We start from the raw sequence: 115579 nt of genomic DNA, 5'->3' as shown, positions 1-115579 counted from the left end.
CCTTAGTTTTGATCTGTTGAATTTTTAATACGATTACATTAAATGTATAAAATTTTAATATTAGCCACAGGTACGATTACATTAATGAAATTGAGTGGACTATATCTGTATAGTTTATAGGATTAAAAATTAACATAGTTAAATTATTTTCACAATATCATGTCACATGGCATATTACTTTGGGGTAACGCTGCAGCTATTGAATCTGTCTTTATTTTACAAAAGAGAGCAATCCGGTATATTTATAATCTTGGAGCTAAAGACTCTTTTCGGGATGTTTTCATTAATCATTGTATATACACTAAAAGGGTAAAAGGTATCCATTTTTATAATAAAATTCCGCAGACAATTTTAACTTTACCGTTTCGTAAATTCAAATCGTTTATAAAAAATACATTGATAAAAAGGTATTTATTCGATATAAGTTTTTTTAGATGATAAAAAAGCTTGGAATTAATACCTGTTGACTTTCAGGCAGGATACATTACATAGATATATAATTGTATTTAACTAATATGATTGTATTTTTTAAATGTTGAAAAAGAGTAACTACTGAGTTTCTTGCCGGTTCTTCTCAGTAGAATTTACTTTCCTAACGGGTGGTAGATTCACTTAATTGTTAAATGACGATACAAAAGTGCTTGTTAAAGCCCACTCGAATAAAGTTTATTTTGATTTTTATTTTGACATAAATTATTTTCACAACCTTCAAAAGTCGTTTTTGTGGCTATACATGAATTTTGTAGCTATCAATGATATTCTAATGACAGATATGTTATACCTATACTAAACAACAGAAAAAAGTGTGCCGCGCCGGAGACCGTTTTAGTTTATATTTAAATTTCGTTAAAAGTAAAAAGAATAGCTTGATAAAAACAATAAGTAAAAGGGGTAACTAGATGTTTTAATTACGCAAAACTTATTACTACATAATTATGATGTATTATAACGTATTACTACGTAAAACAACTAAAGGCAAACGTCCCAATTAGGACGTTTTCTAGTCTTCACTTTTGCGCGTTAACAAACATATCTGTTTACTACAACATCATTCGTAGCTATACTAAAAATTGTACACATACAGTGTAACTACAGGCACAAGGGACATAACATCTTAGTTCTTAAGGTTGGTGACACATTGACGATGTAAAGAATAGTTAATATTTCTTACAGCGTCATTGTCTATGGATTATGGTGACCACTTACCATCAGGCGGCCCATATGCTCCGCCAACCTACAACATAAAAAAAAAGAAAAAAAAATATATCCCTTGTAAAAAAGCTATTTATGTCTCTTAGATAACATTTTATACAGGAGAGCTCTCATGGACTAAACGCCGCAGAAAACCTGGTGATTAGAATAGTATATTTATTATGACATTTGTAACACTTATACATATATACGATACAGAAATAGGCAATTCGTCACTAATCAGCAACGGCCAATACTGTTTTTCACTCACATAGAACGATTTATAAATTCAAATTATTAAAAAAAAAACATTAATAAAGAAGGATAATATTCAATACAAGATCATGTGGATGACAAAAAAGCGTGGAACTCTATATAATACTTGTTGATTGTTTTTGCCTTCCAGGTAGGATATATTATGTATACACATTTTTATATGTCCTGCGTAGTTGCGTTGTCTCCCCTTAGTATGCCTACCGTGGCTCACTCAAAATTACCACATCTTGAAAAATTGTATAAAAAAGAATTTGTGTCTTAAGTTAAGGCTGATGTTTTGACTACATAAATAAAAAAAAATGTTATGTAAGTCGCACTAGTTTTTACAGTGAGATCGTTTTGAAACAGAAAAGAAACGAATTTCTTGGTAAGATAACGCTAACGAAATAAAAATAAATGACATTGTAAAGATTAATTTACAATTATTTTAGCGAAATGGTTGTTATTAAACTGGAATAATTACTAGAAAGAGAGGTAAACATTTGAAAAGTCAATCGAACGAACATTTTTTCCATTTGAACGTACAAACATATAAATAAATAAATGTAAATATATATTGGACAACATTACATACATTACTCTGATTCCAATGTAAGCAGCGAAAGTACTTGTGTTATGGAAAACCAGAAGTAACGACGGTACCACATACACCCACACCCAAGACAACAGAAAACTAATGAATTTTCTACATCGACTCGGCCGGGAATCGAACCCGGGACTCGGAGGGGCGTATCCATGAAAACAGGTGTACACACTATTCGACCACGGATGTCGTCTCATATATTTCTACATACCTAATCTGCTAAAAAGTTAATATATTTTCGGCTTGCACCTAGATTATGCCTTTTTTCGTAAAGAAGAAATGGTTACAAAAAATATATTAACGATATTCACAAACTCTTCTATTTTTATATATTAGTTCTGACAATTCATAAAATCTCTAAACACATATAATTAATTATAATTATAATTTGAAATAATATAGTTTATTAATTATATCTATATAAATATAAAAAATTAAGGAGTTTGTGTAGGTAGTTTTATAATTAATTTATAAAAATTGTAATAATAAACGATACTTTTAATAGGGAAATGCAAATATAATATTCATGAAAATTTTGCTACTAAAATAACATAAAACGGAACGTATTTCAAAAAACTTATTAGCGTCCAGCACGTCACACCTGTTATGACTACTTACTTGGAGTTGTAAAAAAGAGAGAGAAAGAGAACATAACAATGAAAATTAATTGCGTTTTCCGAATTAAAATGGAAGTAAGGTATGTCAAAGCAGACTCCAGATTCCTCTTTACACCTTGAAACCACTTTTATCTCAGTTTTGTGTCAGAAGGTCCAGTCAAAAAACTGATATTTGAAAAATTTGAAGAAGAGGCAAAAAACATACAGAGTCAACAAAGCTTTATTCGGAGTATCAAAAGTCCGTTTTAAATTTTTAAAAAAGTATCTCAAAGGTCGAGATAAACTGCATAAGTATGAAAGCCACTGAGAACAAGTACTATAATTGGACCAGTGACAGACAGTTGTGACGTCATACGAAATATAGATCTGTTTTCGCACGAAAATTTAATTTGACATTTTGACACCGCATTTTTTGCAGTAAATTATAGTGTTTTAGATTTTTAATATCGTCGTGATCTATCCTATATGGAGTTCTTTAAAATATTGCATGTTCCCAATTCCCATGTACTAAAAGTGCTAGAGACCAAATGTCATGGGTGATTTACTTCAAAGAATTTTTAAAATGTAGAAATTAGTTCATTTCGACAGCTGCTTAGTCAAATTCTCGAAATTCAGTGAGAAGCTATTATATATTTATGAAATCAAATTATATATTTAAAGTGCCAGTTTATAACTTAATAAACTGAGCTATTTCTAAGCTTATCAGAAAATATGGATCTATGATAAAAATCACTAGAACTAAAAAACGTATTAACTTGAGACACTAACTTTATACACATCTTATAAAAATAATAAATAAATAAACGTTCTTAAAGTTTACCTAGTTAACATTTTATTAATAAGTGTAATTCCTAATTAGCCATAATGTTAAGAGATTCAGAAAATAACGAATGAACAATACTTTTTTCACAATCATTTAATAACAAAGTAACTGTAACACTACAGTAATTGTTTTAATGAAACTAACGTTATTGCTAATTCAATCATCAAAAAATATAAAAACCTTTAAATTTATATTTCTTATCTAGTGGATTCTCATTGGATGAACATTACGATTTACACGTAACACTTTATTTTCTGGCAATACTATTTTGTAGACGTCTGATGATGATGACAAGATCGTTAAAAACGAAGAACATTCGTGTGATTTGTGAATTAGATTAAAATAAAATAAGTACTTACCTATTAAAAATCGTGTAAATTTAATAAATTATAACAATTTGTTTCCTGTTCATTAGCCGTGCTTCATGTACTCAATTATAAAGTTTTGAATAACTTACCAAAATGATGGACGGAAATGATATAGCCTCTGAACCGAGTAGAAGAGGTATCATATCTCAAGGATGGACCAGAATTTCCCAAGTAATACATATAATTATATTTTATACCAAGAAGAAACATGTGGACAAAGATATTGATAATAAAATTCCAATCTAGCGACCAAATGATAACAATTGTCTAATGTTCTCATTAAACAAATATTGTAATTAGATCACATTTAAAGTAAAATGAACTAATATAAAATCTTCGTAATATATCCAAAACAAAGTGTAATTTGTTCATTTCAAGTTACATTATGAATTTTAACAAACTAATTTATTATTTAAAATAAACAAGCAGATATCACTTATGTCAAAAATGTTTTTATAAGTTCAATGGAAAAAAATCAAATATATATGAAATCTCTTCCATATAATAAGATTTCTCTTCCATATATTTGCAGATATATCAAGGTCTTCTAGACAAATGGACGCCACATACAAAAAGCAGATGGGTGGCCTCTATATTACTCTTAGCAATATTTGTTCTCAGAATATGTTTAAAACAAGTAAGTCCTTTTACAAGATAATTAGTAAAATTAAGCAACAATATTAGTAAGATATTCTTCGGTAGTTTCACATTTTCAAAGAAAAATTAAAGTTAATTTTCATGTTTTCAAGTTCAAGTGGCGTTTATATCAACAAAATATTTTCTGCCTCAATATTGAAAAAGTGCTTATATAATTCTGTTGTTTTTTTAATAAATTTTTATTTTTTTATTTTTGAAGGCAGGTGGACAGATAGGGCCTTATGGTAACTGGTCACTGGTCACCTATAGTCATTGATGCTATACGTAATATTAACCATACTAAACAAAGTGTCTAGCATTGATAATTAAGGATACATATTTTGTCATAAAATAAATTGTTTTTGATTGAGCAGCATCTACCCAGGGGCTTGCATAGTCTTTATGTAATAGTATATAGTAGTAGTATATGTGTATGTTTAAAAATTTTCTTTTTATTTTACAGGGCTGGTATATAGTCACATATGCCTTAGGTATATATCATTTAAATCTTTTCATTGCATTCCTTACACCAAAAATTGATCCTGCTATGGATTTTGATGGTAAGTTTTATATTTTTATTAAATAATTAATTTTATTTATTTATATTAACTGAAATATAATATAAACATACTTTTTAGTGCTTAAAATAAGAAAAATAAAATGATTGATACTGTTTTTCTTTTTTTTTCAAACATATAGCAACTAAATCTTCATAATTAATTACTTGGAAAAATTTTGTGTTTAGATAATTTAAATGACAGTAAGATTGAGCTATCACTAACAGACAGATAAATAATTAGGTGAACTTATTTGACGTAATATCCAATGTTTATCTTCCACCCACATTATTATTTAATTTTAAATAGTTAGAACATGCATGTCATGATTTATTGTGTTTCAACAAGTATTATTAATTAACAAGTGATCTTATTTGTTTGTAACAGTTTTGTAACACATCTTATCTCTCTCGTAAAATAAGATTGTTTGTAATTTTTCTAATAACATTTTAATAAAACAACTATGGTTAAATTTTCTGTCACTTTCAGCAGAATGCTACTTAATTTGTTAATGCAGTGCTTTCTGGTACAAAACAGATCCTTTCTATTTTATTGTCCAGGCGAAACCTTCGAAAGGTTTGAACTTGGGTTCCCCGAATATGGGTTATGTGGAATTCTTATCCACGATTATCGATGAAGTGACCATCCATTGCATGTAATAGAAGAGCTGAGGGATCGTTTTAAAATAACGAATATGCTGCCAGTCCCATCTGCCCGCGCAATTAATTTGCTGAAAACTCCTTAGGGATGTTTTTTTATCTTAAGCCCGTCCTTCCAAGCTACTCCTTACTCACGGTAAGGTACTCGCCTATATAGGCAAGCATCTAGCAGACTTCGTCTCAGGGGTGAAACATTAATCTCGATCGTGGAATCGTACTAGATCGTACGGCACACAAGGCCACTACGATCTTACTATCACTACGATCGTACTATCAAAAAAATTTTTAACGCTAAATAATCTAATATTATAATTAAGTTAATATTTATTGGTTTCTTGAAAAAATTAAGCCTTTTAGTCTACGACAATAAATCTAAATAAAATTAACTATTTTACGCAAGGACTTGGGACAATAATACCCTTATTTACATTTTATTAAAAAAAACTAATTTTTAATGTTATAACGTTATTTTAGTAATTTTAGATACTCAGTAGGAAAAATCTTTTACAGAGTGCCATTACTTTTTGAAATGTGTAAAACAAATTGTAAAATTTCTGATACATTCTATATATACATATATATTTTATTGAGATTATACAAGAAAACGGATAGTCGGCGGTCTTTACCGAATAGTCGGCGTCTACGAAGTAGCCGAACTATTGGAAGACTGCTTTGGTGCAACCTTATTCATAAAATGGGGCAACCTCCCAGACCCGTCCAATTATAGACCTACAGCCATCACCTCCTTGTTCTCGTTTCCGTCGGGGTCGGTCAGGCGGTAATCTTCTAGATAACCTTAGTCATAGATGGCCGGAAGCAGTTGAGAGTAAGGGGGATGCATTGGGGGCCATTGGACGCAGCATAGGCCTTCGGTCGCGTGTGGCACAAAACACTTCTTTCGAAGCTCCCTTCCTACTCGCGAGGAACGAGGAAATTATGCAATTGGATTACCAGTTTTTGGCAGATCGGAACATTAAAGTCGTTATGGCGCATGCTCTCCTCAAGTAATCTCCCTTAGTAGTTCCTTAGGGAAGACTCGGTAGCTTCGGACACCTTGCCTAAAATTAGTCTACTTCAAACCCAAAAAGAGGCAAGTTTGGGCGTTAACCGCTTAAAAAATTACCATTTGTCGTATCCCCACGATTTCAGAAGATTCCAATAGTCACCACAGCTTGGCGTGGATATTTCGAGCCTTCTTCAGTTCTGGCATCAAAAAAGCTCGATGTGCTCAGCAAGGCATGTCAGTATTTCACGTCGGCCCATCGCCTGAAACAAGGGAGCAAATTGGACCCCACATGGAACACATCTAGGCAGGTGCTGCAATTTGACCGTATAAAACGCAGAGCAGCTCGAATTATCGACGATCAAGACCTTTTCGTCCTGCTTGGTTCTTTGGCTTTGCGTAGAGATGTCGGATCACTCTGCATCTTCTACCTGAATTTCACCTTCGGACATCTCGCCAAAATGTTCAAAAATTCAACAGCGCCATTTTTAAGACATTTTCTACCTCGCACAACTACTCTGTTGAACCAGCTTTCGCTGACGGTTTTCCGAATCGATACGACTTTGGAACCTTAAAAAAAGAGCGTACTCCTTTCTTAAAGGCCGGCAGATGTCCACGGGCGGTGGTTATCACTTTCCATCAGGTGGACTTCCTGCTAGTTTGCCCCATAACATATATTTTTTTTATAAATTATGTATTATCTTACATATACATATTTATAAACTGTTGCTTTTTTTCTGGAGCACGAACCCCCAAAAATAAAATCCTGGCCCCCAAAAATGAAGTTCTTCTTAAGACTTTTTAAAGAGCACGAAAGATTTTAGGGGTCCATTTTCCAGATACACCCACAGACCGAAAGCCAAGTGCTCTCGCAAGTAAACAAGGAAACGTCTCAGCTGCTTGTGTTCAGCCCTCTAATAGGTCAGGGTCTCTCGCTCTGCTTATGAGAAATTTACCATGGGCATTCCTTGGTATCTCTTTCGGGTCAGACGATGACTATGACGGTAAGCACATTCAGAGCGCTTGGCAATGCTTACGCAGCACGGCCAGACAACACAACAAAGAGGTGACTAACTGCACTCCACATGATAGATCTTAGTGCAGCTATATATTTTATCAAAATAAATACATTGTGTGAATAGTACTTCAATTGACACGCCAACAATGATATTTTTACACATACATATAAACAGTAGTAGGTTCTTCTAATTCTGACGAGATGAAACAATCTTATCTGGATCACCGATTTATTTTCGATCTTATAGACACAAAGTTCTTCAATTTTATTTATTACTAAACATATCATAGAACCTAATTTCGTTTATTTCTTATTTAATCGAATTGACGGGTTTACTGGTAATTATCAAAACTATATTATTTTACAGGAGATGATGAGAATGGACCTGCACTCCCAACAAGATCCACAGAAGAGTTTCGACCATTCATTCGAAGGCTTCCTGAATTTAAGTTTTGGCTATCTGTTACGAAGAGCACAATCATAGGATTTTTCTGCACATTTATAGATGCATTCAATATTCCAGTATTCTGGCCAATATTAGTCATGTACTTTATTACATTATTTTGTATTACGATGAAGAGACAAATAAAGGTGAGTTCATGTTTAATCAATTTATATGTAGAAATAGTCAAAGTACTGAAAACAAACTGGCTGGAAAATACATATTAACCGACAATAATGATTTTCGATGTGTAGGAGGGGCTCGGAAATAGCTTAACATGAAATTGTCGACCACAGTATAAAATATACGTTGGCCATTATCTTGAAAAAGTATTGAATTTAGGTTTTTTTTACCATAACTCGACTGTGCGTCTTCATGGACGGAATTTAGGTCCCATACATTTTTAAACTACCGTTGAAGGTTGAGATATTGAGCGCGAACGTGATCATGATTTTACTCTTTCGACTTTGTAGCGTACCAAAGATCTGCCTTCTCGGTTTATATGTATTTCCAAATGTAATTCCAAATTATAATAGCTGGACTTATAATTCGTTTGACTTGGGTTAAAGTGTAAATACTATTTTTTTTTTCATTTTTTGTTTCCTTTCAAAGTATAATAGCTTATGACATCCTACTTTAGAATAATGCAGCTATTATCAATTCTATATATGCTATCTGCGCCTAGAAAAAAAGTAACAAGAAGAAGTAAAATTAATAAGAAATTTTAATACGTATAGGATTATTATAAAGAACAAACATAATATTGTATCGATTTTTTGGTCAGTCAGATTATAAAAAATTATATAATTTATAGAAAAGTCATAATCAATTACGAAGTATTGAGGACTACTTCTTTCCTGAAAATTTAATTATATGTAGGGTCACTAGTCTCACAGCAAAGGAAAAAATAACATTAGAAATTCTCGAGACAGTTTCATATTATACTATTTTACGTTACGTATTATATATTATATGTACTTATGTAGATTGGCATGGCCACGAATTTTTCAAAGATTTTCAAAGATTAAGTGAGATTAAATTTTATAGTAAACTGCATTGAAAGTTATTGAGAATTATAATTATTCAGCATTAACACATACAATTTATTTTATATCTATTATCTGTAATCCGCACATTAAACATATTATACTCTTTTCCAACCATAAGAGGAAAAAGGCGTGATAATAGTGTTCTGAACGTCGAAGAAATATTATCGGAATTACGAAAGTAAAATTATAGTGGTTAAGCTAATAGTCTTGTGTTATAAATAAAGATATATTAATGATGAACTCTTAATGGCGCCTAATACAGCTTTTTTAGCAAATCTCATGAAATACGTAATCTATGGTTTGTTTATCTTTTTTCCTCCAACCATTAGAATAGGCTAGACGTATCATAATTTGAAAAATAACTTGTTATTATCTACGTATACTATAAACTGTCAAACTCAAGATATTAAAAATATTATAATTTGTTTTGGGTCCTAAATGAAAAAGCCTTATACAGCAAATTCCGATTATAAGTTTAAAAGTACAATCATTTCGTTCGTTTGATTAAATAATATCAAAAATAGTCAAATTAAAATTTTTGACACAGTTGATATGAAACAATTTAAATACATAATCAATGGTATTCATCAATGCGTTTTGAATGTCATTAAACTTAGTTACGGAAAATTGTACGTAAAATTACAGTGGATATAAATGACTATTTTGCGACCCTAGCCAGATCTCATACTACTTTAATTTTGTGCGTGTACTTAATGGACAACCGGTAGAAACTATTTTTAGTTTGACAATCTATCTAGTCATATAATAAATGAATATCTTAACACTTAAAATTGAAATTATTTTGAATTGAAATTCATCTAATTGTTTCCTTTTTTTCAGCATATGATTAAGTATCGATACTTACCATTTACTCACAGCAAACCTAAATACAGAACTGTGGACCCAGCAGTGTCTGTAAACTGACGGCGTCTGTTAACCTACTTATTAAATACCTAAAACAGTGTGAAAAGTAAAATGAATTAAAAAACTGTTGTATGCAAATGTTTTTAGAAATACAGTTTTTATTGTAATGTTTTTCATTTTTGATTTATTGTAATAATAATGTAAGGTTTTTTGTTGGTCCTTTGCCAATAATTTAGTATTCAAATTTATGAATGGATAAATAAATTTATTGTGTATATTTAAATAAATGGATAAGCTCGAGCAAAAGTAGAATTTATCTAATATTAATATTTATAGATATTTGTAATTAAGTTAAAAATAATAAATATCTTTAGCAGATTTATATTTTATTAATGCCCTTTAAATTCTGTAAATGTGTGTAATTACTACAAGGGACGAAAGTATTAATGTTTACTTTTTCTCCGTCTTATCCTTAATGTAATTAAATATCAAAACTACAATTAATTAAAATACAATTTGTATAGATTCAAAATATATATCCAAGTGATTGTCATCTTTAATTAGACCAAAGATTAAACCAATAAAGCTATTCTTATCGTGAATAGGTATTTATTCAAGGAACGGTACTAGAATTTTGTTGAAACAATTATTACTTCGTAATATCGTATATATATCATGCTATCGTATTTTGACAGAGACCATTCAAAAAAATTGATTTTTATATGACATAAAATATTTGGATCGAGTGAGAGAATCAGATCATGGAGAAAAATACATTTTTATGTTTTATAATGTAGATCAATAGAATATTTATATTAAAACTATTTATTTCAATTTAATCCTTAGTTTTTTATTATAAATCAGTATCTAAATGAAAAAGCTTTATCTATGATGTTGAAATAGGTATCTATTAAAATTCAATTATTTATTATTCAATGTTTAAATTATTTATAGACCAAAATTATATAAAACCAAAAAAGAAAATTTGTCTTTTAGAGATATTATTCCACTTTTGAGAATAAGAGTTCATTAAATTCACTATTCTGTTATTAAGATTAAATTAAAACATGTATCCATTTCTTTTGACATTAGTAATAACAATACTGGCAATTTTTAGAAAATATTCGTTAACTAGTAAGAAATGAAGAAAAAACGATTATGTAAAGTAATGGACGCCTTAAAGAGATAAACTATCTTTTACTTTAAATTTATTTAAATGACATAATGTAATACTAATAAGTAATTTAGTGCCCTATTTCGTCATTTATTTTCTAGACATGCATTTACCTGACGGAAAGTACCTAAGACTAAAATTAAATATTATCCTACCATTTAATACAATCCCGATTAACGAGAATGATTATTTATCTGTGTATCCTATGCAATATTCCATTAGTAACATCTCACAATGCATAACAGAGTAACCGACTAAATAATATAAACTATAATAATAATAAACTTAGCGTAAATAAATAAAGTATAAAGAAACCACTTTCATAAAAACTGAAATCCCCAAATTATGTTATTTGTAAATTACCCAAAACGTGAAAATACCTACAGGTTATTTATAAAAAATCACATAATTAAACTCACATGTTACAAATGTATTTAGGAGACACTAAGCTAATCGATAAAACTGCAGCGGACACCTACGGCTATAGACAATTCACTTACATTTGGGCACTTGTCTTCTTCTTCCAGTATTTTATTATAATCAAAATCTTAAGATATCATTTTCTCAGCCATAAAATAAAATAAACATAGGCACTTTCATCTAATTTATATGGGTAAGGATTTGAAAAATTATTTCTAGAATTAGTATTATCGTTTGTTAAGAATATTATATATTTTTAGAAATTAGTATAATTGTCTGTCTCTAAATATCATTGATTTCGAGTATGTTAAATATTTAAAAGAATGCCAGATGACTGTTACAGTACTAGGGCACGGGACTCTGTAGTGTAGTAATAATTAGTATATAGTAATAGTAACAAAACAAGATCAAAAAATCAAGAGTGGTAATTATACACCTACGTATGTTTCATAGATTTGGGGTAAGATCGCATCGATCGAATTACCGGCTGATTCGGCCACTTTGTTTGTTTTAAGCAATCAAAACTGGCTAGATACTTAATCTCGATCTTACCTTATCGCATAATAAACATTTACATAGCCATATCCAAAAAAATATTTGAACGGTTAAAAACGATGTAGATAGTCCGAAACTGTTCATTCGATTTAATAACTTAAAACACTAGCTTTTGATCCTTTTTACGCTCGTTCGATCTTGGCATATATTTATTTATTTAACCCGTTAACAACTTGGCTTAAACTAATATTTTCAATAAATACATATAAGGATTATTTTACAAGGTATACAATAGAAGATGTAACTCTAAGTTATTAAAAATAATGTATAAAACAATCCTAAGCAACTCAAGTTATATGAATATTACCCTATTATTATTATTATAATTACCCGTACTAGGTGGACTGTATGACTAGGTGAAATGTAGGAGCACATTAGCATACTAACTATAAACTATAATTAATATATTTATATACTTACAAAATATATTAAAATTTCGCATCGCATGTTGGATATTTCCTAGTTCTTAATACGTGTTTAGCAAATTTTTATTTATTTATTTTATTTTATTAAATAGCTTTTCGTTTACAAATATGAACAACAGAGAAACGTTTTGCGATTGCATTCATTTTACAATGTAAAAGTACGTGGATCTATCGATCGTTTTTTATAATATGTTGTATCTTCAACTAAACTCTCACCTGCTATTGTATAATAATCAAGTTTAGTTATAATCTATCCACCACGCCACCAAAATCACTTTCAAAGAAGAATCTACTCAGTATATAAATAAAATTTCACGGCATCGCATATTTATATATTATATAATTAATAAGAGAGCTATGTTTACGTTACAACAAGTATCGAGCTAAATATTTTTTTATTGATTGCGATGCATGTGGCCGTATTTCTCTCTTTTCTAAAGCTCTCGAAAAATATGTATATCTAAAACTACATATTTATAAATTACTGACAAAATTGCACTTTTAAATAACGGAAAACGCTTAAAATTAATTTGTTATTTATTTTTATAAGTATATAAGAATATTGTGTTGCGAATAAATTGAATTAAAATTATTGTTATTTTTTTTCTATTTCTTAAACATAAAAATAATTATTGTGACTTTTAAGAAAGAATAAAATAATATAAGTATTATGTTACCTCCGACTTTACAGAAAAGTATTAGGTAGTAAATTATAAATGTCTACAGACATTTAAAACTACAAATTAAAATACTTAATAAGATCGAGTTTCGTGGAGCTAATACTTGTTGACTTCCATGCAGGGTACATGCTTTATACACATAAATAAAAGATGGAAAATAATGACTACTGAGTGTCTTTCTAGTTCTTTTGGATTGATAGATTGGATTAGATATCTACATTCCGAAACGATGGCAGCTTCACTTTATATAGCTTTGCAAAATGACGATTCAAAAGTGTTAGTAAAAGCCTACTTGAATGAATTATATTTCGATTTTGATATCGACTTTTCGCAACTTGCGAATAAAGGTCAGACCGTTTTTTTATCATACTTTGTTGCATGTAAGCTTTACGTTACATAAGTATATAATGGAATGCACACTATTGTTTCTGTTTCTCGTTTCAGTAAGTAGACATTAAATATGTTATATGTGTTACATATTATATACAATTAAAAAATGTTAACTCATTGTATCTAATACACAGAGTATTCTGTACTATTCATGGGAAAATGCGCGATTGTTAGTTAATATAGAATAAAATTAAGATAAAAATAACATAATAGGTACATATTACGCACGTATTGTGCGCTGTTATAAATATTTTCTATGATTATTTTGTCAATAAAATAAAACAACCTATTACTGAATGCTCATTATATATAATATAGCTATATTATATAAATAGTGATAAATTATATATTAAAACATGTTTAAGTAAGTATGAATTAAAACTATGGTACAGTTACGGTATATATAAAAAATAATAAATATCATCTTCGACGTAACGTTGAATTTTCCTTATGAATTATAATTATTTCAGTCGGGGTTGTCTATCTAAAAAAATCAAAACAAGTTCTTAAATATCTTATTATTTATTTTTGCACTTTAGGACACGGAAATAAAATATCAAATATTGGAAATAATGAAAATTATATATAAATGATATATATAGCTTCAGTATTAATAAAGTTAGCTCAAGCTCTTCTTGTTTAATCATTTATTTTCTTTTACCCATCAAACATATTCTTCAAAATAAACTAGAATCATTATATTCAATTATTTATGAAGCTTATTCTACTCCTTTATAAATATCAATTTTATATATATTTTAACACTAGACCATACGAAAATATAATCACACCTCATATTTAATTAATTATAAAATAAAATTAGGAATACATTTTCTTATTTTTAATCAATGTAAAGTAACAATAACTATAGTTCATGGCTCAACTATTAGCAATATTTATACTGGTAAAATCGCTTAATGTCAATCCTACGACTCGTACATCACTTTAAGCCGTGACCTTATGACCTACTTCTGGTTTGTTACACTTATAATAAGTAGGGGTTAATTTAACCAAGTGAGCCTATTGAAACTATGATACTTTTTAAAGTAACTGACAGAACAAATAACGTCAAAAATATTGTATTTGTTGTATGAACTTACATGCGGCATACCTATTGCATGTAACCTAGAATCAATACAGTATATTATCCCTATTAATAGAAGATATATATTTATTTACCTTATAGGTTTAAAATATATATTTTAATAAATTATATGACATTTTATTGTATTAACAATTGTATAAACAATTAAGCTTAATCATTAAATAAAATCATGATAGTATCTAAACAATAATCAAATTTTCTGTGTCGTATCAAATTACAGTTAAACAAGTAAAATAAAACCAAGGAGTATATTTAACCGCGACATAGTACAAAGCAATTATTACCCTAGGGTTAAAAATAGCCGCTAACGATAAAAATAATACCTATCGTTTGGGTGACGTGTGATTAAACAGAGTTATGCATATCCCACTATTATACTGAATCTATTAAAATCTTTTCATTATTTAGCTATTTTGGACTTATTCTCTTTAATATGTTTTTTAAAGTTCTATATTGATATTGAATTCGCACATAATTTTTATATTTAAAAAAAATCATATCGCACCTCTTGGTATGGCGATTTAATAGTATACTCAAAATTTAAAAGAATTTATTAAACAAAAAATATATATATTTAAAAATGATGATGTAGAATTCAAATTATCGAGTTTTTAAATATGTAATTGATGCATTATTTAATCATCCTATAACATTAATTTTATAGCAGCATTTATTTTTTAAGTTTACATCTTTAATTTTTAAAACATATTCAATAAATAAAATATTTGAATAAAAGTGAAATTTTAGCAACGCCTTTTATTTATTGCAACCCCACACTGATACGATTATTTTTCGAGCAAAAATACTGGCAACTGTTGCTGATATCGCCAGTGTTACTATTTAAATGATATGTTCAAAAGTAATAAAACGCGCTCGATATCCCTGTTTATTTTATTGACCACTCGCCAGATGTTTGCGCATTGTTTTCCAGTGCGCAGTAGTTTCTCTGTCGTGAAATCGGGACTCTGTTTTAGTATTATATCTATTCTGCCATTTTGAAAATAGTGGCGTGTATGGATTAGACCTAGTGTTTTTTATGTGACAAATATGTCCGGGAGCAATGATAAAGTGTCGACTACGCAGCGTATGATTCAAAGTGTCGCTTTCCCTCCTAGCCACAAGCTTACGGTATCTGAAGTATTCGATGAAAAATCTGGAAAGCCTTTGCCAGATGTACTGAAGCAACATTTTATCTTAGAGGGTCGAATCGAAGAAAATGCAGCTTTACGAATCATCCAAGATGGTGCCACCTTATTACGATCTGAAAAAACTATGATCGAGATTGATTCACCGGTGACCGTGTGCGGAGACGTCCATGGCCAGTTTTACGATTTGATGAAATTATTTGAAGTGGGAGGTTCTCCCTCATGCACCAAGTATTTATTCTTAGGTGATTATGTCGACCGAGGTTATTTTAGTATAGAATGTGTTCTCTACCTCTGGGCCTTGAAATTGTGCTATCCGAAGACATTATTTCTATTACGCGGTAATCATGAATGCCGACATTTGACAGAATATTTTACTTTCAAACAAGAATGTAAAATTAAGTATTCTGAAAAAGTGTATGATGCTTGTATGGAAGCTTTCGATTGCTTACCTCTCGCTGCTCTTATGAACCAGCAGTTCCTATGTGTGCATGGGGGGCTTTCACCCGAGATTAACAGCCTAGATGATATTCGTAAACTAGATAGATTCAAAGAACCACCAGCTTTTGGAGCTATGTGTGACCTGCTGTGGTCGGATCCACTTGAAGACTTTGGAAATGAAAAAAATGCAGAGCATTTTTCGCACAATTCTGTGAGAGGTTGTTCATATTTTTACAGCTATGCTGCTTGCTGTGACTTTCTACAAAGAAACAACTTACTGTCGATCATTCGTGCTCATGAGGCTCAGGATGCTGGGTATCGAATGTATCGGAAAAGCCAGACTACTGGGTTTCCAAGTCTTATTACCATTTTTTCTGCTCCAAATTACTTGGATGTCTATAACAATAAGGCTGCTGTCTTAAAATATGAGAACAATGTCATGAATATTCGACAGTTCAATTGTTCTCCTCATCCTTACTGGCTGCCAAACTTCATGGATGTGTTTACATGGTCTCTGCCTTTTGTGGGTGAAAAAGTTACTGAGATGTTGGTCAATGTTTTGAACATTTGTTCTGATGATGAATTGATGTCAGAAGGAGATGATGCATTGGAGGAAGCTAATCTCAGAAAAGAAGTTATACGTAATAAAATCCGTGCTATTGGTAAAATGGCACATGTCTTTTCAGTGCTTCGTGAGGAGAGTGAGTCTGTTTTGCAACTGAAGGGGCTCACTCCCACTGGTGCTCTTCCTCTGGGTGCATTATCAGGTGGAAAAACATCTCTAAAAAATGCTCTTCAAGGATTTTCTCCTAACCACAAAATCACTTCCTTTGCTGAGGCAAAAGGCTTAGATGCCATAAATGAGCGAATGCCACCACGCAGAGATGGGCAGCGCACTCCAGATGCACAGGAAAAGAAGCCTCATGTAAACAGCAATGCACACTCGTGAAGTGCTCGCTGATATTTCTCTTCGATCCTTACTTTTTGGCCCACGATTATAGTGATAGTGAAATATGTGTGACGGAGACTCAGCTTTTGGAATGATATTTCACATTCATAATAGCTAGGTGGATTTGAAGGGAATTGTCATTATAGATACTAAATATTTTAAAAATTTGGATTTAACTTTTTTTCAATAGTTGAAATTAAATTTTCTCTTAAGATATTACCTCTCGATATTTAAAATAATTATCAGATCTGCAGGCAACAAATTTATTTAGTCAATTAAATATTAAGGTATGCACATTTATTTATAATGCGCTGCACTGTTTAATTTTTGGTAATGTAATTTTAAATTTTTCATATGAAAAGACATGATATTGTAATGTAAATTTATTCAGATTGTCTACTTATACTCTATATTGTTATCTACATTAGTGAAAATTAGACATGTCTATAATTTTCAAAGCATAATTAGCTGTGATATTAAGCGTCGATCAATGTATTATTTAATAGCGATCTGCTAGTGAAGTACAGGCATGTTCATTGGCTAATCATGCATTGAAATATGTAAAGTAAGTGGTGAAGTTCTCAGCTTGGGCGTGTCTTTATATTCTATTAAGTAATAAAATTAATTATGTACTATAGTGTGCAGCACATCGTGTGTTGTTGCCATACGTGTGTGCTGTGTAAATATGCCTTGTGCGTACACACATGTTATTGCAGCTTTAACACTTGAGATAAATATTACTCTCTTTAATATCTTTGCTACAAGTTGTACTTAATTGTATTTTATTGTACAAAATATATTAAATTACTATCTATGAATTATACTTAAAATTAATTTATATTTGGGTGTATGCTGGCCCCTTGTTGCCTGCATGCAACTAAACTTGTATGCTGGAACATCACATTAATAAATTTTCTTAGTCATAATGTTTCGGTATATAAGATGTAGTGGCTAGTCTAATCGCAGATTTTCTTACAGCTTCTATTCCAAATTTCACTTATATAATTAATAAGGTTTAATGACCTGTGCACTGTTGGAAAATCTCTTTTGGTCTGCCAAATAATTATTAATCAATGCAATAAGTTCATACTGTGAATACTAAAAGTGGCTTACATCATTTTCAAAGTCAGTTCTAAGTATTTTATCTCAATTCAGTGTGTAGTCCTTCATATGTTCTGTACTTTTAAATAAATTTTACCTATGTAAAAACTAACAATATATTTAATTTTATTTTGTACTAATCATGGGAAGTGTTGTTTTATCCTTATAAAATATATTAACATTGAGCTCTACATATTTTCGTTTTAATAAATCTCCTAAATAACCCTTGGTAAATGCATTGACAATTATTATTGTATTTTTTTTAATTACGTTTATATTAAAACCATCACACTGAGAACATAAGATTACCATTTTCGATGTTCCTGTTTGCTTTGCATGTAGTACGCGTAACTAAGTGCCAAACTTTGTATTGGCTCAGTTTTTAACCAAAGTTAAATTGTTAATGGGAAGTCACGAAACCTAACATTCAGGAAAGTATTTGTATAAATTATTAATCGTCGAAAACAATGGACCTCCAAAGAAAAAGACCACTAACACATAATTTCATACTTTTTTAAAACTGATCGTTCTGTGTTATAATTTAATACTGCTCATTCTTTAAGATAAGTAGGGAAACAAGAAAAAATATTATACGATCTTACGTACGTATGCTTTCGTTATTTCAAGGCTTTAAACGACAATTTTGTTTGTTACATATCAAGTAATGTGTGAAACAACAATGTAGTTGGAATAATAATTATAGAAACATTTCAATAACAATGCTATTTATTATGCAAAAGATCACACTTAGTCATTTGATTTACAAGGCGTATATAATTAATAATATAATATGAACAAAATAATATTAATGATTAAAACACGTATAAAAAGGGCGTGGATTCATATCTCTTCAAAACCCTGAATATCCAATTATCTATTCATATGCAGAAAAATGTGTTTGAAGGCGTGTGACATGAGAATGAAGGTGGCGAAAATTTTAGATTCTTAACAATTTATATTATTATGAAGAGACAACTCTTTAAATTAAAAATAATAATTGAAAAGTAGTCTGTTAACCGAAGTTCTAGTAATCGGGAAAAGTGAGAACTAATATTTTTTATTGAATTCGTTATGACTTATGAAAGGGAAACTGTTTAAACACATTAAATTACATAGATATAATACAATAAGATCAAATTTATGACAATATATAGTGCGAAAATTTTAACTACGCCGCTGCCTTGACGCCCTGAAGCTGCAGCATATTGCGTCGCAGTATTTTAGAAATAAAATTCTAAATGGTGGCGCGATAAGGTAATATAGGAGGGCGGGAAGTGCGGGAACCGAGTATCTACGGAAATACACGAAAACTTAACCTCAGCCAGCCGTTCAATGCTTGAAATTCGCCCCGCTCGATGAGGTCTGAAGATTGTCCGTGTCAAGTGTTGTTGTTTAATGTTTTGTTTTATATTAAATTACCGGTTTCCTCTCTTTAGATACACTGGCTTCTACCAAAAAAGTTAACGCTGTAACTTGTAGCCTTGTTGTTGTGTACGTTAATTATAAACATTTATACGAATAAAAAATTACATATTTTTGTTAAGATGTGTATCAATATTGAACTTAGTTGGGATTTAAGATAGCTTGCTTACATATATAAAGAGACAATCTGTTACTGTTAAGAAAATATATTAAACAAAAAGGCACCCCAAAAATTTTAGAAACAAAAACAAAAAAGAATGGTTTCCACATTGCTCTTTTAAAAATAAATAATATTTTAGGCCTAGTTTTTAAAATCAATGACAATAAAGAAATTTCATGTTTTGCTATTTTGATCAGTGAAATACTATTAGACTAGAGAAACTATATGACATTGGAAAAAACACATAAAGATGTGAGGCGTGTGATACGATGTATTATTATTAGTCGTATTAACACGTTACGGGTCTACGGGCGGATGGATCGCTTGGTTCGCTAATTAATTATTGTACTATATTATTTGTTTATATATAAAATTATTTATAATAGGATCATGGGGTAAAAGTAAGAGCTTATTTTTGTAGTAAAGTAAGATCTTTAAGCCAAGAGTCAGTTCTGGTAGCTAGTGTACATGTAAATATCTTAAACATTAACAGTAAGGGCGTGAATGATTTAGTCGATTGCAATCTCCATGATTGCAGTATATTTTACTATTATTTTATTTACCTACTTATTAACACTAATATGATACTCATATTCTGCAACATAGCCCACCTAGGGCAAGGGTCATAGTGTATAGAAAAATAATCAGGCCCTCTCCCCCTCTTTCCTTACGCCTCCTGAGCTCCAGGGCCATTGTGCCCTGCATCAACTAATCCTACAATAACTACGCTACCGCGTATTGTTATTATTTGCGCCCATTGTCTCGATATATAAAATACAGTAACAATTAATTCATTTTCATTTTAAATAAATTATGATGTGTCAATTTCGAGTCGAGATGGCCCAGTGGTTAGAACGGGTGCATCTTTACCGATGATTGCGGGTTCAAACCCAGGCAAGCACCGCTGATTCATGTGCTTAATTTGTCTTTATAAATCATCTCGTACTCGGCGGTGAAGGAAAACATCGTGAGGAAACCTGCATGTGACAAATTTCATAGAAATTCTGCCACATGTGAATTCCACCAACCCGCATTGGAACAGCGTGGTGGAGTATGTTCCAAACCTTCTCCTTTAAGGGAGAGGAGGCCTTTAACCCAGCAGTGGGAATTTACAGGCTGTTGTTGTTGTGTCAATTTATGCTCTTAGTCAAAATAGCCCTTTACAAATAAATCCACATCTACGTAAAAAAACTGGAACTTCAATTTCAGTCAAAGAAATCGTGAATTATGACGTGTCAGTAGGTACTTGGGTGTAACTTTGTATGATTTAAACCTAGATAAAATCCAGCCAGCCAGTTACACGGGATCCCTAATCTCACGGGAGCTCAGAAGGCCAATATATTGTCTTACAAGGTGTGCACCCTGCCTTAGGTCAGGGTATATAAATAACACAAAATTCCAATTTTGGTCAAGCCTTGTTTTTTTTCTCAATGTAACGCTGATACCAGGCTATCTGCTTAGACTTGCTGTGCTCGTATTCTTTTATCCCCAAGGGACCCGGAATGGTATACCTCACGTACGTTATAAAATATTGAAGCACTATTATACGTAATATAAATACTGCATATAATAAATAATGAAGCACTATTATACGTAATATATATACTACATATAATTATTATAAGTTTTTTTATTCATAATATAACATTGAGTCATTCCCAATATTACATAAATTTTCCTCGACGAAAATCGGCTGGCTAAGTGATGTCTTTCACAAGTTAGTTAGAATCAATTTTTGTAAAGTACAGAATTAATTTTTCGAGCACATAATTGATCCATTAAATATAGTCATTTAAATATTTTTCAAAATGAGCTGAATAAAGTAAAGCATAAAATCTTCCGAAAATGAAATTTTTGGCCTATCTTCTCTAGAATATGCATTATTTAACGTGAAACTTCTGTGAAATTTATCTTTTTATAAATGAAACCCTCTATAAAATCCATTGCGTCTAACTGAGGGAAGCGACTTTGTTTAATACTATGTAGAGATTACAAAATGACATCATATCGAAATAATTTAGTCGAGTATTTTGCCGTAGCATACTACTTGAGTACTTTCAATGTTACTTTTTACTTTCAAACTCTTTTACACAATTTAATGGATCGCTGACTTATCAGACATTTAAATCCCCTTATAAATATTTCTAAATATATAATTTTTTTTTTCTTCTTGTTACAACCTCAAATTATTTGTTAGGTATAATTAATGTTACTCAAGCCTTATGTGATGTTCCCAAATATTTTTATTTTCAGCCACTGATATTCTAATAAACAGATATGCTATGCCCATACTAAACAACAGAAAAAAAGAGTGCCGCGCCGGGGACCGTTTATTTTACCTTTAGTTACAAGTAAAAAGGATAGCTTGATAAAAACAATAAGTAAAAGGGACAACTATATGTTTTAATTACGCAAAACGTATTACTACGTAATTATGATGTTTTATAACGTTTTACTACGTAAAACAACTAAAGGAAAACGTCCCAATTAGGACGTATTCACTTTTTGTGCGTTAATGACATATCTGTTTACTAGAACATCATTGTTTTCAGCTACATTTTTAATAAAAAAATGTCTTTTAAACAGCCAGGCAAACCTATTTACCGCAAAGCAATAAACGACCGCAAAAATCGTATAGTGGGGTATAATTACCATCCTCTAATGTTTAAAAACGTTTAGATTTATTTTCGTAACCTCAATTTAAATACAAACCTAAGTTCTTTATCAACCCTAGTTATGGTTGAATATGAAATAAATAAAACAAGCCTTAATTTATTTACATTCCTTAACACCAACCATTATATACAAACTCACTTTTCGCATTTTGGAATAAATTTAAAAAGCCCTTGAATACATTTTCCACAGATTAATTAAATATGACGACGTTCGGGCAGTAAACAAACTTAATTTCAAGCCATATAAAAAATTTCAGATGTAATATTGTATAATAATTCATATTATGTCGTCCAAATTTATTTATGTTCAATTATTCAATATTCTAAGCATTGATAAATCCGTTGAAGACAGAAATATCATGTATTGTTCTTTACATAGGTAATTTGGATACAATAATATTGTTGTTAGCACATATGAATCCAATATACATAATTTTCAACATCTATTAAAGAGCATAGCAACATATTCAGAGTATTAGGTAATGGAAAAATCATAACAATAAATAAAATAGAACTTTCACTCATAATTTATTTATCTTTCTTACAAAGGTACAGTTTCTTAGAGACAATTCTTATATCTAAATCTACTAGTTGGGGTACAGTGTTTTCTACAAGTTCCTTATTGCTGGCTGAATATGTCAATTTCATACATTTAGTACTATTAACACATATACATTTATTGTCAACACTGTTTGATCTTTCAGTAATTTTATCATCATATCTTGTAAAAGTATCATGAATAGTATTAAGACTTTTTATTGTAGTTGTCAACATCAAGTTTGAACTGGGGTAAACTAAAAATGCAAACATTGTCAGTCCTACTAAACATTGTATAGGAACGGCTATTGCCCAATACTTTTGTGGATAATAGTAAATATTTAAATAATGTAAATAAGAATCAGGAGTTATAGCCCAGACACAATAAATGGCTAAAACAGTCTTACTGAATAAGTACATGAAGAAACCATACAATGATCTAGAAGGTGTAGGAGCTGGTGTGTGTTCAGGCATTTTAAAAGGCTACAAGATTAATTAGTGAAATAAACTTAGTGTTTTAACTATCAGATTAACATTTTTCAGTAGAGCATTAATTGTCACTCGTAATTTCTTGTAGTCAACACCAACAAATGTACTGAAAACACATGGATCATTGAAACAAAACAAATATTTGTTTTTATTAAAACATTAATGTATTAACTGAGATATACTTTTCGACCTTTAAATAAATATTACACAAGTTTAGTCATATTATAATTAACCTACTATATATCAGTTCTGAATTGAAGCATACTCACACCAAAAGACAGTCTTCATCTATACTAATTTCCCTGTTGACTCCACTACCCTTAAGTTCCTTATCAACATTTAATACATCAGATACTAATTGAGCTTGTTCGTTATTTAATAAGGGAATTTTTAATAAACTGAAATTTAAAAATCGGAATTAGATTTCCACTTACTTTGAATCAAACTTTTCAAAGCATGAATTAAATTCGTTATATCATTTACGCAATTTCCGTATATATATTTAAGCATCAATAAAAATAAAAAATACTTTTATTGTACTCAAAATCATATTATTTTAGTAAAAAATTAAATACTACTAACATCTTCTTCTGTGACTGATCTGCCATTTTCACTTTGAATAATATATTTTGACAATCAAGAGTGTTGCTATTACGAAATATAATAATAAAGTACCACATATTTAGGAAATGAAAAAATCGATAAATTACCGTTAAAAAAAAAAGAAACGATCCTTGTATTAAATAATTTAGAAGACTGAAGTCTAAAATAAAATTTATTTATACATTACTATATACTTGGAATATTGGCAAATTCAAACCTGGTAGCTTGTATTATTTTATATATCAAAGTATTTTATTTTCTGTTAAGCTAGCTAATATACAACAATTATTACGTTTTTTTTAAACAAAGCATTCAAATATGTTTGATCAATTGATATATTCATGGAACTCATAACGCTTTCGTTTTCTTAGTTGAATCTCACCCATTTTTTAAATCCAACCCAGTAGGCAGTAAGACCAACAAAGAAAGAAAGAGCAAAAACAAATAAAAATAACACTATGATAAAGTTCTTGATCAAACATAGAAAATCCACTCAAGTCATAAAGAGTAAGATGCAGACCATTTATGGAATTCACTGACCTGATAAAACCATGGTTTAAAAGTGGAATGGTCTATTTAAACAAGGTCAAGGATCGATTGTTGACGACCTACGCCCTGGGCGGCCGAATGAGGTCACGTTAAACATTGTCGAAAATTGTATATTAAAAGATGCCCGCCTGAAAAATAAACAACAATGTTTACTACTTCCAATATATCCAGTTACCACAATTTGTAAAGTAGTGACTTACAGCATCAAAGACAACCGTAAAATATAGAGATATTATACTTCAGCTTTTAGTCAGAATCACAAACGAATTGCGCATAAAGAATATTGGATTCTGGACTGGGCTGTATTGCTAGACTCTTTATGTGCAATTAAAATGTTAGACTCCGCTGAATGAGGGAACCATTTTTGGGACTATGATTAAGTTTTGTAAATTGGTTATAAAGGACATATAACAATAACCAGAGAATACCTATATATATATATATCCTCAATACCTATTGAGGACTAAAGACGACGAAAATTATTCAACAAAATGTTATATTTACAAGACAAAGATCTAGTTCACACAATCAAAAGTACGATACTCAAAATTTACAAAAAGTGATAAGTAATGATACAGTGTGAACGAGTTATCATCAAACTCGTTCATTGTATCAGTGCAAATTTTTTTTATTGAAACCCATCCATTTTGCCATATTTTAGACCAGTATGAAACAGATAACCTTTCTACCTTCCACCTTATACTAGATAAAAAGAAACAAGTCTATTATGTTTGTTCATAGAAAATTATTAAATACAAAAGAAAAAAGTACTGTAAAAGACTTTATTAATATTTCAAACACAATTCACTATGTACAAATTACTTTGTAAAAATATTCATTCTCGTCTTATTAATTAGTAATGATTTATTTACTGCTTTAGGCAACACTTACAAAACAATGTAGAAAAAAACAAAACAATTATTATGTAAAATTATTTCATTATTATTTTAACCAATAAGTACAACATAACATTTTTAACAATAATATGTTATGTTTAAAGATTGGAATTTTTTTTTACTGTACAATGTACATATAAAAGTCTGAAGTAGATGTTTCTTCAATTGATATTATAAGACGAATTTTGCAAATAAATAATTTAACAAACCCATACACAAATTTAGATTTGCTTACTGATAAGTTATATGACTAGTTATTAATAATCCACTTTCAGTTATATTTTAGATATGATCATACAATTTTTGAAGGAAATTTCAATGAAAATTACCATTAGTTTATTATGTATAAATTGATAGTAATAATTTGGTTCTCATTTATAATCAGACTTGTTAAGTAAGTAATTAACAATGTGATATGCAAATATGCTATCCAAAGACAATTGAACAACGGCCAGTATATGAAACTGAATAACGAGACTCCCTTGAAATTACTCTAACCATAGCATATAAAAGAAGCAATCTAAAAATATAACATATGTTTTTCCAAACTTTACCCATAACCTATTTCCTTAAAAATGTTTCTGATAAACAATATTATTTTTATTAAAAAATATTATCGCGTATATATCGGTCCTTTACATTTAAATTAATTATGCATATGTATCAAAAGTACTATCTATGCAAATCAGAAAATGTTATTTTCTGTAAAATGTTATATTATCAATATAATAACGATTTTTTAATATACATACATATGGCGTATTTCGGCACTATCATTCTAAATTGAAAATTAATACGAAAAACCGTAAATTTTAAATAATTGGATATAATTTGAGTGAAGGAATGAAATATTTAATTGCTTGTCAATGCTCAATAACAATTGCGATCTTAGTTGGCGTTTCTGATCCATTTGCAAGTCTACTAAATCGGAGACATAATAAAATAATTAAGCAAATTAATTCTGTCAATAATATGAAGAGATTTAGTATATGTAAACAGTATACATCTATAATGTGTATAATCACAAGTCCACCCGTTGTCTCGGTATCTAACGAGTCTAATAAAAGATTACACAATAGCATGGTTGCTGTGATCAGCAGCATCAAATTGATATAGGTCGTTTATCATATTAGCTTTTGCTTCGACGTGTTCGAAGTTATTTCTGTCTTTTGGTTAATCTATATACGAATACGTGACATCGGGGGACGTGGTCGAACTGGGAAGACTTAGCGACGCGGACCCCACGCGGCGGTGGGCGCGGGGCTGGGCGCGGCTGCCCTCGGTGCGCCCGGCATGGTGGGGAACTCGTGCGTGGACGCTGTGTCCGGCGCGCGCTGCTCCCAAGGGCCGCCTTTCACGACGAAACCGGGGGTAGCCGCTGCTTGCGCGCCTCCGGTAGCAGTGGCGCCAGCGGCACCCACCGCGCCGCCGCCGCCCACAGCGGCAGCCTCACCAGCCAGCACGTCTCCGAAATCACCCAGAGACGGTGCCGCTGGCCTCTGGTATCGATCCACTACATCTTGCAACTAACAACAAAACAGTTTAGAATATCTAAAATACCATTAACAATTTAGTTAACATAAATTAAAATTGCAGTAATAATATTAACTTAAGTTTCCATATCTACATAAGTACATACCAGCAATTTATATAATGCATTTCAATAAATGTTTGTACTCAATTAAAAAGAATTAACATAACAATAAACGATACATAGAATTGTAAATATACTCACATATTCTTCTGCAAGATTAAGGAGATGGTCCTTGGCATCCAAAACATTATCTTCATCACCTGTTATCACAACAATGCTATCATCGCCCTGTTTTGGGAATCTTATATCAACTTTGTACTCGTCCATTATGCGTCGGATGTTCTTGCCGCGGAGGCCAATAAGCCTCCTGTGAACTCGAGGATCAATGTCTACTTCATCCCGATATTGATTATCCTATATAGAATAATTTATTTTTATTATAAATAAATAACATAAGAACAATACAAGTGTGCCAAAAGCTATAAAAACAAACTTACAAGTTGGTGAACAATGGCCATGATGGCTTCTTTGGCTTGAATTGCCTTATCTTCATAACCCTGAACAGTGATGATGTCATCATCTGGTTCCCCTCTTTTTGGCAAGTTGATTTGTACTCCGTAATCAGTGCGAATTTTTGTGATCACTGAACCTCCTTTACCAATAACCAAAGGATGATATTCAGGATCTACTTTGAATTTCAATTCATAAGACCTAAAGAAATTTAAAACATTAGTTTCAAAAAATCAAATATTTAATGTATGTATACATTATATGCTTACAAAATTACCTCAAAAGTCTATCTTCTTTTTCTTTCTCCATTTCAATAATTTTGTCAGCTAATGCCAACTTAGCTTTTTCAACATTCGTTGGTGTTCCAGTTACCTAACACATTAAAAAACAGATATATAAAAAAAATCAATAAATGCTAAGTCAAGCTCCCTCAATTATTATATTAAATAAAAGTAAATTTACCTTTACAATGTCACTACTATCTTCATTAGGAGGCATCAAAATGTGAACATCGTAGGTTTGCATCAGTTCTCTTCTCTTTTGACCAGCAAGCAATCTATGTAAATCATTTGGTACTTCCACATCAATTGTTACCGGCACCTAGTTTGTAATGAGAAAATAGTAAAATATATTGGATATACAAGCAAATTTTAAAGAACAAGAACTATTGATTAAATCAAAATTTGTGGCATAAAAGTAATCAAATCACCTGATCAAGCAAGGCTTTCTTAGCAGCTTCACAGTTTTCAGGGCGCCCCATTATTCTGATTACGTCATTAAAACTTGGTTCTGAGCTTTCGTCATTTTTAACAGGTATATCTGCGCCTTCTGTAGGATCGCGCTCTGGGAACTTAATCTGCACATCAAATTCAGCTGTGATGTCTTTAACCTTGGCACCCCGAGCACCCATTACTGTGCGGTGATGCCTTTGAGGAATAATGCATTCAATTGTAACCTGAAAAATATTGTGAAGGTTAGCATAACGCAAACTTCATTTAATAAAAGGTAAGTTTTTTAATATGTTGTAATGGTCTGCATATGTAATATACCAATAAAACGACAATACTACCTTGGCTTCTAAGTCTTCGATTATTTCATTGATACGGTTCTTAGCGGCCTCAATGCATTCTTTAGGTCCCTTTAGAACCACACGATCGCTGCTGACGCCCTGGCGTGGGAACGATATCTGCACACCGCCGCAATCGTCTGCAATGCGTCGTAACACTTCCCCTCGTCGTGCTACGAAGTGACGGTGATGGCGAGGGTCCACAGACATTTCACCTTCCGATACGTTGCTAATTTCGGCCACGGCAGTTTCTAGTTGTTTACGAGCCGCTTCTACTTGCTCCTCACGTCCTATTGTATTTACAGGTTATTAATCTTATATACAAGAGAGCCATTCACATAATTGCACAAATAATTTAAAAAACTTTAACTTCTAACAAAAATGTAATGTTTGAATCATACTGTTTGAATTAAATGTTACATTGGTGTCACATGCAACACTCACCAAGCAAAATACATATGTCAAACAATGTATTAAAAAATCGTCTATTACTTAAAATTACTCGTAAGTATATATTTCATTGCCATAAATAATTTTAAAAAAGAGTTTGTCTTACCTATAATGAAAATGGCTTCCTTGTCTTCATCTTTTTCTGTCGGGAATACAATACGAGCTCCGGTCTGCTCCCGAATCTTTTTAATATTTGCGCCGCTCTTTCCAATTAGGAACTTGTGGTGCTCTGGTTTAGCGCGAACGTGCGCTGTGTGAGATGTGAGTTCTCGTTCGCTTGCGTGAGCTAATAATTGCTGTTTAGCCTTTTCAACATCTTCGATAGGACCCCTAATCAATACCTTATCACTATCGCTATCGGCAGGCGGAAATTTAATAAGTACACCGCCACACTCCTCCATAATGGAATGAATGAGTTTCCCGCCTGCACCAATTAATGAATTATAGTACTTAGGCGCAATCGTAACTTCGTCGGTTACAATATTCGCTTTTTCGTTGTGGATTTGCTGTATCCTTTTAACGGCTTCCTCTACATTTTCCCGTTTACCTCTTACAGTAATAACATCGCTATCGTCTCCTTCTGCAGGAAGATCAATTGCAGTTTGAGTTTCATCTCGAATCTTTCTTAAATTAGCACCACCTTTACCAATAATAAATTTATGAAATTGTTTAAAAATAGGCACTTCCTGGACATAGGATGATTCGGCAATCTCTTTCATTAATTTGTGGAGGTATTTTTCACATTTTTCAATGTCTTCTTGGGGTCCTCTTAATTTAATTGGACTTCTTTTTTGACCTTGGTCTGGCAGTGATATGAGTACACGATCGAACTTTTCACGAATTTCTTTAATTTTGTCGCCCCTAACTCCTATTAATGATTTAATGTATCTATGATCTACAAAAACTTCTTTGGATCTTTCGTTCTCTAGTTTCATTACCATCTCTCTTAATTCCCTCTCGGCATCCGCGACGCCTTGATGACTGCCTTCAATACGGATTACGTTGTTTCCTTCGTTTTCAATAATGTTTATTACTACACCAGTCTCGTCCTTCAGTCTGTTAACTAGAAAAATAATCAATCATTATTTATTTGAAATATAATGTATTATTTTTAAGAGCTTTGGTTTAAGTACTCACTATTTGATCCATTTTTGCCAATAATATGTTTAAAGAATTTAGGATCAACAGTAAGCTCGACATATGTAAGTGTTGCAAGCAAATTCTTGACAAAGTCATCCAGTTCAACTTGAGCGCGTTCTACCTCTTCTGGTGGCCCGTCTATTTTAACCTTGTCCTCGGAATGTGTTATATCAACATGTACCTAAATAGAAATATATAAATTATTATAATAATAAATCAATTGTTGTCTGTTTAGTGAAAATGCAGAAGATGAATATTTTTTTATATTTTAATCAACATCTTACCTTTGAAAAGTCTTGGGTAATCTTTTTAATGTTAGAGCCATTCTTTCCAATAATATATTTATGGATCCATGTTGGAGCATCAACAGTTGCAGTTTTGACAGAGTTAGCTTTTTCACAAACCTTAGACAGGGCTGTAAAGAATAAGAAAAAATGATGTAGCAATAAAAGTAATTGTTTCCTCACAATAAATATTATATATATAGTTGACATACCAAGACCAATTTTATTATGTGGACCATGAAGAGTGATAGTGCCAGTCGGTGAATCAGGTGGGGGCATTTCAACCGAGACTCCAGTTTCCTTCAAAATTTCCTGAATCGTATTTCCTCGGGCACCAATCACATATTTATGTTGAGACTTAGGTACTTCAACACGAACAGTTGAGCATTTCTTAGCCTATTTATATAAAATTACACAATACATTAATTGACCATTTTGTAGGAAACTAAAAAACATTATTGATTAACATTAGAATTACCATTTCTTCATAAATCTGCTCTATTTGTGCTTTAGCTGCTAAAACTCCATTTTTCTCTCCCGCAATAACGATTTCATCGCTTTGAGTCGACGCAGGCGGAATATGAATTCGAGCTCCGGTTTCTGCACTAAGCGCGGCAGAGCGTTCCCCGAATGGACCATGGATGAATGGATGATAGATCTTCGGTACTGTGATACGCTCGAGAGCTTTACGCGACTGAAATAAATAAAGACATTATTATATTAACATTACAAGTCCCGTAAGGCACCTTCAGGTCAGGACCACTTAGTCGTGCTTCTGGCCTGATGGTGTCCCTGAATATAGAATAAATATTTGATATAAGGCAGTATAGCCGTCAATACAAAAAGCTACAAAACTTTAAAAAAAAATTGATGCAATGAGTACCTTTTGGTTTTATCCACTTTAATGTTATTTGCAGCATTAGCTTTTAACAAACTCATATTTTTTACATAAATAGCATATGGAATAAATAAATGGTCATATGTCATGGTATTTTCATAATGTTCTGTTAATTTTATCCAGTAAATAAATTTTATAATTTATTATAATATTCAATATGTTATCAGTATATATATATATAGGTTAATAATATCAATACCTGTTCTTCAGAGCAGACACGAATTTCATGTTCAGCTTTTTCAATTCCTTCTTTTGTACCGGTAATCGTAACAGTCTCATTGTTGTCAGCTATACCGGGGACACTAATCTTAGTAGCAGTAACCTTCTCAAGCTCTTTCAATTTTTGTCCTTGCTTGCCTAGAATCCATCGGTGGTGTTCTTTAGGGATTGTTATTTGCTTGCTTGCCTAAAAAAATATTAATTTGTAAGTATAACTGAAAATATTTTTCAAACTAAAATAGAAGAAAAAATTAATAATGTTGTTAAACCTGTTGCTGAAAATGAGTTAATATAAGTCGTCTTGCATCAAGAACGGAGCTGTGTTTTCCTGTTATCAGAAAAGTTAAGCTTCCATCCTTGCTAGTAGAAATCTCAATATGGGCTCCGGTGTCCTTGGTGATTGATTGACAAGTTCTCAAAGATTCGCCCTCGCCAAAAGTGTTAGCATTGTCCAATTTTCTTTCTTCATATGGCACATGGAAAACCTAGAATTGAGAACAAGCTTATAATATTTTTAAATATTTAATAAAGTTTAAATTTAACTTAATTGTAATTCATATTAAAATCACAAGATATCAAACTATATAAAAAAAAAAAAAAACGAAATAAAAAACCTTACAAAATTATAGTGTAAGATAACATTAAAATAATCTTTAATTTCAATGGATTGTTGTTAAATATTTAATCAATCGAAATAAAAGATTATGGATTGAATGCATATGTTTAGTAAATGGAATGTGTTTTTTTTATCAGCACCACTTAATTTTTTTTATCTTTAATGTATAAATTATCTTCAATTTAATAATTATTATCATTACCTGAGTATGAAGCGAAGAGCCGACACGTAGTTTATTAGTGACTTGTTGGATGTTGCGCTGCACAGGTGGCTGCGAATGCGGCAGAGCCGGAAACAAGTCGTCATAAGCGTACGAGTTACTATTGTCGTACCCAACGTTATTCATCTCTTCAGTATGCACGGGTATTTCAGAATGTACGGGTATCATATCTCCAACCATCATGGATTGCTGATGCATCATTTTCGTCTCCTCCAGCAGTCCTTGTTCGCGCCAAGTCGTTACAGTACTATAGAATGAAAGACGTCAATTTCAATAGACTAAGCAATCAGTTTACATAACTTGTTTGAACAATTGTTTAATTTATTTGTTGAATTGAGACGCTCATCGACTTACATTTAAATAACGAAATTGAAGGACATTTGAATATTGAAAGTGAAAAAATGTTATAACAGATAAAATCACTTTTATCAGCATACAGAGGTCGGGTCAACTTAATGTAAATTTTGAAGTTATAGTTATTACAAATTCCAATTTTTACTTTTATGGATAACAACATATTATGTTGTTATTAAAATAGTATTATGTTATTAAAATAGGTAATTTTTTTTTATTAATAATTACATGTATGTAAAGGACATACATGTAATTATTAATAAAAAAAAATATTGGTACCGACACTTACACTTGTAATAAGAATATATGTATATATTCATATAAATTTATAGTAAAATTAAATCAAAAATTCTATCACAATATATTTATATGAAAAAAATTTTGAAAATCAAGATTTTTCTTCTTCTATGACTTAACTGAATGTAACTTTACTAAGTTAAAAAACTTTTAACCATTTCATTCATTATTTTGTTATTCAATTATAAGTAACCCAATACCATTTTTTATACTCATCCTGATTTATGACTTTTATTGGTATCAGAATGACACAATATGTTTAGATATATGTATATAAGTTTATGTTGATAACAGTGTAAACATGATGATAATTGAATGAAAATTTTGATTAAATAGCTGTTGCTAATCACTTAAACATTTAACTTAAATATTGTATTAATAAAATCATAGAGTGCAGCAAATTATTTATGTTTTAAGCACAAAAAATAAATCAGCTATGAAATAATGTCATATTAACGACTATGTTCATAAACTATACAAATTAGTAACCACTGCCTATACTTTTACTGTAATAATAGTCTATATATATAGTATGCTTAAAGTAAATGTTTAGATTAAACTATTTTCCAATTCATTTATTTTATAATTTTTATATACTGTAACATGGTACAAAATTGTTTATTATAAAAATAATTATGTGTTTCATACATAAAAACAGTGATCAAAATCATCAATGTATTATGAAAAATGTTGAAAGATGCAAACCATGTGGACTAAGTAACTTATGAAAATAATAAGAGTCTCTCAGTTCAATAAAGTGATGATCAATTAAGAAGACTATTATAATTTTTAGCTTTTAAATATGATGTAACTACGATTCATTTACATTTGAAACGAGGCAGTTATAATTAGTTTTCCAAAAAGTGTACATATTAGAAAAAAACTTTTAGTATTTATTTCTTACTAGAATAGCGTTGTTACATTTTTAAAAGTATTTTTATACAAAAAAAAATTAAATCTAATAAAACTAATTTATCAGTAACATGTGTTTTTGTCTGTAAAAGAATCATCATTCAATATGGAATACGATAATTACTTATGTTACGAAGCTACTATAGCAGCATATTTTTTTTTGTAATAAACAATAATAACATGGTATCGGTATGTAATAGGACTTCTAAAATTCATTCTACTATTTTTCGCTGAAAGTATTGTCATGCCCGATTTTTAATAATATTGAGTATGCACTAGAAATTAACGTTTATTTCTAATAAAGTTAAAAAATGATAAAATAGATGAAAATAATGCTTGTAATTCAAAAATCGGTATTCCGGATTCTGATAATACGTGTCACCTTCTTCCAACACATTTGACGTGGAACTAATCTTTGTAAAATATATCAGTACGTACCGTATGTACTGTAGCTAATCAACCTGGAAAATTATCCTTGAAACGCCAGGATCGCAGTTTCTTCCTCCTATCAAAAACAGACAATTATCTTTTAGTATTATTATATATATACATATATAAAAGAAAACAAAAAATATTATTTTCGTGCACACACGTACCCAGTGCTACCGCTAGCAAGGAGAATATAAACCACAGAGTACAGACATTGGATTATGTACGAGGAATTAGGGTTACCAGCAGTATTTTCAAAACCGTATGCATTGAGTAACATTTTTAACGTGTAGTTGAATTTAAAAGTATTTCTTTGCAATTTCTTACAATACGGATGGTTATTTTGTTGTTAACAAGTATGTTTATAGAAGCATCATATATAATTTGCACAGAATCAAATCAAAATATTATACTTTTTAAAGTAGGCCTTTAGTATTAAATGTAAAGAACCGGTTCCGAATGTAGATTATCCGGCTAAAATCTCATTTGCTCTTTTATATAATTTAAAATATAAGATTATATCAATCAAATACAAATTAAATTAAAATTGTCTAATGTCCAAAAGTCAATAGGTATTAACTTCATGCGTTTTATAATGTTTAAGTATTCATATATTAATGCGTTCGTTTCGTATTAATAGCACCAAAATTCTTGTTATAAATTTTAGCCGTATACAGAGACATATAATATATCATATAGTCTTTAAATAATTTTATCTATCGAAGATCATGATGTTTTTTAATGTTAAGGATTTTTTTACTTTGGTATAGGTTAGCAGACGAGCATATGGGCCACCTGACGGTAAGTGGTCACCATCACCCATAGACAAGTTGTAAGAAATATTAACTATTCCTTACATCGTCAATGTGCCACCAACCTTGGGAATTAAGATGTTATGTCCCTTGTGCCTGTAGTTACACTGGCTCACTCACCGTTCAAATCGGAACACAACAAAACTGAGTATTTGGATGAGTGGGTGGTGCCTACGCAGACGGGCTGAAACAAACACACTTTTTATATATTTACCATATATATTGCAATGACTGTTTGGTTATAAGTTTAAAGATGTTTAGTTTTGTTTTACGTGTGGGTAAATAAATCACCCTAGCGCTAAACTGAATTCACCTCTATAATCACCAGTCATAATACCCTTGTCTTCCCAATAGTGATTAATATTTTTTACTTACTATCAGGAAGGTCTTGAAATTTATAAAGTTCTTTATTGATTTTCGTCTTTATTTTTATTATATTGAGTTGCCGAATTTTCCTATCGGGAGTGTAATAGGACCAAAATATATTATCATGTCTAAATTTATAATCTGTGTTTTAGTCTATGTGTGTGATTTCGCTTAAGGTAGCTTTTTAATAATCTGTGGGCTTTTTGTCCGAGTTGTTGCCTGTTGGTGTGGTTATTGGGTTAATGATTAGTGATTACAGATTTTAAGAATATTAATGTAGTATTTCACAAAGTGTAGTGCTAGTGAAATACGTTTATGACGATTATTTTCTTTAAATGATTATAAAATAATGGATAAAATACCAAGAACTCATGAAGGTAATAATTTTCTTCCCATAGCGGACATTGTTAAATAAACCGCAATATACAGCCATTTTACTTTTTTAAAACATTTTAAACCATATTTTCATGCTAAGTGTAATATAATTGCTAATTTATATTTAATGTTAAATTATGTAAATATATTGAGTAAGTAATATTGTTTTAAACGTATCAATTACTGATATTGCCAAGCAGTACGCTACTTATTTTATCGATATAAATGTATAAATAATCGTTGTTTATTACAGCTATTGAAGCACAAATTCGTGAAATACAATCGAAAAAAAATGAACTTCCTGAAAATGGTTCAGGAAAAGGAGTGTCTCTGGGTGAAACATATTATGACAATGACATATACGATAATGCTGGACAAGTAGGCAAATCCAGGTATGATGGTTATGTGACATCAATTGCTGCAAACGATGAAGTGGAAGATGAAGACGTCGAGAATGTGCCAATTTCACAAAAGAGGCCTGGTTATACAGCACCAGCTTCTTTACTTAATGACATAGCTCAGGTTCATTGTTATTTCTTACTTAAAACACTTTGATTTGTTTAAATTTTATATTGAGTTTTTAATGTTCATTTTGTTTATAGAGTGACAAAGACTATGATCCCTTTGCCGATAAGAGGAGGCCTACTATTGCAGATAGGGAAGATGAATATCGTCAGAAAAGGCGTCGGATGATTATATCCCCAGAACGATCAGATCCATTTGCTGAAGGTGAGTTTCATATAAGAGAGTCTCTTATTGTATTTATTAAAAAAATATAGAAGTTCTATTAATTTAATGTTCGATTAATGTTGATATTGATTGTGTTGTTTAACAAACAGATATTAAGCAATGCCCCATTATAAGAGATTTTTAATACTCCTTTTCACTCCTCCAAATTAAGTTAAAAACCTTGTGTTAGAAGTGAAGACGACAATAGCCCAAGAGGACAGAATCATTCAGACTTTTTACATATCTAGATGAGTCTTAAATATTAGCCCCATAGGTGATTCCAAATATAATTTTTTATTATTAATCCATGGATAGATATTGTTGATAGTTGTTGTAATGTTTTGTTTTTGAAATACTCATATAAAATTTTTTACAGGTGGTAAAACACCGGATGTAGGCTCCAGAACCTATACAGAAATAATGAAAGAGCAGTATTTACGAGCCGAAGAAACAGAAGTAAGTTTTTTTATAATCCAGTAGTTGTATTAATGCTTTAAATATGAAAAAGACACATTATTTTTTAATATAATTACAGTTACGAAAAAAACTATTAGAAAGAGCAAGAGAGGGGACATTGAAACCTGTGGCTCAGTCAAATGGTGAAGCGACTAAACCCACAGCAGCCAAACGCAAAGGTCGATGGGATCAAAGTTCTGAGGATACCCCTTCTGTGAAGAAACCAGTTGTAGCAACCACGCCCAGTTCTCAAGCTACACCTTCTTGGGAAAATGAGGTTTGTATAGTTTTTATTTTTATGTAGGTATGTGAGTAAATTTCCAAATACTGATAATACTTTTGATTAAATTAGCGGGGTGCTTGGGAGGAGACACCTGGTGGGGGAGGTCGTGGTGGAGAGACGCCCGGTGCAACACCATCCGCTCGAGTTTGGGACGCCACGCCAGCGCATCTGACTCCAGGTCATGCTACACCCGGTCGAGAAACTCCCGCGCACCATGCATCGCGACGTAACCGCTGGGATGAAACCCCTAAAACTGATAGAGGTAAGGTTAAACATTTAAATGAAATATGTTTGCTTTAATGATGGATCAAAATGTAACTATTAATATTTATTAATAGTTACATTTTGATCCATCTTCATTTTCATTCACACTTATTTAAGTGTGAATGAAAATATAACAATTACTATTGCATAATGTTAATACACAACTATGAAGCCCTTTCATGTAAAATTTATTAGATATGCTATTTATATTTTCTTCATCTTACAATATATGTAATATGGAAATTTTTCTTTTTTCCTAATTCCATCGAAATAGGCAAAAGGTGGAATTACTAATTCCTTAACATAATTACTAAAGTTATTAATTTCGGGATATTAACCATGTTTTTTAATTTTATTCGGTGGAGCTCGATATTTCGACATTATCTACGAATGTCTTGTCCACGAGACTGTATCGTAATAAATCTCGTAAAAATAACCATGTGAATTTAAAATCCTTAACATAATTCCTTAAAAAAAGACCAAAAATTTAAATTCATGATAACATGCATTTTAAAGAATTAAAAATTAAAGACATACATATTTTAATAATAAGTTCTACTTTGTTTGCAACCTACCTATAATATTTGCTCATGTTATACAACATTTGCAAGGCTCATTTCTTTTGCAATATATTATACATAGTTGCTTAATGTAGCACAAAAAAATTACAAAGCCAATTTAAATTATTCATCTTATTAGTTAAAATAAAATCAATTTATTTGAAATTTTATAGAGACTCCTGGTCACGCAAGCGGATGGGCCGAGACACCACGTACAGACCGCGGTGCTGGAGTCGATACAATTCAAGAGACTCCGACGCCGGGCACAAAGCGTCGATCCCGATGGGATGAGACTCCGGGCGCTACTCCGGCCGCGGCCACGCCCACTCCATCGCACGCCACGCCCTCGCACGCGACCCCTTCACACGCCACGCCCTCACACGCGACCCCCACGCCGCACACGCCCATCTTTACACCTGGCGGTGTAAGTACACTTGTAAACCCCTTATTTTTGAATTCGGTCAGAAATCTGTAATTGGTAAAAAGTATAAATTTTTATCATTTGTAGGGTTAACTGTGCTATCTGGATTAGTAGCTTACTATTTAACTTTATGCTGGGACCCTTTGAGTAGTGTTGCAGTTAACATAAACATCAATCAATAATAAAATTAGAAGTCCATTTATACACCAAATTTTATGCGAGTTAAATATGAGAAAAGCCAGTATATATTAATTATAAAATGAAATAATACTAGAATTACATAATAAATATGTTTATATTTTTTAGTCTACTCCAGTGGGTGTGAAGGCTATGGCTATGGCTACGCCTACCCCAGGCCACATAGCCGCAATGACGCCGGAGCAACTTCAAGCTTACCGTTGGGAAAAAGAAATAGATGAGCGAAACAGACCCTATACAGATGAAGAACTCGACGCCATGTTCCCAGCCGGGTACAAGGTTTTGCCTCCGCCGGCTGGTAAGTACCGTATACTTTTGGGATTCATGTCTTTTTTTTAATTATTATTTAATTTTAAACAACTTAAAATCGATATAAGGCACAGGTAAACTCTTAGTAATTTATCATAACTTTAGTTTCAGGACACATGTATTAAAAGCCAACATCAAAGTCACGGATGTACATCGACGTAAAAGTGTCAATCACAATACATGTGTTGTTTAATTTTAAATATCAAAGAACCAATTTTAATAATACATTTTTATTTCAGATGAATGATGACAATAAGGCTTTACAGTCATGCCGTCGGATAGACATCCAGATTGTGCTTTAATTCCTCAGTTGCCGTTTTGTATATTTAGCAGAGCATGCAAAAACTATGCAAAACCATGTAGTTTTACGATTGCATCGTTAATCTTTTATGTTGTTGCCCAGGTTATGTTCCGATTCGGACCCCGGCTCGTAAGCTGACCGCAACGCCCACGCCTTTGGCTGGTACCCCAATCGGCTTTTTCATGCAGACGGAGGAAGTGGGGGGGTCGGCGGCCGCCGCGGCGCGCCTCCTCGACCCGCAGCCCAAGGGTAGTCAGCAGCTGCCCTTTATGAAGCCCGAGGATGCTCAGTACTTCGACAAACTTCTCATAGAAGTAGACGAGGAATCACTTTCACCAGAGGAATTAAAAGAGAGGAAAATCATGAAATTGCTGCTTAAAATTAAAGTAAGAATAACTACATAATAACTTGATACATGATACATAATCAATGATAAAGGCCTGAAAGATGATGATAATACATACAAGTGAATTAGTTTTATTAAAATAAGCATACAATTTATTTATTTTATTTTCATAGAATGGTACCCCGCCAATGTGCAAAGCAGCGCTACGTCAAATCACTGACAAAGCCCGCGACTTCGGTGCTGGCCCACTCTTCAATCAGATTTTACCATTGCTTATGAGCCCCACTCTTGAAGACCAGGAGCGCCATTTGCTTGTCAAAGTCATTGACAGAATTCTCTACAAGTTGGATGATTTGGTTCGCCCTTATGTACACAAAGTAAGTTATTGTTTCTTAAGCCCATATCTTTAAAAAAAAGCAATTAATTTCAAAATATAATATATTTTCGTTTCATAGATTTTGGTTGTAATAGAACCACTGTTGATTGATGAAGATTACTATGCGCGTGTTGAAGGACGTGAGATTATTTCGAATTTGGCTAAAGCTGCCGGCTTGGCCACTATGATATCTACAATGAGACCTGATATCGACAATATTGATGAATATGTGCGGAACACCACTGCTAGAGCTTTTGCTGTGGTTGCATCTGCTCTCGGTAAGTAAAATGAACAATATCAAATATCTTATACTATACAAATATATTATATTATATATACTACATCTAAACTTTCTCTTCAATACATTTTGCAGGTATACCGTCACTGTTACCATTCTTGAAAGCTGTTTGTAGATCTAAAAAGTCATGGCAAGCTCGGCACACCGGTATCAAAATCGTGCAACAGATTGCCATTTTGATGGGATGTGCCATTCTACCACATCTGAAATCACTTGTCGAAATTATTGAACATGGTAAGTCGACTTGTTTACTATAGTATATATTAAATACGTATCATGTAAAGTAAATTAAATTAAATATGTTTTATTCAAAAACAGGATTGGTAGATGAACAGCAGAAAGTGCGAACGATTACTGCTTTAGCCAGCGCCGCGCTGGCGGAGGCGGCCACGCCCTACGGTATCGAATCCTTCGATTCCGTGCTCAAGCCCTTGTGGAAGGGTATCAGAACACATCGCGGTAAAGGGTTAGCCGCCTTTCTTAAAGCCATTGGTTACCTTATACCTTTGATGGATGCAGAGTACGCGAACTATTACACGCGTGAAGTGATGCTTATTCTTATTCGTGAATTTCAGTCACCCGATGAAGAAATGAAAAAGATCGTCTTAAAGGTGCGTTGTCTTTTATACTTGCTTATTGTAATAAATTATATATAAAAGCCAACATTATTTCTCAAAAATATATAAATATTTTAAAATAATGTGTTTAAATACATCTATTAGTAAAACAAACTTTTCTGATTATTATTTCGAAATCTCCCCTAAAGTAATATAATAAAGTAATAAATTTTATAATTATAAATAATATTTACCTTTAAATACACATTCAAATTATATGATTTTTTCTGCAGGTAGTGAAGCAGTGTTGTGGTACTGACGGTGTTGAACCTCAATATATTATGGATGAAATTCTTCCACACTTTTTCAAACACTTTTGGAACCATCGGATGGCACTCGATCGTCGTAATTACAGACAACTGGTCGATACTACTGTAGAAATAGCCAACAAGGCATGTATTTTGACAGTGATATGTTTACTTTTCTCTAAATATTAATATTATAATATTTATATTGTACCGTAACATGTGTTGAAATAGACAAAATCGAAAATTTCAATAAGAATATACTAAAGGTGTCCTATACTATAACATCGCGGATGAACTCAAAATTCAGTAATTAATTATATACTAATATTTTAGGTCACATTTTTAATTTGCGCATATAATTTAAACTTAATAACCATAACACTTAATCCACAAAGGAAAATAAGTTCAGCATTTCTCTATCGTTCTTTTAATTGTATTATGTCGCATTAAGCGTCTTGTTAAGATGAAAATATTATTTTTTAGGTCGGTGCATCAGAAATTATTAACAGAATTGTCGATGATCTGAAAGACGATAATGAACAGTACAGAAAAATGGTAATGGAATCTATTGAAAAGATCCTTGCTAATTTAGGCGCCGCGGATATTGACTCTAAACTTGAAGAAGCCTTAATTGACGGCATACTGTACGCATTCCAAGAACAAACCACAGAGGTGAGTAATTCTATTTTATTATTAAGTATTTCAAAACTGAATCTTGCACATTAATTTAAAACTAGTAATTAATAAGAAATCAATAAGACAAGTTATATATTTTAAATACACAAAATATATAAGTTTTTAATGTTTTCATCAGGATGTCGTAATGTTAAACGGATTCGGGACAATAGTAAATCAGCTAGGCAAACGCGTGAAGCCTTATCTGCCACAAATCTGCGGTATCATCCTGTGGCGTATGAACAACAAATCGGCGAAGGTCCGTCAACAGGCTGCCGATCTCATTTCCCGGATTGCAGTCGTAATGAAAACCTGCCAAGAGGTACTTGTTATTTTTTTCACGTAATATATTTTTTTTATTATAAAATAAATTAAATATATTTGTATGTGTTGTGTGTTAATCATTGAAATAAACCATTTTATGTTTTACCAGGAAAAATTGATGGGGCATTTGGGTGTCGTACTATATGAATATTTAGGTGAAGAATACCCAGAAGTACTGGGATCTATATTAGGCGCACTGAAAGCCATAGTTAATGTTATTGGTATGACGAAGATGACGCCGCCCATCAAAGACCTTTTGCCCAGATTGACACCGATTTTGAAAAACAGGTACTTGATACTAAGTAATAGTTGCTTCTTCTTAACTTGGATTTTGGCTCATATGTCTCATATTTTAAAATGAGATCAGATCAAATTAATGACTAAAATTTCGTGTGTTAATTTTTCAGGCATGAAAAAGTGCAAGAGAATTGCATTGATTTGGTCGGGCGAATTGCGGACAGGGGTCCGGAGTTTGTATCGGCGAGAGAATGGATGAGGATTTGTTTCGAACTGCTTGAACTGCTCAAAGCACACAAGAAAGCTATTAGGCGAGCGACGGTGAATACGTTCGGTTATATCGCTAAAGCTATCGGTCCACATGACGTGTTGGCAACGCTGCTCAATAATTTAAAAGTGCAAGAGAGACAAAACAGGTAATTAGAATGGTGTTTAGTTATATACTTTTAATCATATTTAAAAGGTTATTAAATAAATTTGTTTTGTTTTATAGTATTTTTTTAAATTTAATAACTGTTTTTCAGAGTGTGCACAACAGTGGCCATTGCTATTGTAGCAGAAACATGTTCTCCTTTCACCGTGTTACCGGCTTTGATGAACGAATACAGGGTGCCAGAGTTGAATGTGCAAAATGGTGTTCTGAAGTCATTGTCTTTCTTGTTTGAGTATATCGGTGAGATGGGCAAGGACTATATTTACGCCGTTTGTCCACTTCTCGAAGACGCTCTTATGGACAGGTACAAAATAGCAAATAAGATAGACATTTACATTAAATACATTTTTCAAGTATTAGTCATACTTGGATGATATTGACTTTAATTTTTCTGCTAATTAGTCTACAGTACCACTTGTTTGGTCACAAGCATTTAATAATCGCAGCATATAAATTTCTCCTCTAATCATGTGTTTATTTGATTTACAGAGACCTTGTTCATCGGCAGACTGCATGCGCAGCTATAAAACACATGGCTCTGGGTGTATATGGATTTGGTTGCGAAGATGCTCTCATCCACCTCTTGAATCATGTCTGGCCTAACATATTTGAAACATCCCCCCATCTCGTACAAGCCTTTATGGATGCTGTAGAAGGCATGAGAGTGGCTCTTGGACCTGTTAAGATACTTCAATATGCCTTACAGGTATTTAAATATTATATTTATATGTTTTATTTTTAATCTGTGCTGCTGTTTGTAAATTGTGTGATAATAATTTATTTCTATTATTTCAGGGTCTATTCCACCCCGCAAGAAAAGTCCGCGATGTTTATTGGAAGATATATAACACTTTGTATATTGGAGGTCAAGATGCTTTGGTGTGTGGATACCCCCGAATACAAAATGATCCAAACAATCACTTTATTAGATATGAATTAGATTATTTGTTGTAACACGTTTATTAATACATTTATGCGTGTGGCGAAAGGTGTTTCATTTAGTTATTCTAAAGTTAATGGGATACAAATTAAAAGTATTATGATTGAAAATTACTGTTTTAACATTTCACCTACATTGTACACTTGTTTTCCGTGCGGGACTGTAACTATACATAGTTCAAGTCCCGCACGGCTTTGGAGAAAATTATACAATTTATGTCCTACACAGCACTCGCGAATAATGTAGCTTTCTACCAGTGAGATTACTTCCAACAAAAAAAACATACTATATAGTATACTTTACCAAAAAACTCCCTTGATGTTTTCAATAGAGTAGGTATAATTACACTTGCTTCGCAATATATAGTTTCCAACAATATTATGTATACTACGACACAAATAAGATGTAGTAGCATCGGCAAATTCAATAAACCCGACAAACGATTTATACAACCAATAGAAATAGCTCCCTATCGCGCCATTCGACGCTATTCGTCGATATAGATCGTCACGTCAGTTCAACCTGTGAAAGTGAGTGCGTGTTAATCGACGTGTCAAATTGACGGATGTATTAGCTCGTATGATATTACAAGTTATTACCTTTGTGTAAAAATCATTTTTACATAAGAAATAAATATATATAATTTGAAATAGCGTACTTAATTTGGATGTGATTTGTTTTACGATTTTTGCCGATGCTACATCTAAGTTGTGTCGTACTATACATATATATTCACAATAATACATAAATATAATTATACAAATTTTCGAAAGATTATATACTATGGTATATATTATATGGATGGTATACTAATAACATCTATATCTGGACTTAGCTAAGTTAATATATAATTCCGGTATTCGATTCTGTAATGAGATTTCACAGCTACTTATTAAAAAATTTAAATCTCATATCAAAAACAAATTGATAAATAAGGCATAGTAATTATCTAGCTAGCAAAAGTTTAGTATTTATTGACTAGGCAGGATATATTGAAAAATATTGTCGTTTATCGACATGGTCTGTAATTAAGATAGGTAGTAGAATAGAGTAACTGAGTTCCTTGCCGGTTCTTCTCTAAAAAATCTCTTAGAAACAGTGTGACGTAACATGACGAGTCAAAGTGCTTCTATGAACTTAATTGTATAAAGATTAATTTGTTGAAATACTAAATTATTATAAAACAATCTGTATTAATTATGTATACTAATATTATATATGTGAAAGTAAGTCTGTCTGTCTGTAGATTAAACCGCTAAACCGAATTTGATGAAATTTGGTATGAAGAAAAATTTAACTTTTTAAGGACATAACCTACATTTTTTTGCCTGACATGACAAGTAACGCCCCAAATAGGGCGACAACTAGTATCAATATATTGTCATCATGCTCAGTAATAAAAAAAAAAAAAATTATAACTAGAGTGGAGATCGCGTCTCGGCAAACTTAGTGTAGAACGTCCTCAGGCACAGTGGCAATTTGGTGGAGCACGACTTACGCAAGACAGCTGGCAGAAGGTGGTTGAGAGTAGCCCAAGAACGATCTATGTCCAGCAGTGGACGGAAATGGACTGATTGATTGTTTGATATTATATTGTATAAGTATAATGTAATAATGCATTACAATATACTGTAAAAAATAATTGAAATTTATTGTTTTAACTTTAATAAACACAATACTTCTTTCATAATATCATTTATTCATTATTCTGATCATGCTATGTATATATATTTTGTATATGATTTAATGTAGCTATAAAACTAAAAATTAAGTACAAAGGAACTTGAAACAATTTTATGACTAGATCATTTATCTTAGAATAAAGTATATACTAATAATAAACTAAAAATATAATGAGCAGTTTTTTGGAATAAAGAGATACACGTTATTCGAAAATTCGACTTTGGAGTTTAAAGAATATCACAAATATCGCTTAAACATCTAAGGTACAAAATTTAATAAAATAATTAAGGAATGCATTGTCATATAACTGCCATAAATTTATAGTACTCATGTTATCTTAAATATAACGCATGCACAATATATTAATAATTAAAGCAATAACAAGCAAAACTCTGTCAAAAGTTTATCATTGAGATGAACAGATTCTCGCTGAGACATGAACTAAAGGTCCGCAGTGAACTTCTTGCCAGGCGATGCCGGCTACGTTGTCCGCAGTTACACCGAGGCGCCTTTGGAGTACACCATCATTTCTTATCGCCCATACTTCTTGCTCTTTACACGACACGTGTTTAAATGGTAATTCACAATCTGAAAAACGGACAGTAATTTCATATACACAACTACCTACGACACTCATACGAATGTTTCGACACATCAGGAAAATAATACCACTAATAATATGTTATTAATTTTTAAAGTTAGAATTTTTTTAGCACCTTATGTTTACTTTCATTTTATCCATTAACAACAGATGCAAGTTACCTGTTAAATATTTCCACTGCTTGCCTTCATGCAGGTTGCTAGTAATGCCAGTTCTTACAGCAATAATACCATTTGTGAGGATAACCCATGCCGAATTCTGTGATAGTGATACCAACTTTGCACCAATATTAGTTTTATGGCTAAATGGGAGGGCGCATTTAGGAGCTTCGATTAATTTCCAATTTGAACCACCAGGGTTCTCTTTTGTAACACCATCTCTGTAATATAACTCTCCTTTTCGACCTACGGCCCATACCAAATTATTGACGGTACTTATTGCAACAAGTGTATGAGGGCAATTTATGTGTTCCCAATGAAGACCCTAGAATAAATAGTGATAATTGATATTTGAAAATATGGCTGTGTGGTTTAATGCACAAACAGTTACAAAAAATACATATTAGAGCAATGAACGCAATATTTTAAAATGAAATGAATAACTTAACGCCGTAGATTAATTTTACAAATACCGTTGGTGTAGCTGCTGTGACTCCAGTTCTATAAATTGCATCACCAGCTAATGTGACAGCCCACAAAGATACTTCTTTTTCATGAGCCTAAAAAAACATATTTTATTTGTATTTAGTTTTTACAAAATAGAGACAGAAAAAAACATCAGGTAATTCATTTATATTACTATACTAACCCACAATGAAACATCAAGTAAGGCAGTACTTCCAGCTCTAACCCATGGACCTTCTGTGACAATTTGAGCTTTTCTGTACCATCTTCTACGTCTCACACAGTCAGTAAAGACTTTCTTTCCATGGTAAGGAGCAGGAAAATCTGTTGCATACTGCCAACCTTCACCATCTACTCCACCTGGAGTATTGTAGTCTATCATCCATTCAGAAATCTGTTGGGTGAAAGTTTTATATATAAAGCACAATAAAAGTAGTAAGTACTAATAATAATTAAGTGAACATTATAGGGTACTTTCGGTGGTGAAATATAAATTATGAAAGTTGATGTATTACTTTAGTATACTAAATTAAAAAGTCGTAAATTTTAATTTACATGTAACATGATCTAAAACACGATCCGCCATTGTGTGACGTAAGTGCGGCAAATACGGTCAGTTCAGTGTTAAGTTATTATCAGCTAAACTATATCTATCAACTTTAACGTCAAGGATTTACTTCAACATTAAATTTAGAAAAATCAAAGTAAATTTCATTTGTATGTGTTTTTTTAATTAAAATGTAAACCGGATTTGTGTGTACCGGATTTTTATTAAAATGAACAGAATGCCGGTCGTATTTATGAATATGGACTGTTATTTTATACAGCTGTGACGTCACCAAAATGACTGACAGCGTTTTTTGCGGCAAGAAAAAGATTTAAAATTTTATTTTATTTTCGGACAAGAAAAGGTGTTTATTTTGCCAAAATATATTTTTTGTGGCTTTTTATGAGGATATACAACATTTTGAAGTACTATTTTAAACACCATAGAATACACAATTATGATGTTTACTGGAAAAACTTCTAATGATTATATTATTTGAAATTGCTATACAAGTTTATCATAGTAAGGATGTTTTTTAAGAAAATGTTCATATTATTTTAATCATCCCAAATAAATTTAAAAGCATAATTAAATCATGATCAGGAAATAATTACCCAGTGCCAGTGTCGGCTAAGTAATTTTGTGTGTTCCCTGGTTCTTTTATGTTTGCCTGTAACATCACTCCACATGAAGCGATCAGTTGGAAGACCAGTTGAAGTATAACCAGACAAAGGGTTCCATCTTTGATTTTCATAGACGCAGTAAGTTTGTGTATCTGTCATTGCATGAATACCTTCATTACCTCCAATTCCTGTAAGTAAATATATATTGATATGAGAACTTTTTTTTTATTCAAACTGAATTATTAATAGCAATTTCGAATATTAGTACCTTTAAGAACACCACCACCCCAACCACCTGTATAAACCCATACTCTATGGTCATGAGATATTCCCCAAATTACACCATTTTTACAACATTCAACTTTTCGTAAATAGCCTCCCATCATACGCCATATCATTTCATCAGGTCCAATAATAGCACTTGCGGAACTGTACTCTAATGTGTATAACTTGAGTGGTCCCATGATTAATAAAGATGTGATACTTTCTGGACTTATTCTATGTTTGAAAGAGCAAAAGTGAATTTCATTAACATTTATTATAAATCCGTTACTTTCACATGTTATTTTAATAGTAAACTCTTGACCAGGCTTCAAAGGCAAGACATGTCGCTCTTCTGTTCCCCAGTAACCAGACTTTTTCGTATTACAAACAACAGTAGATTCATCAAATCTAACATTGAAATGTAACGGTATTTCAGTTACTTCAGTTTCAATGTTATGCCTTTGTTTTTTAATCTCAGGGCCTTGCAAATTAATGTGAAATCGATTAATTTCATCGAATAAACATCCTGTCATATTTAGTACAGTGCCAGGTGGAAAGTTATTGTGTAAAGTTGTTGTAAAGCCTCTTATAATGTCTTTACCAAAAACTTGAAACTCTTTAGTGTAGCTGCCATTTTTATCAGTATTGTGTTCTGCTGGCTTTGGATCCCAGTTGAGTACATCACCAGAATTTGTTATGACCCATGCTGAATGATTTGATGGTTTACCAGATAGAGCATTGATCTGAGATGAAATGTCTACTAAGACATTAAGCCATTCTTCTTGCTCCATTTCAGATGAAAATTGAATTTTAATAATTTTTTGATTTTGACTTGGAATTGTTAATGTAATTCGAGGACATCCAGGTTCTGATGATGTTATAATACTGGTTATTTCACCTAAATTAAGTATGAATTTAATAGTTCCATCTGGTTGAAACACTGATAAGGTTCCAGTATTTTCTGAAGCATGCCAATATAGTGATAATATAGAATCTTCACTGGAGTTATTTTCACATACCAATCTAGCTTCACAACTTCGAGTCCAACCTTTCATTTCAATTGCTAATCCATAGTTGCTGTGATCAACATCTAAAATATTTCTACTTTTTAAAGAATCAAGAATTTGGAATCGCCATTTAGCTGTAATATCTGTGTTGTATGCATTTTTGGAATCTGTAAACCAATGTGGTGCCTGAACAGTGTCTATAGAACAAGCTCCAGCTTCTATAAATGTCCATGTTGCATCACAAGTTCCCCAAGCTGTCTGACTCACTTCCTCATCAAAATACATTCCAGAATCTAAATCAAAAACACTACTGTCACTGTCTGGTTGAGCTTCCATTCCTACTACAGAACCAACACTTCTAACAGGACTCCAAGCTCTTGGATTTTTCAATGTTGTTTCATAACTTTTTCCAGATAAATCAATATGTTCTACATTGGAGTTTTTCTTTGGTCGTATCTCTTTTGATGGCTTTAGAGGTAATGTATTTTCAATGGGTGCTGAATGTGACTCTTCCCAAGAATTTCTTAAATTTATGTTTGTCTTTAATTCTGGAACATTTTCATTCAGTAAACTTAAGCTGTGGTGCTTAGGATTTGATGATGATGAAATTATACTAGCAGAGCTAGATGTACGACTAAGTTGCATATTTGCTTGTATAGTTCTCCACCTCTTGCCAGTTAATTCAGAAGGTGTTATTCCATAACGCCAATAAATACTTTTATTAGATTCTCCAATGGCAAATACTTGATCATTAATACCAACTGAAATGTGGATCATATTTCCATTTATTTCTAACCACCCAGTCCCCATTGCAGCTGTTTCTGAATTTCCTACTAGGGTTCCCTCTATACCTTTCCTAAACCATACCCTTGTATCAGAACTAACAGCCCAAACTGTATTATATCCAACTGATACAGTAGTTAATTTGGTATCAGGAGGTGATTTAACTTCCAGCCAGGCTTCACCAGAGGGGCAATCTTTAGTTACACCTTTTCTTACTATTGCTCTTCCTGACCAAAGAAGTGCCCACACTAATCCAGTGGGTCCAACTGAAATTTGTTTTATGTCACAATTTGGAGGTATACTAACATTTATCCATTTTAAGCCTTCAGGTGATATTGTACTAACACCCACTCTATACATGACACGTCCTTGAGCAGTTATAGCCCAAACAGCCAAGGTTCCCGCAGAGGCGTATGGTATTTGATTCCCACCAATACTTACATCTATGAAAGGCTCTTGAGTCGGATCTTTATGAAGAGGTGCAATAGCACACCATGAATTCATAGCACTAAATTTTCTGTATCTAATCCATTTTCTTCGTCTTACACATGACTTCCATTGTTTCACTGGGCCGAACTGTGCAGGGAAATCAACAGCATAGGTCCACCCATCGTGGTCTAGGGGTTGGCCGTCCAATGTAAGCTCAAGTTGCCAGTCGCCTTCCCATTGCCATGCCATTGAAGGCAGTCTAATATAGTCTATTGATCTATCTTTTGTTCCATCTTGAGAAGAAAAATGGTAACGGTCCGTTGGCAAAAGTCTTCCACTAAAACCTTCTAATGGAAGCCATCTTTCATTTTCATATGATTCTTCTTTCACTCTGATCGGAATCTCTAAGCCGTGAACATGTAAATATATTTGTCGATCCCCACCGACTGCCCACAAAAAGTGTGGAACCGAGGATAATGTTTTAAATTCTAAACCAAGATACATAAATTCTCTCCAACAAGACCCGCTCGTAGAAAGAGCGTACACCTTACCCTCATTGTTTATAGCAAACAAAAGTGAATTGCTGCTCATATTGTAGAAAAGTATGTAATATGGGCGTTCCTAACGATTTAAATGAAATGTTTGTACATTATTGATGAAAACACTTCTAACAAGCGAAACATATTTCAAATAAAATCTCTTGACTTGCACTTTCTGTCCTTAATTATAAATTGTAAGAATTATTGTAAGTTGTAATAGTAATTAATATCTAGTTTCGTTTGTACGTATTTGAAATTGGTAGATCTTTGAGTAATCAATCGTTGAGATAATATTTTAGCGACATTTTACTAAATTTTGACATTGACATTTTCCACAGAAAATATCCGTTTTACCGATTCAATAAGGAATCGTTGCCTGACTGTCGGATCCTATACATGAATAAAAATATCAAGAGCATTTCGGATAATATCAGTTTACACTTTATATTATATTATAATAGTTATTCTACTAGCAATATACACTAGTTTCACGCAGGTGTACTAGTTCTGAGAACCTACATATATTGCTCTCGATTCATGTTATATAGTCGTGAAATTTTCTATAAAACTTTTTATGAATAAAGGTATTATACATATTGACTATATAGTCATAAAAGCGATAACACTCTCGTGAATCAATCTTTCTTGTAAAAATGTCTTACATCAGTATAAATCTTGTAGCCTTGCCAAATTCCAATAAGTGATGTAGGTATTTCTTTGCATGTACGAACGACTCGTGGACGAATAAAAATAAATAAATAATCTTGGGAAAGTTGAAAATGTTGTAATTTTTGAATTTACTTTATCTATCCATCTTAACCAGTGGGCTTGTGGAAATGTATGTATTTAGTGACTTAAAAACTGCAATTACACGTGATGGGATTGTTCTGGCGATAAAAAAAACTTTAGTACTTGCAAAATTTTGTCTTATTACAATATCTTGAAATGCTGTGGACACCTGTATTGAATCAAATTTAAACAGCAGTTTTAAGGAAAGTTGATTGGAATCTCTGTATTTAATCATGTCTATTTTGATTACAATAAATGAATGTACAGCACGGCATCCAAGTTACTAGAAATTATTTTCATCAAAGTTTAATTCTTGGGAAAATGGTATAATAAAAATGCAGAATTAATTTAAAAAATTTAATTAGTCATCGAAAACGTTAAAATTATATTTTAATAAATCGTAACCATACATAAAGTACACTATAAAAATAGTTTTATTTTTTAATAAATTTGCAATGTTGAATTATTTTAGGAATTTCGCAAATTCAATTATAATATAAAATTTCAATCACACTACGGCATACGTAAATTGTCATTAAAAATTAAAATTTGCTTTGAGATTAATACCTCCGATTTAATTAAAAACGGCAAATAAAAGATTATAAAGTGAGTCAAGTGTGTTCTTTTTTAAATTCATACTTATTGTAATAATTCAGGTACACACAAAATTGTTTGGTAGTTCAAAAGGGGTAAAAGGAAATAAGTTAAAATTTTAACAGGTCAATAACGAGGTGTATTGCAATTTTAAATTTTAAGGGGAATTAACGCATGCATGAACCATATAAAATGTTTTTTAAATAAAATACTTTATTTAATAAATTAAATATCAATTTCTAAAATTTTAGTATATGCAAAAATATGTCTATATATAAAATTGTGACTTTTATCATTAACGAAATAATTTAAAGTATATATATTTATACTTAAATTATTCTTATTTTGATTTTATTAATTTTAAGTTAAACTAGAATTATACTGTCCATATAAATACTTTTTCAATATATTTTAAAAATTAATAACCTTTTTCCCATATTCAGGTATAAATACTGTGTAACATTATGTAACATTAAATTAAATACATACGTAAAGTATACATTATTCTAACATGCAATTTAATTGCAAATACCTGTATTGTAGGAATCACATGTCAATCTTTGAGATTATTACACCTACTAACTAACTTTTTATAAATTTATTCAAGCTAATTTTACTCATAACAATACATACATATTGTTGTGTTATGTACATATACTTAAAAAAATAATAATGATTCATACCTTTATACGTACTTTTGTTGTTGAGGTCAGAATGGTATTATTTTTAATGTAATACTACATGTAAAGGTAATACTACACTTCCAAGATGTTGAAAGTTATAATATTCTAATACTGCTCAAAATACTTATAAATAATAACAAAGAATAATAAATTGCTCTAAATATTGCATAATGTCCACTAAAGCTTGCACTTACACATCTGTGCTTTTTTAACTACTTTTAAGTTTTTTGTAAGTCCTATATAAATAAGAAACTCGATAACAAGCATATTTGTATTAGTGCTCTTGGCTGAATATAACTGTAAATGTATATAATCTAGTTTCAAAATTTACAGTATAAATCTGTTTTTGACTTGTGCTATATGATGTCATATGCCATGATGTTAAATAATTTATTAAGCACTTAATAATTGACCAGATTGTTTTTTAGGAAGTAAAGCAACATTATCTTTTTCTAAATGTTTCATATAAGCCAAGAAGCATGTCCACATGAGACTACAAACACTAATAAATGGAACTCTATTTTTTTCAGGTATTAAACAGAAGTTAATCATTGCAACTGCTGGCCAGATAGATGCACCTACCTGCAATAATGTACATTAAATATTAATACCAAGCTTATATTGATGTTTTAACTAATGTGTATTTAAATAACACATACACTTAGTACGAAAAACTTAAATGAAAAAATAATATATTAAGAAGTATAGATATAAAAGTACCTTATAAGTAGGCCAGAATTTGGTGTTTACTTCTGCAACTGCTTCGTTAAAAGTCTTGAGTTCTAATAAACTCATACCAAAGTAGAAACTGCACATTGCAAATGGAGTATATGTAATGGTTTCAAAAAATGTCTAAAAAATACATATATAGATAAATATTTAAATTATTCAAGGTAAAATTGATACACTAACCAATAAATATTCATAAGCATTTATCAAATGTACCTTAAAGGCTGCGGCTTTTACAGTATTACCAGGCCACATTATACTAGCAATTGTTAACCAAGTATAAAGTGTGGGAGCAACATAGCAGGAACCATATAAACCAAAGCGAGCACATCTCAACCAATCATAATTATCATCAGAGTCTGCAATAAGAAATATGGATTCACAGCTTAAATTCTATATTAATGTACTTTGGGTACAACTTATTACTTAAGCTTACCAAAACGTTTTCCCTCAAATGTTTGTTGTATAAAACTAGATATAGGCCAAATAATACCATATGATGCCATGCCACGAAGAATAGGATACTTTTTAAATGCTACAATCACATTTTTGCTAAACACAGACATTTTCAAATATAATTATATAACAAAACTCCTAAAATATTTACTATAACCTTTAACTATTTTTGGGAATACTTATAGCGTTAATTTTTTTGACCATGTGCCAACTGTATGTAACACGTGTAGGTAATATTTTGTGAAACAAATTAAAATAGATATCGTCTAAGGTAAGCACGACCATAATACTAATGTGCATTTTACTTCCGACAACGATTAATACTAGCTTAAAAAAGCTTGATAATTTTTCACTGTACGAAAATTGACATTCAGTAACTGCCACTGTCAGATTCACGTCACAAATAATAATATGTCACTTTTCTTTCTTAGTTCAGTTTATTTTTTAGTCTGACATGACATTATAAAAATTGTTTTTATAACATGCAACAATGTTTTTGAAAAAGTTCTTCAAAACGTTTATTGTCCTAATAGTCCAAGAGCCAGTGATCGACAGACTTACGTTATAGTAGCAAGATCCATATTAATGTCAGGTATACTGCTTCATCTGCTGTTGGTGAAACAGCGGTTCTCTATTCCATACGAGGGTACCCTTGAGCGTGCTATGGGATCGAAAAGCATAAAAATCGACTTTCTAAACGTGATCACAGCAAGTCTGCCCTTTTGATGTTTTTAAAATATATAGAAAACTTCAATGGCAGACACTTACTCCGGGTCCTTCTATACCTTCTAGCTATATATATAAAATAACAAGTCCTGACTGACTTACTCATAATCGCCGAGCGTAAAGTATTAAAGTTTAATTTGGTATGTAGTATCAATTTATTGAGCAGACACCCACTAAGAAAGGAATTTTGGAAATTCTACCCGTAAGGGGCTGAAATAGGGGTTAATTTTTTGGATGAAAGTCCGCCATTTTTAAAGTTAGAACCATGAAATTTTATTTTTGGGATACTGATTAAAAATAAGTCGATACCTGTTTCAGCGTTTTTGGATATTGTAATTTCTAACTAATGCATTAAGACAACACGCTGGTCCAACGTGTAATGGAGTCTTTATATTTAGATATTTACATTTTACATGTTATTTGTCAAAAAGCGACATTTGACATTTAAATTGTTTTAAAACATCGATACTATTGATTAGTGCAAAGAAGAAATTAATAATATACTTCGGAACATGATATGTGAATAAAGAATTAAACTGAATGTTGTGTATTTATGTGCAGTATTTAATATATCGTATTCTAGTGTATCCTGCGTAGTTACACTTCGTTGTATGTTAATAACTATATAAACAATATCCTTTATCGGTCTTATTATAAAAGTTCGATAATAATTAAGAGAATAAAATAATATTTAACTTTTTGCAATTATCTACTGACATTGATGGAGGATTAACTGTGTAACCTGAAATAATACACTTATAGAAATGCCTACTTATTATAAATGGTATGAGAATGTTCTCATTATTAACTTTTAACTACCTACCTTCTGTTGTACTGACGTGTCTGCTTACATCTCACTCAAAAAACACAACAATAATATGAATTAAAATTAAGTTGCTATTAAAAAAGTATTTAATTAACTATAAATTAAATATCCTTTATTTTGAGAATATAAGATCTATTAATAATGGAACAGTATGAGATGAAATATGTTCTGACTATTCTGATTTGCATAAATGTGGAGAATGATCATTTTGTTAAAGAATAATTTCATATAAAAGTAAATGCCTAGAAATGAACAAATCACCAAATAGTAATTAATGCATTGTCAATCGAAGGCTATTTGTATTTCTTTATCACAAATAGTGCAGTTCTTGGCCAATGTGTAAATTATTGTACCAGAATTGTTACATGTAGCTCAGAATTCTTTGTTGAGTTTAAATATTTGATAGAGAAAATTTTAGTGTATTACTGTCAACTACCAATTATTTTCTTCTTTTGATCTTGTCTGTTGTCTTACATCTGCATCAAATTTGGGATCTGGCTGTATTTTTATATGGTCAGGGTGATAAACTTAACATTTGTACCATATATATATTGGAAATTTTCGTACTCATTGATCCTATCAATAATTTTAGTTTTGTTGTAGAATATTTTAATTGGGATTTCTTTAAGAGTAAATGCTAGGTACTATTCCTAATACATTTAATCTCTTTTTTAAACAATATTTGAAATTATTCAATACACAAATTTGATTGGTCTTCATACTAATACAATTATAGCATCAACAGTAGCAAAAGCATATTGCTTTAATGTCAAAAATCAAATATCAAATAATTGTTAGTTTAGATCACTGATCACCTTAAAATATGTCAAAGCACATATTTATGACCTATTAGGTATATCCTGATTTTGAAGACGAGGTTACTGGATGTATAAGATAGAAAATGTGTAGTTGGCTATTGACATAAATAATATTAGTGTTATTTGTAAGAGTGATTAGTTAGTTATGATTTAAATCTATACATCATAGCTAATTGGTGCAATAAATTTTGTGTTTATCTTTCAGGTGTTCTGCAAAGAAAGAAAAACAAAAACATGAATATCCTAGTTTGGAGGTTACAAATCACCCATTACGAGTTGAAGTTCATAGCTTAGTATGTATTGAAAAGTATTAATATTTAGAACATTGTTGTTCATACATATATATTACTTTAATATAAAACTTACTTCGAAATTTTATATATCTTATAAAGATTAATTCCATTTCAGAAACATAGTTCAAATAAAAGCTTACTGAAAAGCCTACAGAAATGGAGTTCTTCATTTGAAGAATTGGACCCATTGTTGAGATTTGAACAAATGAATTTAGAAAATGTAAGTATTATTGGAATTATCATAACATAACAATAGCCTAAATTTTTTTTGTTGCAATTATAATTTGTCTATAATTAAAAACATATGTAAATGTATAGTGGTGACATTTTAACATCTAATTATTTCTTGCTTTCAGAACTCTGAACCAACTATAGAAAATGATGAGACAATGAATTACAGTAAAATTTGGAGTGTTAAACGTACAGCTATTCTAAACAAATATACAACAGGAGAAAAATTAACAATTATCAGTAGCTATCTACCGGGTGGTGAAAAAAGTTTGTCATCAATTAAACTATTTTATGTATAAGTTTTGTAATTTAAATGATACTAATCTTTATTTTTCTTGTTCTTTTTTTTTTCAAATTTTAAGTTAGTTCCTTTTCAGCTCTTTTGAGACAGGTATCAAATCTTAATGAAAAGGTAAAACACAGATTGGAGCAACTTGATGATTTTGATGAGTCATCTGTGAGGAAGACAATGGGGTTAAGCCAACAAGAGTTTGTCACAAAAATTCATATGCTTGATGATGAAATAAAAAAGGTATTATTGTCTAAAATTTTAATATAATGGATAAAGTATATTATCATTACAACAACATAATAAATAGATTGAAAAGTATTTTATTGTTTTCCAACATATTATTACAAAATATATATAATAATTACGCAGTCTAAACTGTGAAAAATTACAGTTAAGTTATCTTTTGGAATAAAATCTTAACTTCAACTTTTCCAAAAAATTATAGAAAAAATAATTGAATAATTCAATGTTTATAGTGACATTGGTGCCCTAGAAAGTAAAAATATGTATCAATTAGTTATAAAATAGTTTTCGTTTTGATATATTATAGGCCTGGGAGACTGAACAAAGGGTTAAGGCTTTTAAAATTGCTATTCAATGTTCTAAGCTGCTATCAGATATAAGTGTCATGCAATTCTATCCAAGCAAATTTGTGTTGATAAGCGATGTGTTGGATAATTTCGGAAAGCTGGTTTACGATCGACTTAAGAAAAAGAGTTTTGGGTAAGTTTTTATAAAATTTGATTTTTAATATCTTTCCTTGTGTTAACCAGATACTTTTCTTATGTTCTAAATTTAAATGTATTAATCCCAAATTAAGGAGAAACCACGAGTAATCCGCCATATTTGTTGCACTAACGTCTTTGAAAACAGCACTGGCAGGATAAACAATATGTTTGTCGCTTCTCGCTTACCTAGTTAGACAATGTTGTGAATGTTTTGTCCATAAATCGAATCGTTTTAACAATGAGTGTCTTTCAGAGACGCAGTTATCAAATTTGAGGATATTGATTCAGGATCGGTTCCCGAGTCGGCTAGGGAAACATGTCAGAACTGGATGTTTAAAATGGCCTCAATCAGAGAGCTCCTGCCACGATTGTATATGGAAATGTCCTTATTGAAGTGTTATGTATTTATCTCGAAGGATGAAATAAAACCAGCAATCGCTAGATTGATAACGATGATACGAGGCATTGGAAATCCCCTCGTTGCAATTTACGTTAGAGTATATTTGTGTAAGGTAGCTTCGGCTCTATACGGAAAGGAAAGCGAATGCTACTTTCATGATAATCTGAAGGAGTTTCTGGACGAATATCAACAGGTATAATATAGTTCTACATTGTGAGACTTAATTATAGGTACTTTCGATGAGATGAGACTGTTCGAAAAAAAATTAACATACCTATATTGTTATTATAAGCCAGAGTCAGATTTAAAAGTTTGGAAGCCACAAAACAGTTGAGATAGACAAACAATAGAAGCGTGTATTAATTATATTATGAATAATTTTTTTTTTCAATCAGTAAGCTATAATTTATTTACTTATATCTGTAAATTCTAAAACAGTAAGTAATAACATTATTTAAATTTTACAATATCTAGGTATTTGTTAACTCGTCGTATCTCTGTTGTGGACCCCTCCCATGTGGAGTACCCAGGGCAGTTTTATTAATAAGCAAATGACATACGTACTATAAATATTATATAAATGGGTACTATAGCACTCATTATTATTGTAGCTTTCGACAATTTCTTTAGAATTGGATCTTTGATTCCGAAGATTATCAACCACATGCAAATAAACAAATTTTACCACTTTATATATTATTTAACAGATATTTCTACCAGCTATGGCTAAAAAGTTTGGTGCTCAGCTTTTGACGGCAGATAAGTACCTCAGTCTGTACATTCCGGCCATCGATTGGCTACTCTATGGAACATTGAATACAATTCCCTGCAAACTAACACTGCTGGAGGAACTGTTGCAGTTGTGCGACGAAACCGAAAATAGGTAAAAGTTTATATATGTCGCCGTAAGATTACAAAATAGGCTATTTGATAATGCGAAAAATAAATTGTGAATTATTGTAATCAGTGTACACACAAACTCGTAAAGTTTAAAAATGGTTATCTACTAACGAAACTTGAAAATAATACTTAATTTATTCAAAAATCAATAAATAAAAATGCATTTTTTTGTCAAAAACGTTTGTCACATGACACAAAACGCTCCTGATTGGCCGGGCTTATGATGAAGTCACTTTCTTGTAAACCTTGCTTTTCTACTATATGTACCATTTAATATTTTTTAAAATCTATGTACTTGATTGTGAGGTAAGTGATTAAATAATTCATTCAGTTGTTTTAATCAAATAATGTAATTTATTTCAGTGAGCTGCTACTCTATTGTATAGTGTCAGGATTTGATTCTCCAAATATTATAAAGAAGTCATCAGCTATTCTGGACATTATAAAGAAATCAGCGGAACATATGGGTAAGTTTTAGGGTAATGATAAAAAATATACTTTTTTTGAGTCATCCGCCGTTTCGCTTTTTTAGGGGTGGCGGTCGTCAAATCAATACTAACAATTTATACTCCGCTAACTAGAGAGAGTCCGCATACTCCGCTATATAATTGTTAGCAAAATTTCAATTAATTGCCTTTAGTAAGCGTTTTATAAAATTTGTAACTTCGTTAATTTTGTATATTCCTTTACGTTTTTCAATACATATAAAATATTTCTATTTATTATCAGAATGTTCGTGGGCTTAGAACGAAAACCAACGACTTTTTCAGGAATATGATGATGTCTGATTTTGATGTAATATGTTTGTCTGAGACTTGGTTAAACTCTGGTGTTTATGATGCTGAGTTGTTTGACTTCAGATATAATGTGTATCGGTGCGACCGAGATTATGACTCGAGAGGTGATAAAATGGGCGGTGGAGTACTCATAGCTGTAAAACGCGAGTTTTCTGTCTCTTCATATAAGTCTATTATGTTATCTGGTGCAGCAGCTGAAGTACTGGAAGTAATTATTAATTTTAATAGCCAACCTAGCTCCAACTTGCGTATATACTGCTGCTATTTTCCGCATTCTTGCCTCCAATCAGATGCGTTGCTTGAATTTTTTGAAATGATATCGGATACATATACGAATAAACCTTGCGATACATTTCTGATTCTTGGTGACTTCAATATTAGTAATGCAAAATGGGGCTTACCTAATCTCTCTGGAAATATTAACTTAATTAATAATAATAGAAATGACCTCCTAATCAGATATTTGTATTGCTTTCTTAGTTTTACTAATTTCACACAGTTTAATTTGACATCGAACGTAAACGATAGACAATTGGACTTGGTGATGAGTGGAAATCAGTGTACAGTCTGCCATTGTGCTGATCCTCTTATTAAGGAAGATGGTTATCATCCCGCTTTGTTGATTCATACCTTTACTCCAAGTTTTAGTTCACTACGTCCCCTTTCAAGTACTATACCAATATTTAAGGCTGCTGATTATGATTCAATTAACAACGAACTTACGCAAATTGATTGGACCGATACCTTAGATTCTGATGATATTGAAATTGCTGTTAGTAAATTTTATGAAATAATAAATATTATTAACTTTTCCTATATAAAATAATTAACAGTTTCGTAGATTCACCTTTCCTATTGTCTAATATTGAATTTAATTGTCCACGAATAAATTCTAGATATAAACCATTATTTAATGTGCCGATTTGTAAAACGAAAAGTACTAATAATATCTTCTTATATCGTAGCTGCCAAAATTATAATAAAGTTTACTCAGATATTGATATATTATTCGAAAAAATGTATTCTTTTAAAAATAAAGTTAATAAGATTAATTTATGTATCAATTCATAGTTTGTTCTGACGTGTATAAATGTTTTGCCTGTAATTTAACTAACCGATGTAGCCATTAATGCCTTCAATTTTGTTAAATGTGTTTTGTTACTTTTTTTTTAAATTTTGTTTCGTTTAATTATATTTATGTTAGATTTTATTCATAACTGCCGAAGAAATTCGTCAGTATACGTTTTTAATGTTTGATTTTATGTATGTTAGTCTTTTTTTTTAACTTTAATAATATGTGTCTAATTACCAGTGGAAACTTAGCTGATATATGTAATTTTGTATATTCCTATCCCATAAGTTTATCTTATTGTTTGTTTCCCTAAAATAAAAAAAAAATAAAATAAAATAAATAAAAATAAAATATCATAATAACGTATTAATAAACAATTTGGCATAAGAAAACGATTTTCACTAAAATTAAAGTTAGCGTAGTATAAATTGTTGGTGTCGAAATGTTTAGTTTACATAACCTTCCTAGGGGTTCGAGCTTGGTTCATAACAAGTTTTATCAATTTTTTTGAGTTTGGGATTTGTTTTCTATAAGGCGTTACAGACGAGTTACTTTCGTATTCATACAGGTTACATATATTTATATATATTATTAATATTATATAGGTGGCTTACAATTTTATGTTGTGTTATTTTTTGTGGCAGTAAGAATTAATGCTATTTTTTTTTCAAAAGTATAAAATATTGTGACATAAAAATGAACTCAAAAATGAAACATAACACAAACTGCATTTGTTTAACAACGATTGCGTAAAAGCTATCAAATGCGATAACTTCCCATAGTGCAGACAAATAGTTGATTGATTTGATTATATTTCATAATATGTATTATGGATTAGAATAAAATATTAAAAGTTTATTTAATAACATATCTTGCGGGCAAACAAATGCTTTCGTTGGAAATAAGAAGTGATTAATTTGGACTCCACAAAAATATCAAAAATGAATACATAAACCAATCTATCGTTCAAAGAGGTTCCAGAATTTTTCCCTTATATCTTAGGCAAATTTCTTGTGCACAGATCACAGATGTATTTGTATTCACTGTCGCTTCCAAAGGAACCCGACCGCTCGATCACGGAATTCGCTATTTTATATCGCTGTTTACCGTTGAAAGCATACATCATCATCATAAACAAATATGAATAGGAAATGATCTTCCGCCGGTTCGACGTATATAAATTCTAATAAAGAACGTCATTGACCAAACAAAATATGACTTTACGCAGTACGATATAAGACTATTTTTGTTTGCATGTCTAACGTTCAATAAACTTTCTCTAACACATGTCGTACATGAAGAAGAATATGAAGAAAACTGATTCACCGAAATGTGATAAGTGTGGAAATTTTGAAGACTTATATCATTTGTTGATGGAATGTGGCAAGACTCAGAATGAGAGAAAGTTCCTTTTATGTAGTTCAAATGTATGTTCGTTCAATCTTAAATTTTTTCGGAGTATTCTAGAAGATCCTTCGTCAGAATGCTCCTGGAGTTCTACTTAATAACAATTAATATGAAATAATGTCCAAATCATACCTGTGTTGGATAAAAGTCACAAAACATTATACAATAAATATTAAAAAAAAGAAAGTAATATGTCGTACATTTGAGTTATATTCTAGATATTTCTTGCTCGACCGCTAGTAGAACACATTTAAGCGATTTATGTGTTTTTGGAACTGAGTGCTCTATGTAGTATCACAGTAGTAACAATATGCCTATAACTATATTTCGTAAAATTATGTGCAAACTTAGCGGTATATGTTAGTAATGTAGGTAGTTGTTAACAATAAAATGATTGATTGCCTCATTGGTATGCACCTGTGCTTTGGAAATCACGTAAAACAGTTGGGCCTGCTTAAATTGATTTAGTAGTTTCGGGTTTACCGTCAAATTCGATTATGAGAGAGGGGAAACTTGTGTTTGAACACACCCTTGTGAACGTCCAGCGTCCTTGACAATTTTGGACAAAATTGGTCAGAAAAATCATCAGCAACAATATTAATCTTGTTTTTGTTGATCGCACTCAGTGGCGTAGCTGTCGTAGGGCCAGGAGGTGCAGTGCACCAGGGCCCCGGAGTTCAGGGGGCCCTCTAAACTAAACCTTAAGCTTCTGAAGCTAGAAAATCACGACCCATCGCACAAGATTTCTTATTTGTTTACTACAATTTAAAGGATAATTATTAGTTAAAGAGGAATAGGAAAGAGGAGGTGAGGGCCCGATTATTTTTCTATACACCGGGACCCTTCCTGGCCTAGCTGATCGTACTTTTATTCAAAAATATTGGACTAATTAATTAAAATATCTTCAGCAACGAGACAAAGATTTTTGATTAATATTTCCGCAGTTCTCCTGTGTCCAATATTATCTGCGCTCGGCGAGCACCTTTGCCACGCTGACGTCTATCGTCAGCTGTCCTCTGAAGCTTTGAGTCAGACTTGGTGGAAAATTGTAAGCAATATGAAGTCGACTGCAAATTTCCTGCAAGTGTTGGAGCCTTGGATACAATTCGCATGCACGCAATTATCGGTCAGTATTATTACAAATTTAAAAACTTTTATTCAGGTTCCAATGAAAAATATGTAACATTAATCTGATCCTTCAGATACATGGATAGTTTCATAAAAGATTCCGAGTAAATTATTTCTTCAAATGCATGGCTTTTCCGCCAATAATAATAATTATCTTTATAATAAAACATTTACTTTTAAAACTACGATAATTTGTAAGCTTTAAAAGGGCAATTGGTAATTTATAAAAAACTGATGATTTTAAGTATCAATCTGTGACTATATATCTGCGCCACTGGATCAACAAAATGTTTGGTTGTACCTTTACAGGCTCAGCACATAAATATGCTACTACGCGGAACAATACGCTACATGATAAAGTGCGGTAAACCGATTGACGATTATTCGTCGCAAATACAGTTGGTCGTAAAGAGGATGTTGAAGTCTATTCCAGATGTTGAAGAACTTTTTTTGATGGTAAGATATATCCCTTATAACATTTAGAAGATACCCACTTCATCACTCACAATCACTCGGTGGTAGGGCTTTGTGCAAGCCCGTCTGGCTAGGTAGGTACCACCCACACATCAGTTATTCTACCGCCAAACAACAGTACTCAGTATTGTTGTGTTCCGGTTTGTAGGGTGAGTGAGCCAGTGTAACTACACAAAGGACATCATTGTTCCCAAAGTTGGTGGCACCTTGACGATACTAAACTAAGGAACTAAGGAATAGTTAATATTTCTTACAGCGTCATTCTCTTTGGGTGAGGTGACCACTTACCATCAGGTGGCCCATACGCTCCATAAAAAAAACCCGTGTATCGGATTTCATTTGTTTAATTTATGTTAATAATTTATCGTTATGCGCGCGTCACTAACGGTTTCTAAATAAAGTATCGGAAGTAGTCGGCGTGGTTAGTGCTGAATTTGCAGTTTTACGCACACGAAATTAATAAAACATGAACATACAGATCTATACCATATAAGCAACCTACCTGCCAAATTTTAAGTGTGTACGTGTTATAGTTTCTGAGATTTCGTGATTAAGCAATGAGTGATTTTTCGCTTATACATATCTATAATACAGCTTATATAATAGTTAAGATTATCGATGAGGTTCCAGGATAGTTTTTAAAGAGTAAAAAGTTCAAGACTTAAAAAGGTTTAAATTTGGAAATCATATTTTTAATTTAAGTAAACGGTCGCCCCGGTTGTAAAATATAAATTTACTTTTTCTGTAGGACGCCTTCATGCCGCTCGTGGAATTGGTCCAAACATCCAACGCGCGCACAATGATGGCAAAAACCGTGCTCATCGTATTTTTCGAAAGATGCAACTCTGTCCAAATAGAAGATCATATCATTATAGCCAGTCTGATGAGGCTTTGCTGCATACTTCACGAAGCCATCAAGTAAGCTATCCTACACCAAAAATTGCATTGTTCTGCTTTAAAAATACTCGGTAATATTTGATATTTGACCGCTTATGACCAACATGACCAACATATTTATGTTTATACCTACATAACTATGTATGTTTATAAAAAACTTTGCACTAGAAACTGCAGTTTGTCTACTGAAATGTAATTTGGAAAACGACGTAATTTTTTTTTCTTGTCATTTGAAAGTGCAGAGACTATGTTGTTGAATTATTATTATATATATATTTATAAGTGTAGTCATAATATATGCATGCATATTAGGTTTATGTTTATATGTAGAGATATGTGCAAGCCCACCTCAGGTAATACAAGTAATAAAAAAGGGACGTACCATTTTGTTTTCCAAAGTTGTATTGCATTGGCGGTGTAAGAAATAGTTAATATTGCTTTCTGTGGGAATATTTCTAAGAGTGCCAATGTCCCATTGAGCCGAGATGGGCCAGTGGTTAGAACACGTGCATCTTAACCGATGATTTCAGGTTCAAACCCAGGCAAGCACCACTATATATATGTGCTTAATTTGTGTTTATAATTCATCTCGTGCTCGGCGGTGAAGGAAAACATCGTGAGGAAACCTGCATGTGTCTAATTTCATCGAAATTCTGCCACATGTGCATTCCATCAACCCGCATTGGAACAGCGTGGTGGAATATGTTCCAAACGCTCTCCTTAATGGGAGAGGAGGCCATTAGCCCAGCAGTGAGAAATTTACAGGCTGTTACTTTACTTTTTTTACAATGTTTCATTAGTTAAACAAATGAAGTGAAACAAATATTTAATTTTCAGTGCGGTGACCGTGGAAGACGAGTTAAAGATTAGTTCGGATCTCATAAATAAATACATTCAAACTGTGTCTTACCAAGACGATGCGCGGGAGCAGTTGAATTTTTACGTCGAGTGTCGATCTGCATTTATTAAGCTAGATTCAGTACTTAAAACCCTCGTGCACGTGAGTACCATTCATATACTCCAATTGGCCATTAATTTTTTATATATTATTTATTTTGATTTCATATCGTGTAGTTTCTGGTAGAATTTACGAGTAGGCAACCACCATAAAGGGAAGGTGTCCCATGGTATAGTAAGCTATGCAAGTACTACACGTTTTAATTGCCTAGAATAAAGCGAAATGTCCGGTATGAATACAATCCTTACACCCTATAGAGGATACAACTCATAGGAGTTGAATATGAAAATCCATATTCACCTATTAAAACATTCGGGCGCGTTGCCAGGATTGAGTAGGGCTTGCATTTAGAATTATTACTCTTTCTTGTGCTAACTGACGTAGAAATGTACCATCCACCGCCATCGGCACCGCCAAACAGTAATATTTGTGTATTGCTTTGTTCTTACTTTAACGGTGAGTAGCGATCGGGCACAACGGACATATCATCTTAGTTTCTAAGGTCGGTGGCGCTTGGCATTAGGGATGTAAAGAATCGAAATATGGGGTAAAATGTTAAGTTCGGCGCCAGACGCCCCGCAGCGCCTGTCGTCGTCAGCGCCCGCGTGCGAGTGTGCGCAGCGGGTGCGGTGAGTGTGTGTGTGCGGTGAGTGTGTGTGTGTGGTGAGTGTGTGTGTGTAGTGAGTGTGTGTGTGTGGTGCGCAGGCGGTGCACGCGCTGGCCAATCGCGCGCGCGCGCCGCGGTCTCGCTGGCTGTCGCGCGCGTGCGCGGCGTACAGCTTCGTGACGGTGCCGTCGCTGCAGTGCGCACTGTGCCGCGCGCAGCTGTACCTGCTGGGCGCGCACGCCGCACTGCTCGTTGCCTGCGTCGGACAGGGTAAGCCCCACCACCGTCCCGCCCCCCGCCCCCCGCCGCGAGGTATCCCACTTAATATCCGTGTTTTTTCTAGCCGAGGCGAATTTGAAGGCTTTCGTCAGCTTGATTCCTGACATTCCCCTTTACGTTCAGGAGGACGGACAGAACAAACCCACGCACGTTAAAGTTAAAGGCCTCCTTAGCAATTTTCTCTCGACTCTTCTCATTTTACCCGTAAGTATTTACAGATTGCGCGCTAATTGCTTCTTGGCCAATATTAAACAAACGTTTGCAAAATTTTTGTTTTCTTATCATTATCATTATTTTATTGATGTGTAATTTATGTTGATAAGTTGGTCTCACGAAACAATTATCTCACACGTGATTCCGTTCATATAATCTGCCTTTCATCCACTTTACACGTACCTTTTTCATAGTTAACACAGTACCAGTACCAGTCCGGTAATAGACTGGTGCCCAGTTCCCGAAATAAGGATCATCTACATTTTCGGACATGCTTTGATTTATACTCACTACACTAGAAGTAGTTACTCTACTGAATACGGCTGCTATTTTAAGTAAATATCAAAATCTATTTACCAAGTCCAATAATATCGATAATGACAAATTTAAAGTAGACAATAGTAGTAGTAAATGTCTTAGGGTAATATTATTGCAATGTTGTTCTAAACACAGACAAATAATAATAATAATTATATAAATATCTAATAAATATATAAGTGCAAATTATTAAAAATATGCGATTAATGCATATTAGTAGGAGTCAAAGTGTCGTCGCCTTGATCCTGCCCGAATAACTAACTTAAATAACCGATGTATAGGAATGATAAACATAAAAATACTTCTCAAACACTTACTTTGACTATGTGACAATGTTTTAACGTGCGTATTTTTTAAACACTTGCAAACATACAGACAACTGTTTTATATATTTTGTCAATTAACGTAACATGCTGTGTTTGTTATTTGATTCTCCATAAGTATACACTACTCTATAAGAGGAAAAAAGCCAAATAAACAGTAAAGTAAAGTAAAGTAAAAGTAAAACAGTATTATAAATAAACAGTATTTGACAGCAAATAGATGCGAACAACAATCAACAAATGTTGGAGCTTAGTTCATTTATTATATTCACCATAGATTTGGGAAAAAAAATGTAGTACATATTCATCATAAACACAGTAGTGCTGAGTGCACAATGTAGTCAAATTATTAGCAAATCGCATGAAATACCTAAATTTAAAGTTTATTTATCTTTTTTCCTATTTTCATTGCAATAGGCTCTACACACAGACAATTTTGCAGTTTAATTATGTGTATAGAAAATTTATTTGAATGTATGGAGATGTGTTATCTCAGGACAATGTGGATAGTAGCAGCAAAGCATATATTCTGAGTGGATTTATAAAGACAATGGAACGGATACATTGGAGGAAAACCGATCCTTTGTATTACACCTTACTGCTCAGGACTTTGGATCTACTCTGTAATTTGACGCAAGAAAAATACATCTACCACATAGAAGGAGGTATTATTTTTTTGTTATTCTTTGTTTTTTGATCATATACCATAAGTTGAATTACATTTCATAGTATACTCTGTAATAGACTCTCTGCAGTGCTAGTCTAAGGCCTTCTCCTCTTTTGAAGATAAGGTTGTAGACCCTAACCCACCGCGCTGCCCCAATGTGTTAATTTTTAACACGTGAAAGTTTCCTCACGATGATTTCCTTCATTGTCGAGCAAGTTATAAAAACAAATTATTTACATGAAATTCAATTGGTGATGCTTGATTTCAAACTTAGACATCATAATATTACGTATATTTTACATTGGTCACTTGCATAATAATTACTTATCCATTACGCCATAATAAGAGAGAAATATTTGTAGAGTTGTACAGACGTAATTAAGGGTAATTAAATTGTGAACTAAAGACTAAATAATCAGATCCTATTAATAAGTAGTTTTATTTTTTAAATAATATGTCTTATAATATATTTTGAAGTGTTCAATAGTGAACTCTGCCAAATCCGTCTCGTATTTTGGCTTTTTTTCTGACTAACATAAAACAAATATATGAGACTTAGTTGGCCATATCAACGTCCGAATAATTGTGACGACAAATTACAAAATGACGTGAACGTACGTTGCAGTCATTAATGGTCAAACATTTTTCGCTAAATTATATAAGTGCCAGTTATTTTTAAAATTTATAAGTATTTTTATATTAGAACATGATAAAAAAAAACCTTACCGCTGTCTTTCCCTATGTATGTTTAGATCTTTAAAATTACTCAACTGATTTTGATGGTTTTTTTTAAATAGATAGTAATAGTAAAATAATTCGAGAGGAAGGTTTTTGTATATAATACATGTAAAATATAGGAAAGAAACAACAAAATTTCTGTAGTAAATATACTAAATATAGTATCACTGCACACGTGCAGTCCTAGTCCTAGCCCTGTCGGTAGCTAGTTTGTAATAAATTTTTATTCATAGTAATATTTTATTATTTATTTTCGGTAAGTGATTTCCAACGACGAGTTATATGGTTCAGAAGAAGAGTTTATAGACGTCCTAGAAAACCACGCAACAAATATATGCCAAGAGTTGCTAGTTGTATTAAAAGCACTAGGCGATGCGAAGGAAACGAATAAACAGTACAATTTGGCGTTGGAATTGTTTTGGCGGATCATTAAAAGGGGTGACCTGAGGGAGGGTTCTATGACGAGTTTGGCCATCAATTTATGGGTATTATCCCAAAAACTTCAAGATTCCAATAACAAGTTCGCGGTGAGTTGATAAATTAATTAGTAAATATTAGTCTCATTATTATTGTTCTTGTGTGTTAATAAAAAAAAAACATAAAACAGATAATAAAAATATAACTATATAAGTAATACGTAACTTATTTACATCAGACTACATACCTTCTAAAATAACAGTATCAATTTTGCGAAAACTTTAAATGATAGAATGATTGAGATGTTTTTGTAACAACGGTTAATCAATTAAGTTTAAGTAATTTCGCTGAGTTTTATAATGCTTTAAATTAATTATACAACGAAAATAATGTATTGTTACAGAAGTCACTGCTGTCAGCTTTGGAACGTGATACAAGCGAAGAGGGACGACTTCTATTTGATAAATTAAACGAAACTTAAATGTATACATACTGGGTGTCTATTTAAATATATCTTGAATCTTATTATAAGTGATTATGTAATATGTTGGCTACCCAACCCGGGTTCGTCTGGGTGGTATAAGGGTCGACATTGAACGTCATACTGAAGAATAGACACAAAAATATTATTGTTTTTTTGGATTAGAAAACTTCTCGGAAGTTCACAGAACAACTCGCCAAGTTTTATCAGAAGCGAATGAAAGGAATGCAAACTGTCATTTTTATTTATACAGATTATATAAAATAAATATTTCAACTCATGGTATCCTTTCTTGGTCCTACAATGTATTATGCTTCTTAAAAAACGTAATATTTATGTGTGACTCTTGTATTGTAATAATAAACAATTTTCGGTACATAATAATAAATGAAAAAGATAACATTGATTTATTTCATTGTCACATACGTGAGAAACCCATCGCTTTATAGTCGTAAAGTGGACGTACAGCTTTATCACGAACAATTAGTATTTCAATACATAGTATTTCTCGTTAAACAAGTAAAAAAAATCATTTTACTTCGGTTAAAACCTCACGATATTCATAACTTTTATTTTATATATGCTATGTATATACATACATATAGAGTAACTTTAAAAATATTTTATTTCAATAGAATAATACTACTTCTTTTATAATAATTAAAAGGAAGTTTTAAAACCGAAATTTTTTTTATAATCTTGTGACCTTACTTATGGACCAAATAGAAAACTATAACAGGAAAAAACTATCAATATTTATTGTTAAAATTTCTATTTATTTCAAATTGTTTTTTTGCTGTTAAGAAATATTATAAATATCCGTGAACAATTTGTTCTCTCAGCTTACTGTAACATATAATTAATTACTCAAATCATGCGAAAAAATGATTTTCTATTTTACGGTTTGATAATTATTTTGCTTGAGTAATTCGACGTAAAATAACTCTTGTAATTAAATAATCTCGAATATTTTAATTACCAATTCATTCAAATCTTTTTTTTTTTAATAGCAAAAGTAACTGGTATTTAGATAGCCGTTGCCAATTTCTATGTAAAAAGTAACGATGGCTTGGTCACAGTTACGTTTTTCCAACGCATTACGGAATGGAAAATAAAACAATGTACAACATCGAGCAAAACAGTGTATCAAATAGCGGTAACATTGGGCGGCACTCGATGTTTATATATCGCTTGTGGTTAAACTATGCTCTAGAAGCCTATTGCAGATATTGACCCCAAGAGTGACTGCCGGATGGAGTAAGCGGACATTGTCCGCCGAGACACGCTTGAGTGACGCGCGCTCTGTTGCACCGATCTTTCACCTTCGCAATGTTGACGCCTATAAAATCTTGTCATTGTAATAGTATGACGTTACTTTCATCTCAACTGAAGGCAGAAATACAACTCGACATAGCCAAAGAACTGCCAACTTATAATATCACCTTTTTGGGTTTTAACCCATTTTAAAATGTATAGAATAGGTTGCCTGGTACGAACATTAACTTATGTATTGTTAACAATTTACCTAAGAAGTCTTTATCTTATTATTTATTTAAATATATATTTTTTAATTTACAGTTTATACTTTGGATTGTGTGTGCGAGTGTATCTTCAAGTGATGAAGATCAAAATGGATTCGTTCAGTCGATGAATTTTGGTTCAATTTTTGACAACAAAGATTCTGGTAAGTTTTTATGATGTACAGTTCTAAATACACGCTAAACTTTTTATCTATGAAAATCAAAATAACAGCATTTAACGATTACAGGCATAGCATCGTTGGCTTCCAGTCCCGTTCTCGCAGCAGTTTTAAATGTAGATAAAAGTCAATATCCGAAACTGTTCGATACCGTTGTTAGTAGTTCCATTGACTCTTTGCAAAGTCAAGTAGCGCCTAAAGATGTATTTGCCGCTAATAACTTTGGCTTCAATCCCATAGCAAGTCAAAACTTTCATCCATACGACAAGTCAGCGAAGTTAGTAGCACAACAAGCGCAGCAGCAGACCAATCCTCAATCGCAGCAACTTAGCCCTTTGCGATACGACATAAAAACCGTACACGATCCCTATTATAAAGTTTATAAGCCTGATGAGAATGAAGAGGAGAAAGATATATTAGCTGCTCTGAAACAAAATCCCGCAGTTGCCGATTATTTTAAACCGACTATAAATGTTGAAGTTAAACATCCTTTACAATACCGCAAAGAGGAATTGATCGAAAATCTTGACGGTGAACAAAATTACAAGCTAAATCCTTATATTGCAGGACCACCTCGTATTCGACGTTATACAGGAGGCAGAAGGAGTGAAAACTTGAGAGAAGCTGAAGAAGATGAAGAGGACGACCCTTATAATTATAAAGCGGAGTATATCTCTAAGCCCAAGGCTTTTGACGACAGCCCCTATAGCAGTCCTTATAAGAAAAGTAAGGAATCTCAGGATAAATACGAATACCCATACAGTTACGACTCAGGCTATGACAATAAAGAATATGAAAGAATTAAAGACTTGTCTGAAAAACAGGCAGCTGAAATAAGACAAAATCCAGGAAACTGCAAGGAAGTTAAAAGAGATGGTATGACATGTATGACGTGTAAGGATGCTAAAACAGGAGGAAACTATGAATCTTGTTCATATGTTGCGGAACCAAAAAATAACAAATATGCGTATTCAAAGGAAAGAAAATTCGACAGCAACGATGAGCCCGACGAACCAGAAAATGACAAATCAAGCGAACCTAAAAGGTCTGAGAAATTACAAGAATCGAGTGCGGATGAGACTGCCCCACAAAAATTTACCGAAGCTACAAATGAAAAACCTTATAGCAGTTATAGACAAGCGGATAAAGACGACTCCGATGACAAATATAAAGCATATTATATTCATAAATCAAATCCCAAACCAAGTGAATCTCTAAGGGAAGCCAGTGATGAAGATAATTCCGAAGAAGCTAAACCAAAATCATACGATTATAAAAAAGCATTACCAGGATTCTACACTGACAATGAACCCAAAAAAGATGTTGAGCACGTTTTAGCTGAATTTAAAAAAAAAGATAGGTCATCATGTAAAAAAGTACAAAAAAATTCTATGACTTGTTACCAGTGTATAGATAAAAATGGTTTGAAGCATGAGGAATGTATGTTTGTATCAGAATCTGCACCCAAACAGAGTCATTTAGCGTATCAAGAACTGAAAGAATTCACCTCAAAACCTGCGACTATCGAAGGCGGAAATGAGGCCGCTGAAAGTCAAATCATTACCACAAGTGCGCCGGCAAAAGCGGCTGCATATGTAGCAGCTTCAACAAACTATGGTAAGAAATTAAAGCGTAAAAAGGCACCTCAGGCTTCTTTGGCAGTTGCTGCAACAAATACTGCAGCGAAAACTGCTCAAAAAGTAAAAAGAAGTGAAGGATCTGACGCAAAGACTAACGAACAAATTACCGATAATTCCAATGTAGCGCCTGAAGAATTTGCAGGTGCTGATTCTAAACCTGCTTTTTGGGCGGAAACTGTTCCGCGATACAGCGCAGCGTTGGGTGTTACTTTACCTGAGTATATGCTCTCTAGATCAGAACACGAGGCTTCATTCGATGAGGCTGTAGCCGGTGTATAGGTTGGCTATGATTGTTAGTCAACTTAAAACATAATTAGAGCGTGACAGTTGTAAAACTTTTAATTTAAAACCTGAATAGACACCGGGTAACAGTTTTTTGTTGCATAATAAAGTTAGATTTCACAGATCGATGCAGTGACAATCTAACCATGAAACATAAATAAAACGGCAAAAAATATGATTACAACAATAATCATATTGTAACAATCAGTAAGTACAATTTGGGGCAACACGCTGTTGATTTTTTTACAATCTAGTGTAGGATTTGTTACTTTTTTTAAAGCTTGACTGCTCAATTTATTCAGTTTATTGTTAACTAGTTTTAAATATTTTGATTAAAATTGATTTTTATTAATGAAGAATGTTTTACTCACTTACCTTCTATTTAAAATCGATATTCGATGTTGTCTATTATATACCATTAAATTAGTTTAACTCCATAAAAAGCACTATTATTATAGTTGGAAACTATACTACGTAGGAGACATATGTAGTTGTTAGTAGAAACATAAAACAGGTCAACATAAATGAATCTAAATTGTTGGCATGATATTCGGTCAGCGTCCTAAATGTTAAGACTATTGTGATGCTCCTATTTTTACTGGTAATTGTCCAAGATACGTCAATAAGGAACGCTAGCTGGCATCGAAGGCTGTCAGAACTCGGAGTCAAGAGAAAGTAATTAATTTCAGTTTCATTCTCCCCATGCCACAGTTCACTGTTCTGAGATTATAAATAAAGACTACTTGATATTAGTAGCCAATAATAAAACGTTTCAATATAAATCTACAGCAGTGCAAAACAGTTGTGTAAATCAGAAGAAAAAAGTTGTGCTTTTTTTAAATCGTAAGTAAAATTCAATCTTGTCCAATTTACCTCATTCCTTTATACATAGGTCTATTGTGTATCAATAAGCAATTATTTCGTTATTTATTTTAGCATCAGTATTCAAATCTACTATATGATTATATTTTTTTTTGCATTAGTTGTAGTAATTATTTCATTTATTAATTTAAAATTAATAACTGTAAGTTGTTTACAATCTAATTTACTACTAAAGAACTTCTAACCTGTGGCATTTTAAAATTAATCGAATAATTAAAAAATAATTAACTGCATTTAAAACTGCAAACACATGATCTATTTGTTAGCATGAGAGTTTCGTAGGCGCAACAGACTCGATAGGAGTAGGCTTTATATATTATCTCAAAACTTTTTAATAACGATAATGTTTCGGGGTTTATAATTTATTATTTATAGAATTTTAACGGAATACCTCACATTAAAGTATAATTATGCGATCTTAGTGTTTAGATTTTAGAAGATAAAATATCTATTTAATATAAAAGAAGCAAGTTTCTATATATTATTATAACATTAAATCCTATTTATGTTTTTCCTTGTCTAGAGAAAATATGATAGCTTTTTCTAGTATATGTAAATACCTAGAGTTCTTATCGTCTGTCACAGAGCTTATAATTATTATCATTACTATATAATACCTTTATATATAATATATACATAGTATACATGTGTTTTACATGTGCAATAAATTGAAACTAAATCGGTTCATGAATCTAGTTTGATCGACGTTATTGTAACGGCTTTCGATTTCAATAAAACGATATCTTGTCACTGTGCCAAGTTAGTGGTTCGACAAAAAACAGCATTTGCGTCGTTTCATGTGAACAGATTGCGATGTTTATTTCGGTACCGGTAGATACACTGTATTCATTAAAGCCTGGATTGAATCTGTTGACCTTCTTACTGAATGTTAAATTCGAAAGATTTTATTTATATATTCAAGGAATGTCTTAATGCACATTACACTCCGAAATTTGGTACACTATGGAAGGTGATCACCACTGACCATACATAATAATTTTATGAAATACTAACCAAACTTTATATTCTTTGTGCCAAAAATCTGGGAAACAAAGGTGTTATGTTTCTTGTATTTGTACCTATATTTGCTCAATTACCCTTCAAACTGAACACACCAGTATTGAATATTGTTTTTTGGCAGTAGAATATGTGAAATTATCTACCTAGACGGAAGTCATAGAATATTGAAATATCTTGAGTGTAGACATCAAAGATCTTGTACCCACGTATGGATAACACTATTAGTTCATTCATCATTAACAGTACCTATACATAAAAAACCGATTGTGATGAATTTGAACAAAATATATTTTACATTTTTCATGTATAACATTTGATTCTTTAGGTATTCTTAGGTTTATAACAATACGTAAAAATAGTTAAACTGTTTATGTAAAATAATGAAAAAAAAAGTTTGTCTAAATCTGATTATTGTTTTTGATTAGTATGTAAGTATGAGTAGGACGAGTCGGAGTACTGAGTAATAGGGTATTCTACACTGTTTGAAAAAATGCTTCAAAATGTCGATTTTTCTAATAAAATCAACAAAAAATGTATTTCGAAAAACAATAACATTTTCTTGACATAAAATAAAATTTTAAATTTTAAACCCTTTTTACTCTGTCGACAACGACGTCATATTGATAAAAACAACAGTTGTGTATGTACGACTGGCACTCATCAAAGTTAACTGCTATAAATATTTGGTGTTATTTGGGATCATTATCGTTGGAGCATAATGTGCAAATACTAACATTAAAACCCTAGAAAACTTTTTATCAAAGTGCCAGATGCTAGTGATATGACAGTTTTTGACTATATAAAATTAATTATGATATTATTATTATTCTTATAAATTTTACTTTAAGTTATTGAACTCGGTTAAAGGTAGCTTTTTACGTCTTCCAATTTTATCCTATACCTATCGATAAAAAATTGTTAAAAAAAAGTTCTCTTCCACATGTTTTTAACAAACTAAGAATACGCACTGTTTCGTCACAATATATTCACTAAAATTGATCTGATCATTGTACACGAAGCGTAATAATAAGCTTATAACGCTAATTTTCCGACTCCACAATGGCCATAAATACTTCTTGGGCAAGGTATGAGTTCTATACTAAAATATTGCGGATATTTATAACTTTTCCGATTGATAAATTCAAATAATTAGTAAACAAATAATTAAAAAAAGCATATCGTTCAATTAAATACAAATATTTACAGATAATAAAAAACGTGGAGCTAATATTTGTTTACTTCTAGGCAGTATATATTAAAAAAGTAAAAGTAGCTGTAAATTTCCCACTGCTGGGCTATGGTCTCCTCTCCTATTGAGAAGAGGGATTGGAACATATTCCACCACGCTGTTCCAATGCGGGTTGGTGGGTTGCACATGTGGCAGAATTTCAATGAAATTTGACATATGCGGGTTTCTTCAAGATGTTTTCCTTCACTGGGCCATCTCAGCTCAGTATATATTATATAATTATATAATATATCTATTATAAATGTTAGTATTTATCTAACATACTTCTGTAATTTAAGTGTCGAAAAAAAATCAACTATTGGTTTTCTTGATAAAAATTACCGCTTTAAAAATAGTGACAAAGAGAGGAATAAGTAAAGGTCCGTTACTAAATATGTCACAAATGTCTAATAAAAAAATATTTGTAGGCACGAGTGAAAGACAAAGCCACCAAAAAAAATATTTTTTATTTATTTATTTTTATGGTAAAAATGAGTTAAAAACGTGTACTCCATAGAAATTGTGGCACTAAGCAGGCTCGGGGGCAATATTAAATGATTATTTACTTAATAACCAACCAAATACCACTCATACCTAAGTTTTAGTGGCAATCACGTTCCGAGAGACGCCCAAATAAAACTTTCCACTGGTGTTAAATCCGTTATGAGAACGCCGACAATAACAAAGTCGTCGTTATTTGACTAGCGTCCAAAGGCCGCACCCGAAACGTAGAATCTGCGTCATAGAGCTAAGTGGCCAAGTGAGCGACGCGCAGCGTATAACGGCAAAGTATAAGCCATCCACCTTGCCACTTCAGCTAAAGGAAATTAAAATAAAATACATCGACCTCTACATTCCATGATAATAGAATCTCATATGGACCGGATAAAAAAGGGTCTATGCCGCAGATCTCTGTAGCAGCAATCGGTAAATTCTACTTAGACAAGACGAAAATTAGTCGTCGCATTCTAGGCATGAGTCAGACGTCTGGAGTGGGCGCACGCGAGGTTAAGAAATTAGCGTAAACGGCTTTAGAGGAAATATTTTATCAAATAATAACACGGTTGTGATTGATAAAAAGAAACCCCCATTTAATAAATACGAAAATTACTTGGATGATGTAGATTTAGTCTTATAGTTTTGAAAAGAATCATCGCTCGGTCACCGCGAAGGCTAACGGCGTTACGCTCTCGAACGGTACATAACGACGATCTTGGACGCTCTATTTTTAAATAATGCCTACTCTCCGCCGACGCTCTCTACTCTTTCGTTGCATGATTATCATAAAAATTACAAAATATATTTCTTTTACGAAGTAACTTGCATCTTAACCGCTTGTTGCAGGCTCTAGGCTCTCTAACCCAGGCCAGATTCACAGATTTTTTTATACTATATTTGTATTTATACTAAATATTGTATTGAAACCTACATGTGACTAATTTCAATGAAATTCAATCACACGTGTATCCACCAACCCACATTCGAGCAGCGTGGTGGAAAGCTCCAAACCTTCTCATCAAACGAAGAGCTCTAACCCAACAGTGGGATGTTTACAGGCTGTTATTTAAATAAGCGATATATTCTTATTTATAGTTTACTAATTCGTTAAATAAAAATTGACATCCCGTGACGAAATTTTTAATAGAAACAATTGAAGTAAAACTGAAATAACTAAACAGTGCTTGCTGCGCTGATGCTTCAAGTAACTTTAGCAATAATTTATGATTTACAAAATCCTAAACAAGAATATAAAATTATTATTCTCGAAATGCGGCTGAGAAAAAATTAAGCGCGAGATATTTTCTTACTTGATAGTTGTCGTACAACGCAATTGTATAATATATATTAGGTAGGTAGGTTTACATAGGTTTTATAAATTTGATTTCTTTCTCATAGAAAATAAATCAACCCGTTTAATATAGTTTTGAATTTTAAATCTGGTTTAATCACGGTAGTTTTTGATATATTGTAAGTTTGATGGAAAACTATGCAACTAGTTATGTCGTGTATAATTTATAATTTTAATTACAAAATGACTAATTCTTTTCTATAGATTCATCAACTTTTATAAATCGTAAATAAATATGTAGAGAATGAAATGGGTTACACTTACGAGACTATCGTAAAAACTCTTATTCGTTATACAACACTAATATTATAGCCCAAGAGCCTGTGATCGGCATTCATTTTTTAAGTTAGGGACTGCATCTGCATATTCTACCACTAAGGAGGAGAAATAAGGGTAGAAAGTTAGAATGGAAGTTTTCTTCTTCTTCTTATTTCACCCCTTTAGGCATAGAATATCCAAAAACGCTGAAATAGGTATCGACTTATTTTAATCAGTATCCCAAAAATAAAATTTCATGTATCTAACTTTAAAAATGACGAGTAGAGGGTAAGTGTCTGCCATTGAAGTTTTCTATATATTTTAAGAGATCAAAAGGGCAGACTTGCTGTGATCACGTTTAGAAAGTAGTTTTTTATGCTTTTCGATTCCATGGCACGCTCAAAGGTACCCTCGATGGGAATAGTGAACCGTCATTTCAACAACAGCAGATGCCTGACATTTATATGGATCTTGCTACTATAACCTGAGTCTGCCGATCACTGGCTCTCAATCTATTGCTATTACTAGTGACCCTGCCCGGCTTCGCACGTGTGCAATGCGACTCGTGAGACATTCTGTAGTATATTTATATACTACAGAATATCTCACGAGTTACAATACAATCCACTATGTGCCTGCGTTTTAAATCTATATCTTCATAATCATTTATTTAAATTACAGGCTGTAAAGGGTCATATTGATGTATATAAATTCCACAGTGTATTAAGGGTGTAATTGATATTAATTAATGCTGTATTGCTTTAAATCGCTTTTTTTTAAGGTGCACAACACTGTAGTATATTATTTTGATATATCTGTATTCTATATCGTAGGGTTCATAAAATAAACGAAAAAAGTATACTTCTTACTTTATTAGTGTTTCTTAACTATATTGTCTATGTATTATATACAAAAACCTTCGTCTCTAGTCACTCTATCTGTTAAAAAAACCGCATCATAATCCGTTGCGTAATTTGAAAGATCTAAGCATACATTGGAACAGGCAGCGGTGTCATATTTTGTTATAAATAAAGTCTTATTGTTTAAAACAATATAAAGAATGGCTAACTTTCCTGAATAAGCGAAAAAAAGGCGAATTGAGATCTTGCAAGATTAATCATTTAGTTAGGCAAGCTACGGTATCATTTCAACATCATATTGCCAAGATAATTTTGCCGGTTATTGTATTTTGTTCGTTTTACATGTTAGCTTACATTTACTATTGAATGTCTATGTAGCAAATGCTTTTGCAGATAGTGGCGACAGACAATGCATAGATTTGCGTTTAAAAATCATTACAGAAGTGTTTATTTTTTTATTTCTAGTCAATAATGAATAAAGAAACTGAAGAATTCGAAGAAGAAGAATATGTAGATGTTCGATCACTACCCCTCCAGCCTCCGCGACCTGCCCTGGCGCCGGAGAAGGCGGTGCGTCGCTCGTGGCATCCTGTCATGTGGGACAACACAGTTCCTGATGTACCACTCACTGATAGCGAAGTCCAGGAACAGGTACCTATATATATATAGCAGTCAGAAATTCCTACAAAATTATTCTTTGATAAGGCCTCTTCATACTGTTCATTTTTAACCATCTTAAAAAAATGTGAAGGCGCCATTGTTTTCTTTGTATATTTTGTGAGTGCTAGTTTTTTCAGAATTTACAAATTTAATTTTTATAGATAAATAGTATTTAAAATTTCTGACGTTGATTTGTGTACTCATAGATAAGTAGTATATATAAAATTCTGTTGATTGATGAATTAAATTAATTAAAAAAAAACAGTATCACTCAAATGTGAGTCTTATACACATATAGTTAACACACAATTTATTATGTGTGTTTTACACACACAGAATACCTTCCGGTTATATTTTTATAGTCACTGTGAAGGATGTTTTATCCATCATAATATCCAAAGCAGATTACCTATAAGATGTTAACATAAATTTACTATTTTTCCCGTATATTTTTATTTATTATTATGATTTATACATTACCATTTAAAGTTTTATTTCTTTGTATTATTAAATTTCTTAATTAAAATGACAATACAAGTTGCATTACTGTTGAGACACATTATATTCTTACTCTTGATTTATATTTACAGAATGAAAAATCTCGGTCCAGGGAGTATCCCCACAAGCAGCGTATCCGTAACTTGAAGAGACTCATTGCGGAGGGGAAAGTTAAGCCGACATCAGAAACCCTTATATTCTTTCTTTGCAATAAATTTGCTATATCGGAAGAAAGGCAAGCTAAATTATCTTTATAGAAATGTTAATTATTGTTTAAAAAATAACCATTTTGATATTTGCGTTATCTGATGTTCTATAAGGAATCAAATTTGTCCAAAAGTTACGTTAGCATATCCGCCTCTTTTATAGCGTTTATGTGTTAATAGCCACATAATGTGATCATAATTATTTTGTACTTGGTATATATAATAAAAGATATTTTCATTACTTTACTATTTTCATCATCATTTTATGGTCCATTACCAAATATTATGTTAGTATACAGTGTCTCCTAATAAACAAATGATAATATAAAGTTACATCTAGTAACACTGAAATAAATACTTACTTAAGATATGGATTTTAAAAATAGACACCTATATATTTATATGAATTTTGAGGTTTATTTTCTCACCCCGAAGATCGACAGCGAATATTAAAACAGGATGTAAATATAAAATAAAATATAAAAATCTATCATTCTTAATATTATTATTTGAAATGCAGTTTATTGCAGTACCCTTCGAATCAACATATACCTTTTATTCTATATTACATAGACGTCGATACGTATAAAAATTATGCATTTTACTTTTCGCATTCGTGACAGACTTTACACAACAAGAAAATTGACCTACTCGCTTAGCTCGCTTCATCTGTACCGCGCGCTCGAAAATTTGAGATTAATGTTAAAAAAAAAATACTTTTGAAAGATCAAGTCAGTGTTGGTACATATACTTTATATTCTTCATAAAAATTATCTACACACAAGACTTTTTAATATAAAACAAAATCGAGTTTCTCAAATATAACTTATATAAAGAATTCAAGAGCGACGGCCGCCGCGGGCGAGCGCGCCGCCCCGCCGCCCCGCGGCGCGGCCGCGTAATAAATTAAACCAACGTAGATAATAAAATCGACCGTCCTCGAATCGAAAGAGCCGAGCGGAGGAATCGGGCGCGTACGTGGAGCGAAGCGATCGGCTCGGCGCGTCCCGGAGCGTCACAGCACGTCACACTGACACTATATCGTCCATCGCGGGAGCGCGCGGCGCCGACGGCGGCTAGGTCGCGCCCGCGCCGCCGCCCGCCGCGCCGCCGCCGCCGCCGCCGCCGCCGCTCGCGGGCGCGGGCGCCGCGCCAGCCGCCGCGTCCTCGTCCTCCTCCTCCTCGGGGTCGAACTTCAGCATTAGCTGCTTGAACTGAAATATAAAAAGATATCTTGTATGAATCCATGGGTAATGGATAAAATATATTTGAAGTAGCTTTCTGTAAAGCACTTAAAAGCGAAAAATTAAAAAAAAATATATTTACCTCGAGATAGTCGTCGACGAGCCTTCTTCGACCTCGTTCGTCGAGTTCCTGTTCGTCGTTCGTGTCTCGCAGCTGTGCGATTGTGGCCTTCGGCTCGAACTGAGGCGCGAGCCGCCGGGACACAGCCTTCTCGTAAACTTTTACACTTTCCGACGGAGAATACTGGTTGATTTTCCTGTTTGCAAAGATGTCATTTTCGTATGGAAATAGAAATTAGGAAAAATGTAAACCACAAATGTTAATAAATATTATCTACTAATGTACCAACACTGTTAAAGCATATTATAGATGCAACTCGTAAGGTAAATATCCAAAATGTATTCGAGACTACAATCGAACCACATACTCCTACAGCGACTCTCGAAATTATCGAAGGTTATCATACATTTTGTAGTTCGGCTGGAGTGCTGCGTAAGGAAAATTACTAACGCGTCCGTGAACCCGTAGAGCTGCTTGAGGTGCTGCTTGAGCACGAGCAGCAGCAGGCAGCCGCGCGCCTGGCGCATGGCGTCGCGCAGCGGGCGCGTCGCGAGCGGCAGGCGCGCCACCAGCGCCTCCGCCTCCTCCTCCTCGTCCTCCTCCTCGTCCATCGACTCCTTCTCCTCGCTGCCTGTCTTGTCGAGGCCCTGTCGGAGAGATCGACGTTTATAATTTAAAAAATTATATTAAATATAAATATAGGCTCGTAACTTATATCTGTAGGATTCTCGCAGTTGTAATTACTCTGGTCTAAAGTCTGGGTCATTTCAAATCGGAATATAACAATAGGCTATTTGACTATGCGAAAAATAAATTGTGAATTATTGTAATCAGTGTATATTATGAGTTTAAAAATAGTTATTTACTAAAGATACTTGAAAATCAATACATAAAAATGCATGTTTTCAAACGTTTGTTACGTGACACAAAACGTTCCTGATTGACCGGGCTTATGATGAAAACCTTGCTTTTCTACTATATATACCACAGATTAAAATACAGCAAAGTGACGTCACCGACCCCATTGCAGCGCCATATTGTCCATGTAGCGTTTTCGCGGGTTATTTAAATATGGAATTTTTAATATGATATTTTTCGACAAATATGTAATAGAAATAAAAAAAAATCAACTTTTACTGGGTTCCTGAACCTCTAAATAAATAATATAAAATAGATTTTAAAAACCAGTCAAATAGCCTATTGCGATTTCGCAACGATAAATAAGTTGTCCTAGATAGAGAAAAGTCGGTAAGTAGTGTTATAAGTTCCTAAATGTAAAACTGATGTATTTTCAATTTCGATAAGCTTACCTCACGAAAAAGCTGTAGTAAATTTGATCCCGAGGTAGAAATAATAATATCAATGTGGTGTATTATAAAAAGTGGTTCATCTTGAACTTGATATGGAAAGTAGCTTAAATTATCAGCCAGGTACAACATTTGATCCAGTGGAGCAGTCTGCAAAATAAAAGAGAACATATATTACAATGTAAACAAAAGTATCATCTATATGTCATATATTGAAGAACTTACAGATACATCATCGAATTGCTTCAATAATGACAATATTAGCGCTCGCCGTTGCGGCCGCGTGTTGCGCAGCAGCGAATATAAAAAACCATTGAGAGCCGTCGGTAAATCGTCTTGATCTTTTTTCCTGAAAAAAATTATACGATATATAATATTTAGAACATATCATGTTAAGGTATTTAGATTACTGATAGGATAATCCTTACCTAAACCCTCTAATTACTCCTTTTTTGCTATTTTGTAAAATTTTCTGTAACTGGTATGACAATTTTATGCCTAATTGTGCCTTCATATGTATGAAACCCGGATATTTCTTATCGATTTCTTGCAGATTCTTGTCGGCAGTATGTGAAACCGTTACCTCTGTGTCTGTGCTCATACATATTAAATATGGAACGATCTGAAAAAAAAAAAACACAAAAAATCGTAAGATAGCTCTTATTTCTAATAAGTACTTATAAAACCAGCTACACGTAGCAGTCTGAGTGAGTACCGACCTGCACGGGATGTACGAGTCCCTGCGCCAGGACCAACTGCACAACCTTCATGGCGCTGGAACGCACCACGGTGCTCGAGTGCAGGAAGGAGCCCAGGATCTCCTTGAGGTACAGCTGGATGACGGTGGACGCCATGCCAGACGATACGTCTCCCATCTCTTTTAAATTTTCGTGCTTCGATCGCTTCGACCCTGAAATTATATTTTTTTAAGAATTAAACCGTGAAAGTTATGAACAATTATTAAAATTATCGTATATTCTTTTAATATTTTTTTTTAATTAAAAAGATCTATGTTTCTATACATACATTCCTTATCTTGTCTAATCATTCTCTGTTCCTCTTCTTGTAAGTACATTTCAATATTTCTTAGAACATCGGCTTTCATTTCTATCGGCGCTAGTTCAGAGGTCAAAAGTTGATGGTAGAACTCTTTCAGCTCTGGCCGCAACATGAACTCGTAGTGCCGCACGCACACGGAGCCGAGCGCTTTCAGTGTATGCGATACAAAGTCCTCATCTTCTAAGCCCACGAAATACATAAGCGTCGCAAATACTTGCTCCTTAATGTCACTCTGAAATATAATAAATGTATACAGAGCCGGATTTAAAGGTCTGGAGGCCCCCGGGCCACAAAGCAGTGGGGGCCCTAGACAAACAGAAGCGTGAACAACGTAATAATTATATTATCATGAATTAATTACTTTTTTATTTCAATCAGTAAGCTATGATTTATTTACTTGTATTGGTAACTTTTAAAATATTAAATAATAACATTATTATAATTTGACTATATATCGGTATTTGTTAACTTGCTGAAAACTGTGGCCCCCACTAATGTGGAGGCCCCAGGGCAGTTGCCCCGGTTGCCCTCCCCTAAATACGGCCCTGAATGTATAAGTCATCTATTAGAATAATGTTCTTATATTTTTATGTCAGTCTTTATTTTTGTTTGTTTCTAATATGCTTACCGTTAAGCCTTCTATAACTTTACTGTCGGTGAAGTCGAAGTATCTTAACAGCAACCCGACGATAAATAGGGCTCGACGAAAGTGCGGCCGCGTGTGTAACGTTCGAGTCATGTCCGGGTTGCGCTGCCAACTGTGTTTCCACTGAAGCAGCACTCCTGGAGAAATACATAAATCAATCAATTAAAAATAGAAAATACATGAGTCATACGTCAATCAATACAATTTCATTCGAATGAGATTTTTTTATTTCAATTTGTGGCGTCTTACATAACTTACCGTGATACTTGTTAAAGACGTCCCTAATGAGCTTATAGTTGTGCGTGAGATTATTAACAATGGCCGCCAGACAGGCGATGCAGGACGCTATGACGAGCTGTCCGTGCTGCAGGATTAGCTTCACGGCGTCTTCCTCAAGCTGCGCGAGGAACACCTCACTCGGGTGCTCCATGAGCGGCACGACCAGCTCGAGGGTCGACGCCACCGTCGACATTATTTGCTGCTCATATTGGTTCTAAAATAATTCAGATTATGTATATTTCATTTATTTTTGCATAACATTAATCTCTGCAATGGTAAATATATTTGATATAATTTTAATTTAGTATTACAGCAACTCGGAAATTTTTATTTCTATAATTGAATATGTATGACACAAAACTTATTTATTTGGTTTTCTTATTACCTGACATTTTAGACTGAGGTAAGGCTGTAGAGTTAAGGCATGGTTAACTAATAATTGTGGTCTTATTTTTGCAAATAAATGCAGCGTCGAGAGACAAGCCAAAATGCGCTGTGACGAACCCATACCTAGAAATAATATTTATTAAAATCTTAATCTGACTATGCAAGTTGTTTAATTAATACTTATTGCTCTTTTTACCATCTGTATTGGTTTCTTCCAACTGTAGTAAGTGTTCGATAAGGCAGTCAACAATCTGTTGGCAGGCAACCAATAGAGATTTGGGTGGTTGGTAAATAATTTTCGTTGAGTCATCTTTATCTTCTTTGGGTTTGAATAACTAGAATGACAAAAATATATGTTTAAAAATGTACAACACAGCAGAGGGTTTTATCTCCAGTTGAATAACTCACACTCATCAGTAGCTGCTGGAACCACTCGAGGCCCATGTCGCGGGAGGACACGACGACGTCGGTGATGTTGAGCACCTTCCGGGTGAGCGGGTCGGCCGTGGCCGCCGTGATGTCGAGCGCCCCGTGGCGCGCCGAGTTGGGACAGGGGCTGAACCACATGTTTTGAAACACTTCCATGACCAGCTTTCTTATTCCTTCTTCGTCGTTTACCCTTCTGATCATTTTTACACAGATTTCGGGTATTTTCGGGAACTCGGGACATTCTATACAAATATCTTTCAGGATTTTTATCACTCGTTTACGTACAGAGACACCCGTGTCCTAAAAATAATAGTTAACGTTAAAACATAATAATACATTAAACATAAAATACCGATTAACTTTCATAGTATAAGTTAAAGTTTAAAAAAAGATTTACTTTTGTACTATTAGTTAAGTATTACAAAGAAAAGTCTTAAAAATTATTGGATATACTAAGTTGACACAGTCGTGAAAAATAACCTAAAGACAACAAACAAAATCACTTACTAAAATTCTATTCGAGAGCATTTCGTAGTACTTGTCGATCAGATCCGGCCGGCTGAGCACGAACTTGCCAACGAGATCGACCGCTGCTTCCCGTACGGCCGTGGATTGATCGAGGAACGATCGGTTCACGCCTATCTTCATATCCGGCCTCGCCAGCACCGCGGGATCGGCCTCAACGATCATCGTCAGACATTTCATAGCTTTTGTACGTATAGCAATAGTATTCTCACACAAAATAACTAGAATTTTCCTAAGGTACCTGTCAAAGCTCTGGGAAAACGACCTCTTTGACGCTAGGTACTGAGAGATCAACTCTGCCCCACTATAGTCTATATACGATTGCATCACTTGAACCTGAGTTCCACCTTGATATCGGAATGGTCTAATTTTTTCAAGAAAGAAGTTCTTCCGTCGCTCGATGGTCTTGAATTTTTCTGCCGACATGATAGCGCTCGAGACGTGCTTTTTCGACTCTTTGATGCCGCCGTCGCTGTCGTCGTCCGGATCGGATTCTTCTTCACTACTCTCCTCTTTATGTTTTTTCTTCGATTTGTGTTTCGGTCTTTTGGTGGGCGATGAATTTTTCGGCTGAACCACCATGTCTCTGTACCACTGTGTTATATAAAAATGCCTCGCACAATTCCAAGCTTGATCTTTCTGCCCATTGATGGCCAAGTAATCAAGCAATACCCTTTGTAGGAATTCTGTTCTCTCCTCATCTTCGTCTAATCCCGACGTAAGAGACTGAAAGAAGATATCATAAACTTTACTGCTGCAAATAATATCGGACTAAATGTATTGCTATAATTCATAGCATAATTGTACTATTTGCTCTCTAAACTATATAAAGTATGAAGCGAATCATGTGTTTGAATTCATTGTGTTTCGATCTGCACTCACCTGCTGCTGGCAGCCGTCCTTCTCCTCCTCGGCGCGGATGTCGCGCACGACGGCGTCCATGGTGGCGAGCTTGGCGCGCGACGTGACGCTGTCCCTGCGCAGGCGCGACGCCACCAGCCCCAGGTACTCCAGCGACGCCACGCGCACCGGCATCTCCATCGATTTATCTGACATGTATTTCACCTGAACAGAGAACACATTTTGTCATTAGATATTTAGTGTTTCATTAGTTTCATTAGTTTACAGTTGGTTTTTTAATCAATTTATTTATAAGAATTATCCCAACTAATATTATTGATGCAAGCAACGAATAGATGTGATTTTTTTATGGCTATTAAAAATGATCTGTTGAGTAATTAAGACGTATTAATTACTCCACAGATCATTTTTGCACTTAGGGACATAGAGAAGGACAAAGGGTATATAACATATCACATATGCCCCCATATAATGATTTCTTAAATAGCATTAACTTACGAGCATTGTTCCGAGTAGACTTAACAACAGCTCAGTGGCCGGCCATTCCGGTTTGTTGACTGTTGTCAAGAGATCGTGAACAAAGTTTTCAAACAAGGGCCGGAAGTCGACTTCTTCCGATCTACTCCGACATTTATTCAGGAATGATGTGAGAAACGTACCGCCCACACTAATGGCAGCTTCATATTTCGATATAATCATTAGATCTTTATCTACATGCTGAAAGTATAAAACAAGAAAAAATTAACCTTTTGTTTGGATAAGATATTATTTCAAATGTTTCCATAATGTATTCACAAAACCGTACCTTTTTACTATCAGATTCGGAGTGTTCCTTATCCTTTTCTTTGTCATTCGATTTGCAGAGCGTCTCGGGCAAAGTGACGACACTCTGTACCAGCTGCAGGACGAGCGCGGTCAACATTTGAATATGTTGATTAGAACTCAATTGAAACGAGCGGAGGTTGTGCTTCGAACTCGGTATTCGAGCTATCGACGCCAAGATATCCTCGAGCAAGAGCCGCCTGTGTTGCTCGTATTTCGTAAATATCTGTTAAAAAACGTAAAAAATAAATATCTCAGCTAAATTCCGGTAAAACATCAAATACAAGAAGAGTAGGTCTCACCGTCGTGACGAGCTTCAAGGCGGACAGCTGCAGCTCGCTGATGTTCTCGACGAAGAAGGGCGACACGCCGACGGTGGACGCGTGCAGCACCGTCGTGTCGGTGAGGTGGTGCGCGGCGAACAGCTCGGCCAGCAGCGTGACGCACTCGTGCGCGTGCGTGTACAGCTCGCGCACGGCGCGCGTCGAGTTGCCGCCGCGCTTGCTGGCGCCGCCCGCGCCGCCGCCGCGCCGCTTGCGCCCGTCCACTGACACACACTCGTTATCACCGCGCTACACTGTGTCTCAACTCCCCGACCCATAGACTCTGTGTCACTGACACTGATGCTGTTTACACTGGTACAAGAGACATATAGTAGGACACAAATTAGATGTAGCATCGGAAAATGCAATGGAATGAAATTAAAACCGATTACTGCCGATTTACACAACCAATAGAAATAGCTCCCTATCGCGCCATTCGACGCTATTCGTCGCTATAGATTCACGTGTCAGAGAAAGCAAGTGCATGTAAATCCACGCGTCAAATTGACGAATATATTATCTCATATGATATTACAAGTTATTACGCTTGTGCAAAGATCATATTCGCATGAAAAATAAATATTGATAATTTGGTATGGCGTACTCAATTCGGATTTGATCGGTTTTACGAATTTTGCCGATGCGACATCTAAGTTGTGTCGTACTATACCATTTTAGACTGTCGCGTTGAAACGCATTGTGAATGTAAGCATTAATTAATACTTCTAACGCAGACGTCTTTATGCCACTGAGTGGTCCCTTAAGTCTTCAGCAAACTAACAAAATTATTTATGCTAAGTGAAGCTCGATTTGTGTATAGTTTATACTAAAAATTGTTGCTTTATACACGATATTGTAACGTCAAAAACAATACTCAGTATTGTTGTGCTCCGGTTTGAAGGGTCATGAGGAGCCAGTGTAACTAAAGACACTAGGGAGAGTTGGAAGACCCTTTGTGTTATATGAAATGGGCTATGGGCGATAGTGGCCATCAGTTGATCCGTTTCTCGACCAACGTTTACGAAACTATAAATTATAATTAAAAGTAAAATTGTTGAGACCAACAAATATAGAAAAATAATCTAGGTTCATACATTCACACGTCCACGTGAAACGGAATTAGAATACAAATTGCTTTGCACTGAATTTACAACTCTCTCTTACATGATCTGCATGTTTAAGTTTAACTTTCTACATTTTAAAGTTATTATTAATTTTCGAAGCTCCTCTTTATTTACCAATGTTATTTTTTTAATTATTTAATTTAAATTATAAATTATTTATTTATTTAATTTTTTTTTTAATGCAGCAGGAATATAACATGTTTAAGTTAGTGTGTATTGTTTTATTATGTTCTTTAAGGATGGATCATTTTTTAATCCGATTTTTTTTAATAACATTTTTTTCTAGTGATATAGTAAATAGTTGGTATACCAAATTACATATATTTTTACACAAATTTTAAAATATTTTATGAAAAATGTTATATATTACCTTTCTTTTTTGAAGTACTTTGAATACTGTAAACCGGGTCATATACGCAGTAAATAGTGTTGTTCAGTTGAAACTTTATAAACATAATGATTCTATCTATTACATCTTCTAGGAATATGCGCTTAGGCATACTGGGAGAAGTCATTATGTACAAGGCCGTGAGACTCGAATCAGACGCACACATCACTCTGTCTAACGCGGACTCTATCCATATCTGTCGCATCTCTTCGCTGTCCTCCTGCAGAAAATATTTAGATAAATATATTAACAAAATGATTCGAGATGGCCCAGTGGTTAGAACGCGTGCATCATAACCGATGATCGCGGGTTCAAACCCAGGCAAGCACCGCTGATTTATGTGTTTAATTTGTCTTTATAATTCATCTCGTACTCGGCGGTGAGGGAATACATCGTGAGGAAACCTGCATGTGACAAATTTCATAGAAATTCTGCCACATGTGTATTCCACCAACCCGCATTGGAACAGCGTGGTGGAATATGTTCCAAACCTTCTCCTCTGAGGGAGAGGAGGCCTTTAGCCCAGCAGTGGAAATTTACAGGCTTTTGTTGTTTGTTGTATTAACAAAAATCATATCCATAGGATACGTTTCAAATCAAACAGAAGAGACACTTACGGGATCCCCTATTAGAGACATTTTCTCCGCAGCTCTGATGTTCTTTTCCAATATACTCAGCAGCCGAACTAATCTATCCGCTGGAATGGCTTCCATAGCACCGAGATTTTTTAGTTTCGCCGCTTCAGCACACAGCTCCTGGAGTTGATACCGAGGCAGCAGCATGTCTTCAGGAATATCCGTACCCTCTATAAACAAAATAATAGAATCAAATTCAATTAAAAATATTAACAAATTCTTAATTACATAGTGAGTCCAATTTCAAAATGGGACAGTAAATGGACCCTTCTGCCCATAGATATTGGCACTGGAAGAAATATTCAACATCCCATATATCGTCAATATGCCACCTTACTCGAGAAGTAATATTAATATATTCTCTCCGTGTTCTTACTCTGGCTCACCTTCAAACTGGACACCAGTATACTATGTTTATTGGTAGATTACCAAGAAAAACTTTTCAAAATTATCATTATTGTCATAATCCATTGATATAAAACTTACCCATTTCATCAGTTACTATAATATCATCGTCAATGGTCTCAAAAACTGATTCGATCAACTTGTTGAAACGTTGATACGTATTTGTCTCCATAAGTTCGTCGACGGACAACATTTCCAGCACTGGAACCAACCGTCTTTCCACTTTTCGTAACTTTGGTCGAACTAAAAACAAGACGTAGCAGTTAATTTTAGCAGGAAGATAGTAATGTGAATGTAAATTAATTTGAACTACAATCACATGGACTGGGATAATTTTGCAAATTTAAAGCATTCTTTAAAGAGAAACGAGGGGTTGTATGGAATGTAGAATCTATTAAAGGGAATTAAGAAATTCAGTAGAATTTTAAGAAATTATATTTCATCATGAAGTCTTGTATTATATTCCATATTTTTTTAATTTAATTTAATTTTAGTTAGTCTGTTAGGATATCATGGATCTGTAAATACATTAGCTTATGTGTCTCGAGTATATTTAGGGATCGTGAAATCGTACCATATTCAACAACAATAATGTATTTATTATCGGCATAGAGAAGTATATGTCTGTTTTTAATTATATGCACTTGCACGCACCTACGCGCCCAGAAACATGTGCCTGACTAAAATGAATGCCCACACTACCTAGAATGTATGCAATACTATTGAGTTTCTGTGCGTTGATAATTGATTGTTGATAACGCACTGGTGCTGTTTGTCGTCATTATAATGGATCTAACATGTTTTAAGGGTTCATGTAATAAAAGTCTAAAAAGACGAAGCCACGATGTAGTCTTCGTTATAGGAGCAAATTTGTAAACTGAACTCAATTTGAATCTAAGCAGATACAAATATTCTGCCATATAAATATATTCGAGACAATTCTCCAAAATTACTGAAATGCGTTTGTCATATTTTATCTCGTTGCTATTTTAAATTGCCTTCTTTTTGGGCTAGGTTGTATTAAATCGATGTTCGTAATTTATCATTTGCTTTAGAAAAAAATGCATTGCAACAACTTACCTATACTAATTTTTTTGTTTAACAAGAAATAGCTTTTTCAACTCACCGATTGCCGCCTCAGCTTCTTCTTTTTTGCTAGCTTCCTCATGTTTCCTCTTCACTGCTTCCCAATTCTTTTCTCTAGCTATGTCTATTGCCTCCTTATCTTTATCTATAGCTTGTGTTGAATTACTCGACTTTGCTTTTAGCGGTTGATTGTCGTCTGAGTCGGACTCTGCTGTGCTGTTTTTCCTCATTCTCTCCTCGTTCGGCATTTCATGTTTCTTTAATATACCCTCCTATTATTTAATGTTTTTAAAAATAACAGTAATAATTAGGTGATTCTAAAGAGTAAGCTCTATCCCAAGAAACTTACACTTTCATACATAAGCAATAATTTGTTCACCATCATTTTTTTTATTTCATATGCAAGTGCAAACAAACTTTCGCAATTTTTTACACTAGCAACTTCCTTCAGACAACACTAGGCATATAAGAAAAGGTTCATGATAAAAGTAGTTCTGTGATATGCTCAATTGAATTTTAAATTTTATACAAGAGATGAGCCAATTCATATTTTAATGCAACTTTATCATTTTAATTCTCTTTTTATTTTATTTTTTTTAAAAAGATTTTTTTATGTCTATCAAATAATACAAAATATTGAATATGTAAAAAATACAATATTTTTTTTAATAACTATTACATCATACATACAGAAATCATATCTGTTACTTTGAATAAAATTATAATTGTAATTTGACTTCAACAAACTTCTTGATTTCATAATGCTTCAAATATTTTTCAAATGATATATTATTTATATTGAAATTTAATGAAAATCATGTTTAAAATATGCTGCTGTCGTATGCTAACAATTAATATGTGAATAAATATTACACATTGAATTAAATATGAAAATTTAGTATCAAGTTAAGTACTTACAGAAAGACGCCCCAATTTTACAACAGGATATCTGCTATTCATAAAAGTTGTACTTCTGCTGGGATCTTGTTTTTCCTGTGTCGTATTTTGTATCATAGGTGGTGGTGCATATGGAGCGCCCATGGATGGCTGAGGCACTTGCGGTTCGTGACGCAAAGGAGATGGCGCCACACTGGCTTGGGCCGGAGATTGGCCTGTTACTACATTGCCATCTAAAAAAAAATATTATCAAAATCTCAAAAGATAATATATTTAAAAATTGAATATGTATGTCAAAAAAACATACCCTGCTCATATGTCTTGTCTTGAGACTGCATTAGTTGCTTTTGTTGATCAGTCATATTACTAGGTGATATAGAAAGTGGATCTTTGTCCTCGCTTATATTAGTACCAAAACTCCTACTATCTTGGACTAAACTGTTGTAATATCCACCATTTTGAGGATTTGAAGCATTCGAAAGTGGACTTGTATATATATTGGACTGGTTTGAAGTATTCCAAGGTGGAGAAACATTATTTTGGGCAGTAATATTAACTTGGCTTCCCGGCCGAGCTTGAGAAGGCGGTGAACCAATATTCACATGAGGTGAAGACTGGCAGGGAGGAGCTATGAGTTGTTGATTAGGAATGGAAGCTGAATGTATGGATGTTCCATGTGATGAGGGACTTGAATGGACTGTATTGTGTGATGTGTAATTGTACGTAGAAGATGGTGACATCCCATTAAACTTGGATGTGTGAAGGTGATTATTACCCCAATGGTTTCTTTGTTGTTGATCAAATACATTGGGGTTTACATGTAATATAGCCTTTAGTAATTCAGGCGTAGTTTGTTGGGGAGCTGGACTGACTGCATTTGGTATGCTTTCATCCTTTAAGTCTCTGAAAAGATTTTAAAAAAAATTATGATATAATAAAAACAACTACTTTCATTTTTATTTCCATCTAATTTTCAATGGCTAATCCTTAATTGTAGACAAATGTTATTTGAAATAATAAATATATATAAAATTAATCTAACAGTACAAAATAAGATTCATTTATTAGTAAAATATAATAAGAATATCCTTACATATGTTGCACTGATGTTTGCATTAGTGATTGCAATAACAAAGAAACCAAGTTGTCATCACGAGTTGCAAGCAATATGGCTGCTTCTTCAGCAACACGAGGATGGAACAACTGAGACTTGTTGTTAAGTGTTGATGGTAGGGGTGTTGGTAATGGAAGCACTGGTAACACTGCAATGACACAACAAATATTTCCCAAATTAAATAATGTATATTGTAGAATATAAAATTAAATGTAAGGTTTATTTAGCCAAATCATAAATAACCATATTGTAATAATAATTATTATGATTCATGAATTAGTCGAATATATTAATTAAAATAAACATTATGAATCCCTTGACTATGACTATAAATGGCTTTCACTAAGTAAACATAAGCTTAATGTCTAGCTGATACTTTATTTTTCTCATTTAAGGCGTTTAATGCACATTGAAACTTCTCTACATCTTTATAGCAAACTATTTACTGTTATGGCCAATTTTATATTCACATTGTTTTAATAAACATTTATTATTATATTTTGTCTATAAGGCCCGCTGATGGATAAGACCACAAAAAGAATCAGAATCATCAGAATTTGTTACATTTGACCTCTCTGCAGAAAGAAGGACTTTAAATTATGTTTCTAAAAACTTGAATACCAATAACTTAAGTTCCTTTTTTTTTAAATATAGTATTTACATAAGAAAACATCTTTTTCTTCCAGTTGTTTTTTTTTGATACACATATTACATATTTATAATGTAAACATATGTAGACAAGTTATCATATTATTTCTCTTTATTATTTAATTGGAATCACATCTTCCTACCAATTGATTATTAATTTGTTCGTTATTTTGGAGAAGTTAAACTGCAACTAATTCCGTTATCTATATGTCACTATATATTATAATTTAAAATCGTAAATATTAAACCATTTAATTTATTTTTTATAACACCATTCTATATAGTTATTTGATTGCCTGGTATTTATTTATTTGAGTTAAAAAATATATTACTAAATAATTATATTTTTAAGCAGACAAGCTGCGGACATTAAACAAGTCATTAGCAAAATAATTTTGTAATCATAGGCATCATAAGGGTTTTGAAACCAATATGTCATTTCTTGCACAAGTTTTTTTTTTATGGTAAAGTTCAGCACACAGGCTAATAGGTCACCTGATGGTAAGTAGTCACCACCACCGATAGATATTCATTGTCCATGTGCCACCAACCTTGATATATGATATCTTATGTCTTTTGTATCTGCAGTTACATTCACTGAATCTCTCACTCTTCAAATCAGAACACAATACTAAGTACAACTTTTTGAGCACTAAAATATCCTATGAACACCTCAAGTGCTCAGGCACACTTAAACAAAGCTTTACCACGGGTTTAGATTATTATCGCTAAATTGATTTGTTTAATAATAATGTAAATATTTATAGTTGTGAATATGATCCCATTCAAAAGTATTGTCAAAGTTCATAGTTTTGACAGATACCAGTCCCAATTAAAATAAAATAATCAGAGACTATTATATTATCATAGATGTAAATTAAATAAATCTAAAAAATATTCATTATATGTAGATAGTTTTATTTTTAATTGTTATAAATAATAGATCATAAAATACTATTTACAAGTTACTTACTAGAATAGAAACAGGAATTACATATATGTAATTATGCTTTTTATGCCTCACTAGCATTTTTGTATGCTGAAATTTTATTTTATGTTTAGACCAACACCAGTAGCATAGTATAATATTTAAAAAAAAGCATGATTATCATAATCATTTTCATTTCTTATGAGATATGTGTTAATAATATTTTTTAATTTATAATATTTTATGAGTATATTAGTACCATCTAATAATTACTGTATCATCTTTATCTGTTACATGAATATAATGAATAAGTATTAATAATTTTAATCTACATTATTTTTATACTTTTAAATTGATTGCATTTATGAAATTATAAAGTTTGAATTATTGTTAGCAGTATTCTTAATGATATTAGCAGACTTGATTAAGTTTACAAATTCATTTATTTTTATATGAATATCAAAGTAAACTGCTTTTCAATATATATTGACCTATATAAACAAACAAACCATGATTATTTTTTATTCAAGTGTATTTAAAAGTAAAAAAATAGTAGGAAACGACTGATTAGCATAGATGTTCTATTTAAGTAGTGCAGCATACTCACAGTCAGTCAAACTAGCTACTCCTGCTAATGTGGTAATAGGGACACTTGGAATATCCCTCTCATTCATCTTGATGTCAATTTCAATTTATTTTTCCAGGTTTACTAATGCTGTCCTAAAAGTTAAAAAGAAAGTCTTTGCTGTGGTAATGTAACAAACACCAATAGAAGTTGTTTGCGTAGTCGCCGATTCCATTATCATTACAATTTCCACATAAGCGGCACTGTGCACAATTAAGTTTCACATTTGCTAGTTGGTAGTTTATCACAGAAAAGGCATTTCACAAAAATAGTTAATTAATAAATCCCAAAGATTGTTGTGAAAATAGGGCAGCCGTCAATTTGATGCTTTGTTGTGCGTTGTGCATCAAAACGAAGGTCAGCGCATCTGTTCGACACTCCCAATAAATTAAACGAAAAGTTGTTTTGATTATTGTAAACAAAATTTGCTTACAATATATTCTTAAATACTCACTGAAACATTATGTTAACTATTTATATCCAGGACAAATCAAACATAATCCTAACATTTAGATAATCAAGGAAATGTAAGCAAGTGTTGCCTTATGACTATACAGTACTTAATAACTTTTACAAATTTTTGTTTTTTTCTTTCTTCTTATTTCATTAATACTTCGCTTTTACTAACGTTACGTACGTTTAATTTAGATAAAAAAAATATTATTTTTACTAGATTCAAATTTATATTATAATATAGAATTAAATAATATATTAAAGATTGTTCAAGTAAGAATGTAGTTGCAGTACCGTCTTTTTTTAAGGCTCAATTCACAGTATCAATAAAATTTATGTTATTCCACGGTGTTTAATATAGTACTTCAAAATGTTGTACATCCTCATAAAAAGCCACAATATATATATTTTGGCAAAATAAACACCTTTTATTTATTGCCCGAAAATGAAATTAAATTTTTAAACCTTTTTATTCAAGCAAAAAAGCTGTCAGTCATTTTGGTAAAGTAAAACATGTATAAATAACAGTCCATATTCATAAATACGACCGGTATTCTGCTTTTAAAAATCCGTTTTGCATTTTAATAAACACGTACAAATAAAATTTACTTTGATTTTTTTAAATTTCATGCTAAAGTAAATCCTTGAAGTTAAAGTCGATAGATATAGTTTATCTGTTAATAACTTAACACTTTAAGAATGGAAATAGAAGCGGTCCCAGTAATTACAGGCCTATTTCAATACTCCCATCTTCAAGTAAAACTTTCGAAAAAAATATTTTAAATCAAGTTCTTACCCATTTTGGTACAAATATTATTTTTCATAGTGAGCAATTTGGTTTTACAAGAGGTCGATCAACAACTGATGCGGGAATTACGCTTCTTAAACATATTTACGATGCTTGGGAGAAATCACAATCATTCATCAATGCTATTGGAGTATTCTGTGATTTATCCAAAGCATTTGATTGTGTAGAACACCAGACGCTTCTTTATAAGCTTAAATATTACGGCGTTAAAGGTAGGGCTCTTGATCTCATTGCTTCATACTTAAGCCAAAGAATCCAGCAAGTTTTCATTAATGGAATAAAGTCTTCTGGATCTACGATAAAATGGGTGTTCCACAAGGTTAAATTTTGGGGCCCTTTCTATTTCTAGTATATATAAATGATCTTCCTTTCTACGTTAAAGGTATTTTCGATATAGTATTGTTTGCTGACGATATTTCACTGATTTTTAAGGTTGACAGGAAAAAAACTGACTATGACGATGTGAACGGTGCAGTATCACAGATACACGATTGTTTTAATGTAAATAATTTGGTTTTGAATGCTCAAAAAACAAAATGTGTAGTTTTTACCTTACCCAATGTTAGAAAGCAAAATTATAATGTATCTTTAAGCGGAGGCCGGCTTGATGTAGCCGATACTACGGTGTTCTTGGGAATAGAATTGGATTCCAGACTTAAGTGGAGTCCCCATTTGTCGTCCCTAACAGGAAGAGGCAGCTCCGCAGCATACGCGGTTAGAAAAGTTAGACAACTAATTGATAATGATACCGCTCGTTTAGTTTGTTTTGGCTATTTTCACAGTATTATGTCATATGGCATATTACTTTGGGGTAACGCTGCAGATATAGAATCTGTCTTTATTTTACAAAAGAGAGCAATCCGGTTTATTTATAATCATGGAGCTAGATACTCTCTTCGGGATGTTTTTAACAGAGTAGAAATACTCACTGTTGCGTCGCAATATATTTACAACAATATCATGTATATTCACAGTAACATTGACCACTTTGATAAAATCAGTGATAATCATTGTATATGCACTAGAAGTAAGGATAAACTTATAACACCAAGTTTCCGACTCCGCAAAGTCAATAAATCTTTCTTGGGGTAAGGTATCCGTTTCTATAATAAAATTCCGCAGACATTTTTAACTTTGCCTCTTCGTAAATTCAAATCGTTTATAAAAAATACATCGGTAAAAAAGGCGTATTATTCAATACAAGATTTTGTTGATGATAAAAAGGCGTGGAATTAATACCTGTTGACTTCCAGGCAGGATAAATTAATTTAAATAATTTTATTAACTAACATGACTGTATTTTTTTAAATGTTGAAAAAGAGTAACTACTGAATTTCTTGCCGGTTCTTCTCGGTAGAACCTACTTTCCGAACCGGTCGTAGCTTCACTTAATTATTAAATGACGATTCAAAAGTGCTTGTACAAGCCCACTTGAATAAAGTTTATTTTGATTTTGATTTTTGACTGAAATGACCATATTTGCTACTCTTACGTCACACTATGGCGGCTCGTGTTTTAGGTCACGTGTAGATTAAAAATTACAACTTTTTAATTTAGTATAATAAAGTAATAATGTGCTTTTATGACTCAAAATCTGAATTTTTAAGTATATTTCTATTATTATTTATTTTATAAATTCACCATCGAAAGTACCCTAATTAAAAGTACCCTAAGTTAATGTTTTACGTATATATATATATATATATATATATATATATATATTTCTTTATCATGTTATGTTAGTAAATATACCAATCAATCAATACAAAATATACACTTCAGTGTTAAAATGTACAATTGTAAAAAGTTAAATAGTCTTTAAAAGGGCATCTATGTGCCCCAGGTAAAATCTATCTTTTTCAATTGTACACCGTTGTTAAAATGTGTAATGTAATATCTGTGATCTTCACATATATGGTTGTAAGATCGATTTACCTGCTACGTATAAATATATATTATATTTAAATATCCACTCACCGTGCTCAAACTCCGTCTTCGCCCGCGCCCAAATCATATATTTTATATTCCCGCGCTTTCCGCGATGTGTGTAACTCCAGGGAATAGATACATAAATACACAGATAATGTATATGTATGTATCCATATACAATACAAGTCCTATAATATTTATTATATTATTCCAAATTTCAGTCGGTCACAATTTTTTTACAGGAAACAAGTATAAGCAAATTATATATATTAGTAACAGCAACAATGCACACGATAGTGCACCTGTGAAGAGCAATTTCAAAATTTCAAAAGAGCAGTTTGTGAAAACATTTATTTTCCTTTGATAACAAAATATTTTTTCTAAATATGTTGTAAATAATTAATAATTAAAATAAAAAATCTTTGTATAATCCATTTTAATATTTTTGACTACAAATATTTTTAATTTCAAATTATGCTTTTTTTAGATTTCCTCAAATGCCATTTATTATATTTAAATACTTAATATATATAATATAATACTTTTGCTGTTAACGACTTATTTATTCGTAATAATTTAGTTAAATATTCTAGACATTATACATGGGTTATAGTTTTTTATCTTCTATTAACTGTCTTCATCTTCACTCTTCTGTATGCTGAAATTCGAAATGTCAAAGTTGGTTTGTTGACCTGTAAAGAATAAAGATGTGTTGAAATCATACTTAATATTATATCAGGTATATTAATTAGCAATCAATCAAATTTAGGCAACTACCCTATACTCCTTATCACAGAGACATTATTTATCTATTTAATTAATAAGTTAATATTTAATTATTTTTTAATTTAGGTAACGATTTAATTACGAACTTGCCATAAAATAAAATAAATCGCAATAAAATATGATAAAATATTGAGTACTCGATATGTATAGTATAAATCTAGACTTAATCAAATTATAAAAGTAGTGATAAGTTTCGGGTTTTTTAAAAAACATTTTTTTTTTCAATTTGTATAATAAAATAATTTAACAATCATTTAACTGCATGACAAATAATAATATTTACATTTTGGAAGACTGACTTGACCAATAATCTTATCTGCGATATCTTTTTAAATACCTACCTAGTTAGTATTCTGTCATGCTAAAGTGCATAGCATGCTTAATTACATATTTGCATAATTGAATGCATTGTGACCTCTAAATTCCTTTCAGGTAAATCCTTGCGCTCTCACGATGTATGCCCTGACTAGTAGCACTTTTAAGTGGTATCTTAAATACCTTGGATTGCCTTTATCGATTATTTTTACTATGTACCGTTTGTGCAAACAATTTCAAAATAATAAAACAAGAAATGCTTTACAAGGAAAGGTAATAAGTAAACTTGTATTTAAAATATACTTGATATATAACTAAATAACTTGTTTTCTTTATTCAAAATTAACTTTATGTATGAATCTCTTAGAGATATTTCTATCTTTCAGGTTGTTGTTGTTACTGGAGCAAGTTCTGGTATAGGGGAAGCCTTAGCTCATGTTTTATATGAAAGTGGTTGTAAAGTTATTTTGGCATCAAGAAGGATAAATGAATTAAATAGAGTAAAGGAAGATCTTTTGTCAAAAAAAATTGTAAGTTGAGTATATATTTTTATTTATCATACTGTGTTTTGTTACATTCTATTATTTTGTAAATAAATAATAAGATACTTTATATTATTATAAAATAACGAAAATAGAGTCTGCTACAGAAGCATAGATCACAAGTTTTTAAATACAATTTTTAATATTTATTTATAGGCTTTACCAACAGAAGAACCACTTGCCATTGAATTAGATTTATCAAATTTAGATCAGTTAGAGTCATTTGTTAACAAGGTTTATGAAAGTTGTGGTAAAATAGATATTTTGATTAATAATGGCGGAGTATCTCACCGCGGTTCAATCCTCCATACCAAGTTAGATGTGGATCAGAAAATAATGTTAACAAACTATTTGGGCTCTGTAGGGATAACAAAAGGTAATATAAGTATTATATATTTATTTTAATATAAATTTGTTATTATTTGATAAACATTATATCATTGCTTTCTAACAAATAATAATTGGAAAAAGATTTCAACATAATAATTGAAAACATACCTTTAGCTTTTAATTCAAGTATATTAATTTTCATCTTATTAGATGCCAATGAGTTAGTTGAATTACATATATATGTATCATATTCTTATTAGATTTTTTTAACAAATATTGCATTACTTAGCGGGAAGCACCTCAAACTTATCACATAACATTAGACACTAAATACCAATACTTTATATAGTTCTGTTTCAGTTTGAAGGGCTAATGAGCCAGTGTAAATACACAAGGGACATAATATCTTGGTTCCTCAATTCTCGATATTTTTTAAATTGTTAATGGTTATGAATAGCAGTAACACCAGTACTAGTATATATTTTTTTTTATGGTATAAGTTGGCGTACGAGCATATGGGCCACCTGATTGTAATGACCATCACCCATAGACAATCATGCTGTAAGAAATATTAACTATTCCTTACATCTTCAATGTGCCACCAACCTTGGGAACTAAGTTATGCCCTTGTGCCTGTAGTTACTCTGGCTCACTCACCCTTCAAACCGGAACACAACAATACTGAGTACTGTTATTTGCCGAAATTAATTGCACTGTACTTTATATAGTATAATGAAAATCTTTAGTAATGCTGTGCAGTAATGAAGATATATATTATTTTTTTAGCTATTCTACCAAGAATGGTAGAGAGGAAAAGTGGTCATATTGTATTTATTAGCTCAGTCCAAGGCTTAATAGCCATACCTGATCGATCTGCATATGCCGCATCAAAACATGCTCTACAGGCTTTTGGAGATTGTTTGCGTTCTGAAATGCATCAACATAATATAGATGTATCTGTTGTTAGCCCAGGATATGTCAAGACAGCTGTATCATTAAATGCTCTAACTGGTTCTGGAGAAAGTCATGGAGGTAAAGAAGTATACATTTTTTTAAATTCAGAGTTGGTGCTTTTATTTATTCAAATAATTAGTGTTCCCTGCATTTGTTTTTAATTTATAAAATGTTGCATGTTGTTTTATCAAACTCAAATAACTTACCATAATTTAACTATTCTATGATTTTTTTTTTCAGTTATGGATTCAAGCACTGCTGCTGGATTTTCAGCGGAGTATGTTGCCATGAAGATTGTAGACTTGCTTGTGAACAAAGACAAAGAGTTAATTATAAGCCAGTTTCTTCCAAACTTAGCAATAACAATAAGGCATTCTATGCCATTTTTATACTTTTGGATAATGGCTAGAAGAGCTAATAAGACTGCTTAAGAGCAAAATACTGCACTAATTTGCAGCACAAATGTCATGCCGTAGTTATTAGATATCAAACAGGATCTGGTATTCATTGGGTGAATTCAGCTAACATAGTAAATGAGATGATTAGTATTTTTAATAATTTGTTTATTAATTTGGCTAATCTACTGGTGTAAATAAAACAGATTGAAAAATTAATTTAACTTTTATTGCATGATATAAGTGTTGTTTTCACTTTTATCATGGTCATAATATAACAAAATCATTTAACAACCAGCTATCATTTCTAAAAAAGCATTCTTATAATCATTTTTTTGTACAGAATTCAACTATTCTAATCAGTAATATTTTTAAATAATTGTAACAAATTTTACACTTTAATCTAACAACAAATTATTTTATACAGAAGGTAGAGACAGCATAGAAAGAAGCAAAACAGTCATTCCCTATACTTGCAAATTATTTAATCAGAAAAATATCTATATTTATATGAATACATATTATATACCTATCTCATTTGAAAGTGTTATAAATTCTCCATACACAAATAGCTGCTGCGGCTAAAGACACTGTACTATGTAAAATAATTTTTCTTCTATTATCTGTGTGCACAAGTACAACCGGTGATGCAGACGTTAGATCACTTAATATAGGTAGTTTAGATAGGCGATGAAGATTTTTTTCTTCCTGATATTTGCAACAGGGATCCCATTGCCAGGATAGTGTGTAGCAACCAGCACAAAGAACCGAGACTATGCCAAAAGGTGTGCAAGCCAGTGAACTCCATGTCAAGCCTGAAAGTTATTATTATTCTTGAGTATTTAATACTTTATTTGCTATTTAATTCTAGTTAGAACTTATTATTATTATTACCTGATGCAATGCTACACAAACCACTATAAACAGAAACTTTATGTAACAAATTTCCTACATATATCCATCTAGCTGTTTCTTCTCCAAGGGGTTCGGGTTCTATTACTATAACACTCACACCAGCCTCCAGTGCTCTTTCCAATTCCATTTCAAATTTAATGTGAGCATTTTCACTGTCGTAAACTTCTCTAACTATTACTACTTGTGATGGTTTGAGATCACTGTAAAGTTGAAAACACAAGCACTTTTATCAATGAAAAATAGGAAAAATAAAAAGGTTTCTAATTATATTTGTTTCTTATTAAAGTCACAATGAAGTAAGGGTAGAATTGTTTTATTTTTATTTTATATAATTATTAACTTTTCTTTATTTACAAACCTGTCACTTTCATCACCCGCCATGTTAACTATAGAGACTAGACAAATGTCATGAAAATGAAATGTAACAAAGAGCATTAGGATACCAACTACACACATCAATTTGTGTAATCTGTGTAACATATTATGTTAATAAAGGTTGTAAAATTAAAATGCTCTGGAAAATAAAAAAATATTATGAATCATCATATCATTAAAAAAAGTGCTTATAAAACGTTAATTAACAAAAGCTGAACTTTTTGGCTATATAAGTTTTAGTATTTTGCTCACTAAGTTAATAATTTAGGATCTCTTCACTGATTTAAATAAGTGCAAAGAATAAATTTTGATTCTTGTAAATTTTTGATCCATATCCATAATAAAAAAAAAAAACAAAATAATGAAGTAATTTTAATAGGATTTAGGATTACGACTTTGAAAATTGTAATGAAAGAATTAATTACTTCTATTTATAATTATTATAGTATAATATTTATACTTATAATTATTATTTAATTGAAACACTGATTGACGATCCTATATTGAGGATTCTGAGATATTGAGGAACCCATACTGGACACAAAATAACAAATATGCATTTATATATCTATACTAATATGATAAATGTGAAAGTAACTCTGACTGTCTGTCTCTTTGTCGCTTTTTCACTACCAAACCGTTGAACCGAATTTGATGAAATTTGGTATGAAGCTGAACCCAAAAACAAGAAAATAGAATACTTAATGCCTGAGACATGACAAACTCCTAAAACTACGACAACTAGTACATATATCAAATTCTGAGTATATATAATGTACAAAGCTCCTATTATTATTTTTTAGCAATGTCATTTAGTGTAGCTTTATTTTGTGCAAGTTTTGTAAGGTTCTATTTATTTTCTAAAAACTTGGTATTTAACATTTATGAACCAGTTAAAGTAATACATATTTTAATAACAGAAGTCAAAACAGGGAATGGTTAAAAATTATTAACCAAAAAAAAAAAATAGATTGTTTTCTTATAACAGTTGACCCATGGCGGTAAAACTTTGGGAACACTGGAGTTTAGTTTTGCAACAGCATGCGCTTGTCAGTCTGTGAGACTTAGCTCCCAGTTCAGCCAGTCGTTACAAAAACGTTTTATTCATTCCTCAGCTTCAGAAACAGTCTGTGGGTTGTACTCGTAGATAACGGATGCGATTATTTTTTGATCTAGTAGGCCTGAAGCACTTGCGACCGTGCACGATGAAGCCGGTTGTTTGTGGTCACTAAGAGGTTTGACTCACCAACGTGGACGTGCAAATCGAGCGTTTCCTTGCTCCTTGGCAATATAGGAGCCCTAGCGCGTTGATATTATCAGAAGTCATCTGAAGACCTAATGGAGGAGAAGGGAAGAGGCCTGGTACACTTCTCTCTAGTATTTTATGGGCTTCTATAATGAACGATATATCACTTAGACAGTATAAATCTGCTTAATTGAAATAAAAAGTAAACTGATTATAATACATACCTATATATCGTAGTCGTGATATTTGTAATTTAAGGACATGTTGAAATGTTAAAGAAAAACATCAATGACACACTTGCTGACAGCGTCTTACAATAAATAATTAATGACTTAACATTACGACTTATTATGGGATACTGAATTCATGTTTGTTTTTTCTTTTATTAAATAATTAGTTATTTATTATACACTAAAAATTACTGAATTCTTTGTCCATTCTTTATATCTTTTAATAACTATAATATATATAAGGTTTGAATAGGTAATTGAAAACTGCTCGGAACAGCCTACTTAAATAAGATGTATTTCTACTTTTGAAAAATTTTAGAAAAAACCTAACAATACACTTATGGTTTCATAAAAAGCATTTTTCCTTCTCTAACTGTTCGCCCACTAATGCCATTCTAAAATCCGTTTGCCGCATTAGGTAAAGGTGAATGTAGATAACAGTTCAGACTATGAGCGTATAAAATCAATAATTCTTATAAGGTGTTCTATTCCTAAAACATATGACACTAAGGTTTATTTTATATTTACATATTTTTTCGCTTGTTACTTTTTAAAAGTTTAATTCATGTGTTTAGTGAGATACTTATAAGGTGCGTGTGGGTGCAAGGCTGACCTTATAGGCGCCCACAGATTACTAACATTTATATGATTTCCCGACAACCCACTCTTTTTGACATTATGTCCATAACTGTTGCAAAAGTTATTAAGTATAAATTCTAAATCAATAAAAAACCTTTATCTAAATCTAGCATAATTGATTCTTTTAAGACCATTTTGATCTTAAACTCAAAACGAATAATACATTTATCATTTCTAATTATTTACGCAATAAGTAACGGTGATTTATATTTAGATTACTTGTACCGATTGACATTAAATATACCATTTCTCTATATAGTCTATGCCGTGTCATCGTAATTTAAAATTCTTTCAGAAAGGATTTAGATTTTTCATGCCGCTTTAATAATTTAAATAAATTAAATAGTTGAAAATCTTTGTTGTGTACACGTAGGCGTAGGTATCCATATATTCTTGCCAATACTTTATACGGCTTCCTTGTTAAAGATAAACATAAGTTGCACTATAATTACACAAAAAATAATTTAATTATAAAATATGCTTATTTTGAACTAGTCTGTGTACGATTTGATAAGTACTAACTACACTATCTCTTAAATGAGCAATGCAAGTGTATGTGATAGTTGTGCTAATAAGAAAAATATAAATGGGTTTCTAAATAATATGTAAACTGTTACAGCAAAAGCAAACATATACTTTTAAATGTTCTCATTTTAACAATTGTGTTGTGTTTATTCAGATGTATTGTAATAATGTGTAATGTAGAAAGTAAACGTTCCAATTTCTGCAATTTATTATTGTTGGAACACACGTCACAAAATTATGAACCTAGAAATTGATGACCTCTCGATAGTTCAGTACGAAACAAGATTCTATAAATGTATATTAAATTATTATAAACATGGGTTATAATGGCTATTTATTTTTTTATTTTTATTTATTTATCTATTTTAATTTTATTTATCAAATATTATTCCATAGAAATACCTTGCCACCTATTTTGTACATTAATTTGGTACAATGCAATGATATTCTAATAAACAGATATGTTATATCCATACTAAACAACAGAAAAAAGTGTGCCGCGCCGGGGACCGTTTATTTTAGTTTATTTTTACATTTCGTTAAAAGTAAAAAGGATAGCTTGATAAAAACAATAAGTAAAAGGGATAACTAGATGTTTTAATTACGCAAAACGTATTACTACGTGATTATGATGTATTATAACGTATTACTACGTAAAACGACTAAAGGCAAACATCCCCAAGTAGGACATTTTCTAGTCTTCACTTTTTGCGCGTTAATAACATATCTGTTTACTAAAACATCATCGGTACAATGACTTTAGACGAAAAAAAAACATTTTTAATTATCATCATTGAAGTATTTAGAGTACAAGTTATGTTATATATGTATAATATCTACTACCCGTAAATTTAAAAATATGAATATATTATATGATTTTCATAAACTTAATGGTTGCATACTAATTAGTGTATAACTAAGTATAGTGAAGTTATCGAAGATCGATCACTGAGATGAAAATGGCGACATCCTTTTTTACCCTTAACATACACCGAGTTGATTTTACGCGATAAGAATATCGGAATGAGTAAAATATTTGTTTAGGTCTGGTTACCAATCTTTTTGTTCAAAAACTTGATGAAGATCTCCGATTCCAGAGTTTTCTTGTAATCTAATAAATATTCATCTGATAACATGTCTAATGTAAATATTTATTTTAAGTAGTAAAAATTCAATAGAAATCCTTTGCAGGGTGTAACAACGTATACGGGCAACGAGAACCTACCAGTATCGATAATTGTCGCACAATCCTTTCGTAATAATACAAATCATATAAAATATAATAAAGAAAACCGATTAAAATACACCTATTTAAATGTGATAAAATCTTAGCATATCGAAGTAATATATTTTAAGAGCAGTACTTATGAGAAAGAGCTGTAGTAGTTTAAAAGTTAATGTACGATTACAATTGTAGATGGTGCTATGAAGTAGTCGCGGGTATTGAACCCAGAGGTTTGCGGGATGCACGAACGCAGGCTGGCCGCGCCGCGCCGCCGCACTACCATGTCGCGATCGCGACTTGTGACTTGCGTTTCAAACGTGTCTCCCGCCCGCCGCGTCGTGCTCACGAAAATCGTGTTCCTTCGGGCCCTTCAAATCTTGCATCAACTAAATTACAATGCTTGTATATGACCTAAAGTAAAATAGCACAATACCCCATAAATAGGCGCAACCACTCCATTCTTAAGGTTTGTAGATAATGAGTACGCTGTATTGTCTTCGTTACAAAAGTTAGTACGTGTACTCAATATTTATTTATTAGCTTAAGTCGTAATAAATAAATAAAAAAATGCGGCTTAATCGTGTAAAAATTTAACCAGGTATGAATGTTTTTTTCCACGAAAATATATTAGAAAAAGGAACTTTACTTGGTAGCAGGAATTTGTGTTCGTCTGGATATACACTATCCACCCATTATCTCTTCTGCCACCAAATACCGATACTTAATTTTATTATGTTCCGGTTTGAAGGTTGAATGAGCCAGCGTAACCTCAAAGGTCTTAATACCTTAGTTCCCAAGATTGATGGAGCATTGGTGGGGAACGAATATTTTATCTTACACTACCAATGCCTATGTATGGGTGGCGTTCTACGCTTACTATCAGGTAGCACATTTGACCCTTATATACATACTTACATACATATATGACACAAAGAGTGTTTATTATACTCGAACTAAATGTATCATTAAATTAAGAATTAACAACATTAAATGCTTAAATATATACAAATATGGAAATATTATTGTAAAAATAGTTTTTACAATAATATTTCCATTTGATTTGAGTGTTTTAAAATATATATTTTATTAAAACACTCAAATCTTAACCGGTTGAACCTATATTATTTACTTGTGTGTTTTATAGAAATTATTGCACATATCGTGATAGTAAATACACTGTAAATCATCATTATAATATGTATACTGTTATGTTTCTAACTCGTCTTACTGTATAAAATATTTTTTTAAGGAATCAGGTCATAAATATTTGTACTTCCCTACGTATTCGGTTACACTGCTTCATTATGCCATGGTTGATACATATGCGAAGCATTTGGAGGTTTCGTTCGACATATGTATGAAGTTTTCCTTAAGATGTTTTCCTCCACTGTCGAGCAATATATGCGTTATAAAAAATAATTAAGAACGTTTTAATGTACTTTTAATATTTTTGCAAATTATAATCAAGTAATTAAAAAATAATATTTTATTAACAATCAACATTCCTTGCGATGGTAGATATGATGGCGAGATAGTAAAATAAGTGATCTTACGTGATGAATATCGAGGTCCTTGAAGCCAGCTGACGGTTGTTTATTTTATTTTAACGTTCCAGCATTGTTTGTAATATTTAATATTTTTTTAGCCAGGTCGGCTGAGGGTTTTGATCTGCGCTTGATCCATAGCTTCCAAAATGGAAATGTAATTAAGTATAAAAATTTACAATGTATATAGACTTTATTATATTTATAGTGTTCCTTTAAGCCCCGTATTTATATTATGTTACTAACATTGGAATGGAATTTATGAACATATTTGATAAAATATAAATTTTAGGAAATCAGATGGGAATTAGTTGGAAAAAGCTCTTCGTGTTGGAAAAAGCTTTTAATGCTATTTTACACTTTATTTAATAGTATTTTCTATAGTTTAGGTTGCTTTAAATATATATATTTAAATTCATTTAATGCATAAATTAGAAATCTTTCTTATTAACATAATTATTTGGAATATGTTACAGGTTACAGGCCTTCATATATGTATGAAGGCCTTTTTTGTATTTTACGAACTATTAAATTGTTCGTGGCTGTGAAGAATAGTAAGTAAAAAAAGAGTTATACAAGAGTTGTGTATAGTGAGAGATATAGTAAACAAAGGGGTGAAGTGTAATGCGTCAAGCGTTTCAACTTTTCATAACTATATATAGTTTATTTAAATATTAAATACCACACTCAAAGATAAAATGGATTGGAACAAAGCTCATGTTTTAAGCGTGAATTTCCATGACTCTCTACTGATTTTTATACAAACAATTAAAAAATAACTTATTTAATGCATTTAATTTTTCCAATTTTCTGTTCATGAAAATTAAAAATAACAACAATTTCTGATAATTTTTACAATAGTGACTTACTAACGTAGTTTTTATAAAAGTTTTACATCTTTTGAGTCAGATTACTGTAGAAAATAATCATTTAAATTCGGTAAGGTATTTGTTATATCTGTGAAAGTGGATTTTTATTGGTTCATCTATATTTTGACGTGACTTATTGTTATGTCATTGAATTTTGCAGTAGATATATTTGCTAAGTAAATAGTTTATCGAATTTATTGTTGTATTATTTTTAACTTGCTTATATTAGTTTTACTTTCTATATAAAAGCAAATATTTATTTGATTCTTTTTTATTTTATAAGCGTATACATTTTTATTTTAAATGCTTCGTAGTATTTACCGTTAGATAACTTGCTTCGTAAGCACCTGAAACGGAAGCAGGCATATCCTGGCCGTGTCTTGGACGGCCCGTTCGTATATCATAATTGATGCTTTAATAGATGATCCCTCGCGGCATAGTACGGTTAATTTCATCTCGATTTAAAATCATCAGGAATATATCTTTGAATTGAGATTAAAAATTTCAAATTAAATCCAGATACTAGCTTGCCCGTCATGACTTCCAACTAAAATTCATACCAAGTTATTTTCCAACACTGAGTTGAAATTAGTAATATTCCTTTTAATGGACATTTAATTTGTATACAACTAGTGAAATACACTGGGTTCAAACTGTTGTAATAAGTAATGGACTTGAATAGATAATATAATATTAATTTTATAACGATTATTTATTATTTAGTTTATGTAAGTTATCTAATATCTTAATTTTATTGTAAAACTTAGAATAAAATGTATCCAAATTAGGATAATTTTAACTGCCGATGTCAACATTTTTAAGTTAGAAATATTTAATCAACGACGCGTTTCGCAGCGAACTATCGATGGTGCATCTGAAAAAGCAAGAATCTTCAAAAACAATAATGATGCGGGAAAACGTCGAGAGAGTGCGAAACGTGATTTTGAAATTCCCGTAGCGATCTGCGCATACACATGCCGCTGCTTTTCGACTTTCTCATCGCATAATGAGTTGAATTCTTCGGAAAGATGTGAAAAATTATCCATACAAATTGGCAATAATGCAAAAACTTAGTCCAGGCGATATGTTCATACAAAAACCGGTGTGTGATATGTCATGTGGTAACTCCACGAGTAACCTCTTCAAGCGTAAATGTCACAGAACTTCGATGGGCAATATCCAATACCGGCATTATTAGGCCATTTTTAAGAGAATACAAGACAAAGCGATTACAGTCACTGTTAACAACGTGTTGCGTTATTTAAAGATGTTGAAAGATTTTTTAACATTACAATGTGAACCGAAAATTCTGATTTCGACTCTCAAGATATCATTATAAATACAGTGAGATAAATATTTCTATGTAATCGACATAAAAAAATATATAGACATGTTACGTACTTTTTATTTTAACATAGTTTTAAGTAAGGTCGTTTTAGCGTGGTACGCTTATTACTCCATTTTTTGACATTTAAAAAAATATCCTTTTGAACATGTTATGTTAATTTATAATATAATTTATTGGATGTGTGATATATTAAAATATTAAATGCTAATGTTTTTAATAAAGATAAATCAAATACCATAAATAAGACAAAAAACAATTTCGATTTATTATATTACTAAATTTAAAAATAGCTTACGTAATAATAAATTTGAAGTTTTTAACTTAACATTTATAAAAAAATCCATCGAGTGCCAAATATAATATTGAATATATTAAAGGACATTCGAAAGATCGCATCAGAAACAAAAGCATTGGACGTGCGCTGAAACTTATTCGGACTTTGTGACTGCGTACCGCAAAGAGATCCCTGTGCGTGATATTGAATGTACAATAATTTAATGTAAAAAGATATGTACTTACATATTATAGATAAAACATTAAATATGCTATACATTACGTTAGTTATGTTTATTCATACATATTTTTAACCCCAATCGATCCTAATTCTATGTATATAGTATATATGTAGTAGTACAGACACATAACTTTTAAAATACATCGTATGCGAAAAGGGTATTATTTTTTATTAAATATAATAAGTATTTCCAAAATTATTTATATTCAAATAAAAACTGTTTGCTTCATACCTTCTCTATTTAATGTATGTTTTATTTATCGAGCCATAGGTTGGAACTGATTACAATATACAGGGTTTTTTGTAAATTAAAATATTCATTTCAATTTGTTTTACCAATTCCTTTTTTTTAACATAATACGTATTTCAATATTTAATACTCATATTATTTCTTTTAAAATGCGAGACGTAAACCAGTACGTCTTTAATTTAGTTGTTTGTTTAAACGCATGTCAGGTGCTATTGCCGTTGAGTCACCTATCCCCCTCCCAACGCCCCGACCCTTCCTTACCTCTTTTCCCCTGTTCCCTCCATCCGCCACGGTCACTGAGCACTCTGACCTCTGGCTGAATATCCATCATGTATTACGTAACTAAAACAATGTTGATAGAAAAAAAAAGGTTTTTATACAAAGAGTTTTCTTACAAAACAACATTCGACTTAATTGACAAACGGTGTAAATTTCAATCTTATACTGCGTACGTATCTTTTTTATCGTTAGTATTTTGTTACGGTACTTCCCTTAAAATATGTACACTATTATGTATGTACAGCAAATGCTTTATCTTAGTGAGAGTGTTTGGTCATACTAAGTCTGTATTAATCATTATTTACACTACATATACATTTGTTAATCTACTAGCTAATCTTAGGGAGCAAAGGAAAATAAGAGTTTTAAGTATGTAAATTCCAATTCCTTCATAAGAGGAACCATTAACTCAATCTCATACATAAAAAAATACACCTCGTCATATCGAAACATATATGTATGTGTGATGTATTAAAAACTACGTGATATAATGCACATTAAATGCTAATGTTATTAATATAGATATAAATCAAATACCATAAATAAGACAAAAAATAATTTTGATTTATTATATTACTAAATTAAAAAAAATAGCTCACATTATAATAGTTTATAAAATTTTTAACTTAACTTTTATAGAATAAATTATCGAGTGCCAAATTTTTTTTAAAAATGACTTATAAAAAAGCTTGAAAACACATCGTTGTCCATTATTAATAAATATTTCATAAAATAAAGGCTAGAAATATATTTGCATTACTCGTATGTTTGTTTGAGTTGAATAAATATTATTCTTGTATGGATTTAAATATTTAATCATGATCGAATCGAAATTCGCTTAACAATCGACAAAGACTAGTTTTCAGTTTGCTTTTGGTGTTGTATCGTTACTAAAACTCACACCCCTAGTCGAGTCAAAGTTAAAATCTTAGAATTTATTTATATAATAGTAAAACCGAGGGTGAGATCGTAACGCTGTTATAAAAGACATCAACGAGAATACAAAATTGATAATACTGTATCAGGTATAACCATTATTATTTTCTCACCGTCCCGTGGAGTTTAATTCTGTTATTACGAAGCCGCCACCTACACGGCTTTAATTTATAATCGGTGGGTGCTATATAGTGGCATCGATAAAATATGATTCCATTCATCGCTTATGATAATAACATAGTATTGAGTTCGATGTGAATGGTTTTAAGGACTCTATATAACGAATTTGAAGTATAATACTTAATTGCTAATCTTTTGGTTTTGGTTGTAGATTGAAAACAGATATATACATATATATATTTATAAATATATATATACTCTACAGGGGCGTAAATCATATATAACCAAAAAAACAAACGTACAAGGTCGCGTTACGTCACACTGAGTTCCTTAGTCCTTAATTAGTGTAAAGGTTTTTGTACCATTTTATTTTTTCCTGTAGGTACATGAGTTATAAATTAGTTTAGTATCGTATCTCGTATAGTAACAAGTTAATTTCATGAACTTCGAATAATTCAAGTTTATTTTAAAAGGTTATTTTGACGATAATCTTTCACAGCGAAGTAATTGTTGAAAGTAATTATGTCTCGACAAGCAT

General features: G+C 32.1%; 13 protein-coding genes across 20 annotated transcripts; 7 read left to right on the top strand and 6 right to left on the bottom strand.

Moving 5' to 3' along the window:
- Positions 1-3741: 3741 nt before the first annotated feature.
- LOC124533523 (protein RER1) lies at positions 3742-10257 on the top strand. Its single transcript, XM_047108868.1, has 5 exons — positions 3742-4029; positions 4391-4495; positions 4958-5054; positions 8099-8322; positions 10063-10257. Exons 1-5 carry the CDS (start codon positions 3952-3954, stop codon positions 10144-10146), a joined length of 588 nt encoding a protein of 195 aa, XP_046964824.1. The 5' UTR covers positions 3742-3951; the 3' UTR covers positions 10147-10257.
- A 5399-nt stretch (positions 10258-15656) lies between these two features.
- LOC124533461 (serine/threonine-protein phosphatase 2B catalytic subunit 3-like) lies at positions 15657-18662 on the top strand. Its single transcript, XM_047108749.1, has one exon. It carries the CDS (start codon positions 15883-15885, stop codon positions 17368-17370), a length of 1488 nt encoding a protein of 495 aa, XP_046964705.1. The 5' UTR covers positions 15657-15882; the 3' UTR covers positions 17371-18662.
- Positions 18663-23232: 4570 nt separating this feature from the next.
- Positions 23233-24413, bottom strand: LOC124533846 (phosphatidylinositol N-acetylglucosaminyltransferase subunit P). Its single transcript, XM_047109384.1, has 3 exons — positions 24337-24413; positions 24024-24152; positions 23233-23860 (listed from the first exon to the last, which is right to left on the bottom strand). The coding sequence occupies exon 3, from the start codon at positions 23737-23739 to the stop codon at positions 23257-23259; it is 483 nt and encodes a 160-aa protein (XP_046965340.1). The 5' UTR covers positions 23740-23860; positions 24024-24152; positions 24337-24413; the 3' UTR covers positions 23233-23256.
- A 1261-nt stretch (positions 24414-25674) lies between these two features.
- On the bottom strand, positions 25675-34967 carry LOC124533872 (vigilin). Its single transcript, XM_047109419.1, has 17 exons — positions 34899-34967; positions 34741-34807; positions 32722-32986; positions 32173-32388; positions 31884-32090; positions 31265-31480; positions 30999-31182; positions 30787-30917; positions 30500-30683; positions 29469-30425; positions 28916-29202; positions 28556-28801; positions 28309-28446; positions 28124-28218; positions 27834-28047; positions 27538-27750; positions 25675-27328 (listed from the first exon to the last, which is right to left on the bottom strand). The coding sequence occupies exons 3-17, from the start codon at positions 32938-32940 to the stop codon at positions 27029-27031; spliced, it is 3807 nt and encodes a 1268-aa protein (XP_046965375.1). The 5' UTR covers positions 32941-32986; positions 34741-34807; positions 34899-34967; the 3' UTR covers positions 25675-27028.
- A 1128-nt stretch (positions 34968-36095) lies between these two features.
- Positions 36096-44343, top strand: LOC124533441 (splicing factor 3B subunit 1). The gene is made up of 21 exons (XM_047108697.1): positions 36096-36286; positions 36538-36806; positions 36887-37013; positions 37390-37469; positions 37549-37746; positions 37822-38014; positions 38750-39000; positions 39304-39493; positions 39908-40191; positions 40325-40528; positions 40607-40805; positions 40901-41059; positions 41144-41436; positions 41676-41834; positions 42174-42362; positions 42505-42687; positions 42799-42977; positions 43097-43342; positions 43451-43663; positions 43849-44065; positions 44155-44343. The coding sequence occupies exons 1-21, from the start codon at positions 36259-36261 to the stop codon at positions 44311-44313; spliced, it is 4020 nt and encodes a 1339-aa protein (XP_046964653.1). The 5' UTR covers positions 36096-36258; the 3' UTR covers positions 44314-44343.
- A 1660-nt stretch (positions 44344-46003) lies between these two features.
- LOC124533521 (tectonin beta-propeller repeat-containing protein) lies at positions 46004-51775 on the bottom strand. Of its 2 annotated transcripts, XM_047108865.1 has the most exons (6): positions 48645-51744; positions 48368-48564; positions 47391-47600; positions 47215-47301; positions 46745-47066; positions 46008-46570 (listed from the first exon to the last, which is right to left on the bottom strand). In XM_047108865.1, exons 1-6 carry the CDS (start codon positions 51448-51450, stop codon positions 46389-46391), a joined length of 3804 nt encoding a protein of 1267 aa, XP_046964821.1. In that variant the 5' UTR covers positions 51451-51744; the 3' UTR covers positions 46008-46388. The 2 variants fall into 2 exon arrangements, with proteins under 2 accessions (XP_046964822.1, XP_046964821.1); XM_047108866.1 differs by lacking the exon at positions 46745-47066 and having other exon boundaries at positions 46004-46570; positions 48645-51775.
- A 1646-nt stretch (positions 51776-53421) lies between these two features.
- LOC124533817 (mpv17-like protein) lies at positions 53422-55045 on the bottom strand. The gene is made up of 4 exons (XM_047109337.1): positions 54630-55045; positions 54410-54552; positions 54185-54316; positions 53422-54046 (listed from the first exon to the last, which is right to left on the bottom strand). The coding sequence occupies exons 1-4, from the start codon at positions 54757-54759 to the stop codon at positions 53858-53860; spliced, it is 594 nt and encodes a 197-aa protein (XP_046965293.1). The 5' UTR covers positions 54760-55045; the 3' UTR covers positions 53422-53857.
- Positions 55046-55812: 767 nt separating this feature from the next.
- LOC124533610 (VPS35 endosomal protein-sorting factor-like) lies at positions 55813-71034 on the top strand. Its single transcript, XM_047109000.1, has 18 exons — positions 55813-56159; positions 57225-57312; positions 57428-57532; positions 57669-57810; positions 57921-58075; positions 58386-58558; positions 58817-59156; positions 59671-59846; positions 60227-60330; positions 64084-64265; positions 64577-64723; positions 65490-65659; positions 66476-66638; positions 67302-67473; positions 67547-67686; positions 68833-69001; positions 70003-70268; positions 70562-71034. Exons 1-18 carry the CDS (start codon positions 56140-56142, stop codon positions 70637-70639), a joined length of 2790 nt encoding a protein of 929 aa, XP_046964956.1. The 5' UTR covers positions 55813-56139; the 3' UTR covers positions 70640-71034.
- Positions 71035-71608: 574 nt separating this feature from the next.
- On the top strand, positions 71609-74570 carry LOC124533911 (ABC transporter F family member 4). Of its 2 annotated transcripts, none has more exons than XM_047109492.1 (3): positions 71609-72128; positions 72218-72323; positions 72906-74570. In XM_047109492.1, the coding sequence occupies exons 1-3, from the start codon at positions 72108-72110 to the stop codon at positions 74255-74257; spliced, it is 1479 nt and encodes a 492-aa protein (XP_046965448.1). In that variant the 5' UTR covers positions 71609-72107; the 3' UTR covers positions 74258-74570. The 2 variants fall into 2 exon arrangements, with proteins under 2 accessions (XP_046965448.1, XP_046965449.1); XM_047109493.1 differs by having other exon boundaries at positions 72408-74570.
- A 226-nt stretch (positions 74571-74796) lies between these two features.
- LOC124533909 lies at positions 74797-81962 on the top strand. The gene is made up of 3 exons (XM_047109489.1): positions 74797-75103; positions 80823-81008; positions 81608-81962. The coding sequence occupies exons 2-3, from the start codon at positions 80829-80831 to the stop codon at positions 81770-81772; spliced, it is 345 nt and encodes a 114-aa protein (XP_046965445.1). The 5' UTR covers positions 74797-75103; positions 80823-80828; the 3' UTR covers positions 81773-81962.
- Positions 81963-82209: 247 nt separating this feature from the next.
- Positions 82210-98079, bottom strand: LOC124533908 (nipped-B protein). Of its 4 annotated transcripts, none has more exons than XM_047109485.1 (27): positions 97969-98079; positions 97497-97609; positions 95293-95461; positions 94507-95102; positions 94221-94432; positions 93343-93574; positions 92298-92459; positions 91794-91981; positions 91159-91396; positions 89644-89888; positions 89325-89567; positions 89018-89236; positions 88541-88723; positions 87641-88384; positions 87113-87433; positions 86901-87039; positions 86703-86827; positions 86297-86531; positions 86021-86175; positions 85360-85624; positions 85053-85243; positions 84762-84955; positions 84559-84682; positions 84337-84483; positions 83477-83673; positions 83048-83222; positions 82210-82935 (listed from the first exon to the last, which is right to left on the bottom strand). In XM_047109485.1, the coding sequence occupies exons 2-27, from the start codon at positions 97561-97563 to the stop codon at positions 82798-82800; spliced, it is 5904 nt and encodes a 1967-aa protein (XP_046965441.1). In that variant the 5' UTR covers positions 97564-97609; positions 97969-98079; the 3' UTR covers positions 82210-82797. The 4 variants fall into 4 exon arrangements, with proteins under 4 accessions (XP_046965441.1, XP_046965444.1, XP_046965442.1 ...); XM_047109488.1 differs by lacking the exon at positions 97969-98079 and adding an exon at positions 96935-97000 and having other exon boundaries at positions 97497-97588; XM_047109486.1 differs by having other exon boundaries at positions 97497-98055.
- A 3318-nt stretch (positions 98080-101397) lies between these two features.
- On the top strand, positions 101398-104245 carry LOC124533608 (dehydrogenase/reductase SDR family protein 7-like). 3 transcript variants are annotated; one of them, XM_047108996.1, is made up of 7 exons: positions 101398-101434; positions 101485-101556; positions 101923-102078; positions 102192-102335; positions 102504-102723; positions 103464-103709; positions 103872-104245. In XM_047108996.1, the coding sequence occupies exons 3-7, from the start codon at positions 101944-101946 to the stop codon at positions 104060-104062; spliced, it is 936 nt and encodes a 311-aa protein (XP_046964952.1). In that variant the 5' UTR covers positions 101398-101434; positions 101485-101556; positions 101923-101943; the 3' UTR covers positions 104063-104245. The 3 variants fall into 3 exon arrangements, with proteins under 3 accessions (XP_046964952.1, XP_046964954.1, XP_046964953.1); XM_047108998.1 differs by lacking the exon at positions 101398-101434 and having other exon boundaries at positions 101546-101834; XM_047108997.1 differs by lacking the exons at positions 101398-101434; positions 101485-101556 and having other exon boundaries at positions 101843-102078.
- Positions 104237-105409, bottom strand: LOC124533609 (transmembrane protein 11 homolog, mitochondrial). The gene is made up of 3 exons (XM_047108999.1): positions 105300-105409; positions 104921-105141; positions 104237-104841 (listed from the first exon to the last, which is right to left on the bottom strand). Exons 1-3 carry the CDS (start codon positions 105395-105397, stop codon positions 104561-104563), a joined length of 600 nt encoding a protein of 199 aa, XP_046964955.1. The 5' UTR covers positions 105398-105409; the 3' UTR covers positions 104237-104560.
- Between the last annotated feature and the right edge of the window lie 10170 nt (positions 105410-115579).

Source organism: Vanessa cardui, chromosome 11, assembly GCF_905220365.1.
Source record: "Vanessa cardui chromosome 11, ilVanCard2.1, whole genome shotgun sequence".
NCBI classification, from domain to species: Eukaryota; Metazoa; Arthropoda; class Insecta; order Lepidoptera; family Nymphalidae; genus Vanessa; species Vanessa cardui.
The sequence above is the reverse complement of the archived record's forward strand: the minus strand, read 5'-3'. Positions and strand labels throughout refer to the sequence as shown.

Coding starts and splice junctions, on each gene's coding strand:
- LOC124533523 (XM_047108868.1), top strand. CDS start 3,952: ATGATGGACGGAAATGATATAGCCTCTGAACCGAGTAGAAGAGGTATC. Junction 4,030..4,390: donor GATGGACCAGAATTTCCCAA/GTAATACATATA, acceptor ATATATTTGCAG/ATATATCAAGGTCTTCTAGA. Junction 5,055..8,098: donor TCCTGCTATGGATTTTGATG/GTAAGTTTTATA, acceptor ATTATTTTACAG/GAGATGATGAGAATGGACCT.
- LOC124533461 (XM_047108749.1), top strand. CDS start 15,883: ATGTCCGGGAGCAATGATAAAGTGTCGACTACGCAGCGTATGATTCAA.
- LOC124533846 (XM_047109384.1), bottom strand. CDS start 23,739: ATGCCTGAACACACACCAGCTCCTACACCTTCTAGATCATTGTATGGT.
- LOC124533872 (XM_047109419.1), bottom strand. CDS start 32,940: ATGATGCATCAGCAATCCATGATGGTTGGAGATATGATACCCGTACAT. Junction 30,426..30,499: donor TGGCAAAAATGGATCAAATA/GTGAGTACTTAA, acceptor TTATTTTTCTAG/TTAACAGACTGAAGGACGAG. Junction 28,219..28,308: donor ATAGTAGTGACATTGTAAAG/GTAAATTTACTT, acceptor TTAATGTGTTAG/GTAACTGGAACACCAACGAA.
- LOC124533441 (XM_047108697.1), top strand. CDS start 36,259: ATGGATAAAATACCAAGAACTCATGAAG. Junction 36,287..36,537: donor AATACCAAGAACTCATGAAG/GTAATAATTTTC, acceptor TGTTTATTACAG/CTATTGAAGCACAAATTCGT. Junction 38,015..38,749: donor AACCCCTAAAACTGATAGAG/GTAAGGTTAAAC, acceptor GAAATTTTATAG/AGACTCCTGGTCACGCAAGC.
- LOC124533521 (XM_047108865.1), bottom strand. CDS start 51,450: ATGAGCAGCAATTCACTTTTGTTTGCTATAAACAATGAGGGTAAGGTG. Junction 48,565..48,644: donor GGGTGGTGGTGTTCTTAAAG/GTACTAATATTC, acceptor ATTTACTTACAG/GAATTGGAGGTAATGAAGGT. Junction 47,601..48,367: donor TTAGCCGACACTGGCACTGG/GTAATTATTTCC, acceptor TTCACCCAACAG/ATTTCTGAATGGATGATAGA.
- LOC124533817 (XM_047109337.1), bottom strand. CDS start 54,759: ATGTCTGTGTTTAGCAAAAATGTGATTGTAGCATTTAAAAAGTATCCT. Junction 54,553..54,629: donor ATTTGAGGGAAAACGTTTTG/GTAAGCTTAAGT, acceptor TTCTTATTGCAG/ACTCTGATGATAATTATGAT. Junction 54,317..54,409: donor TAAAAGCCGCAGCCTTTAAG/GTACATTTGATA, acceptor TGTATTTTTTAG/ACATTTTTTGAAACCATTAC.
- LOC124533610 (XM_047109000.1), top strand. CDS start 56,140: ATGCCTACTTATTATAAATG. Junction 57,313..57,427: donor GAGTTGAAGTTCATAGCTTA/GTATGTATTGAA, acceptor ATTCCATTTCAG/AAACATAGTTCAAATAAAAG. Junction 69,002..70,002: donor CATCTACCACATAGAAGGAG/GTATTATTTTTT, acceptor ATTTTCGGTAAG/TGATTTCCAACGACGAGTTA.
- LOC124533911 (XM_047109493.1), top strand. CDS start 72,108: ATGTATAGAATAGGTTGCCTG. Junction 72,129..72,217: donor TGTATAGAATAGGTTGCCTG/GTACGAACATTA, acceptor TTTAATTTACAG/TTTATACTTTGGATTGTGTG. Junction 72,324..72,407: donor TTTTGACAACAAAGATTCTG/GTAAGTTTTTAT, acceptor TAACGATTACAG/GCATAGCATCGTTGGCTTCC.
- LOC124533909 (XM_047109489.1), top strand. CDS start 80,829: ATGAATAAAGAAACTGAAGAATTCGAAGAAGAAGAATATGTAGATGTT. Junction 81,009..81,607: donor ATAGCGAAGTCCAGGAACAG/GTACCTATATAT, acceptor TTATATTTACAG/AATGAAAAATCTCGGTCCAG.
- LOC124533908 (XM_047109485.1), bottom strand. CDS start 97,563: ATGAATGAGAGGGATATTCCAAGTGTCCCTATTACCACATTAGCAGGA. Junction 85,244..85,359: donor GATTAGACAAGATAAGGAAT/GTATGTATAGAA, acceptor ATATAATTTCAG/GGTCGAAGCGATCGAAGCAC. Junction 84,956..85,052: donor GACTCGTACATCCCGTGCAG/GTCGGTACTCAC, acceptor TTTTTTTTTCAG/ATCGTTCCATATTTAATATG.
- LOC124533608 (XM_047108996.1), top strand. CDS start 101,944: ATGTATGCCCTGACTAGTAGCACTTTTAAGTGGTATCTTAAATACCTT. Junction 102,079..102,191: donor GAAATGCTTTACAAGGAAAG/GTAATAAGTAAA, acceptor TCTATCTTTCAG/GTTGTTGTTGTTACTGGAGC. Junction 102,336..102,503: donor ATCTTTTGTCAAAAAAAATT/GTAAGTTGAGTA, acceptor ATTTATTTATAG/GCTTTACCAACAGAAGAACC.
- LOC124533609 (XM_047108999.1), bottom strand. CDS start 105,397: ATGTGTGTAGTTGGTATCCTAATGCTCTTTGTTACATTTCATTTTCAT. Junction 105,142..105,299: donor GCGGGTGATGAAAGTGACAG/GTTTGTAAATAA, acceptor TCAACTTTACAG/TGATCTCAAACCATCACAAG. Junction 104,842..104,920: donor TTTGTGTAGCATTGCATCAG/GTAATAATAATA, acceptor AATAACTTTCAG/GCTTGACATGGAGTTCACTG.